This window comes from Thermothelomyces heterothallicus (assembly GCF_042370625.1).
Source record: "Thermothelomyces heterothallicus CBS 202.75 unplaced genomic scaffold P884_scaffold_8, whole genome shotgun sequence".
Taxonomy (NCBI): Eukaryota; Fungi; Ascomycota; class Sordariomycetes; order Sordariales; family Chaetomiaceae; genus Thermothelomyces; species Thermothelomyces heterothallicus.
In genome coordinates, this window is record NW_027192569.1 from 123850 (window position 1) to 257503 (window position 133654).

Genomic DNA, 133654 nt, shown 5'->3' on the forward strand with positions numbered 1-133654 from the left:
ACCTAGGGAGGCTCCTGGAATACTACCTTACGAGGAGGCTAGACCGGGAGGGAAGGCCTCTTTAGGGCTATTCTAGCTACTTCTCCTTTTCTTTATAGTGTATTAGTATTCCGGATTAGGTACTAAAGGAGGGATAGAGGTTTTTATCTGGCCTATTAGGTATAGTTTCCTTTATATATAACTAGAGAGGCTCTAGTATACTTATTAGTATAGTGGTATAGGACTAATAATAATAATAATAATAATAACTATTTACTATATATAGGTTACTTTAAACTATATATTTGGCTTAGTTAGCTATTAAATAACCTGACTATTTAGTAAATAGGGCTAAATAGCCTACCTATTTGGTATAGTAGGGCTAAACATTAATAGCTTAAGCCTTCTTTTATCCTATCTTTAAAAGCCCTACCTAAAAACTATAAAAACCCCTAGATTTCCTACTATTTTCTAGTTTTTCGAACCTCTTTAATTTTCTATAATTTCTTTAATAACTACCTTCTTTTCTAATCTTTAAACTCTTTAACGCTAGCCTTTTTTATCAACGTAACTATATAGCTATCCCTATGGCTTATATACTACCATTTCCATTAAAAGGAGGCCCTAGAGAGTATTTTCCTACTGCCTTTTACTTCTTTCTATCATATATACAAGAAAACTACCTACTTTCGCGACTTTTACTAAGTTTATCAACCTAGAATAGCTTAGTTTTATTAGTTACAATGGCCAAATCTAGAAGCAAGGCTAGAAAGAGCAACAAACAGGCTACCAAAGGCGCCTAGGGCCCTATAGCAGTAGTAGTAACCATAGTAGTAACCCTAGCTACCAGAAACGAGCCTCTAATTAGCTAGTAAGATATACCTATATTATAGTTAGCAATAGCAACCGAAGTAGCCGACACCCTAACTACTACGTTTACGCCTATTAATCGGCAGAAGAAGCAGACAGCTATAGAGGCGTCTAACCAGGCATAGGCTATATCTATACCTATACTAGGTATATACTCCGGCCCTATAAGTAAAAATAATACTCTAGTAGATAGTAATGTCTAAGATCTCCTTAAGAACCTAGATATAATACTAGAAAGCGGTATAGGCTTTACGGCTAACCTAGGTACCAAAGAGGAATTCTATAATAACCTAGCAATAGGTAGCCCGGTCCGAGTATACCGTAAAGAGGCGGCTATAGCCTTCGAGGGCGAAGATCCTAATATACTATAGTATAACCTATGGTATATACCCCCTCGAGTCGCTAATGCCCCTTATAGTGTTACCTATGACACTTTTAGCCCTTTATACCTATAGTTTCCGGAGGATGCTATAATTAAATGGTATTATAATAGTAAGATAGGCGCTATAGCCTAAGTCCCTAGAAGTGTAATCAATATAGTCTATACTAGCAAGAGCAAGTATAAGGTAGTTTACCTACTAGCTATATACTACTTCGTTAATAGCCGCTAGTTATAGGGAGAGTAAATAACTATAGCTAACTATAAGACCTTCTATAGTGTAGACAAGGATAATGCTATTAAGATTCCCTGTTTAGAGGCTAAATTTGCCTTTGTCAAGATCAAGGGCAAAATAAAGGTAATACTATTTAATGTCATTATAGGTACCTCTATTATAGTCGACCTATGTAAAGCTACTAATAGTAATAATGATTATATTATACTGGTACTGTTTTTCGCTAAGTACTACGAGACCTTAAACCTATAGGGAGGATTCTAGCCTTATACTACCAATAGCAATATAGTATACAAAATAGAGGGCACCTATATAGTTATATATACCTAATATATTAGTAAAACTAGGTAGGTCCCTGTCGATATAATCATAGTATACTAATATAAGTAACTAGCTAATGCCTCCCCTGACATTCCTATAGATAAGGATACTATACCGACTCTACTATTGTTAATTAAGGTTACTATTACCAAGGTATAGGATATAGTAAACAAGAAGAGGCCCCTAATACTACTAACTACGTACTAGGCAATTCCGACGCTCAAGCCTACTAACTTCCTATCCTATAAATCGGATATAGCTTAACTAGAGTAGGACTACCAAGAATCTAGCCCTACCAATACCACTACCTAGGATATAACTATATACCTATATATATATACTAGCTTACCTATAGCCATGCTATAGGGTACTAAGTAGTATAATAAAGAGAGTATATTAGTTATTAATAAGACTATAGCTAATACTACTACTAGCCTGACAGCCTAAGCCTTGTTATAGCTAGACTTGACACTCTAACTACCTAAGCCTATACCTTAGCCTACTATACCTATTAGACATATATAATATAGGGCACCTACTAGTAGATTTACCTATAAGACTAAGGGAGATACTAAGGACGAAGAGGAGGAGGCCAAGTCCTAGGGTAGGCTTAATAATACACGTATTACCTTCGATAGCCTTAAGGAGGCAGAAAACACCCTTATAGGCATAGAGTTCGACCCCTTTACTAGCACTAATGTCATCAAGTCTAGCCTATTATATCTATCTATAGCTATAACAATCAGACCTATCAAGGACTACCTTACCTATACCTACTAGGAATGCTATAATAATAAGGAAATACTTATCTATACCTATTACTAGATCTACCATTTCTATTAGTAGACTAAGGTAGGAACCTCTTAGTATAACCAGAGGGGCACAGGTTACAGATTCGTTTTTCCAGTTCCGAACAAGTCGTATATACACTAGACATAAATAGGGGGTACCTATTAAAAAGGTACTAGGGACAACAACAAGGAAGGACGACAGACAGTTTTACAAAATAGATCAATAGTAATAGTAACGGACTACTATTATAGTATTATTTACACGATAATAAGATTCTTCTTTCACTTATAAGTTTGGTTATCTTTTCCTACATAGGTAGGCTCTTTTATATCTACCTAGAAGGGCATCGTTATCGCTATCCCTATATCTATCGCGACCGCTGTCCAGGAGGCTAGACTTGTCTACTACATCTATAAGTACCTAGAAACACTAGACACTTTGAGCTAACACTCCTCTCTATCTAATTAGACGGAGGTTTAGTCTTAGGGGTATATAACTACTGCCAGGATAGGCTAGTACCAGTTTATATTTTTAGGGGCTTAATCGGGGAGGAGCTTAGCTCTAGGTCTAAACTAGACTACCGGACCTCGAGAACAGCAGATAGTAACGTTCGCGATAGAAGAGCGAGGATATATACGCGAAGGCGTATATAGTAAAGCTATTAGGAAGCTAAGAAGGGCAAATATAGGCGCCAAGAGATTGGTATATCTGGTGGTAGGCTAGGAGGCCACTCTTACCCTAATATAGTAATACCGCTAGCGGTAGCGGGAGAAGCGACAAAATGTTAAGACTAGGCAAGTTTACTATCTATCTAGAGAGATAGAGATTTTAGAAGACCGATCGGCATAGTCGGAGCTGCTTAGAGTTAAGAAACAGGATTCTAAAGTTATAAGGATACTAGAGGAAAGTCTAATAGCTATCCTAACCCTGGTTACCTTGGTACTAGCCCTTGCTAGTAGGACTATCTCTACCTATATATCGCTACTCTTTAGTAGGTTGGTATAGATCTATCTTATTACTTTAGGATCTCTAGCTATAGGGGCTAGGGCACTAGGGAGTGTTCCTTACCGGAAAGGTTAGGAATGGCTTTACTAGATATACTTAGAAGGGTTAAAGATGGTAGATTAATTCTAGCTTTGGTTGTAACTATAGTAAGAAGACTTAAAAGAAGGAAGGAAGACTTCTTAGATTAGCTATTTAGGGAGCGAAATCACCTTTAAGGAAGTAACCTAAATAGGAAGGTATAACTAAGGATAGTAACTACTATAACCTCTCTTCTTATTAGTTTAATAGATATCGTAACTTGAAATACCACTTCTTACACCTCTTATATCTAGATATACCAAGAACTCCTTAGGGAGAACGCTATTAGAATCGCTATAGTTAGCCGAGTTTAGAAACCTTACCTTTAATATAGAAGACTAGTATTATAGCTAAGTAGACATTATAGTAGATAGACTTACTAAAGTTATTTAGGTTATATTCCCTTTGCCTATAGATAAGGGATTACCTAGACTCTTCTCTAGTTATAATGCTACTAAGTACCTAGAGCGCTTTACAAAGATATATAAGATCTTTAGAGGAGATAATATAGATAAGATTTCCTACTTTAAGTAGTAATATATAGATAACCTTCGCGAGATTCTAGATTAGTAGCTAGAGGCAAAGAAGAAGGATTAGGCTACGTTTAAGGCTACTATCAAGGAGCATTAGAAGTAGAATGATTCCTAATAAGAGACTTTTACTTAGGAATTAGAGCGTCTTTTAGATTCCTAGTATACGGATTCGGCCAAGTCTATCTATAACTACCTAGAGTATATCAACATCTTACTTACTAGAGTGCCTAAGAAGAAGAAAGCGGTCTATTAATTATCTACGGTTTAGAAGGTATAAGACCGATTCCTACCTACTCTCTAGACTAGTCTTTAAGTCTATAAGAGAAGAGATATATAGGTTAATAATATAGAATAAGAGGAGTTCTATGACTTTATATAGGAGTGCCTATATAAGGGTATTAACGCTAGGTTAGTCTACTATAAACTAGATCCAAAGGGTAGAGAGGTAAAGCTATAGGTGAGCTTGCCTATCGAGAAGGGCTTAACTACTCCCTAGACTTAGGAAAGTTCTTCGGTAGCATCTGTCTAGAGGGATAACGTATTCGATAAGATTGTTAATAGGCTTATAAACGCGCTATATAAGCTTTAGATTAATAGAGGGAAAGTTAGCCAAAGGGGCTCTGATAGAGCTAGGCATACCTATAACCAGATAGGCGACCTAAGCGACGATAAGGTCAAGGAAATCTAGACCTTCCTATCTACTATATAAGAGTCTTAGTGAAGAAAGAAGAGTAGATATTAGCTAGGTCTAACCTCTATAAGTCCTTAAGGGTACTATTACTATAGCGACTAGATATACTTTACCTATAGCTATCCTATCCTTATAGAGGATATCTATAATAGGCTTATCTATTAGCTTGGTTTTAAATAGATATTAGGGAAGAGAGACCTAAGTCTTCCTAAGAGCTAGAAAGTTAAAATCCTTAGGGAAGATATAGCTACTACGGCTAATTAAGGAATATAGTAGTATATTATCTATACTTATATATCTCTTTAGCTAGACCTTCCTAGCTAGGAGCTATACTAGAGGTTTATAAAGGCTTACTAGAAGGAATATAGTTAGGAGTACCGTCTAGATTTAAACCTTATTATAAACGCTACCTTCCTTTAACAAGCAAAAGGCCTATAGCCACTAGAAGTGGTTAGGACGTCTCTTAACCGCCTTACTAACTCTAAACGATCCTCTTTAGAGTCTATTTATAACTATACTAAGGCTAGAGAAATCAATTTCTAGATAGACCGCAAGTAGGGAGGATAGATACTTGTCTAGTAGGTAAAGCGGACGGTATCTTAGAAGGACACCCCTAGCTTCTCTACAGACTGTAAAGAGTTATCGGCAAGTATGTCTCCTTCTAACCAGATAGCAATATAGACATTTGGTACTATTAAGTTAGAAATGGATGGTGAAGACGTGTCTAATGGTAAAGGGGAGGCTATAATAATAGTCTAAGGAGCACTACCTACGAAGTGGCTTTTCGTAGAAACAGAGGACAAACCTATATAGGATACTATCTAACCAAAGGAAGGGAGTAAGTATAAGACTATCCTAATAGTAAAGAGGAATCTAGGAGCGCTACCGTTAGAAGGGCTACTAAAGTCTAAGCCTATTAGCTAAGGGGTTATACCTACCATTAAAGGGGGAAGTTAGCCTATAAGTAAGGACGCTACCCCTCTAGTTAGATAGAAATAAGCTATCCGGTTTAAGGAGAAAGCGAAATCGAATTAGGAAAATATAGCTAATAATATAATAATACTAGTTAACAAAGCTCTATAAGCTAAGACCCTTACTATTGACAAGGTACTTAGAGTCTCTCTAGCGTTTAGAAATACCCTAATCGCTTTTTTAAAATAAGAGTATAAGAATCTATAGGAGGTTATTAAGTATAAAGGCTTGGCCGTTCCTTACCTAGATAATCTGATGGTAGTAAAGCTAGCGAGGAACGAGCGTCCTTAGGAGGTTAGGACTAATCTTAGCCGTCTAGATAGATAGAGTAACGATAAAGGGGAAGAGTCTACGATTATAGTTCTAGTATTTCTAGGGGTTACTAGTAATAGCTAGTAGGCGGTAGCTACCAATGGATTCTAGAGCGAATACCTTGCTAGACGGCGAGACTAGCTAGACTCGGAGGAGATCGAAACTAGCTTTAAGGCGCCAATTTATACGCTTTTGGCTAACCAGAAGATCTAGATAGGTATACTTATATAGATATATACCCTGCCAATACTATATTATAACTTTAAGGACCCTAGGGGTAAGAAGGTGCTTACCCTTATCGATACTAGATCCGAATATAATATAATCACCCTTAGCCTAGCCTAGAAATACCGTCTCCCTATCTAGTCGATGGTAATGATTTCGAGGGGCCTCTATGATAATAGGCCGTTTACTAAGAAAACTATCGGTATAATTATTCTAGGAGCGATCTTAATCTAGGAGTATTTCTTTATCCTAGACAGGGATACTAGTAATTATTAAATCTTACTAGATATACCATTTATCTATAATACAAGCCTAACGTTTAGCTATAATACTAGCTATCTAGTTATAGTAAATATTATCGTCGAGGATAAATTAATTAAGGCATCGGTTATCTTAGACGCTATAGCTTATATAATATTTAAAAGAAAACATTAACTCCTAAGGGAAGAGTTTTAGGGCCTAGTAATAACTATTACCACTACCCTAGCCTTTACTAATATTTAGAACAGTGAAATTCTACTTAGATTTCTTGATAATTAGGCTAGTAAAGCTATTTTTAATATAGTACTAAGGATTTCTTACTTACCTCTTATCGATACACTTACTAAAATTTTAACGTTTTATCTCGCTAGATAGGACGCCTTAATATAAGTATACCAGGAGATAGAAACAGAAATAGAAGACGCTAGCCGTCTAGACAGACAGAGAGGGCTTAGGAAACTCGTGTCAGACGTTAGGAAAGGCCTATAAGAAGTATAGACATTTACTATACGAAAATCCACGGCTAGGAAAGTTTATCCTATAGATATGGCTATTAGCGATAGCTTAGTACCTAATAGTGACCCTAATTAGAGGGAGCGATACCTAGAAGAAGCTACTAAGAAAATGAAATTCGAATCGGAGTAGGATAGCCTTATTATACTATAGTTTTCGGACCTAAAGCCTAGAACTAGGCTAATAGATAAGCGTCTTAAGAAGATTCTTATAGCTATAGATAGTTTTCTCTCTAACTAGGAGAAGAAACTCTTCGTGTATATCCTATAGAACTAGGAAGCTACTCTAGTGTGGGATTTTATTAAATATAGATAGATTTACCCTGACATTGTTCCTCCTTAGGTTATCTAGACTATTCCCTATATAGTATAGCAATTAAAGAGTATCCCTATCCTGAAGCCATTAATGCCAAAGGTTATCGAACTCCTAAAGTAGAGAATTTAGCATAGGATCATTAAGCCTAGCTATAGGAGCTACTAGAATAACTAGTTCCTAGTACTTAAGAAGGACGGTAGTCTTAGGTTAATTAATGATACCTAGAAGGCTAATGCTATAACTATATAGGACGCGTTTATACCACTAGCTATGGAGGAATTTAGTGAAGACTTTAGGGGTTATAAGATTATCTCCCTCTTAGACCTCTTCTCTAGATATAACCAAGTTAGCCTAGACGAGTAGAGTAGGGACCTTACTACCTTCTAGACGCCTATTGGCCTCTTTAGGATATATACTCTCCCTATAGGCAGAACGAACTTAATAGCCTAATTTTAAAGAGCGATAACCAGGATCTTCCAGAACCTGATTCTAGATATCTACCGCGTTTACCTTGATAATATCTATATAAAAGGCCTATAGTTAGACTATAGAGGGGAAGAAGTTACCCCTAGGTTACGGAAGTTTATAGTTAAATACCTCTAGAACGTAGATATAGTTCTCCTAAACGCTAAACTTGCCGGAGCTACTATTATAGCTAGAAAGTCCTAATGGTGCCGGTCGTAAGTAGTTTTACTTAGCTACCTCTATATACCTAAAGGGTGTCTTCCTAATGATACTAAAGTTACGAAAATCCTAGAGTAGACTTCCTATTCGGATTTAAAAGATATCTATACCTTCCTTAGGATCGTTAGCTATTACTAGATCTGGATAGAGCACTTTGCTACTATTATATAGCCCCTTTACGACCTAATAAAGAAGAATGTCTATTAGGAATAGGGGCCTACTTAATAGGAAGCTATAAGAGAACTTCAAAAGCGGATAACCACTGCCCTAGTCCTTGTACCACTTGTTTTCGATAATCCTAGATATAGTTAGATATACCTAATAACCGACGCTAGTCTATTTAGCTAGGGAGGGGTTATTAAACAAGTTAGCCCTAACAAGAAGAGGTACCTATGCCGTTTTGAAAGTAGGATTTGGTCCGAAGCTAAGAAACGGTATAATCCGACTAAACGGGAGCTTTAAGGACTACTTTTCCTATTGAAATGCTTTAGGCATTATCTCTTTAGTATTTACTTCATTATAGAAACGGATACTCTTATCCTAGTTTATTAGCTAAATGGTATAGCTAGTAATGTCCTAGGAGCCTTGATAATATAGTAGATTATATAGATTTGGCTATTTAACTTTGAGGTTAAATACATCCTAGGTTCTAAGAACGTAATAGCTAATGGCCTTTCGTAGAAGCCTCTTAATCCCTCTAACTAGAGGGAGAAAGCAAATAAGGAAGACATTAACGATTAGGTTAACGCGTAAATCTATACTAATCGTATTAATAATCCTCCCAAGCCTATAGACCCGAATCTTAAAGATAGATACTCCGACTACTCTAGAGCGATCGTACGGTACTTAGCTACTCTAGAAGAACCTATAGCTATCTAACTATACTAGTGGCAACGTTTATTTAAGAAAGAAGCGCTTAAGTATTTTATAGACAAGGGTTATCTATTCCTATAGCCTATAAACGACACCTAGAACCCTTGCTATATAGTAAATACCCTAGAAGAAAGGAGAAGAATCTTCTAATTCTACTACGATAAGATAGGCTATAAGGGCAAAGAAGTAACTTACCAAAGGGTTACTAATTACTATTACTAGAAGGGAATATACGCTAATGTGGTAGAGTAGATTTATACCTACCTAGAATGTTAGGCATAGGATGCCTAAAGATTTAAGGAGGTATATTTATATTCGTAACCTTCTCTAATTCCTTTCGTAAAATGGTACCTAGATATCTAGTTTATACCCTCTGACTAGAGGGGGAAGCCCTATTTCCTTCTCGAGGCGTGTAACGATCTTTTAGGATTTATAGAAGCAAAGATCCTACCTAACAAGTCGGCTAAAGCGGTTAAGAACTTCATTAACTAAAACATTCTCCTCTGCTAGGGACTCCTAATAGTTATAGTTATTAATAGGGGATCTAAATTTAAAGGGGAAGCAAAGGCTATTTTAGAAGAGCTAGGAGTAAAACGTATAGTCATTTCTCCCTATAATTCTAGAGCTAATGGTATTAGTAAAGCAGGGTATATACCTATTATAGCTACCCTAGTAAAGATAACTATAGGGACTAGAAAGAACTAGCGGTAGCTTCTTCCCTATATCCTATACGCTAACTAAACCACCATTCGAAATAGCTATAGCTATTTACCCTTTAACCTTATCTATAATTACAACCCTATTAGCCCGATCGAAAACGATATCCTAACCTAGTAAGTTCTTTACTAGGACTCTATAGCCGTCTGACTAGATAAGGAAGATTAATAGGAAGCCTACTTATAGCTACTAGAGCTCTATACTAAGGTACTATTAGATATAGAATTCGACCTAGAAGTTACTACTAAAAAAGTTGCTAAGGTAAGACATTAAATAGCTAAGCGCTGGAACAAAGCTTATAGTCGGAAATTTAGAGCCGAAAACGCCTAAGTTAAGGTTAAGGACCTTATCCTAATATATAATAATATCCGGCAGATTAATATAAGTTTGTTTCGAAAACTTTAGTACTAGTAGTATAGTCCTTACTACATTTAGGAGGTTAGGAGCTGAAATACCTACCTCCTAGAGACTCTTGATGGTATAACTATAGGGATACTATACGCTACGAACCATATTAAGAAGTTCTTTAAGTGGGATAGAGTTTGGCTCGAAGCCGACAGATCTAATGGTTTCCTAGCTAACTAAGGGCCTTAGACTTGTAAGACAAGATCTTTGCTACTAGAAGCACTTGAGGAAATGGTAGTAGAAGAGGAGGTACCTAGACGAGCTAGTTAACTATAGCCGACCGAACAAATTACTAGATCAAAAGCCTATAAATAGTGATAATAACAATAGGAGCTTATAATCGAACTAACTAGAGGGAGACTACCTAGATTCTAACGTTTTAATTAACAAGAAATACAAAAAACAGGCCCTTAGATTTTACTTCTAGTCACTCGTTACTACCTAAGCCCTAGAAATTCCCCCCCTATTATATAGATATCTACCACCCCTATTTTACCCCTCAAGCATCTACCTTTATCCTATATCTACCCTAATCATATATAGCTCGTTGATTCTTAATAGCCTCTTCTAAATCCGTTAAAATCTATATACCCTTCTTCTATATAGTAAGCTAAACGTTCTTCGGCTAACCGTTTAGGTTAAATCTAGCCTACCCTAGGAGCCAAGGATCAGGATCTTAGGAGCTATCATTAACCACATCTTCCTAAGAACACTTCTTATCGGTCTAGTAGCAGTTTCCGTACCGTCTGTCTAGAAGGGGACCTACGGAAACGTAGCCATAGAACGGCCATATAGCATAGATCGTCACAGGGTTCTTATTACTAAGAGGAATAACCTCGGTGGTCGACCTTTAGTATAACTACTTGTAGGCCTAGTACGGCGCCGGATTCCTATTCCCTAGTTAGCTCTTCATATAACTAGAGGGAGAGACCTATTCTTATACGTCTCTAAATACCTAAATAAACAAGCCAAGGACTCGAGCCTAGTAGGCAACTATAGTATAAATCCACCGGCCAAACGGACCACTATTATTAATTTCTATAAATACTAGGTAGATTCGCTTCGCTAGGGCTCCCTTATAATAGTAAAAGAATTCTATATAGGAAGGAGCAAGCTTTAGGATCCTAAATAGCCTCTCTAGAGTATCTAGGTTAGGGTTTAGTTCCTAACGAATATAGGGAACTAGCTATATCTTTAGGTACTTAATAGTAAAGAATCTATAATATAGGAGGAAAAGTTTATACTAGTACTATATTAAGGCTACTTCTAGACTATCTAAGGGTATAGGAAGATCTTCTAGGTAAGCCGCTCTTACTACCTATACGAATTTGGGAGGTATAAGAAAATGGTTATCCTAGGTAGTCGTCAAGTCTACTAGTTGGTTAGTTATTATAGGAAGAACTGGCTTAGTATCTTTATCGACTTCTACGTCTTCCTAGATAGAGGTTTTATATCTCTAGCGTTTAACTCTCTTGGTTGCTATAGTGTTTAAACTTACTCGTAGGAGCTTATAGTAAGTTCGAAGGGGAAGTAATATAAGAGAAGGGCACTAGCCATCTAGGTAGAGGAAGATCAACGTAGATAAGGAGTAGGTTAAAGGATTAGGGAGCTAGAAGAAGTTAGGGAGAGAAGAGGGCTACTTATCCTTTAATACCTACCTACTTTAGAGTTCTAGAGCCATAGATTCCTATACGAAGAAGGCACGCCTAGGCTAGAATAACCTACTATATAACAGGTTATACCTCTTTATTACCACCAGATAAAAAGTAATTCGGGGTTATACCCTAGAGTTATAATAAAGAATGACCTAGTTATATAAGGGCTAACTAGGTAGCCACTTTGGATAGCCCTAGAAATAGCAAAACTAGGTTAGAATAACTAGATAGGGAAGGAATTAGGGAGGGACCTAGAGGTCTACAAATACCCCTAACTTAAACCCCTCTCCCTCCTCTAACTTCTAACTAATAACTAACCACTTTACAAATCAGCCGCTTACAAAAACACTAAACAAAATATTATCTATGTCTAGTTAGAAGGCTAGAAGCCGATAGGCAAGTATCCTACCAAGTAATTCTTTTCTAAATATTAGTAATCTAGGTTTCGAGCGACTCTACGTAAGTCTTCTAACGTCAAATACCTTTAGCGACAATATTAGAGACTTGGAGTACCGAAGAAGAGAGGGATCGGTACCTCTCTATCTAACCAGAGGGCTAAACTAGCTAAATACTAGCCTGCCTTTACTACTCCTAGGGGAAGACCCTAAAATATTAAGATAGTTCCTATAGTACCTCCTTATAAGCCAGACTCTAGGACTAGAGGCCGGAAACCACCCTAGACCTAGCAATTCTGACAGGCTTTTTAAAGAGCTATATAAGGGGCCTATTCCCTACCTAAGTAGGGTATTATAATAGAGGCCTAACTAGATTATAAGCCCTAGTTTATCGGTAAACAAGCGGATTATTAGCTACCTCTTTCCTTTATATATAGGACTATATAGCTAAGGGGAGATATACTTTAATATACCCTAATATAATATTATAGTAAGCCTCTATAATATTAAAAGGCTTATATTAAAAAGGGAGTACCTAAATAGCTTTAACCTCCTAAATCTCCTCTATTATATACTAGTAGCTTATAAGCTATATATATATATCTTCCCAGACGCTATAATCGATTAGCAGCCTAAGTAGGTAGCTCTACCCCTAAGGAAGCAAAAGGAGGCTATAGGTAAATACTTTTAGGTCCTTATCTATTACCTATAAGAGTTATACTAGGTAATAGCTATATATAATTAGATAGAGTACTATATTTATTATATAGATTCGTACCTCTCTAATAAGTAGGCTTATAAAGACCTATATAAGGACTTATAAGATAAGGTTATCTGCCTAAGCTCCCTTTTCCCTCTACCTAAGGATACCCGAGTCTAGGCTATAGTATAGGTAATATCAAGATAATAGGGATAGTAGGAATATAGGATCTAGGTCACTGAATTCTATCGATTCTATTTTTAGGAGATATATTAGAAGGATAAGGCCTATCTTAAGCTCCCTTAGCAGAAGGGCTATCTATATATAGGGCTAAAGATAATAGCTACTAAGAATAAGATACTAATACTCTAGCTTAGAACGACCTAGATAGCTCTAGGCTATCGGCCTAATAATCCTTTATACGTAGAGAAGCTAAAGACCTTATAAGGTAATGTCAATCCCTACTAACTACCTAGATAGCCGACTAACGACAGATAGTAGAAGCTACCTATCTAGTAGCTATAGCTAGCCCCTAGATGTATAAAATTGGTTATCTCCGTCCGGACAGAGGAAGAAGACAATCCCCCGCCTATATAAGAGTAGCTAAAGGTTAAAAAGGATACCTAAGTTCCCTTAGACATAGCCGTCTAGCGGTTCCTTAGCAAAGCGCCTAAAGGACTTAAACTAGCCTAGCTCTTATAATAGGTACTCGAGTACCCTCGTAAGCCGAAGATAGATATCTATTAGTAAGTGGTAATATAGGTAAAGGAATAAATTATAGCTACTAATATATAAAGATAGATATAAGCCTTAGGTTCCTAGTAGTAGTAGATATAGTACTAGGCTAAATAGAAGCCTTCGATAGTATAATAGCCGTCTAGTCAGACTAAGACAAGTATATCGGCACGGGCTAGATCACCCTAGACTATTAAGAAAGGCTAGGCACGTCAGTATCACCCTAAGGATAATCCCACTAAGTAGATACAGCCCCTTCTCTTTAAACAGTCTAGACCGGAGGACCTTAAACTAGCGCCTAAATACCTGCCCTAGTTTATAGGCTAGGACGAGCTAGAGGCCGAGACTAAAGCCTGGTAGAGGCGTTAGCAGTCTAAGAAGCGACCGTCGCCCGAGGGGGATAGTAAGGCCAAGAGAGCGAGATAGCAGGAGGCTAGAAAGGAGGGCGTTTAAGTGTCGAATTCGCTAGTAGGAGCCTCGGAGCGAATTCGAAGGGGAAGTATAGACTAGGGTAGGAACCTCTCGGTATAACTAGAGGGGTATAGGTTATAGATTTGTTTTTCTGGTTCCAAACAAGTTATATATATACTAGATATAAATAGGGGGTGCCTATTAAGAAGGTACTAGGGATAATAATAAGGAAGGACAATAGATAGTTTTATAGAATAGATTAATAGTAATAGTAATAGACTGCTATTATAGTATTATTTACGTGATAATAAGATTCTTCTTTTACTTGTAAGTTTGGTTATCTTTTCCTATATAGGTAGGCTCTTTTATATCTACCTAGAGGGGCATCGTTATTGCTATCCCTATGTCTATTGTAACCGCTATCTAGGAGGCTAGACTTGTCTGCTATATCTACGAGTGCCTAGAAACACTAGACACTTTGAGCTAATACTCCTCTCTATCTGACTAGATAGAGGTTTGGTCTTAGGGGTGTATGACTGCTGCTAGGAGAGGCTAGCACTAGTTTATTAGAAGGCTAATAATAATTTATATAAGGCTAATATAGCTATATCTAACCTTAAGAAAAAGCTAAAGAATATATATAAGGCCTACTATACTACTAATATAATACCTACTAGTATATTAAAGCCTAAGGAACTACTAGTAGCCTATATCTATATATTAAAAGGAGATAGTAATACCTTAGTTAATAGCTATCTATTTAAACTTAATTACCTTTACTATAGCCTAACTAGTTACTAGGGCCTATACTTTATACCTATATATATTACTATAGCCTATAGTACTACTAAGGATAATAAGACTAATAAGAACTTCGCTAAATACTAGTACCTAGTTACTAAGGCTAACCTTCTTAATATAGGTCAGGCTATAATCTAGAGGTAGGATAAGGCCATTAATAGTATTAAAAAGGACCTTAACCAAGTTAAGGAAGAACTTAAATAACTAAAGGAGGCTTCTATAGTTATAAATAATAACTATATAGCTACCCTTAACTAGAGGAAGGGAGTAGATAAAAAGATATAATAGCTAGAAGAAATAATCATCTAGCTTACTAAGTATACTATAGTAATTATCATACTATAGAAGGCTTCTAGGAGCTAAGAGCCTATAGCTCGCCTACCTCCACTAGCTACTACTAGACATAGTGCTCCCCCAAGCTCGATTACTAGGCCGGTAGCATACCTACTGCCGCCCGTAGCCACTGGCTAGAAATGCCTACGCTTAGACATACTAGTATAGGAGAGCCCCTCGTATAAGAGGGCTACTAGTACGGTCTACGGTAATCGTACCCCGGTTAGGGACGCCTAGGCTAGGGCTAGAACACTTATACAGCCCCCTTAGGAGCGTCTATCTATAATGTTAACATTTATTATAAACTTAGGAACTACCAGGAAGAAGGACTAAGGGATAGATAGATTTAATAATAGGGAGGACAAATAGGACACTTACTAAGATTATTACTATAGATAAATAACTAATATATCTATTAAGTTATAATAGGTTATTATATTTTTCTTTTTAAACCCTAGTACCTATTATAGTATATAGCTATTAATAGGTTAGATCTGATAGACCTATTAATAGGGATAATAAGCTAGGGGTTATAGATATATATTTAGATAGTATCCCTAAGTGCCTCTAGCACTTGGAAGAATTAACGCATCTTATCACCACTTCTACAGACCGTACCAGTTGGTCTAGGAGTGCTGCCTATGGCGTAAATACCGCTATAGTGTCGTATCTTGCAGCTAGTCCGAGCTGTAGTCATTTGTAGCCATCGAGCTGTAGTAGGAAGACCTCGTCAAGGACGGTATTGATTCCTAACTGTATCATAATCGGACCGACCCCGAGTTTGTAATGCGGGGTTGAGTTTTTGTCATGGTTGCTGTGGTCATGCCTTCTCTTGTTAACTAGGACCATACAGGTTTATGTCAGGTTGCGTGTAATCATAGAATGAGAAAGCCAGGTACTATATCTATATATGTACCTAATACCTGCATACATGAGAATCTACCTTACCAAACACATCACATTTACGGTGCGACCGAGTTTGATATAGCTCGATCCCCCGGCCTTCGCAGCATAGAATCAATGAGTGAGAGCAAGCATATTATTCATTGTAAGTCAGACCCCCCATCAACAGAACAACCCATCAATAGAACACATACCACACATACACTGCTACTTTAACTTAACCACTTTAATCTACTATAACTTATCTACCTTTTTCTCAAACTAGGAGGTATATTAGAAGCGCTAAAAGTGCGAGCCATGTACTTGCCATAACGTGTAACCTGCTCTCGAATGTATTGACCATCTCGTTTATCTATAAATATCGCTCTTTTTTTCTCCTTTGTAGATAGTTTAACAAGGTACCTTTTAGATCTTCAAGCGACCTGCTGAAAAGCCCTCTCCAAAGCTTACTAGGGCTTACTACTGCGGAGAGTTCTAGGAGTGCCGCCCATAGCGCGTATACCGCTGTGGTGTCGTATATGATTGCAGCCTTAGGAGCTGTAGCACCGATCCTGAATCGTGCTTTGCCCTCGGCTGCTCAGTCCCTCGTCGACACGGCCACGTCCACTTCCTGAGCCTGCTGCTTGTCGGTCTTCTCACTGAGCTCCCTCGCGTCCTCCAATTCGGCCTCCCGGTTGCCATGCCGCCCAATCTTGTACCACGGCAACCTGAACAAGCGATCCATGCTCTCCAGGCTCCTCCCCGCCGTCTCGGGCACGGCAAAGTACACCCACAGTCCGCCAAGGACGGTCACGGCAGCAAAGAACCAGAAGGTTCCCTGGGCCGAGATGCCGCCATCGGCGACGGGTAGCAGCATGTTTGGCACCGCTCTCGAATTGCCGTACTGATTCGCAAAGTGGAACGTCATGGCCAGCGAGGTGCAAAACGCCCTGATCCGCAGCGGAAACAGCTCTGCCGTGAGGAGGTATTGCACTTTTCAAAGGCGGAAACGAAAAAAAAAAGTTAATTAGCCATTGCACGGCGAACGAAAATAAGGAGCAGATAAAAACGTACTGCTATTCCAGCCCAAAGCCCACCCAAACCCGGAAATGTAAATCATGGCCACGGCGCCCCTGGAGGCGGCCAGCTGCGACCCGGTCATGGCCGCGGCGTTCTCCTGGTGCATGCTGAGCTGCGGCATGGCCGTCAGGAAACCGGCGACGTAGACCATGGCGACGGCCTGGAAGGCGATGCCGAGGAGGAGGGAGCGCTTGCGGCCGACGACGTCGACGAGGAAGAGGGAGCAGATGACGGCGGCGACGAGCTTGACGAGGCCGAAGACGGCCGTGACGAGCAGGTTGGTGTTCTTGTCGGCGATGCCGAGCAGGTGGAACAGGTCGGGCGCGTAGAGCGTGATGGAGCCGGCGCCGGACCACTGCGACAGGATCTGCGCCCCGATGGCCAGCGAGACGCGGTACAGGTTGCCCGGGTCCAGGAAGGCCTCCTTGAGGGTCCCCAGCCAGCCCGTCTGCCTGACCGCTTCCGTCTCTTGGCGGTGGGCGTCCATGATAGCCGCGATCTCGCCGGCGACGTATTCGTGGTGCGGCGGCAGGTTGCGCAGGCGCGCCATCGTCTTGAGCGCCTGCTCATGATTGTCCTTCATAATGAGGTAGCGCGGACTCTCGGACTGAAAGAGGGTGAGGATGAGGATCAGGCCCGAGAATATGATGTGCAGGCTGGTCGGGACGAGCCAGCGGACGGCCGTGGTCTCGCCCATGTTGACCTGGCAGCCGTAGTTGGTGAAGTATGCCAGGACGATGCCGATGTAGACGAAGCCGGTGAAGAGACAGGTGCAGAGTCCGCGGATGCTGGCCGGCGTGATCTCGGCGATGTAGACGGGACCTACGACCGGCGTTTGACCAACGCCGAGGCCGGCGATGAACCTCCCAGCATAGATGGCGCCGAGGTTACCCTTGGAGCCCATGAAGATGGCGATGCCGAGGATCCAGAGGGCGCACAGCTGTCGAGTGGCCCATATTCTGCCAATCCGGTCGCAGACGAGAAAGGCGCTGTTTCCACAGGGGTCAGTTCAAACCGGTGGCGACCGACTCGGAAAACGCTTGGAAAAGGGGGGGGGGGGGGGTTCCTGAGGTGCAGTACTGACATGAGGGCGCCCCCGACGGAGCCGATCTGGACCATGGCCGAGACATTGGCCTTGATGTTTGCCTGCTCAACCTTGGAGTACGAGCTGTAGTTGATCGACCGCTGGAAGTGCTCGCTGTTGAAGGCGCCGCTGATTAGGCCCTCGTCGACGCCGCGGGCCGCACCCAGGAGAGCAAAGGAGAAGACGGAGAACCAGAGTCTCCAGTTGAAGACTTCTTTGGGCACATCCTGGTTTTTCAGCTTGAAGATGTTAACCGGTTTCTTTACCCCGCCCGCCATCGTGATTGGGCCCGGAGGGAGACGCGAGAAGCTCAAGGAGACAGACGGCCGAGAAATGCGAGTATGGAGGAGTAACAATAGGGGCTCATGAAGAGATACGAGAGAGGAAGGGGGTTATGATTTTAGATCCCCTGAAACAATGCCTGGAGATTGGTGGCAGCGAACTGTACCGATCATTCCATACCAGCTATGTACACTGCGCGAATGTCCCAGGATCGAGCGTACGGAATACCGGATGCGGAATGGGGTGCATACAGCCGCGACCTCTTGACTGAGGCTCAGGCGCGGATGGCCCCCAAATAATAAGTATACTTCCCCACGAAAAGCCGATCCCTCTTCCATTCCCGCCGGGTACTCCGCTCGACCGTCCAGCGATGGTAGTGTGTGGTGGTAGAGGAACAGACGTTTGCCCATCACCTCTGAATTGGGAAGGTGGCTCAGGATAGAGTGCTACTCCAGTGGCACTATTCGACGGCATACGTCATCTACCGGCGAACCAACATGACCATCGGCCGTTCTTCAAACCAAAGAGTGTCCGAGGACCGGGTTCGCTAAGCTCGGGTAGATACGGAAGGGGTTCTAATTTGCAAAACCAAGATGGACGGTCGAGGGAAAAGGATGGCCACGTGCGTTCCCCGGATAAATTTTCTTTCATGCGCCAAAGGGGGAGCATCAAGTTGGGAGGAGCAAACGCGGGGAACCCCGGAGTTGCACTCCACTTACGGAGCACGATCCACCAAACATGCCTCTGACAACATGAAATGGGAAAGAAAACCCGAAAAAGGCCCAATCGATCGACAGATAAAGCTCGGGCACCAAGATGAGACGTCGGGCGGGTAAGAAATCCGGCAAGGCGAAGGCTTGAATTTCAAGGGAGGACAAGAAAGAGAAGCAAAGGCCAGGGACAAGTTATTCGCACATAGAGAAGGAGCCTATGCGAAGTACTTGCACTTCCGGACAGAATCTGTTTTGTTTTTTTCGGTCAAGAGAGCGGTTGGAAGAAGCTTCCGCCAAGGCAGCGAACGAAACGCCAAGGGCAAACCAAAGTTTAAAACGGAAATTTACCCTAACCCTGCTCTGACAGGCCGGGGGTTCTCGGGGTTGATTATCCCCGAAAGGTCCGGAATACCAAGTAGAGTAGGTAGGAACTCCGTATCGCTCAGTAAGTCTCTGTAATCGGTACTTTAGTATCCGAGACTGTCAGGCCCCCAACAACCCCGCCTTCGTCCACATCGTCTGCCTCAACGTATGAATTGTACCGAAGATAGATTAATGAGAAACACTACCAAATGGCCCAGGAAGAGGGTAAGGTTATCGTGCGACACGAAGCAGCCGAAGAATTCGTTGTCGCCCTTCTCGAGGCATCGGGGGTGTCCCGGAAGAACGCCGAGATCGTCGCGCGAGGATTGGTGCAGGCCGACCTGCGCGGAGTCGAGAGCCATGGCATCAACCGCATCCCGTCTTACCTCTCTCGGATCCGCAACGGTGTGCTAGACCCTAAGGCCGAGCCTACACTTGCCCAAGTAACCCCTGTCGTTGCTCAGGTGAGTCGGACAGAAGAGCCTCCCCATAAGCACCAAGTTCTCCAGTGACTCAGCCGAGATACATATGTCTGGGGTAGGTCGACGGCCACAACGGTTTCGGCTTCCCAGCCGCCCACGTCGCCATGGACGCGGCCATATCCATGGCGCGCACCTTCGGCATCGGCATGGTGAGCGTCAAGCACAGCAACCACTTTGGCATGTCGGCCTGGATCGTCCGGCAGGCCGTCGACGCGGGCATGATGAGCCTCGTCTTTACCAACTCGTCCCCGGCCCTGCCCGTCTGGGGTGGCAAGTCGCAGCTCATGGGCGTCTCGCCAATCGCGTGCGGGGCCCCCGGCGGCCCGAACTCAGTCCCCTTCATCCTGGACATGGCCCCCTCCGTCGCCGCCCGAGGCAAGATCTACAAGGCCCTGCGGCGAGGCGAGAAGATCCCCCTGGACTGGGCGCTGGATGCGGACGGCAAGCCAACGGACGACCCCGAGAAGGCTCTGAAGGGCGTCATGTTGCCGATGGGCGGACCAAAGGGATCTGCCCTGGCCATCATGATGGACATCTTCTCCGGCGTGCTGTCTGGGTCTGCCTTTGCCGGAGGTGTTACCGGGCCGTACGACATGTCGAAGCCGGGCGACGTTGGCCACTTCATCGTCGCCATCAAGCCCGATTTGTTCATGAGCCTAGACGAGTTTAGGCAGCGGATGGATGTCCTCTACCAGCGAGTCGTGGGTTCGGACAAGATGGAAGGAGTGGACAAGATATACTTCCCGGGCGAGATTGAGCAGCTGACCGAGGCAAGAAGGCTCAGCCAAGGGATTCCCTTTGTTCAAGGCGAGATCGACGCCTTGAACGCAGAGGCGGACATGCTAGGCGTACCAAAACTCCGACCAGCAGCTGCTTAGGTATTGATCCGGGTCAAAGTGGGATGGGGCACGACCAGCCCTTCCAGGTGACCTCTTTGACCTTGTTTTTTTTCTTTCTTTTTTTTTTACGGCCGAGGTCGAAGTCGAAGTCAGTCTTGGTCATGGTCGACGTAATTGATGGTCGTGGATGCAAGCACATCCCCCTTGATTGCATCCGAATGATGGTCTTCAACAAGTTGAAGAGCACATAAGGAACGATACGACAAGCTACATGTCGCATACGGATAGACGTCTGAAATAAAGGGTGATTGGATAAATAAGCGAGTAAATAGTTGGGTTTCGAGGCTAGAGACGAGGGGAGCCGGGGGTTTGAACAGGGGGCGGAAAAGCAACAGAAAGTTTGATGTCCGGTGGGAAGTTTGTGTGGTGAGGTACGTGGTGTAAATAATTACCTAATTGCGTACCTTCCGTGCATAGTTACTCCGTACTGATACTTCTGGGAAATGGATCCACTCATCTTTCATGCCGGTCAGTGCGCTGCATCGGTGCTGCGGCCCCACCACTCAATCCAGAGAAACGCCGGTAGTCTGAAAAGTACTGTACCCCAGCCTTCGCCGTGTGAAGCCTCCATGCCATGGTAGGGAGCCGGAAATCGCGAGCCTCGGGCCCGCCACCGCCATCGGCGACCCTTGTGCTTGACAATGGAGCCGACACAATCAAGGCTGGGATCGTGTCTGGTGACAGGATTGGTTCGCCGCGGATCGTTCCCAACTGCATCGCGCGAGACCGTCACAAGAAGACCTATGTCGGATCCGAGCTGGAAAAGTGCAGAGACTTTGGCGAGATAGCATTTCGGCGCCCGGTGGAAAAGGGGTATATCGTGAGTTGGGAGGCGCAAAAGGAGATATGGGACCGCGAGTTCTTTGACGACAAGGCGCCCCAGCGTTGCGACCCTTCCGACGCCCGCTTGGTCCTCTCCGAGCAGCCGAACAGCCTTCCAGCACTCCAGACAAACTGCGACCAGATGGTATTCGAGGAGTTTGGGTTTGCTAGCTACTATCGTGGCATCGGTCCGTCCTCTTCACTGGCTTCCCTCGTACTTTGTCTCCTCATTTAGCTAACAGCGCCTCGCCGATCCCAGCCCCCGCGTTTAATGCCTACCAAGACATCCAAGCGATCTTCCACACGCCGCGGACGCCGGAAACCCCGGTGGACGTACCGGCCGAAGTCTTGCTCGTGATCGACTCCGGATATTCACACACAACTGTTACTCCCGTCCTTCAAGGGAGGCCGTTACAGCAGGCCATCCGGAGGCTGGACGTTGGTGGAAAGCTGATGACCAACTACCTCACCCGCCTGCTATCCGTCCGCCATTTTGACATGCGGAACGAGACTTACATCGTGAACGAGATGAAGGAGGCTGTATGCTACGTTTCCCTGGATTTCAAGGGCGACCTCGAGAAGACGTGGAAGGGAACGCGCGGCGAGCGGCGGGAGGACTACCTGAGCGGTGCCGGCATCGCAAAAGATTACGTCCTCCCGGATTCCCACTCCACCTTCCACGGAATCGTTAGGGATTACGAGCCGGGCGTTTCCGCCCGCGCCCGCAAGGCCGCGGTGTCAACCGAGGACGTTCTGACCTTGCGTAACGAGCGTTTTGTTGTCCCCGAGTTATTGTTCAACCCGTCCGACATTGGATTGCGGCAACCCGGGCTGGCGGATGTGGTGATGCAGTCGCTGTCAGTGCTGCCGATCGGTTTGTGGCCGGGGTTGCTCGCCAACATTGTGGTGGTTGGGGGGAACGCCAGGTTCGAGAACTTCATCCAGCGGCTGCAGATGGAACTGCTACAACGCGTCCCGGATGAGTGTGTCGTTCGAGTTGCGCGCCCAGAGGACCCTGTCGTCAGTACCTGGCTGGGAGCGGCCAACTTCGCCAAACACGAGCATGTCGAAAGGTTAGCCGTCACCAAACAGGAGTACGAGGAGCATGGGGCCGGATGGGTTGCCCGAAAGTTCGCCAGCGGTCTTGGGGTGGACACATGACGCTGCAAAGCACGAAGCCTGCTCGCAGCTCTCCCCGTTCTATGGATGCGCCCATCACTGAGAGCTCCAGGATCTGACCCTGCCAGAGAAGACTTCGCCTTGTGCTAGCTGACAGTTATTGGCCGATGACTATGGCTGCTGTCTCCTTCATGCTTCGTTCAGCAATACAATACCTCCTGGTCGATGACACGCTTGGCAGGGGCAAAAGCGTCTCTACGCCAGCGATTCCCCAGGATCTAACGCCCTGATTTGGCGATCTTTGACTTAAGTAGCCCGTTGGGCAAACCGAGTCGCGAAGTGCTGGTGGAGCTAAAGGACAACTTGACGACTACCGCCTCAGAAACAAACGAATTGCTAACACAGCCCGCTAATGTTGGACGATGCTAACCATAGCCGTTCCGCTGCGGACGACAACTACCATTAATTTTGAGATGGAGACACTGCGCATTCAAGTTTCGACAATTCAAATGGGTAGTAATGCGGATGCTGCGGGTGCATTGTCCGTTTGTATCCGGGCGGCAGCACTGTGGGCGGTCGGCACCGCTTGTGGTGTGCGGTTGCCCAGATCCTCCTGCCTTTAACCGAGCTTGAGGTATGGCGGTACTGCGTTTGCGGAGGAGCTGTGTTGTCAACTCTTGCAAACGTGCAAAGTCCAAAACGGAGTGTTGGATGCGATGCCATCCTGTTGTTGATAATCTGATAAGATACTTGACAAGGGAGAGGACCAAATGCACATCGTGAATTCCTTCTTTTACAACATCTGTCTACTTCAGCTTATCGTGCCTTCCGTTTAGGATGTCGTCTTCTTTCCTATGACGATGTAATCACGTGATCTGCCATCACCCCACCGGAGCAAGAGTAACCAGAAGATGGTGCCCAACTCGAAAGCACACTAACCAGATAGAGTATAGAAGCTGCCTATCTTGGCTTGCTTGTATTCGCCCATCCTTGCACTCTGAAGTGCGTGCACCAAATCAAGGATAAAAAAATCGCTGCGTGCACGCTTCCTCGGGAACATCGTACCCATCCAAAAGACATACCAGAATTGAGAGCGCGCCTTCTCCCGACAGAGAAGTAGAGGATGGCATACAACTCTCGGTATCCTCCACGGGGGAATAATCGCCCGCCGTCGCGCGATTATCGCAACGAGCGCGAGTCGAGACATCGAAATGGCTCGCCGCCTCGAGACTCATATCGGCCGCCTTCGTATGCGGGACGAAGCGAGCGCGAGTTCGATGCGCGGTGGCCCCGTGACGCAGGGCCACCATCGTCCGCTAATCACCGTGGTCCGTCCGGCGGGGACAGCTACCGGCTCCCACAAAGCGACTTTACCTTTCGCGTTGAGAAGCCTGCTGGGGTCCAAGACTCTGACACATATCGCCCACAGGGCGGTCGAAAGGGCCGCCATGACGGTCGTAGGCCTCAGTCACCCGGTGGTGACTCGCGCTCCGCGAAAAGACATCGCGGCCAACAGGACCGCTCCTCCAGAAGTACAAACGGCGCTCAGTCGTATAGCGACGGTCGTCATGGGCGAGGCCACGGGGGCCGGCCGTGGCGTCCATTCATCGCCGCAGAACGCGAGCTGCTGAAGACTGACCATAACTCTAGCAATGAAGTTACATTCTACAACACGTCGAACGGGGTAACTTACCGGCCCCTCGACGAGCTGTCAGATAGCGACGAGGCCGAAATGGACATCTCAGGAGATGAGGCCGAGGAGCCGTCGAGAAAGCGTGCGCGTATCACTGTCGAGCGAACGACATCGGACAACAATCCGCCAAAGTGGTCGAACCCCGACCCATACACGGCCCTTCCTCCTGAAACCGTAACGCAAGGAAAGAAGACGGACGTAGTGAAGATGATTCGCAAGTCCCGCGTTCAGGAAAGGGAAATCAGGGCTTCTCTGCCTTCCGAGTCCGCTGACTTCATCTCGTTTGACTCTGACAGCGATTCTGCCGACGACAAAGGGGGGGATCAAGTGCAGAAATCCCTTACACGGGCTGTCCCTCCCAGTGTGCCAGCAGAGTTGAATCTTGAGCTGCCTCCTAAGCCCATTGTCTCCAAATCGGGAAAGGCACTTGCTCTTTTGCCTGATCCAATATCATCCGCTCTGGGAAGCCGGAAGCGGACACATGATGACGAGATCAAGATGCCGCATACCAGGCTCAAGAAAGCCTCTAAGATGCCCGCTGGAGGCGGCATCACGAAAGAATGGCTTCCTGACCCGGAACTAGACCCAACTCCGTGGATGGAGGTAGATCACTCTCGGTCTGCCAACATGGCTGTTTGGTAAGCTCGTTCCGCGCTTTCGCTACCCTTGTAGGGGATGTTGGCTGACCGCCCTGTCATTAGGTTGCACAAGGAGGTGGTTGATTTTTATGATTACATCAAACCGCGGGATTTTGAAGAGCGCCTGCGCAATGAACTGGTCCAGGACCTAAAGCAATTCTGCCGCAGGGTGTTCAGGGATGCCGAAGTGTATCCATTTGGCTCTTTTCCCTCGGGCCTCTACCTGCCCACGGCAGATATGGACATGGTTTTCATGTCCGATGCGTACGCTAGTGGCGGCCACGCCAAGTACCACACCAAATCCTTTCTCCATCGGTTCAAGGGGCAGTTGGTGAATCACAAGGTTGCTTGGGAGAACGAGATCGAGCTCATCCTTCATGCCAAGGTGCCGCTTGTCAAGTTTATCGAGCACAAGACGGGCCTAAAAGTTGATGTCTCGTTCGAGAACAACACGGGAGTGAACGCCATCAAGACGTTCAAGGCCTGGAGGGAGCAGTACCCCGGCATGCCAGCATTGGTCACGTTGATCAAGCACTTCCTGCTCATGCGTGGCCTCAACGAACCCGTCAATGGAGGGATTGGGGGTTTCTCGGTCATCTGCCTGGTGGTGAGTATGCTGCAGATGATGCCCGAGGTTCAGAGCGGCAACCTGGATACGAGGCACCACCTCGGACAGCTTCTCCTCCACTTTTTTGACTTGTATGGCAACAAATTCAACTACCAGACGGTTGCCATCAGCCTGAATCCGCCTCGCTGGATCCCAAAGGTCAGTCTACATGCCGGCGCGCCCCTCGTCTCGGTCACTAGGTTGCATGCTGACAGGAACCGGTTGGGCACGAATAGCATCAAGTGACGGAGTTTGCGTACAAGAACCACGACCGGCTCTCGATTATCGACCCGAACAACCCAGCGAACGATATCGCTGGTGGATCCAGCAACACACAAACCATCCTGGCTCACTTCGCGCATGCCTACCAACTGCTCACCAAGCGCATGGTCCAACTGGCCCAAGACCCGAATAGGGCGGGTCAAAGTATCCTGGAGGTCATCATGGCCGGAAACTATTCCAGCTTCGAGAACCAGCGCAAGTATCTTGAGAAGTTGTCCCGGGAGGGCTACCGGCCGCCCACAGACAGCCAAGGCAACCGACAAACAGACCGTGACCGCGGCGACGGCGAGCGGGCCAAGAGGAATCAACCGGTATCTCATAGGCCTTCCCAGGGGAGGAACAGTGGATACCGAAGGAGATAAGCGACCCGATCCCTCTTGTCGCGGACCGCCAACGACAGCACTATCTTCTAATCTTATGAGCTTGACGAACGGAACACGGACCATTGGCGGCGTTATCATTTGCAAAGGTGGACTTTGAGGAATCCCGCGCGGCTCAGCGGTGATTCAACAGTGTGGTTTCTTTGGGCCGGCGACTTTGGGATCCAAGCTATGCATAGATGCATCGCGATACCCCTTCACTATTCCTGCTTTCTCCATCTTCTTGACATTTTCAACTCCCATCTTGGGCGAGGCAGCCGGGATTGTCATGGCTGCTTGCGTTTACGCCAAACGGCCACCCCCTTGTCCTTGGTCCTTTTTTGAGTTCATACTTACCTGGTCTTGTAGTATATAGAGCGACGGCGGTCAGCCCGGCGCTCTCATGTCGACGTTGCCGCCAGCCGCAAGCACAACGATGGCAAGTTTCTTTGCATATCGAAAACGGGCCTCATTTCCGTAGGCCAAGTTGGCTGTTCAATCAACCATTCTTCATTTTCCTTGTCTTGGCCAGATTGTGAACTAACGCCTGCAGGCGGACTCGTTCGCCGGCGGAAAAGGGGACATTGACCCGATGGTCATTTACTACTGACTCTGGAGCAGGTTCAGGAAGGCTCGTCTGCATGCTCACCTAAAGACAAAAGGGCACAGATCCGATACAGGGGGGTTCCTTTGCTGGCTTGGGCGTTGACGGCGATAGGGACTTCCGATGTGTCGACATCGAGCATGCGAACGAGCCTATCTTTCCCATCCTTTTCTCACTGCATGCCGGGCTACATGTTCGGCTGCGGAGAGAATTGGCTGCGGTACATTTGTGTGCTCGCCGGTCCAGAGGAAGGAAGGCCTCAGTGCTCCGACCTGGGATGAGGTCTTGTCGTGCTACCCATCAAAGAGGAATCACCCTTTCTGCCAAAGATCTTGCAATTAAGATTGGGTTAAGGTGCTAAGGTAGCGTAATCAGGGAAGACCGGCAACTGGAATCTAGACGCTCTGTACGCTTGGTACGGTGGCAAATGAAACTAAATAGAAGGAGTAGAAGAAGGATGGGAGAATGAAAAGTGGGCTGTGTGTGTATCCCCAACCTCGCCATCCTTTGCCTCTCAGACTGTCAGGCTCTCTTTCCAGATCTCCTAGATTCGGATTCCAGAAAGAGCAGCAGCATCCGAACATCAGCGGCCGGGGAAGGTGTGGGGTTGGGGGGGGTGGGGTGGGGCCGGCAGCTTGGCGGCCCATGGCGCCCCGCAGAAAGGACGAGCTTAAACGCTTAACGTACACCTCCTCCAGGATAAATAATCCTAGTGCGATACATGCCCCACTTTTCTTCACCTTTTTGCAAGCCACTTACACAATCATCACACCATGTCACTCTCCTAATAATTTTCTATACAAAGGTACTTACAGATAAAATCCCTAGGTTAGGAGCTGAGTATAGTGGCTGGCTCGAAGCGCAGTTTTGAGCCCTATTGAGAATGTATGGCACTGGATGAAGGATTGGCTTGAACATCGCTACGATACTCAATCGCTGAGCCTTACAGGGCTTCGACTGGCTGTTCTGGAGGCGTGGGAGGCAGTGCCCCCTGAGTTTCTTCAGTGCCTGGCACACTCAATGCCCCGACGGCTTGCAAAGGTAATTGAAAACCAGGGGGGCAAGACTAGGTATTGATACTTTTATATTAAAGAAATTTGTATTGGGTTGGGTGTACCTGGACTTCTTGGCCACTTTTCTGATTTGCGTTAGTTGTGGGGCGTGTATCGCACTAGGATTATTTATCCTGGAGGAGGTGTAATCTTGGCCCTGCCTTGGCTGCAGGGAAATGCGGGCAAGCAATGAGTGGCTCCTGGCGGCGCTGCTTCGGCCGCATTTTGACGGATTTGCATCAGCTGCTGCCATACCACTCCACGTCCCGAGCTTTACTTTCCCTTCAGGACGAAGAGTCGGGCATTTTCAATACGACGTTAGTTCTTGGCGCTTAAGAGTGTAACGCCGGCGGCCTTTTTTTTTCCAACCTTACGCAAAACGGTGGCAAACACAACCCTTGCAGATGCCGGGGTGAATTGACCCGAGTCTCATTCCACCCGGTGTTGGGAGCAACTCGACGGATGAGAGACATGGTTCCGTCCTGCAGTTTCCGTAAATACTTTTGCGACATACATACAGTTGTGGTACATCAGTGGTAAACTGCACGGCTTCTGAGCAGCACACGCTGGCCTCGTTGTTTTGTCTCTGCGCCCTCTCGGCTGGCGCGACCTCCTGTTGGCCCGACTTGTTTCACCACAGTGCTTTTTTCAGGGCTTCGACAGATTGGCGCGCAGCTCCCGAAGGTTGACTCGAGGGCGGTGTGGGAGTTAGTGTATTTACAACGCTACTCGACGGCCACCCGCATGTGCGCTCTCGTTCCCGGTAGAGTGTGTGAAAATACATGTGACAGGAGGAGAGTGAGAGAATGAAGGATGGGCAACCCTTGCTCCCAGGGAAGAACATCTTCCGGTACTGGATAGCTCCCCCAGATTCCTTCACCCGGCCCCGCAGCGTGCCGCTGGATCTACCGTCTCGGCGAATCCAGAGTGCCAAAAGAGAAACGCCACCCGATCATAAGCGGGCCTGCTTCCATCGGTTGGTCGACGTCGAAAACATGAGGTTGCATACGAGGAAGCAAATTGCGGGGCAAGCCAAGGCATGTCATGCCAAATCGATGCAACATTTGGGGCGTACCTGCTCAGCAGTTTGCACTGATCAACATGCAGCAGCAAAAGAAATCCGGGGCCAAGGCCGTCTGCCTGGCCTGCACGTGTCCGGTCGTCTAAGTGAACGGAATGGCTATGGAACTCACGCCACGCACTCGTATTGGAAGCACATCACAGAAGATAGCTCGGGCACTTTGTTACGCTTCAGATTTGAAACTGAACCAGTGCTTACATGTTATATGGTAGCTGTTAGACTCCTGCCGAAGGAGCCAAAGGAAGGGGGAGAGTAAAGGGCGTACCGTACCCCCGAGGAGTGTCTCGTGACACTAGGCAAGCTGTTGCTACACTCCGGCTCGTTGCTACGTTCCCTTCAGTAACAAGTCGACCGGTGGTTGGCTCGACCAGTTCTTTGGAAACACCATTAGGCTGGGTAGTGTGACTCTCGGCCGTGCAACCCCATAATTAATGCCCGCTTCCCAGGAAGGCAAGTGATGGACCTGTAGGCCCTTGTCCACCCAAGGAATCAATCCTCATATAATTAGTAGTATTAGTGATGACACGGCCCCGTCCCGGCCTTTCACCCTCTCCTTTGTTCTCTCTTTCATGTCTCGCTCCCTTGTCTGGTCAGACGGGGTTGGCAATATCATTCTAGCCTCTGACGCGCTTTCGAGATCATCCGCGCCTCACCCCGCCGGGGCATCTTTGGGTAATTGATGCCTCTGGCCTTCCTTGCTATCAATTGCACCGCGGCTTGACAAGGTGAAGGCATCCCAGAGACACACACACACACAGACACACATCAGCGGAGGAATATCGCGTCACCATGTGGCAAGCTAGCAACGTCTATGCCATCTGCGGGTTCGCCGCCATCGGTAGGTTGAAAAATTGTTTCTTGAGTAGAGAGACGATGCTAACACGAGTTGACTCCCCACAGGCGGCGGCCTCTTCGGCTTCGATATCAGCTCCATGTCGGGCGTCTTGGGCACTCAGGCGTACAAGCGCTACTTCAACAACCCGGTTTCGTACGCCCAGGGAGGCATCACGGCCGCCATGCCCGCGGGTAGTCTGGTCGGCTCGCTGGGCTCGTCCTTCATCGCCGACAAGTTCTCGCGCAAGGTGTCCCTGCAGATCTCGTGCGTCCTCTGGATCATCGGCTCCATCCTCATGGCGGCCGCCCAGAACGTCGCCATGCTCTGTGTCGGCAGAGTCATCTGCGGCCTGTGTGTCGGCATCGCCTCGTCCATCGTGCCCGTGTACCAGTCCGAGATCGCGCCCAAGGAGATCCGGGGACGGGTGGTATCCCTGCAGCAGTGGGCTATCACTTGGGGCATCTTGATGTACGTCCTATCATTATTATTTGCTCTCCATAATTATTATCCCCTCCTCGCCACCTTTTTATCCTGTTCGCTCCTGGTGTGGGCGCCGCTAATTAATAATCAACACCCCCCCTGAATAGCCAATACTTCATCCAGTTCGGCGCGGCCGAGGGCATCGGTGGCGGATCCAAGGACCCGAACCAGCCGACAGCTGCCTTCCGCGTCCCCTGGGGAGTCCAGATGGTCCCGGCCGTCGTCCTCCTGATCGGCCTCTTCTTCTGTCCCTACAGCCCGCGCTGGCTTGCCTCTAAAGACCGCTGGGACGAGGCCGTGCGAGTGCTCGCCAACCTCCACGGCAAAGGTGACGTTAACCATCCCAAGGTCCTCGCCCAGTACCAGGAAATTCAGGAAGCCCTGAGGTTGGAGAGGGAGCAGGCCGAGTCGTCCTTTGGGGCGCTCGTCCAGCCGAGGATACTCAAGCGTGTCGCTCTGGGCATGAGCATTCAGATGTGGTCCCAGCTCAGCGGAATGAACATCATGATGTACGCCCCCCCCCCCCCCCCCCCCCCCCCCAAAAAATAAAATAAAATAAAATAAAATTCCTTGGTCCCCTACGGAGGAGCCTCCCACGAGATTCTGACCGCCCTCTTCCTTTTTGTGCAGGTACTACATTGTCTACATTATGGAGGGTGCCCAGATTGCTTCTCCGCTCGCGACCGCATCAATCCAATACGTGATCAACGTCGCCCTGACGCTACCCGCTATCCTCTTCCTCGACAAATGGGGCCGCCGTCCTTCTCTGATCCTCGGCGCCTTTGGCATGATGACCTTCCTCTTCATTTCGGGTACGTTCCCTTTTTTTTTCCCAAGCCCAGTGACACGGTGTCTTTCGTTTCCTGTTTCTCTCTTCTCTCTTCTCGCCTTTTTCCTCGTCTTTCTCTTCTCTTCTGACTCTCCTCCCTCCTCTCTTTCTCTCTCTCTCTCTAGGCGCCCTCCAGCAGTACTACGGCCAGCCCAACACCGACGAGACCCGGACGCCCCAGAACAGCGACATCAGCTGGATCGTCAGAAACAACCGGCCCGTCTCCTCCGGAATCGTCGCGTGCTCCTACCTCTTCGTCGCCACCTTCGCCACGACCTGGGGTCCCGTCTCGTGGACCTACCCGGCCGAGATCTTCCCGAGCAAGGTCCGTGCCAAGGCGGTCTCGCTGTCGACGGCGGCCAACTGGTTCTGGAACATGGTACTGGCCTTCGCCGTCCCGCCTCTGCTGTGGAACATCTCGTACAAGATGTACTACATCTTTGGCGCCTTTAACGCCACCGCCTTCATCCACATGACCCTGTTGGCGCCCGAGACAAAGGGCTTCACCCTCGAGGAGATGGACGAGGTGTTTGACTCGGGCCAGCCCGCGTGGAAGAAGTACAAGAAATCGAGCAGGCTGGAGGAGCTGGCGCGCGAGATCGAGGCCGGTCACCTCAAGGTGCGTTACTCACTCTCAAAAAACAACAGGCAAAATCACAGCCTGCCTCGGTACATTGCTCGGTACCTCCTGCTAACCTCCCCATCAGGTTGCTGTTCCCATCGGTGACCAGAACAATGCTGCGGGCGAAATTGTTACATCCGAGAAGAAAACGGAACCGAAGGCAGCTCAGGTCTATGCTTGACTCTGACCTTTGTTGGTACAGTGGATTTGGTGGTAATCAGGGTAATGAGGGAGTGGGACGGGATGGCAATTATGGGAAGTGTTGCGCAGATTGATTGCTCGCGTCCTAATTAAGCGTAAATAGTCAAGGCCAGCCTAATAATATTACCTCTTAACTGGAAAGCCAAACCAAATCAAAGTAATAATATATTACATAATGCTAAGCTCGCTCGTAGTCCGCCCATATCTCCAAATGGAACGGTCCAATCGCTTGACGATCACTTGAGTTCTGTCTAGTTATCAATCTTGATGGGCCCAGCGGCAAAGAGCAATCGCAAAAAGGGACGGGGAGAACCACAGAATGATATTATCTATTTAGAAACCAAAGGCAAGTTCATGTGAAAACAGGCTATTAACGACCCGAATGTCAGAAATAGCAACGATCCATTCAGGTCAAAGAAGAAGAAGAAGAAGAAGAAGAAGAAGAAGAAGAAGAAGAAGAAGAAGAAGAAGAAGAAGAAGAAGAAGCAAAGCCGGAGCTTTAATTTAAGAAGCGTATAATTATCGAACGAGATGAAACCTTCACCCCAAAAAGCCGGGCAATCGAACCATCTTCTTCCGGCTACCCCCCTTCTCCCAGAGAAGAGAACAAAAAAAATAAAATAGAATAAAATAGACGGCAGAAATGCAAAAAGTCTCATCTTGACGATGTTCGTTGGGTTTGGGACAAAACGACAAGCTTCCCCGGTGTCTTGCCAGCTTGCTGCGCCCTCAAAGCATCTTGAACCTGGGAAATCGGGAACTTTGTGATGGGCGTTGCAGGCCTGGTCTTCTTATGCTCCAGAATTTGCGTAGTGTCAACAAGAAGACGTTTGACCAACTGCGGCCGCTCGTCAATCAACGTGGGCATGTTCAGAGACAAGAAGCTCTCCTTGCTGTCGGGTCTGTCCACTTCAATGCGTGACCTGGGACCTTCCGGATTGCCGACATCAATGAAGCGGCCGAATTTGTTCAGGCATTTCCAGGACTCACACAGTCCATCCCTAGTCAGAGAGTTGAGAACCACATCTAATGCCCCCTGACCGCGTGTAGCCCGGCGGATTCCGTCACCGAAGCAGCTGCCGCGGCTGTAAAATATTAATATGTGGTCCTCCTGCAGTCCGTACTCGTTCACGCACAACTTACAAGACGCCATCGGCCATGTCAGGAGCCTTTGCAGGGTCTCGAATTGGCCAGGCGAAAGTGTAGAGTATAATCAATGGTTGGGCTTGAAGGATTGGATCCCACTCCAGATTGTAACAGAGCTCTCTGGGGCCGTCGACATCTGCCTCAGTCCCGCTGTCAAGAATCGGAGAAATGGCGAGACCCTCGAGGGAGATGATTGTCTCAAAATCCTCCTTGCCCGCCAGCGTAGTCAAGTTGACTTTTGTCACCTGAGGAGCGCCCGAGCGCATCTCCCCTTCGCAGTCCGTGCGCAGAGCGCGGCCAGGTCCTCGGGCATAAGTATTAGTTATTATTGTTTGGCAGCGAAGGAGACTGTGGTCCGGTCCACCGAGGAGGGCAGTAGATAGTGTTGATGGCGTGCCGACCGGCGGCTCCCACAAGCAGCCAATACATCTCAATGATGGTTCCCCACCGCGCAAGTGTTAGATGCGTAGCAGCTGCTTATCCCTTGGAACAGAGGTCCGTAATATTTACGCCACACCCAGCTCGACGAGGCAGTCGTGCATGACCTGGGACCTTTTTCCGTTCTTTTACAGTGTCGATCGGTTGCATGAAGCGAGGTGTCTTATTTTTGTGGATGGCTCACACCTTGATCTCAACCATGAACATTACAAATCTATATATATATGTGGACAAGCCAAGAAGGGTGTACGTCAGTATATATTTATAATATACACCGTGGTGTTCACGTTGGGTTCCACCGGCATCCATCACGCACTATTAATCCTGCATAACGATGTAACGGAAGCACGCCTTCCGATTGCTATCGACGACGAGGGGAGCTCCACAATCAGTGCATCCAAACCCCCAATACTCAAGAGAGGAACATGTTAGCCTCCCGGAGCTGAGTTCTTAACCCCGTGCCCGACTTTCTTATTCCCGCTGTGGGGTAGTTAACGCAGTTGGGACGCTCTCAGCACGTCTTCCATGGCCCCTGAATAATTTCGAGTATATAATGGCCGTACAAACCGCTTCTCGGGCCTTGACAGAGACCTAGTTTATCACACAACACGACTTTTTTTTTGTTTTCTTCTGCTGAAGACCATTCTCTGTGGCGGGACAACGTCGGGCAGGGATCCAGCTTGAGCACCACCGGGTCACTAGAGTATATATATATATACTCGATTGCTTTATATATATTTAATTATATAAACACGCACACAAATGGCGGGAAAAATCTATCCCAAACTCAAGGAGTCCCTCGAGAACTCCAAGGTCGAGTATCGGCGGCTGGGCAACAGCGGCCTCCGCGTCTCGGTGCCCATCTTTGGCTGCATGAGCTTCGGCGACCCCAGGACTCTGGACTGGGCCATCGGCGAGGAGGAGGCCCTCCCGCTGCTCAAGGCCGCCTACGACCGCGGCCTTAACACCTGGGACACGGCCAACGTGTACTCCAACGGCGCGTCCGAGATCATCGTCGGCAAGGCGCTCAAGCGCTACAACATCCCCCGCGAGAAGGTCGTCATCATGACCAAGTGCTGCTTCGCCGTCGGCGAGGAGCCCGAGCTGCGGTCCGTCTTCGTCCAAAAGGAAGTCGCCGAGTCCAAGGACTACGTCAACCAATTTGGCCTGTCCCGCGCCGCCATCTTCAACCAGGTCGAGGCTTCGCTCAGGCGGCTCGACACGCCCTACATCGACCTGCTCCAGATCCACCGCTTCGACCCCAACACGCCCATCGAGGAGACCATGAAGGCCCTGCACGACCTCGTCCAGTCGGGCAAGGTCCGCTACATCGGCGCCAGCAGCATGTGGGCCACCCAGTTCGCCCGCATGCAGTTCTGCGCCGAGCGCAACGGCTGGACCAAGTTCGTCAGCATGCAGAACCACTACAACCTGCTCTACCGCGAGGAGGAGCGCGAGATGAACCGCTTCTGCAACGACACGGGCGTCGGCCTGATCCCCTGGGCTCCCCTCTGCAGGGGACACCTGGCCCGCCGCCCGGAGCAGTACGGCACCACCCCCCGGAGCAAGGGCGAGAAGGAGAACGTCCCCGGCGCCCACGGCACCGTCGAGCCCGACTTGACCATCATCAAGCGCGTCATCGAGGTTGCGGATAAGCACGGGTGGCCGGTAAGTATTATCTTCACTCATTTCTTCCCGGCTTTTCGCCCTCCCTCCCTCCCTCCTCCCCCCCTCCTCCCCCCAAAAAAAAACTCCTCTCCAAAAATATAAAATAATATAAAAAACGAAACAAAGAGAGAAAACCACAGCTTTGTGACTAATTAACGCTGGGTCCAGATGTCCCATGTTGCCCTGGCTTGGATCAACAAGCGCGTCACCAGCCCCATCATCGGCTTCAGCAAGCTCGAGAGGCTAGAGGAGGCCATCGCGGCGAGAGGGAAGGTACTGACGGAGGAAGAGGAGAAGTACCTCGAGGAGCTCTATCAGCCCAAGCCGATCAACGGCCATTCGTAACTTCATTCCACGCGGGGAATCGGTGGCTTTGAATCTTCTCCCTCCTTCGAGAACTTCTCGGGAAGGCGTTAAGTAGAGAGAGAGAAAGGGAGATATTAATTATACACGGGCACTTCCAAGTAAAGATGGGGGATGAAATCATAAAGCAAGTCGGGTTAGATATTAATCAATACATAGCATGAGATGCCATAAGATCAATGCCTGTTTACCTTAATTATTAATAGGTAATTGATCACCCAAACCCCCCCCCCCCCCGGCACCCCCCGTTCATTGGCCGACGAAAGTCCACGAGAGCTCATCGCCCTCACAACCGTGGACCTCTACCCTCTTGGGTTCGTCTCCGGGCACCAGATCGAAGCCGTTGTCGCTAAGCTTGACGCCGCGCTTCTCGGAGAAGACAAACCCCTTTACCGGCCGCTGGGCCGAGACCTCGACGAGGCCGGGGCCGAGGTGCCTCACCGAGACGCCCCTGTCCGGGAAGTCGAGGTACTTGATCGGATCGGGCCACGAGGTGTCGCTGCCGACCTGGACGCCATCCACCCACAGCGCCGCGTGGATGACAAAGTGCTCCGGTTCGGCCGCCGCCGCCGTGCGCCAGTCGAACTTGTAACCCACCAGCAGCTCGGTGCAGCCGTTCGGCCCTACCTGCACCTCGCGCTCGATCCGGTCCCCCACCTCGCGGCCCGACCGGACCGAGACGAAGCGCACGACCGCCCTCGCCCGCACGGCGTCCGACCTCGAGCTGGAGACCCAGACGTCGAACTCGACGTCGGTCAGCATCCCGCGCGGGTCGACGTGGCCCGTGTCCCGCCGCCAGAGCGCGTCGGCCGGCCGGGTCGTCCAGTCGTGGAACCTGCGCGCCACGCCCACGGCGAGCGGCGCCAGGGCCCGCCGGATGGCGTAGAAGGCCGGCTTCCTGACCAGGTAGTAGTCCACCACGGCCCACGAGACGGCGGGCCAGCAGTCGTTGAGCTGCCAGACCAGCACGCCTCCGCACCGCCGCTCCCCCGGCCGGCCCCAGTGCCTCCGCCAGGACCGGTACGCGGCCGCGACCGCGTCCGCCTGCACCACCTGCGTCAGGTGCGCGAACGCTCCCGCGCCCCCGGCGGCCCGGGCGACCCCCAAGTTCTCGCCCACGTACGCGAACAGCCTGCGCTCGTGCGCGACCGCCTTGGTGTGGAAGTCCATCGTCCGGCTCCCCGCGCGCCGCTCCGCCGGGTCCGAGACGAAGCGCGCGACCGTGTCGGCGTGCGGGTGGCCCAGCATGCCGAACTCGCTCACGAACCGCCCGCCCATCCGCGGAAGCAGCTGCCACGGCCGCGCCTCGCCGTTCCAGAGCTCCCACTGGTGCACGTCGCCGACCGTCGGGTCGGCCCGGAGCGTCGTGCTCCTGCCGTCGCCCCAGGGGCTGCCCGGGTGGTAAGGGGTCGCCCCGGCCCCCGCCGGGTTCTCGTCCCGCACCACGCCCGGGAGCAGGTGCTCGTAGATGTACCGCGCCGGGAAGGTCGACCGGAGCCAGGACGCCGGGTCCCTGTCCTCCTCGAAGCGGTACTCGAGCCCGTACCGCTCGACCAGCTGGTAGTCCTCGTTGTTGCCGCACCAGAGCACGACGCACGGGTGGTGCCGGAGGCGCCGGACCGTCTGCCGCGCCTCCCGGGCGACCGAGTCGAGGAAGGCCGGGTAGGTCGGGTACGACGCGCAGGCGAACATGAAGTCCTGCCAGACCATGATGCCGAGCTCGTCGCACGCCGCGTAGAAGACGTCCGGCTCGTAGACGCCCCCGCCCCAGACGCGGACCATGTTCTGGTTGCCCTCGGCGACCAGCCGGATCCAGTCCCGGTAGCGCTCCGGAGAGATCTCGGGCAGGAAGCTGTCCGCGGGGACCCAGCAAGAGCCGCCCGAGAACACGTCCACGCCGTTGACGCGGAAGTAGAAGGATTGCCCGAACCGATCCTCTTCTCGGATCAGCTCGACCTTGCGAAACCCGATCCTCCGGCGCTCCTCCGCCAAGACCGTCAACCCGTCCGCGGCCAGGCTCCGCAGCTTCAACTCGTATAGGGACTGCGGACCGTATCCTCGCGGCCACCACAGCTCCGCCCGCTCGATCCGGAGCTGGGGGGACGAGAATCGCCGCGACGACGACGACGACGACGACGACGACGACGGCGGCGGCGGCGGCGGACCACCAGCGGCGGCATCGTCGCCCATGCGGCCCCTCCAACTGGCCACTCGTTCACCGGATAGGAGCAGCTCGACCTCGAGCTCCGCCGCCGGGCCCAAGACGTGAGCGTGCACGGTCGCCTCGACGATCGGGCGCCCATCTCCCTCCGCCCGGCCCGTGCTGCGAATCTCGTAGTCTACCCTGACGTCTTCGATCCTGCTGACATATGTCTCCAGCCTCACCGGTTTCCACGGGCCACACGTCAAGAGGATGGGGCCCCAATCCCAGCCCCAGTGATATTGGGCCTTCCGGACCGGCCCCCTGCTGACCTCCGTCTGGTGAACGATGAACTCGTGCTCGGGATGGGCCCGGACGAGTTCCAGGCCCCGCCGGCCCGCAGGCTCGAACGCGATCTCCAGGGTGTTGATGCTCTCCTCCTCTTCGGCGCCGTCCGCCAGAACGTCGCCGACGTCGACTCGGTGCTCGAGGAACATATTGTCCGACCGCAGAATGACCTGGCCATTGAGCGTCACCGTCGCGAAGGTGTCGAGCCCCTCGAACACGAGATCGACCCTGACTCCCCGGGCCCGCCCGTAAAAATTCGGCGTCGCAAACGAGGTTCGATACCACCACGTCCGCTCGGCAACCCAGCGGACTTCCAGTTCGTTAGTGTCCAGGAACGGGTCGGGTATCAGACCATGCCGCATCAGATCGGTATGGACGTTGCTGGGGGACCCCGAGACCGGGAGCCATTTCTCATCCGCGTCCGACTTAAACTCCCAGCCGGACGAGAGGACACGGGCAGTGTGCTGTGTCATGCTGGGAGACTCCACTTCCTTGTCGTGTCTCTGAGACAAAGGCAAAGTTGATGATGAGAAGGAGTGAACGAAGATTAGTATAGGGGTAGCGTTGACGCTCAGAAAGTGAAAATCGAGTGTGTTTGGAGCAACTCCTCGTTCATACGGCCGTCCAGGGCCCGTATCCCGACCCTCGGGGCAACATCGTCCGAATCACCAATCAAGTACTACATGCCCATTGGTGATCCCCATACTCCACTCCTGAGCTTCATTTGGGGAATTTTAACGTAGAGGACGCATTTTTTTGATGTCAGCATGAGAATAGGCACGTGGTTTCGTAGCTACTGTGCCTTTCATCACGCATGCGGGGAGACGCGCCATCATGGCTGTCGTTCCTCGGCAATTGTCGCAGAGCTAACGCCATGCTCTCTCGGGAGCTTCTTTCCCCAAAACGCATGTTGAGCAACTGATCAAGATAGTTGCCGGCAGGGAATAATCAAAAAGGTCGATATCCCCGGCCAGAACACAATCAGAGTAAGAAATAGACAGGACCTGAAAAATAGGCACGTAATTAAACAAAGAGTCTCTTTGAGGGGGGGGAAAAAGTAATAAAGCAGGGCGGCCTCGAATGCTGGTCGGTAAGAGCTGTCCCAGGGCCAAAAGCAAAAGGAACCAGGATACTGTGCGTAGTGTTATTTATTTGCCTTGAAAAGCTAATAATAAAAGGTCAACCCTCACAAGCGTCAGATAACCGGGTGGTTAGAAAGCTGGGCAGAAGCCGTAACCGTTCCGAAGAGATTTGCGCTGTTACGTCGCGTTGGACAGCTCTGCCTTGAGGTTCGTCCGCTTAAGAAGGGAATGGGATAGTTGCTATAATGGTACATTTCTATACCAGGATAAAATGTCGCTGGACCGCTCGGTTCGTCATTTCTTAGAGGAAGTTGATACCCACACCAACCTGCAATCCTTTTCGTCCCTCCTCGCCTCTTCGCAGAACCAGAGGTAAGCTGAAGTTCAGCTCGAATCGCGCAACAGGGTGGGCATACACCAGCCCGACACCGGCGGCCAAGCTCGGGATTCCGTTGGTGAGCTTGCCGACGGCCGACTTCACTCCCTTGAAGACGGCCGCCGAGTCCATCGCCAGTCCCTCCTTCCCCTCCTTATCCGTGCCCTTGCTGTTGAGCGCTACCAAGCGCCCCGCATTCGCAAAGAGCTGCAGTCTCAGGGGCGAATCGGGTCCCGTGCGAGGCAGCGGCAGGAGCGCGTTTACGCTTCCGGCGGCAAAGACGTCTCCGCCAACCGCATCAACGCCGTCGTGCGGGCCGAGGCCGCCGATCTTAAACCCGCGAACATCATTCGGCCCCCCGAGCTGAAAGCGGTCATTGATGCGGCTCGGCTGCGCCGCGCCAGTGAGGGAGTAGCCCGATGGGAGTGGGTATAAGACGCCTAGGCGGAGACCGCCTCCGACGGAGACACCCGACTTGCCTGCCAGGCCGGGGATCGCGACGGGCAGCGCGCCCGACGCTTCCACCTCGGTCTTGGCAAAGGAAACGTCGCCGTTCAGGGGGCCCCAGCCCGCCAGCTCGGAAACGGAGCGGAAGAGATATCCGCTCTGCGGCAGCATCGGGTTGTCGCGGCGATCGCGCGTGAAGGTGTGCGTCAGCGAGCTCTTGAGGGAGTCACCTGCGTCGGCGCGAACTGTGGGCGAGGCCGTGGGTGCCAGGCCGGTGAGTTGCCTCCAAACGCTCGAGTATGCCAAGGCATGGGTGTCGCCCTTCTCCGTCAACCAGGCGAGTCGGAGGTTTGCTCCGGTCAGGTGCTCTTCGTGCGATGCCCAAGGCTTTTGCGTTGCCGAGCGCAGTGCTTCCACGGAGAGCCGAAGGTCCGGGTTGCCGTTGATGGGCGTCGAGAACGTGGCATTGTACGCGGACCGTGTCCGCGTGCCGGTGCTCGCGTTGACGGTGAGGGTCTCAGCACCCCCGAAGATATTGCGCACCACGGCGTTGGTGTAGGCCGAGCCTTCAGCGTTTCCAAAATCGGTACCTGCGCTGAACACGAGTCGTGACTTCTCCTTCACACGAATTGAGATGTCCAGATCGGTCCTGTCAGTCGGCGGGGCTGACTGGGGCACGGCGGCTTCGGACAGGAAAACGCCGAACCCTTCCTCCTTGAAGATGTCTTTTGAGAAGCTAGTATGTCAACAGCGGAGAATCATAGGATGCAATACTTTCTCGAAGGTGGAATGTGGCTTACCGAACCGAGCGAGCTTCTTGGTGGCTGCCCCAACGCGGTCGAGGACCTGGCCAAGGGTAGTCCCAGCAGCAGCAGTGTCCTCCAGCACAGGCTTGAAGATTTGATCAAGCAAGCTTCGTCTGGTATTTGTAGCGCCATGGACTTCGAGCGTGCTAATCGACGCAGGGGTCAAGACGTGCTCGTCGAGCTATTCACGGGCCTCGGGTCAGCGGCCGTAACTGCGAAGCGATGATGGACCGGTCGACCGAGCTGGAGGTATACCATCTGCGTGGGCCCCGAATTAGGGGTTGCTACCGTACCCGGAGTGGCAGTAGCATTGACCTTGTCGACGGCCTGCGAGGAAGTTAGTTGGGGTGTGCTGGAGCTGTAGCCGGAGCCGGAACTGGAGCTTGAGGCGCGTGGGTCCAGCGTTGGGATAACGTTGAAAGGAACATGGACCGCAATGGGCTCCTCGTCATTGAATGCGATGATGCTATGGCTGAGATTGGGGCTTACATTGCTGCCGCCGAAGCCTAGAGATGAGGCCATTGGTGCTTTCCTCGACGCTGACAACGGCTGTGATCGCAGGTCGGGTGTGCTTGCGACTTGCTTCCCTTCCCTGCAACAGCCGGAGCTCTCTGATGGGCCTAGGCATTTGGCAATTCCGTTGCGACCGCGCTAACTAGCGAGCAAGCGGCCCCACATTTCAGGCCAATGTGGCTGATGCGCGCGACGGCCAACAGGAGACCCCAGAAGGCCAGTCCCGGCCCGGCCTTCAGCTGACGGCACTCCAGAGCCACCAAGAACCATCAAGACCCGCCGTCGTCATCCTGCTTCTATCTACAAGTCTTCCACGTCCTCTTCTATTCCCTTTAATCCATTTAACCCGTCGCGGGTCCCTCAAATCTACGGCCACCGACACCGACAACCGCCAGCGAAATTGCTTCATTCTTTTCTTTTTCGTTTCTTTATCCTGACGGGCTGACCCTTTCCTTCATTCGTCCTCTCGTTTACCGTTTGTCAGCCGGCCGCCCTGCTCCTTGAGCCCCGGCGATATCTCAGTCATGGCCAGTCGTGCGGCACAGAAGCGCGTATGCATCCCGATAGCCTGCCTCCATATCGCACACGGTCGAACAGACAAGCTAATGCGATTTGGTTAACCACAGTTGACGCGCGAATACAAGAGCATCACCGAGAACCCACCACCATATATCACGGCGCACCCCTCCGAGTCAAACATACTGGAGTAGGGAGACCCTCGCCAGCATATCGTTTGAACCTATACTGACCTGGGCGACCTCTAGATGGCACTATATCATCACCGGGCCCGAAAACACCCCCTATCATGGGGGTCAGTACTGGGGCACGCTCATATTCCCTCCAAATTATCCGTTTGCGCCACCGGCTATTCGAATGCACACACCTTCCGGTAGATTTCAGCCGTCGAGCCGCCTATGTCTCTCCATCTCCGACTTCCACCCTCGATCGTTCAACCCAGCTTGGGAGGTTTCGACTATCCTAATCGGCCTGCTGTCTTTCATGACGTCGGAGGAGATGACGACCGGCTCGGTATCAGCCAGCGAGGCGGAGCGCAAGTATCATGCGGCTCGCTCACGATGGTGGAACTCTACGGGCGGCGGGTCGCACCTCAAGGCCGAGCACGGCGCAGGCAAAGGCAATATCAAGGCCGGAGACGGCGGCGCCAAGTTCAGGTCGGAGTGGCCCGAGCTGGACCAAGAGAACTGGAAGTGGATGCAAGAGAACAAGATCGACCCTGCGACGGGCAACAAGATTGTCGAGAACGGCGGGCCTACATGCGGTCCCCAACTTGGCATTGCTGCAAAGAGTGGGCATCAGGCCCACGCAGTGGTGGATGCCGTGATCCAGCAAAGAGATGCCGGCCAAGGCTGGCTCTTCCGCAACAAGCTGCTACTGGCTGGTGCTGTCATTTTTGTTTACGTTCTAATTGCTCGAATCCTAGGGGAGGGCGGCTTGTGAATTCCGTATTTAAGGGGTGGTTTTGTGGCTCTTGCAATCCGCGAACGACTTGTGCAACTCACGTTTCTGCCTGTGAGCGGAAAGGTATCGGATTTCGACGACACACCAAAACAGCGAAGGTGGGAAGCTGAGCGCTGGGGTTCCAGCTTCGAAGGCCTTAGTTCGCCATCGGGGACTGGTTTCTTTCGGCTTGGTGGGCATGCCGGTGATCTCGGGCGGGAAGCGCAATGGAATCGCCAGGTTAAGCGGGAATAGAATGAACCATACAGGTCGATGAAGCCACACCATCCCCGAACAGCGCTGTCTAGCCCCCAACAGACGCTTGGCGCTTGTATCCTCATCCCCTCAGCTTCGAGCGGTTGTGATGATTCATTCGTGTTTTGACGTCATTCGGTTCCAGACGAGTTTAGGGCCAAAAGGGATTAGGTAGACAGCGTGTGAACTGGATTTAAGTGAATAACACTACCTCTACTCCGTCCGTACCTATCTTGATTCATGTGGTTGGCATGGTTGCGCTGACCTGGAATACTTGTACTGTATGTACATTGCTTCAATCCCTGATCTCGCCGCTGTCCAGCACAACGGACCTTCGACCAACAACTACACCCTCTTCATTGATAAGTCGGGGGCGTATTCCAAGAACGGCGGAACAACACGGCGGAAAAAATAAAGCCGCGGATTGAATCGTACCCGGGCCACACAGGAAATTGATGTCCATGATAGAACATTATGGACCACCTTTGATATTCGTTTCCCTTTCATCCCCCTTTTGATGAGACATACGAGAAGACCAGAGCAACCTAGACTTCCTTCCCAACCCCCCGGGGGACCTTCTGCCCGTCCCTTTGATTCCCTCGTCGAAGACAGTCATTGTTCGGATCGTTCGGTTCGCGTCAATCAACGTTGATACCACCGGGTTCCTCGAGATCTCGCCGGAACTGTAAACCGTGAGGCTCTGAGCTGAATTGGATGTAATTCCCGAGCACATGCACCACTATGCATGGTCCTGTTGCAGGTCTTATTCCCTTAAGGGCAAGTATCTATTCTAAGATCTACTGAATACATGCAGACAAACACTCCACCCCCTACCATGTGATCTATTCTATTAAGTATTGACAAGGAGAAGAGAGAAGTGCGGTTCGTAGAGCACCGCGAAGGCGGGACATTGCCCAAACGTGGTAATAAAAAACTGAAAGATGGCTGTGCACGCTGAACATACGGCACAGGCGGATGCAGGTATTGTGGTCATCATGCCATGGCTGACATTCAGAGGTCAAGAAAATCGACAACTTGACCATCACACATTCCCACGGCAAGTCATGTTGACTTAGTCCTTCTTCTTCTTCCCGAGCTTCTTCTTGGGAACCCTGACAAGCCAGTAGACGGCCAAGGCGGCAAAGACATTGAAAATGATGTAGGCAAACATGATACTGCACGTCATGTTAGCATTCAGAATCCTCCAAGCGGCGGGATCGAGGCAGAAAGAGACCCAAGATTGGGAAAACACTTACCCAAAGTTGCGCCACCTGTCGCTATAGTCCGCTCTCACACCGGCCAGGTACGTGTTGGTATCTCGGATGGTGCAATAAGAGCACATCGTGGTGTTCGACTCATCCTGAAGGTAGCCACCAAACTGGCTGATCCAATCCTTCATGTACTCGCCGCACGTCATGCCGTTCAGCGGCTCAAACTTCAGGTACTCGTTGGCGGCGCAGTGGACCTCGGTGTTGGCCACAGCTGTCGACAGCATTGCGCTCACGAGGTAGCTGAAGGGGCTGACTCGGTACATGAAGATCCAGAAGCGAGGCATCGAATCGGGAGAGGCGAGAACACCGCAGAAGATCAGGCATAGCATGAAAAGGAGGTTGGCGAAGTTGCCTCCCGCTTCAGCCGTTTCGAAGCCCGCGATCATGAAGTCGGTGAACGTAGATGTGAACAGCAAGAAGGAGACGAGAAGGAGGAACATGAGTGCACCACGTTCGGTGGTCTGTCCGGCTTGCGCAGCGTTCTCCTGGAGGCCGACGGGATAGTACCAGCAGAAGTACATAAGCGCACCCATCAAGGTGTTCCACGGGAGTTCCACGATGATTTGTGACAGCATGAACACCTTCCAGCCATACACCTTGGAGGGGCGCTCGCGAACCTCGTACAGGGACCGCTGGATGACGAAATGCGGCATGGTCTGTTGAACGAGCTGACCAAAGACAGTCAGGATGTTGAAAATGGCGAACATCTCTGCAAGATTGTCAGCTGAAGGTTCTGTTCGTGATCAAGAAGAAGAAGGGGGGGGAGGGGAGGGGCATATTGGAGCGGATTCGACTCACGGTTCTGCAGGCCTTGGATCGTGTTGGGCGCCTTGAAGAAAACGAACCCGATGAAGAGCGCAACCAGAACACATAAAGAAGCCTTGGAATAGATGTAGGACGGAGTGCGCCAGTATTGCTGGAAGACACGGTGTGTGACCAGGAAGAGCTGCTGAGTAAAAGGGGCAGCAAACTCGCGGTAGCTTCCAGGGTCGTCGGTGATCGGGTTAGACTCCTTCACATCAGCCTTGAGGCGCTGTAGCTCGGCCTGGACAGCAGCATACTCGGGGCTGCTGCGCCAGGTCTGGTGCCAATCAATGCTGCTCGAACTTCCCGGGGCTGCGCCAATGACCTCAAGCATCCACTCAGCCGGGTTGGCATCTGGGGGACAAGGGAAGCCGCCATTGCGCTCGAAATAGGATATCATGGTCTTAGAGTTCTCTCCAATGTCGCCAAAGTAGACCGTTTTTCCGCCTTTGGCCAAGAACAAAAGCCGATCGAAGCGCTGGAAAAGCATAGCAGAGGGCTGGTGGATGGTGCAGAGAATGGCTTGGCCGTTCTTGGTCAATTTCTCGAGGAGGTCCAGAATAGCCCACGATGTTTGGCTGTCAAGACCAGAAGTCGGCTCGTCGACGAACAGTAGCAGGGGCGGTTTGGCAGCCAACTCGACACCAATAGTAAGACGCTTTCTCTGCTCCACGTTGAGACCTTCGCCGGGAACACCAATGACAGCATCGGCGTATTCCTCCATTTCCAAAAGCCTGATGACCTCGTCGACGTAAGCAAGCTTCTCGGCACGCGGAATGTGAGCGGGCTGGCGGAGGAGGGCGCTGAAGTTCAAAGCCTCGCGAACCGTTGTCGTCTGAAGATGTAGATCCTGTTGTTGCACATAACCGGTCTTGCGCTGAAACGAAGCGTCCCTGGGGCGGCCGTCAACAAGCATCTCGCCAGTGATGACTCCCATGGATGTTCTGTCGGCCAAGCAGTCGAGCAGGGTTGTCTTTCCGGCACCCGAGACACCCATCAAAGCGGTTAAGGTGCCCGGCTTAACCCAGCCGTCGATGTGGTCCAGGATTTGGCGCGTCTCTCCTTTAACTTTGACCTCGTAGCAGACATTGCTCCAGTGGAAGACGCTGGTTGACTTTTGGAGCGTGCCGCCCTCCTTGTCGGACGAGTGGCCATCGGAGACATTGCCGCTGACAGCCTTGCCAACAGGGCCAGCCACAGGGATGCCACCGGACTCGGCATCGCCCTTGTTCTCCTTGAACGATGCCGGCTTGTGGCCGCGGCGGAAGACCAGGACTTCGCCCTTGCTCTTCTTGGCAGCGACATTCTCGGCGGCAACCATGTAGCAAACAAGGAAACCAACCATGAAGGCGAAGATGATACCAATGTTGCGCCATTTGTGCGCATGGTAGTATCGGAACCCGGAGTTGATATAATCATCGCCGTTGACCCATGCTGAGCCAGGGACGGACCCAATCGCAGAGCAAACACGGTTCGTCGGTCCCGCGTTTTGGTATCCTGGGACCGCAGGGCTCGGGACGAACTGAGCGCAGCTGAAGTTTCGGTTATGGAACTCATTAACCATGAGCGACTCGAACGCGTATGCCAGAGGATCAATGTAGTTGATCCATCGGCACCAGCCCAACATGTAGTCGATAGGAATGACGAAGCCGGTGAAGATGACGAGCGCGAGGATGATGATAGCGGCCGGTACCATGGCCTGAGACAACGTCCTCGATGAGCTGGCAATGGTCCGGAACATCATGGACATGGTCAAGACGGTGAGGAAGGAGATGAAGAGGAAGAAGAAGAAGGCGCCCGGCTCACGACGCAGGTTGGTCATGAAATACAGAGTGATGTTGAACACGATCGTGTTCGCAACCTTGTACGGCATGTCGCAGAGCATGGAGGCGACGGCTTCGGCGGACGGGTGATACAGCGCATACCTGTCGTGTTTCTCGACGATGGGCCGCTGGGCGTACAGGGTCAGGATTTCCAGGGCGCTAGAGAAGGCGTTCATGAGGCAGGCGAAGAAGAGCAACGCGCCGCGTTGGTAGAAACTGTCAGTAGTCGGCTGCATGTTGTAGAAGACACTCGAGATAATCAGGGCCATGATGAAGTTGCCAATCAGAGCTCCGAGACTCAGGCTCGGGTCGCCGATCAGCCGCCTCCACCCGCGCCACAGGCAGAGTTGGATTTGCTGCGTGTAGGAGAGAGTGAAGGGCGATTTGGGGCGCTGGGCCTTGGCCTGCTGTGCCCTTCGGGACGCGCGGAAGGCCTCCGCGTCCGGCCCATTGATGGGATGTTGCTGCTTGTACTCCTCGATCTCGGCCTGCAGCGCCCGGTATTCGGCACTGTTCTTCCAGGCGGCGGCGAACTCGTCAGGTGTGCGCGGAGCCTTTCCTTCGAAACCGGGCCGGACGATCCGCTCTTGTGGGCTCGTCATCGACGTCAAAAAGTCAGGCGTGGTCTGGCGGGCGGGGCATTCGAAGCCCAGGTTGATGAAGTACTGCTTGGCTTCGCTAGCTTTGCCGAAGAAGATCTGGCGGCCTTCGTACAGCACTATCACCTTATCGAATAGGTCATAGGCGCTTTGTGGTGCCTGGTAGATTGAAACGCACGCCGTGCTGCGGAACAGCTCGGTTTCCAGCCTCAAGGTCTTGCAGAACTCGATAGCGTTGGCGCTGTCCAAGCCACGGGTGCTGTTGTCCCAGCACTGCAATGGCGCGTTGGACAGAGCAGCCTCCGAGATCGTGACACGCTTCCTCTCGCCACCCGAGACACCGCGAATGTACTCGTTGCCGACGCGGGTGTTGATGGTGTGGCTGATGCCAAACATGGCCATGACCACGTCTCTCAGATGGTTCGCGAACGCGGTCTTGGAAACGCCGGGAGGCAGCTGACGCGGGGCGCGGGCATGGGCGGCGAATGTCAGCGTGTCACCGACGGTCAGCTGCGGGAAGTGGGTGTCGACTTCGGCCGTGTAGATGGCCTCGCCACGGTGTCGAGTGTGCATCTCCTCGGCCGTCATGCCTGTATCGTCGTCAGCAGACTAAGCCCAGGGACGTAACCTCGGAGCGATGGAGACTTCCGACTTACCCTGATAGTTGAAATAGGAATTCTCGTCGACGTAGATGCCGTTATAGTCGCCCGCAATTGTCTTCAAAAAGGTTGTGCAACCCGAGCCCGGGGGGCCGAGAACGACCAACATCTCTCCCTGCCGAACCAGACCATCGAAGCCGCGCAGGATGTCGATCCGGCGCTTGCCGTGGCCGGTGATCCTGCGCAGTAAGCCAACCGCCTCGAGCCACACATTGACAACGTCCTTTTGGAAATCTGTTGGGGATCCGAAACCGTGGACGTTGAGGTTCTGGAAGGCAACGCCAGTCGTGCGGAACTGGTGGCCCTCGCCGGTGACCATGTCCACCACGGCCTTGGCCCAAGCGCGGGCACTGAAGTTGGGACCATTGGGATTCAATGGCGACTCCTTGTCATCGGACGCGATATGGAAAGGATTGACGCCCTTGACGTCCGCATGTGATTGGGCCGTGTACTTTCTTGCCAGAGCCTGCACGACGCTATGGCGTCGCTCCTGCTCGATGGCGTCCTCATCATCCTCGACGGCAGTGTCGGTCCCATCACCCGCTCCCCCGTCCTTTTCGGACTGTGAGGCATGCTTGTCGGCAACGGCCGTCGCCGAGTTGGCACGGGCATTTTCCTCCACTTCCTCATGGTCGCGTGTCGTCTGTCGGGCGAGCGGCGACCCGGTCGTACGGGCTGTCAAATCATAGTTCCCAAAGGAACCAGTCCCTGTCAAGGACATTTTGCGACTGCCGCGTGGTGGTGCGCCACCGCGTCGCAACGTTGAGTGTGAAACAGGGACGGACGGAAACTGCCGCTGCGGGGCCGCTGTGCGCCCGAGCCAATCTCTGGATCGCTTCTTTACGCGATTCGCGGTCCTCAAAACTCTGGAAGAACCAAGAGGTTAATTATCAGGACTTGATGAATAGATATTTTGGGTCGGGAGGGAAACGAGTGGCATGAAAGAGAATGGGAGAAGGTCGACCGTAACGAGAGAGCAGACGGCGACGAGCTAATGCCGTTTTTGGGGGTGCCGCCCTGGTTATACCAACGGAAGGCTGAACCAAACGGGCGAGACGGGGTCTTCATAGGGCCCGAGTGGAGCTGCACCCTGCTGGATCTCGCACTGCCTCGGGCATCGCAAACGATGTCGACCCGGTCCTAAAAAGTTCCCGAGCCTGGAGGTCTCTGCAGAAGTGGGTCTGCGGAACGGATTTCTCGGGGCCCCGGTGATTGGAAGTCCGATCTGGATAACATTTTGACTTCACTGGCACAAGCATTGCGCTAATCTCGCTGCGAAGTACATAGGCAGTTCAAGGTTATTTATGTTGGTGTTCTCGTATTTAGTCGATAGGTTACACGATGCTCGTCCTTCGTGCTTGACTTCTATGAGTGGCCCTTAGAATCTGAGCACAGAATCCGAGTACCAAAATAATGAATCATCGCCAATCCTTCCACGTGGTTCGAACTGCGAAGTAGTGTTCACTACTGTGTACGTCCGTACACCGAGAGAGTCGATAGGTAAAGGTAGAAGGTCATCAAAGCCTTGTGGAGAATCGAAGGCTTGGCCCAAAAACGGCACGGTTGCGAAATGAGCTATTGAGATAGGCCCACCTTCCTACATAGTAGTGTAGTTGTTGCACATGTACTGTGTAGTTTCCACTTCTTGTGGACTCCCAGTTTTGCCCCTTTTTTCCCGGGATCTAAAATGCGAAACCGAAGATAAACACCCTTACTTAAAAAGCAGTTTCCACATTCACGTATTCGTATACACCTCTACACAGTAACTTTGCTAGATAACGCCATATTAGAGTAAATTACCGAACAAAGCACGCACGTCCAGTCCTGGGCAGAGTGTAGACTTCCAGGCTTACATGCAGTTTCCAAATCCTCTAGTGTCCACTAATACCTGGCCATGATTCACTATGACGAAGTGCGACTGGACCTCAGACTCGGCGGGACCTTCGTCATCCAATAGGTGCGTCAGCGCCAAGCGGCTGAACGATCCTTGAATGTGGGCTCCGTCATGGTCGCCGCATGGGCTCTCGGGTTCTGGAAACTCTCCGACAGCCCGTGTGGTACGGATTACAAAAACCCTTCCAGAAAGTCTCCTCCGCCCCGCGCCTCCGCTGGCCCTTGGCGGTCCCCCACGTTGCCGATCCCTGTTGCCTTGATCAGATTTGCCATCCGTACAAGAGGAAGATGGCGCTGTCGATGGCTGCACACAGAACAGACCTACAGAGTACAGATTATAACAACTGTTTAGGGTTACTGGAATGTGCATAATTATATGTTACAACCTAATTTGCATAGTATATCATCAAAAGATCTAATTACCACTACACGTGTACTTTCGTTGTTAGGGCCATTGGCCTCTTTCCCCTGTTGCAGCTTGTAAGCATTTTGAGGACCGGATACGAATACGAAAGAAAAAAAGGAAAAGAGAAAAAAAGGGATAACGATTACTTGCCTCACCATGATTCACATAGTGTCAGCTTCTGTCAATCAAATTGTATCAATTCAAAGCCAAGATGTCCGAAACAAGACCAATCAAAACATTCGCCTACCAACACAAGCCAGGTGAAGCCCGAGATGCTACTCCATAGAGCCCTGGGTAACTATACCAAGAGTTTGACGCCGAAGATATGCCGTATTCAGTCAAAGGTTTCCTGTATTCTCTCTTCCTCTTCTATATGCTTCTTTCCAAGCTGCCTGGCTAATCATCCCAGGGGCAGCCACTTACTCGTGTAATTATCCGTAATTCTTTGCGACATACTCCCTATGTTCCTTCATTCCCGTCTGTGGCAATCTGCGCTGCGAGTGCTTGACGCGATACGCCGTGGCCACGGCTAACATGAAGGAAACCTCGTCTCCACGGCAGACATGAGCAATGCCGCTCTGTAATTTCAACAATACAAGGAGTAATTAAATAGAGCGTATCAGCATCCCGCATAAGACTTCAGCCAGAACTTGTCAATCTTATGACAATTTCTCACGACATGGTATATCATAAGTGACACCAATTTCGTAATATGATTGTATCATCTGCGGTACGTCAAAAGTTATAGACTACAAACGAGATAGGCTTGAAGTTCCTGCAGGGTGTTGTGTAAGTCCCCATTTCGACCCGAGAGCATCTAGAGTCCTACTATATGCTACAATTTAGTTATTCACACTTCCTTCCACGCATTCTCGAGGTCGCTGCCACTTAAGGCTTCTATTATCCCAAGCCACTGTCTGCGGCCTGAAAAGGCTTGTTGTTCGTCCGCTTGGCGCTTCAATTTAGGTAAGGTAATTAATTGCGTACTTAAGCGGGACAGGAGAAGTGTGAAGCAAAAGCGACGCCGCAATTGCCTGCCAGTAATTGCACCTTAAGTATGGCCGTAGATATTCTGACAAGAAGCCTGTCACAAAAGTATCATGGTGGCGTCTTGATGGTCCAGAGCCGACTCCGAGGCCTGATGCATTTATGTCGGATATTGTTTATCGATCTGTCTCTACGTCTACGGGGCAGCGAGCACCTTTGCCGTAGGAGGAGGTACTGCAGAACTCTCCGTCAGCCTTGTAGAGCTCCGGACCTACTTATCGCTTCGTCCCCACCGGCAAAGGTGAAGGAAGTACAAGCATATAATCTTACCATGCTTCAAGGTCAAGAATAATCACACAACTTGGTGTTTAAGAAAAAACGACAGTCACACCATAAAGGGTTATCCCATCATATCATGCACATTGACTCGACGTCTCAGTTTTGCACTTGTCAGATCGCTAGGATCCGAACGGCAAGTAGACAACGCCAGCCGCAGTACTGGTAAACATATCCTCAATGGAAGGTAATCACTAATTAGGTCCTAGATACCACTACCCAGTTTTGATTGTTGAATTATTTTCAATGACATTTCAAGGTCAAAGCTTTTAAGGCCAGGGACTACAATTTTCAGGATATATTAACATTTCGAAAAAGATAGCTAGGTTATAGCATTCTATATCTATATAACAGGGACTTCTACTTCACAGTAGTAGATGAAATCGTTGGCGTCACACTGAGGTAAGAGCATTCCTTCGAAGCTCGTAGAAGGATGCTGCGCTCCGGTTTTGTTTTGATCACGCTGGTGTGTGTTACGAGTTTCGTCCACCGCCTTTAGTGTAAACATCAAGTGAGCCAGTTTTCTTCTCGACGCAATCTGGTTTGTACCTCACTCTTGCCAAGTGGATGCAGTTATACATGCCTTAGACGGGCTGTGCTCTTGTTCTTGCGACAGTCACTTCTGAGGGTCTATAGATGTGCGCCTCTTCTTCTTCCCCCATGCTTATCCTCTTCTTCGTCATATATTTACGGTGAGGGTGGCGTCCGCAACCCTAATCCAACACGAAGTTCTGAGCCTTACGACGTCAGTAGCGAGTTTGAGCGCCTAGGCAATGATGGCATGCCTTTCCCTGCGGCCTGCCAGCCAAAATAGCCAAGAGCGGGAGGCCAGCACCTGTGGCCCACAATGGATCATAATGAGTCTCTCTGGCTTGAGACCCGGTTCGCTGAGCTTGTTATCTCCCGCCAACTAAGCTCTATCACACCGGATCAGCTCGATTGCGAAGATTAGGGTTGTAAATGACCAGCCGATGACCTTTAAAGTAGGTGATTTTGACAGTTGGCTGCTGCTACGTGGAACCGCGCCCTGGAGATTCAGTGACACTTCCATTCCCTTCGAGCGGTATTGGTGCGTTGCTCTCCAGGTACCAACAATCCTACGATTATCTGCTTCGATAGATCTTTCGGCTTGCCCTTCACTCCGGCAATCCTAGCGACTGTCTTGTCTGCCCGATGTTCAAGGCCGGGGCTACAGACGCTTCGCAATCCAGAACATTTACCGCCTCCTAGCCGGAGTGTATACAGGGTCCTAGAAAAGTCCGAGTGAATTAGCGGTAGATTCCCTTTATCAGTTGGCCCAGAAAAGGATGAGATTCATCATTGAAACGGACTCGTGTGAGCTGCGGAGGGACGCAATAATTACATTATCGCCATTTTCGGGTTGCCAAAAGGTACTACGTAAAATGAGGGAGTGATACTGAATTTAAAAAGAGACCTAACAGAGAGTTTTAGCCATAAACCTAGAAACAGGCAAGAGAGCTAAAACAGCAGCGTGAAACCGCGGAAGATCGAAAGAACAATAAGAATATCAAGAGCGCGTACGGAACTGCTTCATACTCTCTGTACCGACTCGTTTTTTCTTGGCGAAAGATCCGGCACGTGCCAGGACCCAGAAGGTGGGGTCAGCCCTCAAGCTGGCGGGCTTGAAGCGGTAAGTTACCTCAATCTGCCTGCCGTTTTCCATATTTCCGCCATTAACGTACCTAGGTACCCCAGGTGCCTTCCTTAGGTCCACACGTGCGTACTCCGTATGTGCTCTGATGAGCCAGCAATTGGGCGTATTGCGTGGCGTCCTCAAGACGGTTTCTGGCATTTTTCACGTAGTACTTGGGAGATATTCGGCTGGAAGTAAGGTTGTCATTACTTGCCCTTCCCGTTTGTTACCGCATCTTCTCCGGTCGATTCAGCTTCGGTTTTGGTACCTTATCTTTTGGGAATCTGCCGCTTACAGCAGCAAGTATAAAAGTAAGGTACTTTTCGATACAAAGCGCTTACCGGCCAATCCGTGCCCCGTAATACCTCGCTAAAGGTTAGTACAGGATCTTAGGTAAGGTACTTTAGCGTTGGGCGCCGCCATACGTGACGATGTGTCATGCCACCAACTGAGGATCGAACCCCGCTGAATTGCGCCAACTCGTCGTATCCCGGCTGCAGAACTGCACTTGCCAAGCTGCTACAACGCGCCTTCTCGACCGCCCTGGCTGAGCCCGGGACCCGTGGATACCTTGCACCGACTAACCTATCCATATACCTCTCCTACACTGCCAACAACGAAGCACTTCGGGGACCGGGACGCTCTCTTGCTCGCAGGATTTACCGGCGAAGCCGGGAACAAATGAGGAACACCCACCCTATCAACCTATCAACGATCTGTGCCCACGCTCGTTCGCCGCTCTCGCTTCATTTTGTTCTCGGAACGCAGTGCAAGCCCCCCGTTGACCCGCCCGCTCCAACCCACCTTAACTGCTAGTTTACGTCACCAAAGGCCTCTCGAGGACCAGAGCCGGTCGCTTCACCTCTTCGCGTATCAACAACTTTCGCAAACCCGCCCTCGTCGCCGGCCATTCTCTTTGAGTCGCCCTGACCGACAACAATCCCGAATGAGGTGATCAGGCGCGGGGTATCGAAACAATGGGAAATGCAAGCACGAAAGAATCACGCTCGGGGGATGGTAGCAATCGTATCCATCACCCCGGCTCCGCCGGCGCTCGCGACGCCGGGAGTGCTTCTCTTCAATCCGACAGAGCATCGAACCGCAGGAACCGGGTTAGTCGCGGGGACTTGGGAGGGCTCTTAGGACTGGCTTCGGGTGGAGGTTCAAGCTCTCAGGCGGAAGCGCCGCATGAGCGCCGCGAGACCAAGCAGGAGCGGGAAGCACGAAGGCTGGAGAGGGAGCGCATAGCGAGAATCGCCGAGAGAGAGCGAAGCATGAGAGAAGAACACGTCGATGGCGGCTACTTGGTCACTATGGGAACATACTCGAGCCCAGAGGACTTCAACAAGCAGATCGTCCGACAACTTCAGGTTAGTGGCTACCCTCATAGCATTGCATGATCCGCGCCGTACTCAGCTGTTCGCTGCAGATCGAGCGCAAACTGGCCCCCTTCTGGCGGGGGCTTAACGACTTCGATGACCATTGGACCGAGCCACAAATCATTGCTGCCGCACGAGGGCTACCGATTCCTCCCGCCGACCAAACCCCCCCTGATGACCTCATTCCGCGCCCGCTTCCAACGACTCATGCGCCCGAATCAAGTCAGAATCCGGATAACCTGACTGTACCGATCGGCGACCGCTCCCTGTCAACTGCCTCCGACCACGCCACGTCCAATCCGCCCTCTACGCTGTCATCACCTGTCTCCAGCCACGCCCCAAGGACAAGCTCCCCATTCAAGCCTCGCGGCAAAGCTATCGCCGCCGTTCTCGGTGGAGGAAACTCTCGTAACGGATCCAGTACCGATATCATGCCCCGCGAGATCAACCTCCCGCATGATCCTTTCGTCAACGGACAGCCGATCGAAGTCTTTCTATACAAGAACGCCATCGAGTGCCCCATCTGTTTCTTGGCTTACCCGCCCTATCTGAACCATACCCGCTGCTGCAACCAGCCGATATGCAGCGAATGCTTCGTTCAGATCAAGCGGCCAGACCCGCACTTCCCGGAGGGACACAACGAGAATGATCCTAACCACAACCCTGAGGAAAGTGCATGCCTCCTAGTATCCGAGCCTGCGTGCTGTCCGTACTGCACGCAACCCGACTTTGGTGTGACATACGATCCACCACCCTTCCGGCGCGGCTTGGTGTACAGCATGTCTCCGGCTGCGTTGGGAACCACGAGCGCCGCCATGTCTTCGAGCAGCTCGGTAAATTCGGCTACCCTGTCACCAGCCAGCGGATCCCCTAATAATGGGACCGGCCGCCGACGCAACCAGTCTGTGTCTGCCAACGACCCCAATGTCGTTCTAACAGATCGGATTCGGCCGGAGTGGGCATCAAAGCTGCAGGCGGCACGGGCGCATCTAGCAAGGAGGGCTGCCGCTGCAACTGCGTTGCACACGGCGGCGTTCCTTATAGGCGGCTCCGAGAACCGGGCATTCCGTAGTCGATTCAGCCGGAGGAACACGGGGGGGTCTGGGCCTGCAGGTGCGTCGCCTAGCGGCCCGAACCAGGGAGAGGGCGAGAATGGGGATAGTGGACCCGGAACTCCTTCACAGAATGGCCCTGATCAGAACCCTCGGGGATCTAGTCGTGGCTGGTCGGGCGGTGGTGCTGGCGGGAGCCGCCGCAGTCGCCTTGAAGACCTCGAGGAGATGATGCTAGCTGAGGCCGTCCGCTTGTCGCTTGCCGCCGAAGAGGAGCGCAAGCGGAAGGCAGAAAAGGAGGAGCGAAAAGAAGCGAAGAAGCGGGAAAAAGAGGAGCGCAAGGCGGCCAAGGCGGCTGCAAAGCACGCCGGACCTTATGAGGGCGCCGGCAGTGGTCAAACCTCGGCTAGTGGCAGTGCCCTCAGTCTGCCTGGCCTTGGTTTTGGAAGGAGGCGGGGCAATAGTGGTGCCAGTAATCTGCGGATTGAAGCCAGCGTTGCCAATGCGATGGTCACAGGCGAGTCTCCGGAAGCAGGCCAGAAGGATAAAGGAAAGGGCGTCGACCGCGGCGCCCCCGCGCACACCGAGAGCGCCCTTGCGTTTACTTCTGATCCAGCGGGTGCGGCTGGCACCTCAGGTCCTCCCCCAGTTCCGTCGCACCTTCGACAAATGAGCAATGCCTCCTCTGTCTCCTCATCCATACTTGACAGCCAGCCCGGCAGCTTTACCTCGCCCTCCCATCTCCAGGATCCCCGCGGCAGTGGTCTCAGTCTAGGGAGCCGGTCAGCTGCTAGCGAAGATGGTGACCAGGACCGAGATCGGGATCGTAGCGCCAGCATGGAGCCGATATTCAATTTCAGGAGCCTGGCAGAGGTGGTTGGTGTTAGTCTGGAAGGGGACAACGCCGGCAGACGTCTTCGCCTCACTGAAGCCGAGAAAAAGGCAGGGGAGTCCGGGGAGATGGGACCGCAAAAAGGTGACGGGGATGGCGATGGTGTGAACCTAACACCACCGGCTGATGTCCCGGGTAGCCGCCTGGCGCCGCCGGCAGGGGCGGCGGCGAGCAGTGCCAATAAAGATTTAGAAGAGGACATACCAGATGTCCAGAAGAACACTCCTGGAGCCCCCGACGCATTTTTTCCGCCTACGGTCACTATTACACCCGACACGCCCACTGCCGCCGGTGCCGATGAAGAGTCAAAGCAGCTTGGTTGCGAGACTACCATGGAGCATGAGCCTCGGGCGACGGCAACCCAGTAGCGGTATCGACGGTCCCTATAATGGGGATGGGGTGACGGCGTGATTCGTTCTCATTCCGACAGACCAGGGGAGAAGCCACCAGTGAGGAACGCCTGGGTGGCAAGATGTTTTTCTCTCACCTGCGTCGGTGGAAGCATCGGTGGAGTACCAGTCAATGGGTGTATGGTTCATGGTAACACGAACATCTAGCGATGAGGACACGAATGTTGTAGCCACAGTGGCTTGTTTCTAACGGACTGGGCAAGCAGCGGGATTGCATTGAGATGTTGTGGCAAGACTCAGCGGGCCTAGACTAGGCGGAGTCTCGGTTTTCTCTTTTTTGTTTTCTCAATCCAACCCCCACCCCTGTCAAAGTATCCATATCTCCATTTGTTTATCTCCTCCTCTGCGCTTCGTTTTCGAGGCTAACTCAAACCTTCCCCTTTCTACACAGTGGTGGTATCTCCAAAGGAGCAATCAGGCGAGATGACGCAAGAATGAAAGCAAAGATCGTGGTATAGCTGCCGAGGCAGGGTCTTGGGGCGCCTGGCAGCCCTGGTTCCCTGGTTTTTAGTTACACGTTGGAACGGGGCAGCATATAACTAGCTGGTATACGGTAGAAGATTAGCATGGTGTTATCCTCCTCCTCTAAGCCCGTCACCTGTGTGATTGGTACTACCTGGTCTGCGTGAGTTGGGCAATTTGCCTGCTTTGCTTCGCCTTTTCGAATGCGGCCACGACGCCGTCGTCCGGAACGACCCCACGGTCGGCTTCCGCTCTTGTGTTCACATAACCAGGCTTCGGGCTATCCCAGACATAATCCAACCACGATCTCAACTCGGGCCACAGCTCATTCCGTACCAAATTCAAGACCTTCTCCTGGCGGGCTAAGCCATACGGCTCATCGCCGCGAGAGGCTGCATGGGCGAGGCTGGAAAGGACGCCGCGCCACTCGGTCACTGTCTCTTCCAGCTCCGCGATTGTCGTCACACCGCAGACGGTCACGCCAATCCTGCGGGGACCCACGCCCGGGGTCGCGACATCGACCCCCAGGCCGGCGGTTGCCGCAACCCGCGCCCACTCGGCCATCGACCAGCGGATGGCGACGGACTCGAGGCGCTCGCCCGCCGCGGCGGAGACGTCGGCAAGCCTCTTGCACGCGGCACGCAATTCCGGCGGCGAGGGATGCCAGCGGGTCACGAGGGAGACCTTTGTGCCCGTCGCGTTATCGCCATCCTCGTCAGCCGCGGGCGGGGCCTCGGGCAGGCCGCGACTCGTCAGCAAGCCCATACCCAGTATGCTGGCATTCAAGACCACGTCGACGCCGGCCTTTTTGAACCTCGCGAGCGGCGAGGAGCCGTCCGCCCCGGCGTCCGCCCCGGCCGCCCCGTCATCCAGCCACGGCAGGCCGAGCGTGCGGTTCTGCACGGTGAAGTTTCCGTAGCTCAGCACGGCGTCCAGGGGCTCCCCGGTCTCGCGGAGGATCATCTCGGCCAGGCTGCACAGGACCGGGACGGGGAAGCCGCTGATGCCGACGTAGCGCACGACGCCCTCCTCGTCGCGCAGGCGGCGCAGCTCGCGGACGGCGGCGAGCACCTCGGGCGGGGAGACGAACTCGACGTCGTGCATGTAGACCAGGTCGAGGTACGAGGTGCGCAGGCGCTGCAGGCTGCGCAGGACCGAGTAGCGCACCCACGAGGGCGAGTAGTCGAACTCGGCGGAGGCGATGCGGCCGGCCTTGGTGACGAGGAAGAAGCTGGAGCGGGGGAGCGGAACGGCCCGGCCGGCTCGGTCGGCGCCCGAGGACGCGGAGGAGGCGGAGGCAGCCGGGGCCGGGGCCGGGGCCGGGTGCATCAGGGCATCGAGGGCATCGCCGAGAAGGATTTCGGACGGGCCGTAGTAAGGGCTGGTGTCGAAGGCGTTGACGCCGAGGGAGAGGGCGCGGGCGACAATGTCGCGGTAGGGCATGGAATGCGGGTCGGCGACATATTGGGTGTTGAAGGTCGCCGTCCCCAAGACGAGGGGTGGCAGCACCGCGTGGAGCGGCGGGCGGCGGGTCGCGTCATCGGCCATGGTGGACGGTGATGGTTTGGCGTTCGGCGCTGTCGCTGCTTTCTTTGCCTTGCAGAAGACGACTGTGGGTGAAGAGGCAGGAACCGGCTGGTGAGGGGTGTCGAATGCATCATCAGCCCTGCCGATGGCCTCTTCTCGCCCAGTGGGGTTCCGCGACCTTCGGGATGTATTTTGAAGCGGGGGCGCACGGCCGATTACTCGTAACTCCGTCACCGAGCTCGGCGCGAATTGGGGGGCATGATTGCCCCAGGGCTCGGCACAGGCCGCTGTTGTTCCTGCCCGTGGGCTTTGTCAGCGAGCGGAAGCAGGTGATGGACGATAACAAGTTGGGGGTCAGCAGGAAAGGCCCCCGTGGTTGGACTTGCGAGAGGCTAGACCCGAGATCGCCATCCCCGCGATCTGCATGCAAGTGGGCTTTTCATTTTCGAATAAGGTGGCTCCGTACTTTTTCGAGAAGCTTGAATTTGGACCGTGCTCTCGTGCCCATGCGGGTCTGTACAATAACTAAGGCGGTGCGCAAATTCGTTAAGTTGACACGGGTCGCTTGCAAGGAAGGTACGGATACCTTAGGGAGGCTGTGTGTTCACTGAGCACCAACCCACCCGACCGACTCCAAGCAACCTTTTTGCCTGCAACACATTGATCAATCAACACTCCATCCTCATTGCAAGCTCGGATAGCTCCCATTACGAGTTACGACTCTCCTTTCACACAGAGCCCCGGCTTCTGCATTCTTTACTCTTTTTCTTTTCTTTTTTGACCTTATTTCATTCGTGTCGTTAGACGCTAATGAGCTTTATCTGTCCGTTATATTTATATTTGTTCTGCCTCAAAGCAACAACCCTTGGAATGACAACTGCCAAGCACCAGGCCACCGTGCCCGCATCTTCAGCGCTCTGCTACATCCGAGAGGTCCGTGACGGCTGATATACTTCAGGGAATCGATCTTGACTGTCATTTGACATTTATTCTTCGGACCGACTCCCCTCATCTTCTTGTTACTGCTCATCACTTTCGCAGCCCAGTAGATGTCGTCTCTTGACCATTGCTCTCTCCCTCCAACACACCAAAGTATTTGCAAAAGAGGCGTCGTGCCTAACTTCCGGATGATGAAGTACTGCAAGCACGAACGTCGTGGAAGAATCGCAGATGGCAGCCCTCAAATGCCGGCGCTCGGCTGCCCCTTGCAGCTCTCCAAAGCAAAGTGGCTCAGCCAGGCCCGCGAGTCGTCAGGTTTAGGCTAAAGGAGGCACCGTCCGTCCACGCCCTGGACAAGGCCATTTCATCGAACGGCCCTCTTCCGGATCCCATTGCTGATCCCCAACCACAGCTTGAACATTTCCTTCCGTGCCGCTCCGCCTAATATATGACGGGCCCCCGCATCTATAGAGCTGCTTATCTCTTTCCCACGACGTCGGCTATATCCTTCCAATCAAGACTTCGGATCGTCGTCCGCGAGCGCCGGCAAACGAATTTCTCCAGTTACTTCCATGGCTTCTCCGCGCTTCCATCTGGAAATGATTGCTCATTCGGGACTACTAACGTGGCATCCGGCTGCCGGCTGGAGGAAGTTCTACGACAGAGGTTCAAAACGTCAACATTGGATGGGCCAACCATAGCCAGGCAAAAGCTGCTGACCGCAAGCGTTTTGCATCGCTCGGAGCGAAATCGCGTGGAGGAGCTTGGCTTTAATCTTTTGAGCTCCTGCTTCCCCGGATCCTTGCCACGATAGGAGGCTTCTTCGTCCATGACCCCGGCCGCGTTGTCGCCGTCGCGCCGTGGTACCTGCCTGACCGGCCTTCTTGGTTCGGCTTGGGTCGTTCCACAAACTTGCTCCGAATTGGTGATGTCCCTTTCCGGATTTGCGCGATCTGTGTGTGCAGGACACTACTTCGCACCATACCAGTAGCAGCCCAGGGCCCGGGTTGACAAGCCACCCCCCTCGAGGAGGGGTAGATCGATGCAGGGCCCTGGACGGGAACCTATATAATAGGCAAGCCCTCCTGGACCCGTGGCTTACCCGTAGCTCCGAGGTAGTCCGTCATAAGCGTCCCAGGGTTCGTCGCAGAGAGCAAGTCAGGTAATTTTGTTTGCTTGAGAGAAGAGGGAAAAATGCAGCTCATCCAGAGTGTTGCACGAGTGGCTGCCTTCCTGGGCCTCGGTATGAGCACCCCTTGACCCCTTTCATTGTCCCTTCTAATTATTCCGGGGGGATAATAAGAGGCGAGGTGGACTAACTCGGTGGTCTGACTTGCCAGCCCGGAGACAATTCGAGCCCGATTCATCCCCGTATGAGGACCCGGAAACCGGCCTGACGTTCGCCTCGTACACCAGCGACCGCGGTATCACGTTCCGCGTGGCCATTCCTGATCCCGTCCCTGAGGACAAGGTATTCGACACGCTCCTTCAGATTGTGGCGCCCAAGGAGCTCGGCTGGGTTGGCTGGGCCTGGGGCGGCTCCATGACGTACAACCCGCTCACTGTCGTCTGGGCGGACGGGGACAACGTCGTCCTGTCCTCACGGATTGCCTAGTACGTGTTTTTTCTCCGTTTACTCCTCCCGGGCCCCCTTCCCCGATTCCCCCGACCGGCGCCGGCGCGAGCACACAACAGAGTGACTGACCACCCCGACAGCGGCTACTTCAGCCCGCCCGAGAACCCTGACGCGCAGTACACTGTCTTGGAGACGGGAACGCACGTCAACGAGACGCACTTCCAGGTCACGGCCAAGTGCGCCGGCTGCTCGAGGTGGGGCGACGAAGACACGGGCTACACCGAGCTCGACCCGGCATATCAGACCACCTTCGCCTTTGCCTACTCGGAGACGCCTGTGGAGACCCCCAGCGACCCGGCTTCCAACTTTGGCATCCACGACAGCCTGGGACACCCGATCTACGACCTGGCTACGGCCCAGAATGCCAATTTTGACGAGGTGGTGGGAGCGCTTTAAGCACGGCTTCCTGGTCTAATTACCGACCTCGGAGGGTGCCGAGCCCTGTTTTTTCTATCGCGTGCAGAAAGATTCGGGCAGATGGGAGGTTGACATTTCAGACAAGGCAGCACTAAATATATCATGGCTTTGTGAACGTTGCATTCCTGTGTGCCGAACCTATAATTAATAGCTGTGGGCATGAGAATCGAGCCCTTACTAGCTGCTCGTTCGTGTGTGGCTTCTCCGTGGCCTAGTATAAAGGTTTGAGAAAGGTAAATCGAAGATACGAACCTAAGTACCTAGTGACGAGGAGCAAGAACGATATTTGTAAATTGCTGCCCGTATTAATTATATAATTACACAACCCCGCTACTGATCCCGTCCGCTTCTGAGCTCAGGAAATCATAGTCCAACACCAGCAAGCATGCCCTAGGTGGGGCTGAAAGGGAAAGGGAGCAGAAATCAAAAGGCTAGACAATGAGGCACTAGATTCCAGATGTTTGTGAGTCAAAAATCCGGGGACGTTGCCAAAATGGATCCTGGTAGTACGTGTGTTACAAGCAAAGGAGCCCAGTTATACACGTAAGTATTTTTCTTCGGGTTATATCGAACATGGAAGTAGACACTTCGTGCCCTGGTTCAGTCCGGGGGCCAGATTAAGTGCCCGTTACATTCTAGGGTACGTCGAGGGTGGACAAAGTGAGCGGGGGGATTGCAACGTCAACGTGCCCCAACAAGGGAGGGACATAATTACCTACCTAGGTACCTATTATCCATACCATGTCACAGTACATGCGTACATACATATTAATCACCCGGTGCTTCTGCTTGTCCGCTTCCCACCGCAACATTCCCGGATGCTCATTACACGAGGCAATCATCGCCCACTGTCTCTGCACCCCAAAGACAGTCAAGAAACCCCCTTCTAATACTCGCTCAACTTGCAGGAAGGAAGGGGCGAGATGTGGGAGATAGCAATCTCCAAGGCCGCCTGGCGCCTTCACTCCTTTTGCTTGATTTTAGCCCTGGGTTCGTTTGTTTGGGGGTAAGACTCCCTACTTCTCCGTGTGAAGGGGGGGCTGCCCTCCAAGACCGGTGCCGAAGGTGGCTCTCGGTTCACCATGTCTGTTTTCATTGATTGTTTGAATGTTTTGTTGTTGTTGTTGTTGTTGTTGTTGTTGTTTTATCCTTGTCCGAAACTAATAATAATTATTAACAACACATGGCTTTTCCCCCCCACACTTCTAGGTACAACGTCGGCGTCCTAGCCTCCGTGCTCGTCCACCCGGGCTTCGAGCATATACTGGGTGAGCCAGACGCGCCCCGGCGCGGACTGATCACGGCCGTCTACTATCTCGGCTCGTGGCTGAGCTACGTGTTGTTTGCACATCCCGCCGCCGACCGACTGGGCCGCCGCAACGCTGCTCTCGGCGGCATGTCGGTGATATGCCTCGGCCAGGGGCTTCAGACCGGCGCCGCCGGGCCGTACGCGCTCGCCATGGTCGTCGCCGGTCGCGTCATCGCCGGCATGGGGACGGCCGTCATCTCGACGAGCGTGCCGCTGTACCAGAGGTGAGAATCTCTCCCGCCGCGGGGCAGCCAAGTGCCGAATGGCATAATCAGGGGTAATTAGGTAATTAGTAGTAAGTAGGGATGCAGAACTTGTCTTCGCTAACGGTCATCACGGGGTGTCACGGGGTGTCACAGCGAGATATCACCGCCGGGGCAGCGTGGTCGATACGTCGTCATGAACCACGTCGGCTTCGTTGCCGGCCTCTCCTCAGGTTTCTGGTTCGTAACGCTGACCCCGTGCGCGGCCTTTCTGAGTAAATAATTAATTAGGGAGCTGTTCCTGACGAGACCCTAGGGTCGGATATGCCATGACGTTCTGGAACAACGACCGCGGGAGCGCGGTTGGTTGGCGGTTTTCTCTCGGGGCATCCTTTGTGCCGGCCTTGATCTTTGTCGCCGCCCTTCCGTTTATGCGCGAGTCGTAAGTCGAATTGTCTTTGATTAATTATCTCGCCCAGACCACGGAATTATATTAGAACAAGGAAAAATTCCAGAGGCACACTCGCTGACCAGGTCAACGTCTCGCCCGCTCCTTCGTCACCGGAGCAACAGGCCGCGCTGGCTGGTCGAGCACGGGAAGACCGAGGAGGCGCTCGAGACGCTGCGGTTCTACCGAGAAGGTTACTACGGCCCAGACGAGGAGGTCCGGGCGGAGCTGTCAGGCATCGAGCGCTCCGTTTCCGCGTTCCGGACCTCGGGCCTCACTTGGGTCTCGCTGTTCTCGGACGGCAGCCTCTCTGCGCGCATGTGGCGGGCGGCGCTCCTGCAGTTCCTGGCCCATCTCTGCGGCGCCACGGCCATGAAATACTACCTTCCCGCCCTGTTCCAGGCCCTGGGGTTCGGCCACCGCGTGTCCCTGCTTGCTGGCGGCATCGAGAGCACGCTCAAGACGGGATGCACCGTCGTCGACATGCTCCTCATCGACAGGGCAGGCCGTCGTCTCACTCTCATTGCCGGGGCCGGCGTCATGGCTTTTGCTTTACTGGTCGGTCTATTCTCCTTTTCTTAATTCTATCCCTATCTTTTCTTCATTCGGGGTTGAATGAATGGCTGACATGATCGGTCGCTCTCCAACTCCTAATTAACCATCCGCCCTCAACTCCAGATCAACGGCGCGCTCCCCCTGGCGTACCCCGACAACGTGAACAGAGCGGCCGACTACGTCTGTGTCGTCTTCATATTTGTCTACGCCCTAGGCTACAGCTTGGGCTTCGGCCCTGCTGCGTGGGTCTACGGCGCTGAGGTAACAAGAGCCCCCTGGAACCACGTCCACCCTCCTTTTTTTTTTTTTTTTTTGCTTTTCCGATGGGGATGCAGGGCTGCAATAATACATTTGGGTCGTCTTCTTCTCACACGAGACGTCAGGTCTTTCCTACTGCCGTCCGCGCCCGAGGGTTGAGTCTAGCCGCCTCCTGCGGCGCCTTGGCCGCCGTCATCGTTGCCCAGGTATGGCCGGTGGGCATCGCCAATCTCGGTTCCAGCATCTACTTCTTCTTCATGGCGGTCAACCTGATCAGTATACCCGTTATCTACCTGTTCTACCCGGAGACCAAAGGGCGGCCGCTGGAGGACATGGAGGAATTGTTTGGAGCCGGCTCGGGAGCCTCGTCCGACGACCTCCTCATCGGCCCAGGGGAGGACCACGCGCACCCCCGAGGGTCGCGCCCCTGACTGTCTCACAAAGTTTGTGGCCGCAGCGTTTGCCGGTAACCGGTGAAAATCCACCTTCATGCATGAACAGCGCCTTGAATAGGTACACACACTGAGAGGAGAGGTTCGCCCCGCGGTGGCGAAGTAGAAGCATTCGTCACCACCAAAGTGACAGTTAATATTTATTAGTGGACATGTACAACCCGCTTTCGGTATGGTTTTGATTGATTACTGTTACAGCATATGGCTGTCAGTGGGTCAGATCCGACTGACCCACCAACAGGGATGATGAGCCAGGGGTCATAGACATGTATTTAGACAGCATCCCCAAGTGCCTCTGGCACTTGGAAGAATCAACGCATCTTATCACCACTTCTGTAGACCGTACCAGTTGGTCCAGGAGTGCCGCCCACGGCGCGAATACCGCTGTGGTGTCGTATCTTGCAGCCAGTCCGAGCTGTAGTCATTTGCAGCCATCGAGCTGTAGCAATTACCTACTTAGCCTTTTGTGCGTTGTGCCTTCGGAACAGAGGCATGGCAATCATTTCCCGCGTGGTTCACAATGCCTCTTCAAGAATAAGGCCCGAGTGCTCCGACCTTTTCCAACGTCCCAAGGTTAAAGCGTGCTGTTACAAGATTGAGGCACTCGGAGGCCAGACTTGTCCGACCCACCACCAGGGATGACGGACCATGGTTCAACATGTACGTAGAGAGCACCCCAAAGGGGGTAGAGGCCCTAGTAATACTCACTCAGAGGTAGGAAGCCTCCACCAAGAACGCGACCGTGAACTTGGCGTGTCGGAGGACAGCGTCCCACATGATAGTCGAGTAAGCCTGTCGCCGGGGTGAGCACAGTTTTCGGAAATTGTGTATCCGATCATCGATGGGATTCTCCCGTCCCGCCACGTCGTAAAGAAGGAGGATTTATGAGAAAGGTGGGCTTACGTCGTTGGGAGTATGAATGTAGGGTGACGAGGTGTCCATCCGCTCGTCACACACATAGGCCGCCGCTGGTAATTAAGCCAAATATGTCAGCATTGCTCTCAGGGTAGCGTAGTTAATTAACTACCTGACTGTTTTTCCTTTTCTTTTTGTTGTCTCCGCTACAGGTGTGTATGTACGTACGCCTGTCTAAAGAGATGTGAAAAGTGGAAGAAAGGGGAACTTACGGAACCCGTTGGACCTCGCTGACGCATGATCCGAGCATCCGTATCCGCAGGTGTCGCTCGTAGTCGAGCCGACGTACGCGGTAGCCACGATCCGGGTATATGCGGTCAGGGCCGAGTCAACATAGTCAGTGTAGATGGACAGTTTCCCGCTGGGCGAATAGCCCGCCATGTCCTGGTTGACGACGGCGAGCACGCTCTTGCCGGCCGACTTGTAGTTGGAGAAGACGGCCTGTGAGCCGAGCAGGCCGCCTTCCTCGCCGGCGTAAAAATGGAACTCGAGAGTGTTCTTGGGCTTGAATCCGTCCTCGGCCAACACCCGAAGTGCCTCGAGGAGGACCACGACACCGGACCCGTTGTCGTCAGCGCCCGGTCCACGCGCTGTCGAGGACCCGCCGGTAGAGTCATAGTGCGCCGAGACGATGACTGCGTCGTCGGATCGCGTCAGATTCCAGTCAGCGTCGCTTTCTACTAATAGTGTTGACATGACTGTGTTTCTCTCTCTTCCTTTCTCTTCTCTTCGCTTTTATATTCCTCCCTCCCCCCCTCCCTCCCCCCTTCTTCGATGGAACATAATTATTAAATAATGGAAATGGGAGGAAGGTTGTCTTAATTAATAGTTCATACCTAGGTTTGACGTAGTGCCCGGAATTTTAGCAATGAGGGATGGCTGGTTGAAGGAGTGGGTGAACTGAGTCACGGTAATGGATGGATTGGCCGCGGCGACACTCTTGATGGTGTCGAACAGCCAGGTGCCGGCCTGGGTCCCGTACGAGCTTCTATAATAGCGGTTATAGAAGCTTGTTCATGTCGGATCGGAATCAGAATTGAGATCCCATTGTCAGCATGGCCAAAGTTCCCCCTAAATCTCTTTTTATCTTCCATTCCCCACCCCAGAGGCGTCCATCCAGATGCCTTCCCGATGGGAGAGTACCTACTCGGTCAAGGTCTTCAGCCAAGTCTTAGGATTCGTAGTCGAGACTGCTGCCACCAGTGGATTGGCCTCGGCCTGGTGGCTGACGCTGGACGGGTACGAGACAGCCAGTGCCGAGACGGTGTTGTTGCCGTTGCGGTAGTCGGGTGCTGATAGTGCGGCGAGCACTTCGGGGTCGGTGATGTCAGTTATGTCGACAAAGCCGATGCCCTTTGATTTGTAGTCTCGAATCTTCTGCTCTTCGCTTATCCACTGTCCGGCGTCTTCCGGGGATGTCTTGATGAGGCGCAACCCGGTCTTTGTTGCTCTCGACGACTCCGTGGTGGGCGCGGCGACTGCTGACCAAGCCAGGCTGGCCAGCAGGGCGAGAACAGATGGAGCAACCATGACTTCTGGCGGAACGTCGGTGTGTGTCTACGCCTAGGAAAGAAGGTAGGCAGGTAAGACGCCTTTGGCTTGTGCAGATGTCTGCTTTTCCTCACTTCACAACGAACAAGAGCAAACACACACAACTAAGGTAAATATATTAATTATTCATTATACAGCGTACGAATAATAATGCTCCTCGTCAACCTCTTAATATAAAAAATCATTACTGCACATACGTGATTACACCTCGGCCTTGGCCCGGCTACGTGGGGTCAACTCAAGGCCGAACAGCGCCCAAACCCGGCCACAGCGCACGATGCATACTCACAAGAACCTACTACCATCCTGAGGGTTTCGTACGCGCGTGATGGCCCATGTCTTACCTGTAGCATTTCGCCGGGGTCCACTTCCTGATGGAGAAGTTTGGGCGTTTGAGTGTCCCACGCACTACCTCGATCAGGCAGGTTCTAATATGCATACGCCCGTGGGTGCCGCTGCGCCTAGAGATCGACAGCTGCTAGATAACAGCCGTGGTGCTTGAAACTTGGACTTGCATCTAGTGCAACTGCCGAAAGCAGACTAGAGATGGTGACTTCTTCGATCTACCAGACGTGCGCAACCCACTAAATACTTCCTTCCTGTTTTTTTTTTCTACTATTTTTTTCTTTCCTTTCTCCTTTCTCTATTTCCTTTCTTGCTTGTCTCTTTGCTTTTTTCTTCTTTCTCCGCCCTTTTTTTTGGCCCTAGGAAATGGAGGCAGGACTGAGTTAAGCTCATGCACTCTAATTAGGTACCAACCTGTACATACAGTACACTCATCGTGAAAATGTAAAAAATGGCAGCTGGCAACGCCCTGCCCCTCTCCCACTCTCTCAGGAGAGTGTAATTCGTCGAGCACACAAAATAAAAACAACGAACCAGGAACCAGCATATTTACACACATGTTCCAGTCGTAACATAGATAGCTGATAATTAGAACAGATCACATGGATCCCGGATCTGTACCTAGGTTGTCATGAGTCACTGGCATTAATCATGGAATACGAGTCCGTCAAAGCTTCAAGCCGGCAAAGCACTGGGGAGGCAAAGCACTGGGGAGGCAAAGCACTGGGGAGGCACAGTCGAGAAGATCCAAGACCTTGGCTGTCCAAGACTGAAGTGACCATATTGGCAGTTGAGACAAGTTAAATACTACGGTACCCAGAAGGTGTGGGGTCGGGTCGTCCGCATAGGTAAGGTGATTACCGTAGTCACGCAGTTCTAATCTGGCAGGCCCCTAGTATATGAAGAGTCGCCTCGGGTGTCCGAGACCGAAGCAAATGTAAAATAATAATAATAATAATAGTAATAATTAAATTGTTCTTTAAAAAATTAAAAAAAAGCCGTAATACCACTCTGCTTTCCCACACCAGGCTTAATTGGACAAAATACCTATGCAAGCGAAGGTCAAGCAGTGTAGAGTTCAACGGCATCGAAGATCTGTAAGAGAAGAATTGCCCCGAGCGGGGGACTTGTTAGGGACTGCTCACCGGATGCCGTGTAAAAAAAAAAAAAAAAAAAAAAAAAAAAAAGGGGGGGGGGGGGGGTGGGAGGAGAAAAAGGGGCGACGACTTACAAAGTTGGGGCTCAGGAAGCCATCTCCATCGCTGCCGGAGACGGAACTGATTGTGATGGTGTTGGCGCCAGCCACGAGCGTGCCGGCGGGGATGTTGACGGTATAGATCTCGCCGTAGCCGCGGTAGGCGCCGCGCGTCACGCCGCGGCTGTCGATCTTGGTCGGGGCGGCCGGGACGGGGCCGGACCAGCCGTTGACCGTCGCCTGGGGGCGGCTCCCCGCGAAGCTGAGGGTCGTGGCGATGCGCAGGGTGGCGGCCCCCGGGGCGCTGGCCAGGTTGAACTTGATGGTCACCGGGTTGTTCACCGACTTGAAGACGGCCATGGGGAAGTCGGACAGCGTCGAGCTGCCCACCGTGTAGGTCAGGGGGCCCCAGCTGTCCATGCGGCCGTCGCTCGGGTGCATGCGGAGGAACTTGTCGGCGTTGCGGAACCCGGTCGGCTGGCCGTCGTACTCGCCGATCTGGAAGAGCGTCTTGCGGGAGGTGTTGAAGTTGCCGGCAATGTCCTGCCTGGTCGTTTGGCCCGCGGACACGGTGACGGTGGTCGTGGCGATCTTGAACTCGGTCTGGTAGAGCACCATGCTGTACGTGCCGGGCTTCATCAGCGGCGAGGTGAAGGCGCCGCCGGACGACGTCTTGGCCCAGTACTGCGCATTGCTGTTGTACCAGTGCACCACCCCCTCCATCCCGCTCTGCACGCCGCTCGCGGTCCCCTGCACGGTCCCGCGGCCGGAGGCGGGCACGTACCCGGTGACCGAGACCTCGCCGAACCACGAGACGTCCAGGTTCTTCACGCTGGGGATACCGGAGCGCGAGAACTGCATGGCGTACGGTCCGTGAAGCCCCATGCGGAACGCCTCGGTCTGCACGTGGCCGCTGTTCATGTAGTTGTACAGGTTGGTCGAATCCCCCGCGTTGTTCGAGTCGATGTCGCGGAAGAACGGGCCGCCGGAGGACGACTCCTGCTGCGGCGTCATGATGCAGACGTGGATCAGGTCGCTGCCGCCGTACACGCAGTGCGAGTCCTCGTCGATGAACCGTGTCGACGAGTAAAACTTGGACCTGGTCTGCCCGTTGACGATGAAGACGTCGGACCCCTCGACCGTCGCGCTGGCGCCGCTCGTGTTGGAGACCTCGCCGTACGGGTACTCGCTGGGCAGTATGTCGGGCAGCAGACGGGCGATGAAGCGCAGCTCGCCGACCGACGGCTCGGCGGTGATGTAGGTGGCCATGTAGATGATGCTCTCACCCTCCCGGACCACCATGTAGTGCGTCAGCGTCGACGTCACACATGTCACCTTGATGTACCGGGACGATCCGCTGATCTGGCTGACCGAGACGGTGGCCGACCCGAGCCCGGAACCGATGTGGGTTCCGGTTTTGGAGTACTGGAGCTCGGTGCCGCGATACTTGATCGAGTTGATGTCGCAGCTCGACTTGCTCACCGAGAAGACCAGCGGGTTGGCGGAGCCGGCATCGATGACATAGTTGTCGCCGGACGAGGTGTATCCGAACGCACTGAGGACCCCCGGCGCGAAGACGGAGGCCGACAGGACCAAGAGACGGACGACAGATCGGAGTTCCATATTAAGAGTCCTCAGATCAAGCCCAGATACGGAAGTATCAAAGATCAGTGATCTACACGAGACGGGCTTGGCCTGGGGGAAACGCCATCCTGACCAGAAATGCTTTGCTCGGGCATGGCGTATATTAACGTTATCCAGGCCCGCTAACTAATGAGGGGGAGGCACTGGTCGGCTGACGGAACCATCCGCCTTCTCAAACCTCGTTTACAGCTCAGGAGAGAGCACTGCCGTTCCAATAACAGCGACACTATGCGATTGGCGGAATTGGACCCGACTTCCGGGATCTCGAGTCGTGGCTCGCCGGTCGAGGTAGTATCCAGCCGAGTGCGGGCCGTCCAACGGAACCCCTAAGTTGTTTTAGGTATTGCCAAGACGGCGATTGAGGTGCCGTCCGGGTCCGTTTACGCCGAGACTCGTCAACCAGAAAGGGGCTAGGAGAAGGGTCCCAAGGTTGACGTCGCTTAGACCCTAGTTCCCGAGCTCATTGAGACGAAAGGGAAACAGGGGCAAGCGGACCGCCCCTCCCTCTATCCACTCTCGCTGGTCGATGGGTTTGTTCAAGAATACCGTTGCGGGCTTGGTGTTGAGATCCATCCAGCCTTGTAAGCTGAGCAGTACTCGATGGGCAGCTTCAAGCCAGCTTGTGTGTAGATAGATACTCAAGAGACAGCTGATGTCTTCAGCCATCAACATCTATCAAGATGAATAAGCAGCAGCTCGAGTTCGCAACGGTAAAGGCGACTCATTTGGTCAATGTTGTCATCGCCTCGAACCAGTCAATCTACCATTTCCATGTCATGGGATAACAGCCGTTGGATTCACAAGACTCGCCTGGGAAATAGCAGCGGATTTGCGGAGAGACCAGCCGTGAGCTGCACAGCCCAGGTTTGCCCGACAACCCATGAACTGCGCTCGGCCTCTTATCATCTTCGCCCCATTGCTGACGCGTCAAGTCAGGCGTTGGCGCGGGGGGCGTTCCATGCGCACTGCTGGGGGGAAGACAGGCCTCAAGAGCAGCCGGCACCAGTGTTCCATACCCCTCAAAGGAAGGCCTTAAGAAATTGCTGGATCATTTATCTTTCGATGCCCACTATCACCCAAGCCCAGCCGACGCACCGTGGTATCCGCAGGAATTGGCGCAGCCTCAGCGCCGTGTAGAATTTGTGGAGTGCAATAATCGTGACACCGTTCTACCGAACGCCCATCTTTGATATTTCCATCCTTCTTTCGCCGCGGCTTATGGCGACGGTCGGACCAAACCGGCCGACAAGGAAACTGAGAGCTTTTGCCACTTTCCCGTCTTCATCCAACCCCTGGAATCGCCCGCACATTTATCTGAGGCGGCGGGCCTCGCGCTCGGATTCGAGAAGAACCAGAATATCGTCCTCGCGAACTGGGCACACGTCCAAATTAGTCGCCATTCGGTCAGCCCCCCCAACGGGGGGGGGGGGGGGGGGGAGGAGCTCGGCGGGGCATACCGGGACCCTTCACGTTCCTAATGATGGAACGGGTGGTGTCGTCCATGAACTCAACGCGCACCTGGGTGACGCCACCACGAGAACCTATATTCAAACACACACATAATTAGCACCAGGCGCAAACTAACCAACGGCCCGTATCCTCGCGGGGTAACCCATACCGGTTCTGCCAAGGACTCGGGTGACCTTGACGAGCTTGACTGGAGCCTTCGAGGAATCCATTTTCGCGACTGATCGATTGCTCTGGCGGGTGGGAGAATCGAGATCCGAATCGTGATGCAGAGGGTTGCGGAGTTGCGAAATTTCACCCAGATACAATTGTGCGGAGCCAAAATCGCAGGGCTGCAGGAAATTTTTATTTCCGGTCCGGTCCAGACTCCATCGTCGGATGCGAGCCCAAAAATTGTGGGGTAAGACCTAACCGAAGAAACATGGTGTGGCAATGCGTGGGGCTCAAGTAATCGTACTTACTGTAATCCGTATACCAAGTTCCGTCGACAGTAACGATCAGTCGCAAACATCAGTCAGCCTTCCTGGGGATTGTAATGCATGTTGGGATTTGTAGATGGCTCTTTCACGGGGCGGCACATCCGCTGAGATATTTGTTCAACTGAGAGGATTTGGGTACAGTTCGTACTCTGGAACCTCCCGGATAATGTCTGTATGGCGAAACCCAGAATCAGGCCTTTGAGAAGATCTTGAGCCTGTCACCACTTCTGATCCTGACGTACTCGTGCGCTGGACATTGACTGCTTGACACCGATCTCGTGTCTCTTATCCAGAACGCCTATTTCGAGCCGAGATATCTGGCGCTTGACCGTACTCTGACTAACGTCGAACCGATTGTCCCACGCGTGCAAAGTCGTCCCATCGTGGAGACCAAGAGAAGGTGACGTGAAATTCCGACGATTGTTAAGACCCCCGTTCGGCAAGGCGGCAGGGAATCGCCAAGCCTAAACTTTGGCGTGCGTTGGGCTCCCGCCGCCTGGAAACAACTGTAGCCGGGGATACGGCCACCACATGAGGACATGCTTGTACATTCCTAAAGACACGCGAATCCTCTCCACCTCTCCAAATCCGCACGATGGACTTTGAACAACCGCCGCAAACCAGAGATCCACAGCGAGGGCTGGTGGCGCCCGATTCAGGACGCAAAGTGTTTGCTCACTACCTCGTGCGAGCGACCGCAGTGCCCTTCTCGATACCCACGCATGGCTGCTGATGACGCACCATAATGTCTAGGTCGGCCTTACTTGCGACCAGCCGCTGGAGCGCTGGGTTCAAGACATTGCTGCAGCTCAGCGGGCTGGTATAGATGGGTTTGCGCTCAACATCGGTCCTTCGGACCCCTGGAACTGCACGCAGCTCGACCATGCTTACAGGGCAGCCGAACGCAGCGGAGGTTTCTCTCTGTTCATTTCGTTCGAGTGAGTTCTTCTTAAGAGACGAGCGTGAGCTAGCCTCGAATCTTTCCGATATGCTTCTGACTGTCGCCGGGATAGCATGGCGGCTGGGAGCTGGTCAGTGCCTCACGTGGTTAGCCTGATCATGCGATACCGGGGATCGTCTGCGCAGATGAAGGTAGAGGGAAGACCTCTTGTGTCGACCTTCGAAGGTCCCGACTGGGCCCCCAACTGGCCGACCGTGCGTCGCGAGACGGGTGGCATATGTCTCATACCAGACTGGTCTAGTCTAGGCCCGCACGGGGTCGGCCAGCGGCTAGATCTGATCGATGGTGCCTGTGAGTCGACCGCACTGGACCACACGCGTGGCAACGATACTGAGAAATGCAAAAGTCTCCTGGGACGCCTGGCCCAAGCCGGGACAATCCAAGATGACTCTCGTCGAGGACCTTTTGTACATGAAGAGCCTCCAAGGGAAGAAGTACATGATGGGCGTTAGCCCATGGTTCTACACAGGCAAGTATTAAAGCTTGTTGTTTACCTTTTTTTTTTTTTTTTCATCAACTAATTGCACCGAGGTCTAGATCTGCCCGAGTGGAATAAGAATTGGTACTGCTCGAGCGAGTCTCTCTGGCATGATCGTTGGCAGCAGGTCCTTGATCTCATGCCTGACTTTGTCCAGATCATTACTTGTATGCAGGGCAAAGCTCTGGCCTCGCACATGCTGTTCCTTCCCGGCTCTTCGAGATACTGATGGTAAAGACATGAAGGGAACGACTTTGGCGAATCTAGTTACATCTGTGACCCTGCGCCTGCGCAAGTGGTCAAGGGAGCGGAAACGTACGTTTCTGGGCATTCCCACGCAGCTTTCAGGGCGGTTCTGCCCTATTTGATCGCTGCATACAAGTCCGGATCTACCAAGATCGATTGGCACGGACCGGAAACCGCGATCGCTTGGTACCGCACCAGTCCGGTCCAGACACACAATCACCATGGTGGGCTTCTGCGACCTTGTACATACTGAGCCTTGGCTCCTACGACACGGGAACTAAACATCATTCCCAGGAACCGTTTGGGGCCAAGGGGGGACAATTTCGGCTACACATGGCGCCAAAGACGTGGTATCGGTCATGGCGGTAACCAAGGGGTCTGCATGTATCACCGTCGCCGTCGGCGATTTGTGCAGGCTAACATTTGAGACATCGAGCCATAAACGCGTCTCATACTTTGAGCTACCATTCGACCGCCACACCACGGGCCCTGTATCGCTCGTCCTGAATGGAAGAAAAACGATAGGGCCGGAAATCCGGCGCTGGCATGGCGACGGGAAGGCGAGTTGACGATCTATATTTCGCGACATTCTTGAAGGAATGCTGACCGCCATGCTCTGTAGGCTTCGCTCAATGCTGTTGCCATCCAAGTCTGAAGCACATCTAAATTAGTAGTCACCGAAACATCGGCCGAGCAGACTCGAGGGTCTTGAGGAAGAAGAGCGTGAAAGAGGGTTGCTGACCCTCTTCGGCCCTCCTTGCCTCGTTTCCCGTAAGAACCTTACTGCTGGATGGGTGATGAGACAGAATCTTGACGGGAGAGTGCGGACTACTCCGTATCATCCGAAGTAATGACGTCGTGCCTCGTGTTATTATGGGCTTAAACCCTGTTCATCGGTCAATCTCGGCGATCCATTTCCGAGCTTTGCTACAGTCAAGTGAGCAAGGGACTAACGTTAACGTCAGTTCTTAGGTGACCTGACCAAACCCCTTGTACTTGAGCTGACCAAACCCCCTGTTAAGCGAGCTTAAGCGAGCTCGCTTAAGCTAACCTAACCAATATCCTAAAAAATAGAGAATTAATTCTAAATCAATTCTAAATTAATTTTATTATAAGTTATATAATCTTACCTAATATATAATTTACTAAGTTTTTAAAGCTTTATTTTAGAACTATAATATACTAGCCTTATAACAACTATAGATAAGCATACAATGTTTTATTTAACTACCTTAAGGGAAGAAAGAGGAAAAAGTAAGTATAGGTACCAAAAGGGGTTCCATTTCCTAATATAGGGGGTATATATATACTCCGGTTAGGGCCCGGTTAGGTGTTAGGTTAGAGCCTAACCGGGTCCTAAACGCGTGCCCTACGAACGCCTTACGAACGTATATAGGTCCGGTCCGAAACCAGGCGTAGCCCGTTATCGATTAGCCTAGGTGGAGCCTGGGCCTGTAATATACCCTCCCTCTTTTTCTAGTCGGATGCTCGGGTAGGTCTGCTTGGTATTACCGTGGTGACGGGTCCTACGTGTGCTAGTGGTCTATATATATGGTCTGGCTTTGTTTAGGTCCTATATAGGTCCTAGTCTTTGTTTTAATATTATATAGGTCCTAGCCTTTATTCGAGTCTGAAGTAGGGCCTAGTCTTTGTTCGGGTCCTATATATACTCCTCTAGCCCTACTCCCTAAACGTGTATAAATTCCTCCTCTCCCTCCCTCCGACTCCTACTTCTTCTCTTTTTATAACCTATAAATCCCTCCCTACCTATACTTAACTATATACTATCCTACTACCTATACTTATATTATACCTAATTTTTTTTTTATTTAGAATGTCTACTACTATTAGCTTACTTAGTAGTAATAGTAGTAGCTACTATCCTAGTAGTAATAAGAATAAAGATCGTAATATAAGTTTTCCCTTTTATTTTCCTAACTATAGCTACTATATATATATACTAGGTCCCTATTAACCGCCTAAATTTTAGTATAAGAACTAGAACATTTCCCTTAGTAGGTTTACTATTAAGGACGACTCCTCTAATAAGGAGTTTAAACTCCTACCTAAGAAGATATAGTATTATCTTAATTATATTTATTATATTCTAAGTAGTAATAATATTATATATATCCCTAGTTATAGTATATCCTATATAATATACTATTCTACCTATAATCCTTACGTTTAAGACCCGTAATTATAGGTAAATAATCTATATTTATATATAAATATCCATAAGATTATATACTATTATAATAAAGGTATAGCCCTAGAGACTCCCCCTTAGCTAAAGACTATAAACCATAGTATATATAAGGTAGTCCTTATACCTATATTTACTACCTTAGTATATTCCTTTATTATGATTATAGAGGCTATATAGGCTAACTATTCCCCTACCTAGCTCGCTTTCTCCCCTACCTAGGCCGCTAACTCCTATCGCTATAGTAACGACTATACTATAGTTATACTCCCCTATACCCCCTCCTACCGTAGTAATGCCCTCTCTACCGCCTCTAACCCTGCCCCTGCCTTATAAGCTACTAGGTAGCTTATATACTATGCTATAGCGTAAAATAACAATATATTACACCAGATATAGCATATAAATAAGAATATATTAACCTTAGTCAATATTAATATTACCCTTATTACCTATGTCTTAGGTATACCTTCGCCTATATCCTAGGCCTATTATACTACCACCGTATACCTTATACCTGTCCCTATTAACTTTAACCGCGCCTATGCCCGGTATCACGATGTGGCCACATAAGGCGACCCGACAAGGCACACGGAACCAATCAGGAACCACAAGACCTAAGGACCAATCAGAAAGTGATCGTAGTGATCGTACTTCGATCAAGGCAAGCACCCAAACAATGATCAAAGGATCGTAGTAGCGATCATACGATCGGAATCTAAGGGGGAACACTTAGGAATAAGGGAACCAGACAAGTATATTAGATAGCTAGTCACTCGTTCTAGTAGACTCTAGAGTTCACTAGTAATAGTAACTTCCCTATAATCACAGTACTTATACCAAGTATCGCTAACTACTATAAGAGACAACTATAGTATTATTATAAACCTTTTAGCTTTACCAAATCCCTTAGACGACCTATACGTTTGTTCCGCTTAACCTACCTTCGTCTAAACCCTTTTAAAAGAAGTCTAAGTTAGGTTCGTTATATATTACTATCACTCCCTTTGTTCTATCATGGTTTAGAACGGAGGTGACTTTGACCTTGATATTGATATAGCTACTAACGTCACGGCTAAATAACTGCTTGCCTAGCTTAGTTAGCTCTAGTAGCGAATCTAGGAGTTAGACTAGAGAGACAAGGCTACTCAAGCTTAAATCAAGGAACTCGAGAATAGTGAAAAGCACTTACAGAAATTGGTTAACGAGGCTTACGCCAAAATCAAGGCGCTTAAGACTACCAAAGCAAGCTATATTAAGATCAAACTACCTAGCAAGTATAGAGGAACTAAGGAGGACCTTGTAGAGTTTTTAACAAACCTCTAATCCTACTTCCGGCTCAATGATGACAAGTTTCCGGACGACAAAGCCAAAGTCCTCTACGTAGCTATGAGACTAGAGGGCAAGGCACTTAGATAGTTCGAACCTATATAGAATAACTATCTTACTAAGGAAGACGAGGATGACCGAGACGCCTTTATATAGGTAGTCTTTCGATCCTACGACCGTTTCGAAGAAGAGCTTCGGAAGGTCTTTAACGATAAAGACGAGAAGATTTATACCTAAGAAAGGCTTGCTAATCTCCGATAGACCAAGTTAGTAGCCTCCTATATTATATAGTTTAGATAGGATATACTCAAGTCTTAGCTTAATAATAAGGCGTTAATGTAACTATTTTATAATGGCCTAAAGGAAAAGGTCAAAGACAAGCTATATAAGTATAACCGGCCTGAAACTCTAGACAAATATATCGTATAGGCTATTAAAATCAACGATCGGCTCTATATATAGGAATAGTAGAAACAAGGTCGAATGAATAGAACCATAGTTAAGGCTAACGATAAGAAAAAGCGAGCGTATATTAGTACCTTGTATAGGACGTATCCTAGAGCTATAGATATAGATATAGTATAGAAGTAAGACAAGAAGAAGACGGCTAAAGACAAGTCTAACGCTACCTACTATAACTATAGAAAGAAAGGATACTATAAGTAGGAATGTCGAAGCCTGAAGAAAGATTGGAAACCAGTCCTAGGAAAGGAAACTACAGTTATCGACGAAACCAAGGACGTTATCGAAGTAACAGCTACGAGCTACAAAGACAGGGATAGTAACACGGACAGTCTCGAACATAATAATAACGGCAAAGACAAATAGATACCATACTCCGAACTGGTCACTATAGACCTAGAAATAGGTATTGCCGAATAGGATATAGTAGGGGAGTATACGCTACCGATTTCGATTCTCCTAGCCTTAAGGTAGTAGGGGTTTATAGTTACGTAAAGACGGGATAGATCATAGATAACCAATACCTAAGGAGTCAACTAACCTAGACCAAATATCTTATTCCTTTAAGAACGGATCAAATGGTACTATAACAAAGTTTTCCGGCTTAATACGGAGTCACGTAAACGAGATAGATGCCTGACTTGACTCGCCTAGTAGAGCGACGAGATAAGGGACGAAATAAGGGAACTCTAATATATTATAGAAACCATCAAAGGGGAATAGCCTGTGATATATAATAGACCTGACAGTTATACCAAGCACTTTGACGATTAGTAACTTAGCTATAATATATAGAACCTAGAGTACTAGTTTATATATATAAACTATAGAAAAGACAAATATACGTAGGAAAGCTACTAGAAGAAACATTCCTACCTTAGCATTAGGGCACCTATAGTCTATATATAATAGGAAGGATTCAGAAGAGAATTCTAATATCTTCTAGGTGACGCTACGCGACTATACCCTCGATATAAGGTATATATACAAGTGCCCTAGTTCTAGTGTATAGTATACAAATGCCGATACTACTTCCGCGACAAATTCGAAAACAATCACTGGCCGACCTGACAGGAAAACGGGGACGGAAGTTTACACCCTATAGAATAGGTTTACGACACGGGAAACAGAGCGGCTGAATTACTCTAGAAGATCGAAACCCAAAGTCTAGAAGGTATTATAGTAGTTCTAAGACAAGCCTAGCCTAGGTACTATAGAACAGGATAAGATATATAGGACTTATACTAGAATAACGATTGTCTCTATATTACGGAAATATACATGCAGATGCTGCCTAGGCCACTGGCACGAATAGGCTAATCAAGCCGAAAGGACGGAAGGAACTAATTATAACGAAGGAAGCACTACGAGCCCTACCGTACGATTACCAAGATCAGTATAAAGTCACTAATCGCGATAAGCGGCTCATTAGGATCACTGACTAAGGACTAATCGGGGTGATCCGGGAAGGTTATATATATATATAGATAGTTACTCGTTTCGGTAGACTCTAAGAGTTCACTAGTGATAGTAACCACCCTTATAATTATAGTACTCCTAACAGCATTACACTATTATAAGAGATAACTCTATTGTTATAAACCCTTTGGCTTCACCGAATCCCTTAGACGACCTATATACTTGCCCTACGTTACTTACCTTTATCTAAACCCTTTCAGAAGAAGTCTAAGTTAGGTTCGTTACACGTTACTATCACTCCCTTTGTTCTATTATAGTTTAGAACGGAGGTAACTTCGACCTCGATATCGACATGGCTATTAACGTTACGGCCGAACAACTGCTTGCCTAGCTTGGTTAGCTCTAGTAGCGAATCTAGGAGTTAGACCAGAGAGATAAGGCTACTTAAGCTCGAATCAAGGAACTTAAGAATAGCGAAAAGCACTTGTAGAAACTAGTTAACGAGGCCTACGCCAAAATCAAGGCGCTCGAGACTACTAAAGCAAGCCGTATCAAGATCGAACTACCTAGTAAGTACGGAGGAACCAAGGAGGATCTCGTAGGGTTTTTGACCAACCTCTGATCCTATTTCTGGCTCAATGACGATAAGTTTCCGGACGACAAAGCCAAAGTCCTCTACGCGGCTACGAGACTGGAGGGCAAGGCACTTAGATAGTTTAAACCTATATAGAATGACTACCTCACTAAGGAAGACGAGGACGACCGAGACGCGTTTACGTAGGTAGTCTTTTGATCCTACGATCATTTTGAAGAAGAGCTTTGGAAGGTTTTTGGTGACAAAGACAAGAAGATTTATATATAAGAAAGACTTGCTAATCTCCGATAGACCAAGTTAGTAGCCTCCTATACTATATAGTTTAGATAGGACATGCTTAAGTCTTAGCTTAACGACAAGGCATTAATATAACTATTCTATAATAGCTTAAAGGAAAAGGTTAAAGACGAGCTATATAAGTATGATTAGCCTAAGACTCTAGATAAATACATTATATAGGCTATTAGAATCGACGATCGGCTTTACGTACGAGAGTAGCAGAAACGAGGTCAAATGAATGGAACCATGGTTAAGGCTAACGATAAGAAAAAGCGAGCGTACGTTAGTACCTTGTATAGGACATATCCTAGAGCTATAGATATAGATATAGTATAGAAGCAGGACAAGAAGAAGACAGCTAAAGACAAGTCTAACGTTACCTACTATAACTACGGAAAGAAAGGACACTACAAGTAGGAATGTCGAAGCCCGAAGAAAGATTAGAAACTAGTCCTAGGAAAGGAAACTATAGTCATTAACGAAACCAAGGACGTCGTCGAAGTAGTAGCTATAAGCTACAAAGACAGGGATAATGATACGGACAGTCCTAAATATAATAATAATGGCGAAGACAGATAGACGCTATACTCCGAACTAGTTACTATAGACCCAGAAATAGGTATTGCCGAATGAGATATAGTAAGAGAATATATGCCACCAATTTCGATTCTCCTAGCCTTGAGGTAGTAAGGTTTTATAGTTATATAGAGACGGGATAGATCATAGACAACTAACACCTAAGGAGTCGACCGACCTAGACCGAATATCTTATTCCTTTAGGAACGGATCGAATGGTATTGTAATGAAGTTTTCTAACTTAATATAGAGTTACGCGAACGAGATAGACACCTGACTTGACTTGCCTAGTAGAGTAACGAGATAAGGGACGAAATAAGGGAACTCTAATATATTATAGAAACCATCAAAGGGGAATAGCCTGTGATATACAATAGACCCGATAGTTATACCAAGTACTTTGACGATTAGTAACTTAGCTACGATATATAGAACCCGGAGTACTAGTTTATATATACAAACCGTAGAAAAGATAAACGTACGTAGGAAAGCTACTAGAAGAAACATTCCTACCTTAGTATTAGGGTACCTACGGTCTATATATAGTAGGAAGGATTCGGAAGAGAATTCCAATATCTCCCAGATGACACTATATGATTATACCCTCGATATAAGGTATATACGTAAGTGCCCTAGTTCTAGTATATAGTATACGAATGCCGATACTACTTCCGCGACAAATTCGAAAACAATTACTAGCCGACCTAATAGGAAAACGGGGATAGAAGTTTACGCCCTATGGAATAGGTCTATAACACGGGAAATAGAGCGGCCGAACTACTCTAGAAGATCGAAACCCGGAGTCTAGAAGGCATTATGGTAGTTCCAAGACGAGCCTGGCCTAGGCACTATAGAATAGGATAAGATATATAGGACTTATGTTAGAGTAACGATTGTCTCTATCACGCGGACAAAAAGAAATCGCGAATTTGGGAGCTTCAGATAAAGCTATAGACTGTATGACGAAAAGCAGAACGGACCTAATGGTAGGAAGCTATAAGTACTTAATAGCTTATGGAAATGAGAACGATTAATGAAGCCGCTATTAGCCGAACAATCGAAGAGGTTAACACTAACCTAGGAAATGGGTCAGGGCCCTTCGAGGGGCCTAAAAACTATTAACGCCTATATAGTGGCGAGTGGTAGCGTAGTATAGGAGGAACTGGTATAAGAGACTACTATATCAAGACCTCCTGACAGAAATATAGGAAATTGCTACAATCTTTGGACGACGACGGTAAGACAAGTGACTATAGATAACGGTATAATGAAAGCAGTACGAAATGCTTGTACTAGTAGATAGTAGAGCAGAGATAAACCTGATTTCGCCGACACTTATAAATTAGCTACAGATACCCTAGAGAATAAAACGGAAATATAGCATAGTTAAAGGGCTATTCCTAATATAATAGGTATGTAGGGAGACCAAACCGATTGATATCACTATAGTAGGGAAGACTATAGCAATTATATTTAGTATTATAGACATAGGCGACGACAAAGATATAATACTAGGACTACTATAGTACAAAGACTATGACCCGGATATTAGCTAGAAGAATAGTAGCCACCTACAACCCCGAATAGAGTTATATTCGACTAGCGTGATAGGAAGCGCGCAAGGATCGCAAACGGACGATGCTTAAAGGAAGGTATATCCTACGGATCTACTATAAGAGACGGGTAGTAGCAGACAGACCACTATAGACTCTAGAAGAAGCGGTATAACGACACCGACGTTATAACAGGAGGAACGAGCTAAACCGCCGATAGCTATTCTCTCCGTTGACGAATACGGAGCACTACAATTAGAGCAGTAGGTTAAGACAGGAGAAATCGCCAGTATCGCTATAGACGGAACCAAATTCGTATACTATTAGAAAACCGAGAAACGAGACAAAACTAGGGAAGTACCAAAGGAGTACGAGGGACACCTAGCATTCGAACCGAAGCATCTAGAAGGATTACTAGAACACGGCCTATAGGATCATAAGATCGAGCTTAAGGAAGGAGTATGACTAAAGTTCTTTAAGATCTATTATATAAGCTAGACATAGAACGAAGAACTTAAGCGATATTTAGAGGAGAACCTTCGAAGAGGATATATCTACCTGTTGATATCGCTAGTAGGCTACCTAATCCTATTTATACCTAAGAAGGATAGAAAGCTATAGTTATATATTAACTATTAGCAACTTAACAAATAGACTATAAAGAATCGATACCTGTTACCGCTAATCTTATGGCTCCGAGATTAGTTAGTAGGAGCCTAATATTTTACGTATCTTGACTTGCCATTAGCCTATAACTATATATAGATTAAAGAAGGCGACAAGTAGAAAACGGCCTTTAGGATACCCTATAGCTACTATAAGTACCTTATTATGCTATTCGGACTTACAAACATGCTAGCAACGTTCTAAGCCCTGATTAATTAAGCTATCCGCCCCTTTCTCGACAAATTTACAGTATATTATCTCGATAATATACTTATCTTCTCTAAGACGATAGACGAATACCGGAAGTATATAAGAGTAGTACTAGACGTATTACACGCGTATAAGCTATTAGTTAATAAGGAAAAGAGCAAATTCCATGTTAGGAAGACGGTGTTTTTAGGATATAAGATATCCCTAGGACAAATTCGGATAGAACCCTTAAAGGTTAAAGCTATTAAGATTTGGCTACGACTGACGTTAGTTACGGAAGTACGAAGTTTTATCAGATTTATAAACTTCTACCGGATGTTTATTAGGAACTTTAGAGCAATCGTACGACCATTATACGAACTTACCAAGAAGAATGCTAAGTTCTAATAGGAAGAGTAATACAAGCAAGCATTTACATAGATTCGCGACGCCATTACCAAAGATCTAGTACTAGTATTGCCAGACCCTAAGAAGCTATTCGAGGTAGAAATAGACGCTTTAGACTACGCTATCGGAGGATAGTTAGGATAACGAGACGAATAAGGGAAGCTACATCCTGTAGCCTTCTTTTTAAAGAAGCTCGACAGACTACGTCTTAACTATCTAATCTATAACAAGGAACTACTTGCGATTGTCAAAGCTTTTAAGGAATAGTAACTATACCTTAGTGATACGATCAAACTAGTACAAGTATATATAGATTATAAGAATTTACGGTACTTTACGATAACAAAGGAGCTTAACAGATAACAAATATAGTAGGCAGAATTCCTTATAGAATTTAACTTTGAGATCTACTATAAGAAAAGTAAAGAGAACATACAAGCGGACGCCTTAAGCCGACGAACAGACTATATAGAAGGATAAACAGAAATAACGCTACCGTTCTTTAAGGAACGAAAAGACGGAATGCTATATTACGAAATATAGATACCCGTAGAAGATGATCTACTCGACTCGTTCCTAGAATGCTATATAATCTTTCGAGAAGAAAGGATCGACGAGGTATAGTATCAAATAGCACCCAGACTAGTGGTACCTGACAGAGTAGAAGAAAAAGATAGGAAACTTTGGTACCAAGGCAAAGCGTATATCTATAATAAAGACCAATAACTGCGAATGATTTGAGAACTCTACGAGTCGAAGCTCAGAGGATATAAAGGAGTTACAAAGACTGTTATACAAGTCAAGAAACACTATAACTTTCCATAATTAGCCGTATAAGTTAAGGAAGTCGTATAGAGCTATGACATCTATAATCGAAGCAAGATAGTACGATATAAGCTATATAGGCTACTTTAGCTACTACTAATAGCTGACAAACTATAGAGTTTAGTTACGATAGACTTTATTACGAAACTACTAGAATCTAAGGACATGGCTATAGGAGTAATCTACGATAGTATTCTTACTATAGTAGATCGCTTGACTAAATAGGTATACTTCTTTCCCTACAAGGAGTCTTGGACAGCTAAACAACTGGCAGACGTGATCTATCGGCAAGTTACATTAGTATACGCTTGGCTATAAGAATGGATTACCAACAGAGACACCAAGTTTATATCGAAGTTCTGGCAAGCGTTAATATAACGATTAGGAGTTAATAGTAAACTATTAATGGTATATTACCTATAGACTGATAGACAAATAGAGCGACTAAACCAAGTTGTTAAGTAGTACCTCCGTTCTTATATCAACTACTAGCAAGACAATTAGGTTATACTATTGCTAATAGTATAACTTGCCTATAACATGACGCTAATAGAAACGACCAAAGTTATACCGTTCTTTGCGAACTATAGATATAAAGCAGACCTTAGGCAAGGACTAGAGGTCATAGTACCAAGAGCAGTAGTCAAAGTAAAATAGATATACGTACTATATAAGAAGCTTAAAAAGGAACTCGAGTTTGTTAGAACTAGAATAAAGAACTACTACGACAAATATAGGCTCGAGGGACCTTGCCTAGAGAGGGGAGACAAAGTCTACCTAATCGTACGAAACCTGCGAACCAAACGACTAAGCACGAAGCTAGACTTTAAGAAGGTCGGACCCTTCGTTATTAAAGAACGAGTTTTGACATCTAACTATCGACTATCGTTACTATCATCTATATGACTATAGACGGACGTTTTTTATATTTCACTTCTCGAACTAGTACCGAAAAACGCCAAGATCGCTATAAACACCAAAGCAGAGGACAAAGAGGAAGAATAGGACGTCAAAGAAATCCTAGATTTACGTATCATTAATAGGGAACTATAGTATCTAGTTAAATAGCTTGATTTTAGACTAGAAGACAACTTATAAGAACTAGTTAAGAACCTAAACTGCCCTAAGAAATTGGAATAGTTCTACCAGAGGAACCCTAACCGACTATAGGGGCTAACTTAGGAACCTAACCGGCGTCTAAGAAGGAAGAAATACCGGTAGGAGCCGACCCTAGGGATAAGCTAACTACTTCCTAGTTAATTACGCCAAAGGTACCTGATACCTATGCCTAACCTATCAAACCCTATTCTTCTAACATCAGGGCTACTACCCTGTCCTCCTTATCTAAACCCTATATACCTTGACGAACGAACTTATCACTCTGGTCACGTAATATTTGTTTTTGATAATATAAACGCGTAAGGCGGCTTAAAGTTTATTAAAGCAGATCCTCTACCACCAAAATTTCCTCCTCTAGCCTATTTTATTTACACTAGTTATATAATATTATAACAAGTTAGAATAGAAACAAGAAGATAAATAGGAGCCACTTATAGGAATCCGCCACGTTCGGCCTATCATAAGACTTTCCCTTATACACACAATTCAAACACCTCTTAGAGTTTCCCGATATAATATAACGCTTCTTAGGCGTTATACGCTAACAATTAGAATATAGCATGGTTTCGGAACCGTCTCGCTCAATCGTAGCGACTAAGATACGACGTTTACGCGTTGTATCACGACAACGTTTCTTTACACGGTTAGCTATAGTAAACGGCGGAAGGGAGCAAAGGAGAGAACTCACAGGAGCAAGTTATAAGAGGATGTTAGCGCTATTTGAAACGGCCTAAGAGGGCTTTCGGGTCGAAAGCCTCGGAGGGAGGGCATCGTATTATAGAAATATACATACAGATGCCGCCTAGGCTACTAGTATAAATAGGCCAATCAAGCCGAAAGGACGGAAGGAACTAATTATAACGAAGGAAGTACTGTAAGCCCTACTATACGATCACCAAGATCAGTATAAAGTTACTAATTACGATGAGCAGCTCATTAGGATCACTAACCAAGGACTAATCGGGGTGATCCGGGAAGGTTATATATATATATAGATAGTCACTCGTTTCGGTAGACTCTAAGAGTTTACTAGTAATAGCAACCGCCCTTATAATTACAGTACTCCTAATAGCATCGCACTATTATAAGAGACAACTCTGTTGTTATAAACCCTTTGGCTTTACCGAATCCTTCAGACGACCTGTACACTTGCCCCGCGTCACTTACCTTTGTCTGAACCCTTTTAGAAGAAGTCTGAGTTAGGTTCGTCACACTCTATCACGCGGACGAAAAGAAATCGCGAATTTGGGAGCTTTAGATAAAGCTATAGACTACACGACGAAAAGCAGAATAGACCTAATGGTAGGAAGCTATAAGCACTCAATGGCTTATGGAAATAAGAATGATCGACAAAGCCGCTATCAGCCGAACAATTGAAGAGGTTAATACTAACCTAGGAAACGGGTCAGGGCCCTTTAAGGGGCCCGAAAACTATTAACGCCTATATAATAGCAAGTGGTAGCGTAGTATAGGAGGAACTAGTATAAGAAACCACTATATCAAGACCTCCCGGCAGAGATATAGGAAATCGCTATAATCTTTAGACGATAACGGCAAGACAAGCAACTATAGATAACGGCGTAATGGAAGCAACACGAAATGCTCGTACTAGTAGACAGTAGAGCAGAGATAAACCTAATTTCGCTAACACTTGTAAATTAGCTATAGATACCCTAGAGAATAAAACAGAAGCATAGTATAGTCAAAGGGCCATTCCTAATATAATAGGTATATAGGAAGACCGAACTAATCGACATTATTATAATAGGGAAAACTATAGTAGTCGTATTTAGCATTATAGATATAAGCGACGATAAAGATATAATACTAGGAGTACTATAATATAAAGACTATAACCCGGACATTAGCTAGAAGAATAATAGCCACCTATAACCCTAAATAGAGTTATATTTGACTAGTATAATAGGAAGCACGTAAAGATCGCAAGCAGACAATACTCAAGGGAAGGTATATCCTATAGATCTACTACAAGAGACAGGCAGTAGTAGACAGACCACTACAGACTCTAGAAGAAGCAGTATAATGACACCAACGTTACGACAGGAGGAACGAGCTAAACCGCTAATAGCTGTTCTCTCTATTGACAAATGCAGAGTATTACAATTAGAGTAATAGGTTAAAACAGGAGAAATCGCTAGCATCGCTATAGACGGAACCAAGTTTATATACTATCAGAAAACCGAGAAACGAGATAAGACTAGGGAAGTACCGAAGGAGTACAAGGGACACCTAGCATTCGAACCGAAGCATCTAGAAGGATTACCAGAACACGGCCTATAGGACTATAAGATCAAGCTTAAGGAAGGAGCATGACTAAAGTTCTTTAAGATCCACTATACAAGCTAGATATAGAACAAAGAACTCTAGCGATATTTAGAGGAGAACCTTTGGAGAGGATATATCCGCCCGTTAATATCGCTAGTAGGCTACCTAATCCTGTTTATACCAAAAAAAGACGGAAAGCTATGGTTATACGTTAACTATTGGTAACTTAATAAACAGACCGTGAAGAATCGATACCTATTACTGCTAATCTCACGGCTCCAAGATCAGTTAGCAGGAGCCTAATATTTTACGTATCTTAACTTGCTATCGGCCTATAACTATATATAGATCAAAGAAGGCAACGAGTAGAAAACAGCCTTTAGGACACCCTATAGCCATTATAAGTACCTTGTCATGCCATTTAGACTTATAAACACACTAGTAACGTTCTAAACCCTGATTGATCAAGCTATCCGACCCTTTCTTAACAAATTTATAGTATGTTATCTCGACGATATACTTATCTTCTCTAAGACGATAGACAAACACCAGAAGTATATAAGAGTAGTACTAGATATATTACATATATACAAGCTATTAATTAACAAGGAAAAGAGCGAATTCTATATTAGGAAGATAGTGTTTTTAGGATACGAGATATCCCTAGGACAAATTCGGATAGAACCCTTAAAGGTTAAAGCCATCAAGAATTAGCTATAACTAACGTCAGTTATAGAAGTACGAAGTTTTATCGGATTTACAAACTTCTACTAGATGTTTATTAGGAACTTTAGAGCGATCGTATAACCATTATATAAGCTTACTAAGAAGAACGCTAAGTTCCAATAGGAAGAGTAATACGAGTAAGCATTTACGTAGATTCGCGACGCTATTACTAAGGATCTAGTACTAGTATTACCAGATCCTAAGAAGCCATTTGAGGTAGAAATGGACGCTTTAGACCACGCTATCGGAGGATAGTTAGGATAACGAGACGAACAAGGGAAGCTATATCCTATAGCCTTCTTTTTAAAGAAGCTTGATGGACTACGTCTTAATTATCTAATCTATAACAAAGAACTACTTACGATTATTAAAGCTTTTAAGGAATGGCAACTATACCTTAGCGGTACGATCAAACTAGTACAAGTATATATAGATTATAAGAATTTATAGTACTTTATAACGATAAAGGAGCTTAATAGATGACAAATATAGTAGGTAGAATTCCTTACGGAATTTAACTTTGAGATCTACTATAAGAAAGGCAAAGAGAACGTACAAGCAGACGCCTTAAGCTGACAAACAGACTATATAGAAGGACGAACGGAAATAACGCCACCGTTGTTCAAGGAACGAAAAGACGGAACGCTACATCACGAAACGTAGACACCCGTAGAAGATAATCTACCTGACTCGTTCCTAGAATGCTACGCAATCTTTTGAGAAGAAAGGATCGACAAGGTATAGTATCAAGTAGCACCTAGACTAGTGGTACCTAACGAAGTAGAAGAAAAAGATGGGAAACTCTGGTACCGAGGCAAAGCATATATCTATAATGAGGATTAGTAGCTATGAATGATTCGAGAGCTTTACGAGTCGAAACTCGGGGGATATAAAGGGGTTACAAAGACTATCGTATAAGTTAAGAAATACTATGACTTTCTATAGTTAACGATATAAGTCAAGGAAGTTGTACGGAGCTGTGACATCTATAATCAAAGCAAGATAGTATGATATAAGCCGTACAGGCTACTTTAGCCACTGCTAATAGCTAATAAACTATAGAGTTTAGTTATAATAGACTTTATTACGAAACTACTAGAATCTAAGGACATAGCCATAGGAGTAATCTACAATAGTATTCTTACTATAGTAGATTGCCTAACTAAATAGGTATACTTCTTTCCTTATAAGGAGTCCTAGATAGCTAAATAGCTAGCAGATGTAATCTATCGGCAAGTTATATTAGTATACGCTTGGCTATAAGAATAGATCACCGATAGAGATACCAAGTTTATATCGAAGTTCTAGCAAGCATTAATGTAACGATTAGGCGTTAATAGCAAGCTATTAACGGCATATTACCTATAGACTAACAGACAAACGGAGCAACTAAACCAAGTTATTAAGTAGTACCTCCATTCTTATGTTAACTATTAACAAGACGACTAGGTCATATTATTACTAATAGTATAACTCGCTTATAATATAACACCGATAGAAACGACCAAAGTTATACTATTCTTTACAAACTATAGATATAAAGTAGACCTTAGGCAAGGACTAGAGGTTATAGTACTAAGAGTAGTAGTCAAAGCAGAACAGATATACGTACTATACGAAAAACTTAAGAAGGAACTCGAGTTTATCAGAACTAGAATAAAGAACCACTATAATAAATATAGGCTCGAGGGACCTTACCTAGAAAGGGGAGACAAAGTCTATCTAATTATACGAAATCTACGAACTAAGCGACCAAGCACAAAGCTAGACTTTAAGAAGGTTAGACCCTTTATTATCAAAGAACGAATTTCGACATCTAACTACTAACTATCGTTACTATTATCTATATAACTATAGACAGACGTTTTTCATATTTTACTTCTCGAACCAGCACCAAAGAACGCTAAAATCGCTATAAACATCGAAGTAGAAGATAAAGAGGAAGAATAGGACGTCGAAGAAATTCTAGATTTATATATTATTAACAGGGAACTATAGTATCTAGTTAAATAGCTTGATTTTAGACTAGAAGACAACTTATAGGAACTAGTTAAGAACCTAAATTACCCCGAGAAACTTTAGCAGTTCTACTAAAGGAACCCTAACTAACTAAAAGCGACAGACCCGAAACCAACCTAAAATCGGCTAGCAAGGACAGATCTAAAGGAACTTTAGGATATACGGAATCCTAAAGCTATCCGAAATCGGTAGACAAGCAAGATAGGGTCAAAGAAGATATAGTAACCCCAAAAGCCTCTACTGCCGCCGCCGTTTCAGCCTCCTTATGTTCTACTCGCTCCAACTCCTCTATACTATCGATACCCCGAGCAATAGCCCTTATTATCTTCTTAAACCACATTTATTTCTATTTCCAAAGACGAAGGACCCGCTCCTTAGCAGCTATAAGCTTATCTTTAAGTTTTTAATGTTAAGCCGTAATAGACCAAAGCTAAGCAGGAGAAACGCTAAGAACGTCGTAATTCGAACGCTTGTTATAAACGTACTCTATATATTAAGAAGAATCGCTTTTCGAAACCTCGTACAAACTAAGGCCTTTAGACTTATACGGCATATAAGGACATATTATCAAAAGATTATCTAAGGAAAGAATCACAGATAGGAGATAGTTAGCACGAAGAGTCGATATAATAGGCTTAGACTTCGACTTCTTTCTTATACGATCAGCTATCTTGACAATATCACAAAAGAAGAGAAGAGGAAGGACTAAGGAATACGACTATATATAAGCAAGGGGGGGGGTGTTGACGCTATTTAAAATGGACCTAAGTCTTTCGAGGACGAAAGACCTAGGGGAGGGGCATCGTGTCACGATATAGCCGTATAAGGCGACCCGACAAGGCATACAGAACTAATTAGGAACCACAAGACCTAAGGACCAATCAGAAAGTGATTACAGTGATCGCACTTTGATCAAGGCGAGCACCCGAACAATGATCAAAGGATCGTAGTAGCGATTACACGATCGGAATCTAAGGGGGAACACTTAGGAATAAGGGAACTAGACAAGTATATTAGATAGCTAGTCACTCGTTCTAGTGGACTCTGGAGTTCACCAGTGATAGCAACTTCCCTATAATCATAGTACTTATACCAAGTATCGCTGACTACTGTGAGAGATAACTATAGTGTTGTTGTAAACCTTTTGGCTTTACCGAATCCCTTAGACGACCTACGCGTTTGTTCCGCTTAACCTACCTTCGTCTGAACCCTTTTAGAAGAAGTCTGAGTTGGGTTCGTTATACCCGGCGTTCTAGCTCTCTAACCAAGCGCGCACCGCGCCTGGTCTGTGACTATAAGGAGCCTACCCTTATGGCTCCTAAAGATATAGTAGAGGAGGAGGAGGAGGTTAAGTATTCGGGGGAGGATAAGGAGTAAGTATATAGCGAGTTATTATTATACATATTTGTTTTATAGTTAGCTTGGTCGGTGTATCTATAACGTAGCTACCGCCTGTCCGCCCCGGGTTCGCCTATATATATAGAAATTTTAGATTGTTCGCTTATATATTTCTCTACGTTTTCTCTTTATAACTAGCCTATCATTTAGATATATGTCCCCCTATTCCTATTTAAAAGCGTTAAGTACTTTGGTATTCTCTAAGTTTTCTAGTAGTTCCTAAGTTAGGGTATTATATCCCTTCTACTTTACTAATATATTATAGTAGTTTCCCCTCCCCTTTATATTCCTAGCTATAAGAATTGCTTCTACTTTATATTCCTCTTATAGTAATCTATCTTACGAAAGTTCTAATACTAGGCTAGGGTAAGTATCTAATACATATTATAAGGGGAGTAGGTTAGATATAGTACGCTTAACTAGATTAATATAGAAGGTAGGGTATAGGCCCTAGGGGATATCTAAAGTAATAGTTAATAATATTAGTACTACTATTACTTTATATTTAATATTAACCTAATCGAGTTTCTAACTTAGGTAGTTAGTTTTAATATTATATAGGGATAACTATACTTTATCCCTTACCTTAAACCTTTTAGCTAGATATTAAGATCGATTAACGTTTTCTTACTAGCGTTACTATACGTATATAATAGTAGCTTAGGTCTACTCTATACCCTCTTTTAGGTGGTGTAAGAAGTTAATAGCTTTCCCCTATAGGGTTAAAGTAGGAGTATCTAGGAGATTAGCAAACTAGATAAGACTTATATCGTAGTTATAGAAGAGGTAACTTATACTCGTTCTAGTTACTAATAAGTTGCGGTTATTAATTATAAGCTAGTATACTAAAAGATATTTAGGCTAGTTATATTAGGCAAAGGAAATAATAGTCTATAGGATAGTCTATACCTCCTAGTTTATACGTTCTATACCTCTGTCTATCTAGGGGTAATATATTATTAATAGTAACTATTCGATCCTAATAATCTTATAGAGAGAAGTCTAGAACTAGCTAAGCTAGTCTGAGCTATAATTAGTAATAATCTATATTAGAAACCTATAAAACCGCTACTATATATCCTAGAACTAGAGGGCATATACCTCGGCCCCTATTAAAGATATAGCCTTAAGCTAGATGTATTTCGATAGTCGATCGGTAATCATTATAAGGTAATAGGGTAAGTTCTTATCTCGCGCTAAGAGGTTGACTATAAAGTTAATAGAAATCTATTTCTAGAAGTGGTTAGTAATAGGTAGGGGTTAGAGGAGTCCTTATTATAGTTATTATAATACCTTAGCCCTTCGGTATATATAATAGTTCCTTGTAAACCGCTTTGTATTAGAGGATATAAGATCCTAATAATAGTCCTATTAGAGTATCTTAAATAACCTATTCCTCCCTAGGTAACCTGATATAGGAGAGTTATAAACTCGCTAGAGGATAATAGTAGTAAGTAGTTCTTATATAGGGAGCTAGAGTCTCCCCTGAAATTAAAGAGTACCTTATACGCTTAAGGAGTAGTCTATAATCTAGGTTTATACTATATTTACCTCTTTAGGGAACTTCTAGGCCCTATCTCGGATAGCCTAGAGTCGGTATATATAATGTTTATCCTTAAGAACCCCCTTGTCTTAGAGGGATATAAGTGAACTATCTATAAAAATGCTACTCCCCTTAGGTAGGTTAGACGCTTTTAATAACTCTAAGGTAGTAGAGGTATCTAGTTAGATGGTAGGAAGGAGTTATATAGTATATTATATATCTTTAGGGAAATCTTACTTATAATAGGAGAAGGTATCTAGATAGGATGCCTATAATCTAGGGTAATAATAGAGCTCGAAGTTAAAGTAAGAGAGTATCTTAGCCTATTAGGCTTATTGTTTACTAATCGGGTAAGGCTAGGTAAAGTACTTAAGATTCTTATAGTTAATTAGGATTTAGAAAGGGGTCGAAACACTATAAAGTTCTACTAACTAGGCCTTTAAATAGGAGATAATTATAAGTAATTCCTTATTATAGATCATATAATTCTTTTTAGCTAGGGTTAATTTTATAGAATAATAGGCTATAAGATATAGAACCCTATCTTCTCCTTATTAGGAGAGGTATCTACTAAGGGCCGTTCTAGAATAGTCTACCTCGAGAACTATCTCCTACTCAGGGTCCTATTATACTAGGATAGGTTCCGAGATAAAGGCTACCTTAAGGGTATCAAAGGCCTCCTACTCCTCCCTTCCCTACCGAAACGGGGTATTCTTACAAGTTAACCGTATTAAGGGTATAGTTATCTCAGAGAAGTTAGGGATAAAGTTACAGTAGAAGTTAGCGAACCCTAAGAAACTCTATACCCCTCGAACTTTCTATAGCACCTCCTAATCGCGAATAGTAGTAAGCTTCTCGGGGTTAGGACGAACTTAGGTACCAGCCTTAATAATATAGCTAAGGTATTTGACTTCTTTTATACCAAATGTATACTTCTTAAGGTTAAGAGCTAACCTTACCGCCTATAGCCTCTAGAGAACTTCCCTAACTCGTTTTATATAGTCCTTTCTACTACCTACTATATATACTAAGATATTATTAAGGTATACCATTATAAAGTCTCTGAGTATCGGGTTAAGAGCATTATTAATATATTACTAGAAAGTTATAGGTATACCTACTAATTTAAAGGGGTAGACTAACTACTCGAAGAGTCTAAACTAGGTTTAAAATACTATCAAATACTCGTCTCCCTTTACAATCTAGATATAGTAGAAGGCTACCCTAATATCTAGCTTTATAAACTACCAAGCCTTAGCTAAGGAGCGGAGAGTCTCTTTAATTAATAGAAGTAGGTATTAATCCTACTTTATAATCTTATTTAGGGCTCGGTAGTCTATATAGAATCTCTATCCCCTATCTACCTTCTTTATTAAGAGGATAAAAGTAGTAGCTAAAGAGGAACTCGCTCAAATCTATCCCTTATCTAGCAGATTAACGACCTATTTTCGGACCTCTAATAGATAATCTCATAGTATATTATAAAGGGGTCCCTAGGGGAGTTTAGGAATCTTCCTATTAGGACCCTCTTTTAACTTGATATAGTAGTTAGTAGTGCTATAATATAGGGGTAATCCGCTAGCCTTCTCCTTATTAAAGAGGTTAGCAAAGTTATAAAGCTCCTCTAGTAGGGTTATCTCTAGTTCTAAGCAATTATTCCCTTTTTCTATTATACCCCTATCGAGTTTATACCTCGATTCTAAGATAATTATCATTTCCTAGATACTTATAACTAGGAAGGTATCGGAGGTCTTCCTTTTCTATACTCTCTAGACTAAGCCTATAAAAACTATACCTATAATTTAGGAGATTCCTATCTTTCTAGTCTATAAAGAGACTTCCTAGATAAATAGTCCTAGTTATACCCTAATCTCTAGGATACTAGTACTTATATCTAGTTTAACCTCCTAATATTATATCTATAGAAGACCTAATATAATGTCCTATATTAGTCTAGGGACTATATAGAATATAGCCTAACTCTCCTATCTATCGATATCTATTATAATATAGACTATTTAAGTGATCTTCTAGTTAGGATATACCCCTATTATAGTACTAAGGGTATAGGGGGTTAGTAGATTAATTTACTCGAGTCTAAGCTTCTAATATACCCTTTTACTAATAACGCTATAGCTAGAATATCTACTATCTACCTAAGCATTTATAAAGTTAGTAGAGTTAAGGAAGACTAGGATAAGAAAAGGGGGTCTATCTATTCTCTTACTAATCTTTATAAACTCGCTTTTACGGTAGTTATAGTCTTCTAGCCCCCTCGCGAGACTTTGCTTAGGGGCTATTCTTTTCCCTACTCTCTATCTTCCTTATCAAATAGGTCATTATCCTCTCTTTCTTCCTTAGCCTCTAGGGAATAAATGTTAGCCCTTAGCTAGTCCTACTATATTAGTCTTCTAGTAGGGGCGTATTTATACTTGGTAATAAAGTAGCCCCTCTATCTGTACTAAATATATACTCTAGCTACCTATCGTACTATATATACCTCCTAGCTAACCTATTTCGCCTATAGGACGTCTCCTCTCTATCCTCTTAGTTAGTCCTTATTAGGACCCTTCTTCTATAGGTTAGTTCGTACTAAGTTAATACCTATTATTAGTATATCCCTATTAATATCCTTCTCTCTCTATAGCTTAGAGGTTACCTATCATCTTTATATCTACTAGTATCTATTACCTAGGTAAAGAGCCTTAAGGTCTATCGCGATTTTATAGTATCTCTCTATTACTACTATATAGGTATCTTAGGGAATTCCTTATTTAATAGCTATATACTTAAATCTTAGAGAGAGACATTACTATAATTTAATTAGATATATCTTATTATTCTAAAGGAGACTACCTACCTTTAAGAGTTTCGCCTTAAACTAAATAATAAAGGTAGAGAATAGCTTATTATCTCTCTATTATAGGAACTTAAGCTCCGATAGGGCGACTATCTTCTTATAGGGGTTAGAAAAGACGCTTTCAAGGTATTAGAGGAACTAGGCTAGGTCGTATCTAGTCTTTAGGCTAATAGATTTATAATATACTATAACCTAAGTCTAGACCTATTATATCAAGTTTCCCTAGATAAAAACCTACTAGTCGTGGTTAGAACCAATAAAGTCTCTATCTACTATAAGGATATATTTTATTATACTCTTCTAGGCTATAAAAAGTTCCTTCTTACTATCGAAAGGTTCTCCGGTTAGGAGGTACTTCCTTTAAGGCCACTATCTCTCTAGGGACATTCTAACCGAGTTAGGGGTTAGTATAGGTTAAGTCTAAGACGCCTAGAGGGAGTCGATTACGGCGTTCTACTATACTACTACTACTTAGAGGGAGCAGACGAGTTCCTATAACTTTACTAAGCTCGAAGGTATATATACTCTAGATTCCGCTATAACTAAATCGTCGGTCATTTGCTTAAGAGGGTTACTATTAACTAAAGGTAGTTAAAATGTAATATACTAGCCTTATAGTAACTATAGATAAGCGTATAATATTTTATTTAACTACCTTAAGGGAAGAAAGAGGAGAAAGTAAGTATAGGTGCCGAAAGGGGTTCCATTTCCTAATATAGGGGGTACGTATATACTCTAGTTAGGGCCTGGTTAGGTGTTAGGTTAGAGCCTAACCGGGTCCTAAGCGCGTGCCCTACGAACGCCCTACGAACGTATATAGGTCTGGTCTAAAACCAGGTATAGCCTGTTATCGATTAGCCTAGGTGGAGCCTGGGCCTGTAATAAGAACTAATTTTAAATACTTTCTAAATTAAATTTAATTTAGTTCTAAAGTAATTCTAAATCGATTCTAAACTAGTTTTAAACTAGTTTTAAAAGGCTCTTTAAATATATTAATTTTAAAAGTAATAAAATCTAATAATTAATCTTTATAATTTTATTAAATCGATTTAGAATTCATTATAAAGTGTTTAATTATATTCTTTTAGAATTATAGGGAGGGATAAAGTTGACCTGACCAGTCTAAAAAATTTGAAGTTTTGGTCTGGTCAGGTCAGCTTAAGCGAGCTCGCTTAATAGAGGGTTTGGTCAGCTCAAGTACAAGGGGTTTAGTCAGGTCACCTATATACACCGTTAACGTTACTAGTGCGGGCAAGTTTGTGGGAACTGAGATACTAGTCTTGTAACTATTCCGTATGTACTGTACCTGGGTGTTGTACATAAGGTACCTAGGTACCTTACCTAATACTTGTGCACAGTACAGATTACGTACGGAGTAAGATACCTGCCTATCGCGCCTCGAAAAGCTTAGGTAGGTATCTTACCATGCTCAATACGTTCGGGTGTATGTATGGTACAGATACTCTGTACAGTACGTCCGTACATACAGAGTACTTCGTAGGTCAGGTACATAAAGTCTGCACTTTGTGTAATTTACCCGGTTGTGACCCACTTCTTTTGGTCGTCCGACCATTCGACGACGTCACAAGTGTTCCTGACGGACAAACCGCTGCTACCATTTCGAGAATACGCCCAAGCAACGCTCGACATAAACATGTCGCGCGCAGCTTATCCGAGACAAAAAAGGTCATTTTGGCGCCGGACGATGAGAATGCCTTCACAAGACAAGGAAACACTACAACTCTAAGCCCCCTCCGCCAGCCGAGACGCCATGAGGCTAGGTTTTGCCCTGGGCCGGCTCTTCCCCCGCCCACGAGTGTTGTTCTGCCCTAGCCCAATTCTCGGGGTTACCAGAAAACCTTCCCGCTCTGTCTTCCGCAGCATCCGCACATCATTCATTCATACGAGCTCGCGAACCCGGCCGCCACCATGGAGAGCCAATCGCGCCAGGCCGCGTATTCTGATGGCTTCCGCCGGCGCTGGCCTGGCCGCTTCCGCCTTTCTTGAGCTTTCCAAACAAGGTGGCGCTAGCCCGGAGGACACCGGCGAGCATAGGATGCTCAAGGCTTCGCGCGCCGAGATTCGAAAGAGTGCCGGCGAGGACGACGGGACCTTGGGCTGGCTGCGACGTCGGCTCGTCTTGTTCCTGGACCTCTACATCTGGGAACCCATATGTACTAGCTTCCGCTTTTTGCAGCTAGTCGTCATCTTTGTTCCAGTTATCCTGACGGTTCCGGCAATATGGATTGGAGGCCGCGTACCGGAGCGTGATAATGAACGAACTGGGACTCTGTGGTGGTATGGTTTTTTGGTCCAGGCCATGGAATGGGCAGGTCCAGCCTTCATCAAGGTAAAATGCAGCCCCAGCTTCGCGGCCACGCTCCGGTTACTAACACTTTACTAAACCCTAACAGCTCGGCCAATGGGCGGCTTCAAGGTCCGACATCTTTCCCAATGAGCTATGTGACATCATGTCAAAACTCCACGCCAATGCTCCCGCCCACTCCTTCCACGCGACAAAGCGAATAGTTGAGGATGCTTTTGGCGGCCGTCAATTTGACGACATATTTGACGAGTTTGAAAGGACACCAATCGGCGTTGGAGCAATCGCACAGGTCTACAAGGCCAAGCTCAAACCCGATCTCGCCGTTCCCGGTGATGTCGACGTCCCCAAAGACCCCGATGATCTCCGCCACAGCGTCCGCAGGAACGTAGAGACCGTCCTCAAAAGCAAGCCGAAGCGAGTCCCCTCGTCGTATGTCGCTGTAAAGGTCCAGCACCCGCGTGTCGAGCGGACCGTACGGCGCGACCTCCGGATCATGCGCTTCTTCGCCTCTGTGCTCAACGCAATACCCACGATGGAGTGGCTTTCGCTGCCTGACGAGGTGGACCAGTTTGGAGAGATGATGAAGCTCCAGCTGGATATGCGCATCGAGGCGGCGAACCTGTCGAGGTTCCGGAAGAATTTCAAGGACAGAACTACCGCCTGGTTTCCGTTCCCCTATACCGAGTTCTGCACCCGAGATGTACTGATCGAGGAATTCGCGTACGGCATTCCCCTCGCCGACTTCATGGCGAACGGGGGAGGGGTGTTCCAGCGAGATATCGCCTCTGAGGGCCTCGATGCCTTTCTGCGCATGCTCCTTCTGGACAACTTTGTCCATGCTGATCTCCACCCCGGAAATATCATGGTGCGATTCTACGAAGCGGAGCAACCTAGCCTGCGGCTGCGCCGCCCGCCCGAGCAGAATCCGGACATGGACGAGCAGGCCGAAGTCACCGAGCAAGTTCTATCACGACTTCGCCCGTACCGTCACAACAAAGATTTGTGGGACGCCGAGCTGGCAAACATTGAGCGCGAAGGCTTCCGGCCCCAACTCATCTTCATCGACACGGGCCTCGTGACGGAGTTGAATAGCGCGAATCGGCGAAACTTCCTGGACCTATTCCGCGCTGTCGCCGAGTTTGATGGATACAAGGCCGGCCACCTGATGTGCGAGCGGTGTCGGCAACCTGATGCCGTGCTCGACAAAGAGGTGTTTGCATTGAAGATGCAACACCTAGTACTGGGGGTGAAGAGCCGGACGCTCGCCCTCGGAAACGTCAAAATTGGCGATATTCTGCAGCAAGTCCTCGGTATGGTGAGGCAGCACCATGTCCGCCTCGAAGGTGATTTTGTCAATGTAGTCATCAGTATGTTGTTGCTCGAGGGCATTGGGCGCACCTTGAACCCGGATTTGGACCTCCTCAGCAGCTCTCTCCCGATCTTGAGGCAACTCGGCACTCAGAGCGGCAAGGACATGGTCAAGGAGCGCGATTTCCACATGTTGAAAGTCTGGGTTGGCTTGGAAACGAGGAGGTTCATGCAGGCCAGCGCCGATGACGTAAGTCTAGGTCTCCCACCGCGTTCTTGAAGCATATTTCTAACTCCTGAGAAACAGGTCGAGAGATGCGTTCGGTATGATCTCCTTTCCCCGAACGTCTAGTCCGACGTTCAGCACTCTTGTACTCTTACGATTTCGATACGACACGATCCTACGTGGGCGGGAATGTATACGGATGGCATTGGCCCCCCTTCTCTCTCTCCACAACCTCGGACAAATGATACCCCCGCGACGATACTCGCTTTAAGTCAAAAGTAGTTGACACAAAGAGGCGAATGTGTTGGAGGAGTGCGAGATCGCTGTCTAGTGGACTCTCAGTGTTCCGTACATAGCTATCTAGGGAGTGCCAGTAGGCCGTGGGCAAACTCGCCCGTGTGACCTGCGATTTACAAAAGGGCGCTCCAGTATCCGTACCGTATCTGTGGGGCGGCCATCTGCAGTGGCTTGGCGCGCTGCGCAGCGGGAACCAACAGGGACTTGGTCCTGCAGATGCGCGTCATCCTTGCCGAGTTCCCTAATGCCAATCTTTTGACTTTTTTTTGGTTATCGCATCGCCGCAAGACTCTATTTTGTTCCGTCCATACCCCCCAAAATCGCGTCAACATCACCACCTCAACTCTTCAAAGCCATCCGCCTTTAGTCATTGGCATATCAATCTATCTCTTCGCTTACAATTACAAATACGGGCAGTCTTCACTATGGGCTGGTTCTGGGCCGACGCCCCTGCCCCCGCGCCGGCTGTACCTCCGGCGGACCCGAAGCACAAGAACCTCGCCAGCGCCGGCACGCCTCCCGTAAGTTAATGGCTGATCTGTGCATGCTAGATATCTTCTGCCTTGCGTCTAACCTTTGTTTTAGGCCGGATGCCCCATGCACAAAGCCGCAGCCGATGCCCTCGCTCCTTCTGCGCCGGCCTCCTGTCCTGTTCCTCATGGCAACCCCGCTGCCAACGCGGCTCTCTCTTCCTGCCCCGTCCCCCACAGCAGCCAGGGATCATCACAAGAACAGCGACAGGAGGCGTCGATGCTCTCAAAGCTCAATCCTCTCAACTACATGTTCCAGTCGATCTCACAAGAACGCGCTCCCAACCAGACTCACGTGCTGCCGACAGAGCGAGATGAGTCGTCCATTCCAAGAGGCACCGGCGAAGGAAACTGGGAGTATCCGTCACCCCAACAAATGTACAACGCACTGCTGCGGAAGGGGTACACCGACACGGACATTACGGCTGTCGAGAGCATGGTCGCGGTTCACAACTTCCTGAACGAGGGCGCTTGGAGCGAGGTCGTCGAATGGGAGCGCAGGTTTGGCAGAGGCTTGTTCCGCGGCTGGGAGATCAGCAAGCGTGGAGAGGAGAATGCACCGCTGGAGCTGAGACGCCTTGAGGCGCAGGAGGGCGGGCGGGTGCAGCCGACCCTAATCCGATTCCAGGGGAGACCTAAGGACATGACGCCCAAAGCGGCGATGCTGCAATTACTGGGTCGGCTATATCCGTCCAAGTTCGGGTAGGTCTAGCAAGCCCTGATAGCTTGGACCTTGTGAGCCGATGGTTGACGTTCATGGTTTTCTAGCACGGACCCGCCTTTTGACCGCCACGATTGGTTCGTCTCGCGCAACGTCGATGGCCAGAAGAAGGAGATCCGATATGTGATCGACTTTTACTCTGCACCCCCCGAGCCAACTGGCGAACCTGTCTTCTATCTCGATGTTCGGCCGGCCTTGACGCCGACGGGAGCTGTGGAGCGCTTGATGCGGTGGGGCGGAGATGTATGGTGGAGGGCATCGGGTGGTCAAGTTCGCGAATCCAACAGCAGGAACCAGCAGAACTGATCAACCCGACTCGAAAACATCTATACACGACGAAACGCAGGCATCAGATTCGGCATTCATAAAGGCGTCAGGGGATTTGGGTACATCAGGGTCTGGCTCTCCTTGTATATTCGTCTTATACTCTCTCCTCATATTATCATTTCAAAGCAGGCGGCTCTTTTTTGTGCAAGACACGCGCATGATCATCCGATGCGTTTATTGGTCATTTTACTTGATCAGCCGTGGCTGGATGTCGTATCTGGCGCGCATTGGATTTGGCCTTGGCGCGGTTCGGCACCACTCAAATAGGTAATAAGCCAATGCATGCACTCCTCCTCAACCGACCTTACGACTCTGTACAAACCTCTGCCTACCTCCCCCTTCCAAGCATTATTCCTCGTCTTAACCATGACGGCTCCAGGGGACACAGCGACGGTGGGCCGGCCGGGCGAGCGCGACACCCAACCGTTGCCGGCGGAAACACGATCCACGGGGACCGGCAATGCGGGCTTGAGGACAGCCATCCCCAGCTCTCCGAATAGCCAGCGCAGAGGTGTCGGAAGTGCGCCCGAGGCACAGGAGCACGACGACAGAGCAATATCCGTGACAGGACTGAGTAACTACTCGGTTGACCTGAGCGTGCGTCTGGTCAATGGGCCTGTTCTCAGCCGCTGTGAGGCTGACGGCTGCTAGGTCGACCACGATGACGATGGTGAAGACGCCTTTGCCTCAGGCTCAATCACAGAATCGTCAGTCAATGCATACATTCCAGCGCCGCACGGCCTAGTAGACTAAGATGGACGGGTATCAGGTCAACATCGAGCGCCTCCGTGAGCTCCAGCGTATACGAGTTCGTTGAGGAGAACGGCCGGACATATCATAAGTACAAGGAAGGGAGTAAGCATATCCGGAGCGAGTATCGACTCGATACAATCCTTGGATGCGTGATTGGTTAACTGACCGACTCATGACAGAGTACTTCCTCCCTAACGACGAGGTAGGGAACATGTTGGATGGCAGTGACTTCGACAATTCAACTGAGCTGTCTCGCCGCAGAGGGAGCAAAACCGTCTAGGTAATCCTCATCTTCCATCTCTCCCGCGACTCGGTTTGCATCTGACCGCTATCAGATCTTCAGCACATGATATCAAAGTTCTTGCTGAAGGGAAAGCTGGGGCTGGCTCCTGTCGAGAGCCCCCGGCGCGTGCTGGACCTGGGAACTGGCACGGGCATCTGGGCAATTGAGTTTGGTAGGTCCAGGGATCCTTCGAAGAGATTCTGCTTCTCATGACCCCTATCATGCCTTCGCAGAGGCTTTCTGACAGTAGGTCCACAAGCCGAGGAAAACCCCGACTCGGAGGTGCTAGGCACCGACCTCAGTCCCATTCAACCAGACTATCTGCCACCCAACTGCCGGTTCGAGATCGACGACGTTGACGACGACTGGGTTTACAGCCACAAGTTCGACTACATCCATGGCCGCTATCTGCTTCCCTTCATCAAGAGAAACTGGAGTTCGTTCTTCAAAACCGTATACGACAACTTAAACCCTGGTGGCTGGATTGAATCGCAGGAGACCATCATCTACTTCCAGTCCGTCGACGGATCCATCGACGGCACGGCCTTGCAACGATGGAACGCGCTTTTGCTGCAGGGGATCCGAAAGATGGGCCGCAGTGCCACCGAGGCGTTGCGGTGCAAGGACTACTTGGCCGAAGCCGGGTTTGTCAACCTGGGCGAGAAGAAGTTCGCCGTTCCCATGAACACCTGGGCCAAGGGGAAGGATGAAAAGGCAATTGGGGCTATGCAAATGGTGAACAACCTCGAGGGGATTGATGGGCTCACCATGACTGTCTTCACTCGGGCACTCGGCTGGACTCCGGCGGACGTGGAGAAGCTCCTCGTCGACGTGAAGAGAGACATGAAGGACAGGAGCATACACGCCTACATCACAATGTAAGAACTTTTGGGGAGGGCGTGCAGTACCTAGCCTGTCGAATCTGCTAACCGACCAACTACCGCAGAATTGTCGCCTGGGGCCAAAAGCCGTCCTAAGGGAAAGAGGCGGTTCTCTTGCGGCCGGCAGCGGTAATGCAGACCTTCCACGGCAACGTTCGCCGATGCTCATTAGGCGCATGTGGACCTCTCGTTGCAATCCCAGGGCGAGCATGAGATCCCACAGTTCTCGTCACTGTCTCCCTAAGCTTCTCTGAACTTCTTGTCTCTGAGGATACCATTCGTTTGGAATGAATATAGTGACGTTGTACTACTCTGCTCTACATATCACACCTCCCCTGCGGTGGAAGAACGTGCCATTGGAACAAATATACTGCACTCCCAAGTTCTGATAACATGGATGCTAAGATCGCTGCGTTCCCCTGTCGTCCTCTCAAAAAGCTCGGGCAAAGTTCGGGCCATTCAACCTTCAGTTGTGCCTGCGTTTGTCTCTGGGTAGCGCTAAGATCGAGAAACAGACTAGCACCCTTTAGTGGTAATGTTCAGAGCATGAAATGTAACGGCCGAACAACGGGGGAAGAATAAAAGAAGAAACGGGACAAACTGAACTAGGAGAATGTGAAGAATCCGTAAAGTAGAGAGGGGTGTTGATGGTACTCCGTAAGCTTATGCTTGTTCCAAAAGTGGTCTTCGTCTGCGGCTGATGGCCAAAGCAGCTGCTGTGGTGGGTCTGCTGTGGCCTGCCACTGCTGCAGTGCATCCGCCAAACTCCACGAGGTGTCGACTTTTCTCATCCTTGAACGCCAACCTCAGGTATGAGTTTCGCTGTCGGATACCACCAATTGAATGGCCTGCAGCCATGACAGACGGCAAAGGACTCGAAGGATCGTTCACTGCACCTCCGCTGGCTCCCGATGAGTTTCCGTATGTTCGCCTACATGTCACGCCGCTAGACCCCGAGTTGCTCAAAGTTGTCCTGCCATCCGCCCTCCTCCCAAAGGCGCGCAATCTGTCCTACCACACGCTCGAGACCTTCCCGGAAAAGCGGTACGGATATCTGGAACTGCCCAGCGAGGAGGCGCAAAAGTTGAGGAGGAAATTGAACGGATCGGTGCTCAAAGGTGTCAAGTTCCGCATCGAGCCCGCGCGGCCATCTCGCATTCCATCTCCGCTTGGTCAAGCAGCAATGGCCGAGGAAAGCCCCCAAAATGGTACCACAGACGACAAACTGCGGTTAAGTGACAAGGAAAGAAAAAGAAGGCATGATGCTGTGGAACTTCGCGGCATTACTCTAGAAAACGGGCGGAAAGTCAAGCGTGGGTGGACCAGCATCGATGAGCCAAAGGAAAAGAAGTCCAAGAAGGACAAGGAGAAGGTGGCGAAGGAGAAGAGGAAAAGGGGCACAAAATCCAAGTACACCGATCATCCCGAGTGTCTAGTCAAGACAATCTTGCCCGCAAACGCTGCCCCATTAGCCGATGCAGACCACTCCACGCCAACAAAGAAGAAAAAGAAGATCAAGTCGCGGGAGGTGATCATACACGAGTTTGAAAAGACCACCAAATTCCCGACCTTCCTCAAGGCGGCGGCGTCTACCGGTCAGCCAGCCGCGCCGCTGGAATTCGTTGACGACAAGGGTTGGGTGAACCAGAATGGCGATGTGGTCGAAGCGGTAAAGACCAGGCCCCCCCCAAGTGCCAAGGTCTTGCTTGCGAGTAGGCCCAATGGTCATTCCCAGAATGCCGTTCCGGGTGAAGAGAGCCCGGCAAGTCTCAGCGACGGGCAAACCGATGGGAGCAGCGAGCCGGAAAGCGCTAGTTCTGCTGGAAACAGTGAAACAGCTCCCGAGCCCTCAAAGGCAGATGCCACTCCTCCCACGTCGCCGGTCAAACCCAACCTCCCACGGCCCAGGTCATCCGGTTCGGCAAGGAGTTTGTCGATCAAGATTCCGCCGGAAACGCCGGACGAACCCAAGGTGCATCCTCTGGAAGCCTTGTACAAACGGCCAAAGCAATGCAATGGTGAAGCTCCTGCCGAAGCCTCTGACGGAAAACTTTTCAGCTTCTTCGCTGATGTAGGCGATGAAGACGCCGAAGAGGAGGCCGATGTGGATAACCGCGAACAATCCGATCTTCAAGTGCCATTAACCCCTTTTACTCGACGCGATCTCGAGATGCGTGGCATCAGGAGTGCCGCGCCTACGCCAGACACAGCGCATCCTAACAGAAAGTTTACACCGTGGGAAGGCGACATCGATGATGCGTCGGGAGACGATAAGGAACCCATCACGTACGAGGACGGAGAGGAGTCGGAAGTTGATGACGGCCAACCTGCGTTAGAAAGCGCAAGGGGTTTGGAGAAGCAGGATGATGAGAAGCCGACGAGTGATTTTCAGAAATGGTTCTGGGAACATCGTGGAGATTTGAACAGGTCATGGAAGAGAAGGAGAAAGCTTGCGGGCAAGGAGAAACGGTACAGAGAGAACAAGGCTCGCATGGCCCGAGCAATCTAGCCCATGTTCACCCGCCGATACCCGCTTCTGGAAGTCGACGCTCGACAGAAGATGTTCAGCTGTTACGCCTGAAAGGGCGTTTTCTGAGAAGAAGAGCTGCTTAGTGTCTGGCATCACATTTAAAAGATACTGGAAGGTTCTACATTTCCATATGCCTTTCTCACTCTCCACTGTCAATCCAGTCTTGTCACCCCCTTGGCGATGAGATTGCTGTGAATGATACTTATCTCGGGCACACGTATCAACACTCCCGTTCTTTATAACGGGAAGCTGAGCAAGAGTTCTCATACTACGTACAAAGTGGCATATCAGAACAATTTCGAAACAAGAAACCCATATCCTCAGCCCAACTGGCCCACCAATCACACAGCTCATTGTTATGACCATCTCGGGAAAGCGATGGCGCTTGTAGCTCGGTTCTCTTCAAATATCCCTCTTACTGCTCCCGGAATCGTCAACCAAATGTTCAAGGCGTCGCGGGGTGGTTGCCCTGCCAGGCAACGCGAGATGGTAGAAGGCGTTGCCCCGCGGTCGAGCAGAGGATGTGCATTTGTCGGGGGTCTGAGGGAGCTGAGGTGAGCCCGCAGGCATTTGCTCGGACAGGGGGCTGTATCCCTCAGTCACGGCCTCGCACAGCTCGGTGATGATACTAGCTTTGGTATCCGACTTGGAAATGGTGGCTTCGCTGTTGCCACCTTGCCAGGACTCATGCTCGGCGACGGAGTCGTCTGGCTGGAGCAACTGGCGACGAGACAACGAATCGCCAACTTTGGACCTCGACGTCTTTGGGGTGCCGTCGCCAGTACGACTACCACTGTCAGCCGTGTTCCTTGGCGCGTTGAGAGCTCTCTCCATCTTTCCGGAAGGGGCATCGCTCTCGCCTCCATTGGCATCGGTTTCAGGTTCCTTGCGTCCCTGTCCCATATTCGGCTGGCCTTCCTCGAGCGCACCAATCCGGCTCTCTAGAAGTTCAACATAGCGCCGAAGCTGCTCGTGGTCCTGGACAAACCTGTTCCAGGCCTCTGTGGCACCATTGTCTTGCCTGCGTTCCTCGCTCTGTGGCCGAGGTGGAAGTGGTCTAGACCGAAGATGCATCTCAATCCAGCTCTCTCCCGAAACGAGCTCCTTGTTCATCTTGCGGTATCGCAGGAAGGCCAGGCCAAGCATTGCGCCAGAAGTCAGGGTGAACACGCCGCTCACTGCAGCCCACGCTGCAAGTCCTGTAGCAACATGCCCGTGCTCAATATAGCTGGTAGTGACGGCTGTGACACCGGCAACGAGGTTGAGAATGGAAAGCTCCAAGAGAACAGCCGATGCGAGCATGATTTTGCGCGACCGGCCAACCGCAGTCCACAGCTTCTTTGTGCTTTCCGGGACACTCCTTACTCCATTTACGGCCACGCTGGGGCTCAACGGAAGACGGCTGTGGCGAATCCTCGGACCAAGGCGGAGAGATTCCAGGTCGGGAATCTCGCTCTGGAGCGTCATTGGCCTCCTCGAGTAGGTGCTCCCGCTTCTTGATGGGGGCCTGGCGGTGGGTGCATATTTTGCCGTTCCGAGCGACTTGAGGCCGGGAACGGTGGTTGCCCCGGGCTTGTTGGTGATAGCATCATCATCAGAACTCCCGCGCTCCGCTCGTGTGCTGCTGGTAGGTGCTGTGAACATTCGGGCGCGCTGGGGATCGTTCCTCGGGTTACCTGTCTTGGGGGCCCGATGGAGCAAAGATATCACCCTGCCTTGCTCATCGCGTGGAACGGGTATGCAAGCAGCGTCACCAATGACGCCCTGGGGCTTCAGACATATAGCATTGACTGGACCCTGCGTGGTTATAGTTGCCGATTGACGATGCGTGGCTTTGCAGTGTTGCGTCACGAGAGCCGGCGACTCCTAGTCTGCCCGGCTGGTCCCGTCCCCGTCCCCAGCATTCCCGGGCTCGGAGACCTCGGATACCTTGCGCAGGACCGAATATGGGGTCGGAGTCATGGGTCGCTCCGGAAGATCTGCCATCGGTTGGAGGCCATGAGCTCCGGCGCTTGTCAATCCTGGTTGTTGGGCTGCAAGAATGGTTAATGGCACTCTTCATTTACATCCAGAGTTTGAAGGGAAACTTCACCTGTGTCGATACTGCCTCCATTCCTGGGTTCACATATCTGGGTTTCAACGGAGTCGAGGGAAGGACTGGTGCGACGATTGGTTCTCGAAAGACCATATTTGACCGTGTGAAGTGTTTCGACGGTTGTCGCTCTACTCGAGACTGACGCTGCGGCTTGGGCTTGGGGCTGCAATGTTGTGCTTCCATTACGGCACATGGTTCTCAGGTCAGTGTCTTTCCCATTGTCAGGCTGCTTGGCTGTGGCTGAATGGTCCCTGGATTGCAACTTAGTAAAGGAAGTTTAACCGGCATTGCCGGGACAGTTGACTCGTTCATACGGTGATGAGCAGTCGGCCGTTCTTGGGAAAGGCCAACTTAAGGGCGAGTAACTCCCTTCCATCATCGATGCAGTTCTAACGCGGGTTATGGCGCTGTAGGGAACTGCGCGGATGGAAGGCGTTCGCGGTGAAGCGGCTGGGGAAGTTGGTCGAGGTATGCGAGTCGGCGTCTTCGCGACTCGGTCGAGAGGCTCCATTCCAAAGTCACTTTCCTCAAATTGAAAGAGAGAAAAAAAAAAAAAGGCGGCAAAAGGAATTTTATGTGCGTCGGAGGTTCACATAGAATCAGCACAAAAGACGGCCACTTCACCAAAGGCCACGGAAGAAGGCAGATTATTGAATCAAGAGAAAGATGTGACGGAGGCAGTGTTATTTTATTCTGCGGCTCTTCACCGGGTCAAGACCCGCGCGTGCTATGTCTTTTGTCGCCCCGGAAGCTTGGGTAAACAAACGACAGCCATGCCCGGTCTGCATAGCGATAACTATACACTGTGCGTCTTGCCACGATGCACGCTGCCAATAGGGGTGATCATCTCCGTTAGTAGGGAATGAAGCAGGAGACGAATGCGAGATTCTGCCGACGATCGCATGGAAAACGTTACTACTGTGATCAAGCAGCGTCCTTAACGATCGTCAAACTATTCCCGCCTTCTCGAGAATACCCTGGAGAGCAGGAGGCCGCTGCAGCGCTACCTCTAGAAGGCATTCCAGGCCGACGACTCTGGTTGCGGAGAAGAACAGCCCACGCAAAAGGCATGCAGCCCTCCTGGACCAAGCCCTTAACAGCCGGTGTCTGTGTGATCATCGCCGGGGTTTTGTATAGCGCCTCTCCGCGGAATGCTCTTGCTGATCAAATCGGCTCGGATTCGGCGATGACGCCGACGAAGACGAACTCTGCTCCCCTATACGTGCCAAAGTCGGTGCCGAAGGAAAGATGATAATTGGAGAGCCGCGTATTCCACGGAATTCTTCAACTGGGATGGATAGCACTGGACGAGAATCATGGCTTACGGATTCCCAGAGAGAATAGGTGTTGCTCAGGTTGGGGAGAATAGTCAGAAGGTAAGGACGGTTCAAGCGGCCAGCAAATGCTTACTTTTAACCTTTCTTTATCTCTACCTGAAATCGCAATGCCCAGTCAGTGAACTCGTCTTTCTGGCCATCCCAAGGCTTGGCTAGCAGCTCGGAGGCAGCAAACGCGTCGAAGAAACACTCGTCCATTAGGCGATCAATCTCGACGCGATCCAATTCGTAGAACGCCATTGCCAGGCTGCCGAATCTTTCGGGCACCCGTTTGAGCACAGCAATGACCTCGTCCAACCGGGCAGGGACATCAGAGTGTGAAGCTGGAGGTACGTATGGCAAAGGCTTGAGTCTGCGCTTCACCGCTGCCTGGTAAAGCAGGGTGGTCAGGCGCAGTCTTCTGAGACACGAATCCAGGCGCTCCCGTATCTTGTCCGGATCGTCTCGGGGGATGTGCCTCTGGGAGTTCATCAAGTCGTCCAAAATGTCCTGGGCATCTCGCGTCTCGGACAGCGAGCTGGACTCGAGTTGCGAGGTCACCTGAGAGATGCCGTCATTGACTTCCGCCTCTTGGCCATCGTCGCTCTCGTCGTCGTCTTCGGTTTCCTCCCCCCAGTCTCTCAACTCCTCCATCACATCCTTCAGAGTGTCGTTGAGCTGCTCGACCTTGTGTGTCAGGGCGCCGGCGAACCCGCGCTTCGCGAATGACATCACGTCGTCACAAGCAGACCACAGCACGCCAGTTGTGGCAATGCTGCCCCTACCCTCTGGCGCTCCGGCCGGAGCGTTCTTCTTTGCCGCCGGAAGGACCTTTCCATCCTGCGGGACTCGCGACAAGAGTTCTTTGAGCTCCCTGAGTACCCGGCCGGCTCGCCAAGCCAGGTCCTGCTGGATGGTATACGTATACCTAGCCGGCGTACACACTTCGACAGCTGCGGCAAGGCTAGGTACAGGTCCAGCAACAAGCTCTCGAACGACCTTCGTGATGGCCGTTGGGGTAAAAGGCTCGTTGATGATCAGGAGAGAGATCTTGGTGGCATGCGCCTTGATCAAAGCGGCAGAATCGTGTGCCAGAGAAAGTCCGTCAAGGGGGTTTCCTCCAGCAGCGGGTTGCTCAACCAGCCGCTGAATCTCGCTGGTGGTGTTGGCTTGCTTTTGCGTGGCAATCTTCGTAACCACGGCGTCGAGTTGGCCGACGAGAGTCAGCGCACTGCCGAGTACGGTCTTGAGCACATCGATGGAATCGCCTGAGGTCGACATTTTATGGCTATTGTGTAAAATTTATTGCACAAATCTCGGACCTCAGGGACGCGGTCTGTTTGGAGCGGAAAAACGGCGCGATCTGTAGCTGCAGTGCCCTAAACAATACAATGGCGGGGCGTTCAGTTTCTGTGTGTTGAGTCTTTACGCAGGTAGTGTAGTGGGGTTTGTACAGAGGTGGGGCCGGATTAGCCCCATCTCGGCCCTGCACCCCGGCTCACTCCCGTCTTGGCCAGACTTATCCGGTCAGCCAATACCAAGGACCAATGTCACGGAAAAGGTTCTACGGAGGTAGTTACTTGTAAGAGCTGTTGCGCAATACTGGAGGCCGGGTATCTTACATGGTATCACTCCACGTGACCAGCGCAACCCCCGGCCTCGCAGCTGCCGAAACCGTGTCGAGTTGGCAAGCTGTCCTGTGTAATCCGTAATCCGTACTCCGTACCCAAGAGCTCAATCGATGCCGCATCAACCTCTCGAACAGGCGCACATACCTTCCATGTTCGTTTTCATTTGACGCAGGAGGGCGCGTCAGCCGGAACAATCATGCGAAGGACAGGCGCTTTGGCGCTTTTGAGCGCTCTCGCTCACGGCAGTCTTGCGGCAGCGAATAGCTTACCCCGGGGCGTTGGACCTGAGTGTGCGTAGCTGTTCCTCCCCAAGCCACCCGACTACGGAGTACTCCCATATCCCAGAAGTACACAACCAGCTGCAAATCCGCACGCGAACCCGAGAGAATTGATTGAGGGAGCAACTTGCCTGAGGCTAATTGAGCTAACCTCTCTGAACAGTCGCCAGGTTTTATACGAACAAGTCTGCCTTCACGTGCATTAGCAACCCCTCCATCATACTCGAGCCGTCTCAGATCAATGACAACTCATGCGATTGCCCCGACGGCTCTGATGAGCCAGGAACTGCTGCTTGTTCCCACATTGACTCCCTGTCTCCCGAGCAACCCCTCCCGGGGTCGATAACAGGCACCACCAACACTACGAATGCCCTGCCCGGCTTCTGGTGCGCCAATGCAGGCCATATCGGTAACTACGTGCCTTTCATGTACGTTAATGACGGCGTGTGTGACTACGAGCTGTGCTGCGACGGCAGCGACGAGTTTGCACATGTTGGCGGGATCCAGTGCGAGAACCGCTGCGACGCCATCGGCAAGGAACACCGTCGCCTGGAGGAGGAACGCAGGCAGAGCAAGGAGAGGTCGGCAAAACAGAAACGGACCATGGCGAAAAAAGCCCGCGAACTGCGCCGCAGGGTGGAGGCCAGGGTTTCGACCCTGAAAGCGGAACTAGAGGGGCTTGAGATCAAGAAGGAGGAGCTACAGAAGAAGTACGAGGAAGTTGAACGCTCTGAGCGGAACAAAGTAGTTAAAGCTGGCGGCCAAGGCGGAAAACTCGGCGTCCTTGTCGGCCTCGCGAAGGCCCGTGTAGCCGAGCTCCGCGACGCGCTGGACAAGCTGCTAGACCAGCGTGATGACCTACAGGATAGGGTGGAACAACTCGAAGATATCCTCACCAAGCTCAAGGAGGAATATAACCCTAATTTCAACGATGAGGGCGTTAAGGCCGCCGTCAAGGCCTGGGAGGACTACGCAGCTGGTCAGGCCGGCGAGAAGCCAAGCGAGATCTCGGATACGGAAATCACGGAGTTGCTGAAGGAAGACGGCGAAACATCTGGCATCAACTGGGCCGAGTTCGAAAACTCCGAGGAAAGTGACGCGGATATTAGTATGTTATACTCTTCGAATCGCCCTGATCCCATCAGCTGCGATGGCTCGGCTAACAGGGTGCAGTCTACAACTGGGAAGCTTACCTCCCAGGGCCCGTTAACGATTTCGTCCGTCACAAGATCGAGTTATTGCGAGTTTGGGCCATTGAGAAGGGTATTCTGGCCGACAATCGCAGCGGCGCCAAAGAATCTCGTTTGATCACAGCTGCCAGGGAGGCGCTAAATGCCGTCAAGAACGACATCTCGTCTAAAAAGGCCAGCCTAGAAGAGCAGCAGCGTGACTTAGAGAAGGATTACGGCGTGGACGACATCTTCCGAGCTCTCAAGGGGAAGTGCGTCGATAGCGACGTCGGCGAGTACAACTATGAGCTTTGCTGGATGGAGCGTGCGACGCAGAAGAGCAAGAAGGGACATGGCAACACTAATATGGGCAACTTCGTGCGCATTGACAAAGAAATCGCAGATGAGGAGGAACGGCCCGATGGGAAGAGCCTGGGCAGGGGCGAGAGAATGGTGCTACGGTATGAGAACGGTCAGGGCTGCTGGAACGGCCCGCAGAGGAGAACCGACGTGTGGCTTGCATGTGCCGAGGTGGACGAGCTTTGGCGCGTTACAGAGTCGGAAAAATGCGTGTACAAGATGGAGGTGGGCACCCCCGCCGCTTGCGAAGATGTGCAAGAGCCGAGGGTGAGGACCAAGGATGAGCTTTAGTACATACATGAAAAGTACATTGTGCCGCGTTACAGCTGGCGTGGGCTCATTAAATAGCGCTTCATTAATTACTAGAGGCAGTTTTGGAAGAAACCTGACTTTCAAGCGAGACGCTATCCCCCACTTTGGCCATGGAGAGCGAAATAGAAGAAAAGAAAAAGAAGAACGGACAAGACCGCGTGGATGAACCAGGAAAGGCGCACTCAAAAGGAGCAGGCTGCCAGAGAAGGCCAATCCTCGACACTCATTTCATCTCCGCAGCCAGTTTACGTCGTTTGTTTCGCTCCTCCTGCTCTGCCAAAACCTTCGCGGTGAGCGACGCTGTCATCGCATTGTTGATGCCACTCACTCGGCTGCTAGTGCCAAGTTTCGAGGCTGACGCGGCCGTCGACCCGTTTTCTTGAGACTCTTTCCGCCTTTCTGTCTCGTTCTCTGGACCCCCGTTTAGGCCTTCTGCCTTGCGCTTCTTCTTCCCATTGCTCTTATCCTTCTTCAAGCTGTGTGTGAGCCCTGCGGCTTTGAGATTGCTTATCCGACTCGCGAGGAACTCAAGATCCGCCTTCTCAGTCGGTAATATCGGGATGATGTCTCCAGCCTGGAACTTCTCGCTACATTCCGGGCAGAGGTCTTCTTGGATTTGCTTGATGGCCACCTCAGCGAATACATGTCCGCACGGGACCAGGTACACAGCCCTTGTCGAAGGCCCCAGTTCTTTGAGCGATACTGGACAAGCCCAAACCTCTCGATCTTTTGCTCCAGGCGACGCATATCGCTTGAACTTGAGCTTGACCACGTCACGCAGTGATTTGATGCCCGTCGACGCAAACGTCACTTCCGACGACTCACCATCCACGCGCGTTGGTGTGTTGTTGTCTTCGCCGCTTGGCATCAGTCCCTTGAGGATCGACTCGTAATTGTAGAGGCGCCCGCGCCAATCAGACACCACATTTTCCATATCGAGGGGCTCCGATGTCAGAGGGTCGTGCGCCCAGGCATGACTGAGATTTTCAAGGGCAGTCGCCTTGAGTTCGCTTACTGTTGGTGTCCGAGCTGCTGATTTAACAAGTTCGCGGCGTGTCGGAATGGAACCACCGTCGTTGCCCATGGTGGCGAGTAAGGTGCTGACGAGTCTTTCTGAGATCAAGGCTTGTCCCACAGTAGCTTCTGAACACGAACTCTGGGGTCGGTGAAGAGTGATCCAGCTTAATGCCCAGTGTTGGAGGTGCGAGCCTCAGCGATGATAGAGGATTGAAAGCAGTGGTATGCCGTGGAGGAGATGGCGACGCTCCAGGGTGCTTTCGCTCTCAAGAAGCCTTGCTGCAGGGAATCAGAATCGCACTGTGGACGCGATAACTATGCTTGGTTGAGGTCCTCGAATGGAAGGCACCTAACCCTTGCCTGGATTGGACGGCCTGAGTGAGGCACGTGCATGCCCCACGTCGGTGCACGAATCCCCTTGGGTAACAGACCTCCAGCAAGCTCAACACGCCGCAACCCGATGTACTAGGTAGGCAGGCTCGGTGTCTTTTGCAGGTACCTGTTGGTGCTCCAACTCGCACCGCAACCTTCCTCCCACCAGCCGAACAAGCCCGGCGACACGACTGGCGGTTACCTGCATCGCCGTCCACTTCCCCTAACGATTTTCGCGGGCGCTCTGCTTCTTCCACGCCCTTCTGCGCTCCGGCTTGCTGCGTCCGTCGACAACTACATGCGAGGGCGAACAGCCGCAACTACGCAGCTATTAACGTTTAATCGAGAACAAGGCAATAAGCCTCGACGAGGCCGAGTTCCGCAATTCATTTGAACCTGTGGTTGTTCGCCTTGAGCATTCCAGCTTCACCCTAGCCCAGCTCGTGGCACGGAATACAGAAGCCGACTATGGGTCAGCGACAACCGGCATAGCGCTTCAACGCTTGCATGCTTGACAAAACCACCAGGGGCTTCGAAGGGATCGAAAGAGACACCGGGATTTGATAAGATGTCGATCATCAAAGATCAAGCGGCCACTGCGCTGGACCAATACATCAAAGAAGTCAGGAATCGGTGTGTTGCCCTGCTCCCGCCAACGCTCTCGCTGAAGAAACCCAATCTCGAACATTGCTTGCTAACGCGTGCCGTATGTGATAGGAACCATGCGGAGGATCAGCGCAAGCGCGCCGCGCGCCAGGTGCGGGACCTGGTCAACATCGCCAAACAAGGTGAGCGGCGGATACCCTGATTTCCGGTGACTTGTGCCCCGTTTTCTAACCCGTGGCAGAGATGGGAACCGAACAGTTCCAGCGGTTCTTTGACACCGTCAACCAGAGGACCATGGCGCTGATCCAAAGCACCGACACGTACGACAAGATGGGCGGAGTCTACATCCTGGATGCCTTGGTAGACTTCGAGGGCATAGAGCCCGCGCTGAAATACAGCCGCTTCCAGCAGTACATCGGAACAATCTTGCGCGGGAAGGATCTCAACCCTATGCAGCCTGCCGCCGTGGTTCTTGGCAAAATGTGCAAGCCAGGCGGCTCTCTGATCTCCGAGCTTGTTGACGCGGAGATGCACACTGCGCTCGAGTGGCTGCAGTCGGACCGCGTGGAGGAGAGACGATACAGCGCAGTCCTCGTCCTCCGCGAGCTGGCGAGGAACGCGCCCACATTGATGTATCCCTACGTCGGTTTCGTTTTCGATCAAATCTGGATCGGCCTACGAGATCCTCGCCATCTGATCCGGGCCACTTCGAGCGAAACCGTCAGTGCCTGCTTCAAAATCATCCGGGAGCGTGACCAGGAGATGAAGCAAGAATGGATGGACAAGATGTTCAACGAAGCGGTCAAGGGCCTCAAAGTGAACACGGTTGAATACATCCACGCCTCACTCCTTGTTCTCAAGGAGCTTCTCGAACAGGGCGGCATGTACATGCAGAGCCACTATCAAGAAGCCTGCGAGATCGTCTTCCGTCACAAAGACGCGCGCGACCCGGCCATCCGCAAAACAATCGTCTTCCTCATTCCCGATTTAGCCAACTATGCTCCAACCGAGTTTGGAGCCACTTACCTGCACAAGTTCATGGTCTACCTATCGGGTATGCTCAAAAAGGAGAAGGAACGGAACGATGCGTTTCTCGCCATTGGGAACATTGCAAACTCCGTCAAGAGCGCCATCGCGCCGTACCTAGACGGTGTCCTCATTTATGTCCGCGAAGGCCTCAGTGTGCAGTCCCGCAAGCGAGGTTCTGTCGATCCAGTCTTTGACTGCATCAGCCGGCTCGCGGTGGCGGTGGGCCAAACGCTGAGCAAATACATGGAGGCGCTGCTGGATCCCATCTTCGCCTGCGAGCTGACGCCGAAGCTGACCCAGGCCTTGGTTGACATGGCTTTCTACATCCCGCCTGTCAAGGGCACCATACAAGAGCGTCTGCTCAACATGCTGAGCAAAGTTCTGTGCGGCGAGCCGTTCCGGCCACTTGGAGCACCTCATCTGAACCCGCCCTCTTCCATTCCACCCATACCTAAAGATCCTAAAGATCCATCTGTGCATGAGCGCGGCAAAGCCGAGGTGAAGCTTGCCTTGAACACGCTCGGCAGTTTTGACTTTTCAGGTGAGTAGTTCGCGAAACCAACACCATTTTTGCCCCCCTCGATGGCGCCTAGCGCCTACTTGCGGAATCCTCATGTCTGCGAGAGAACCGTCTCTTCAATGTCGCCGGCTGGTCTCTATAGATGCACGAATGACTCACTCCAAGGAACCCGTACTAACATCGCGTGAAGGCCACGTCCTGAACGAGTTCGTCCGCGATGTTGCCATCAAATACGTGGAGGATGACGACCCCGAAATCCGCGAGGCTGCTGCCCTCACTTGCTGTCAGCTCTATGTCCGCGACCCAATCGTCAATCAAACAAGCTATCACGCTCTGCAAGTCGTCGCCGATGTCGTTGAGAAACTGTTGACCGTGGGTGTCTCGGACCCTGAACCCAAGATTCGCCGAACCGTGCTCGCCGCCCTCGATGAGCGATTTGACCAGCACCTCGCCAAGGCCGAGAATATTCGAACGCTGTTCTTCGCCCTGCACGATGAACAGTTTGCGGTGAGGGAAGTCGCCGTGTCAATCATTGGTCGACTAGCTCGTCATAATCCCGCATACGTCATCCCCCAGTTGCGGAAGACCATCATCCAGATGTTGACAGAGCTCGAATACACGGACGTGGCGAGGAGTAAGGAGGAGAGCTCAAAGCTGCTAAGCCTCCTGACTCAGCATGCCCAAGACCTGGTCAAGCCATACGTCAGCTCCATCACTGAAGTCCTCTTGCCGAAGGCCTCTGACCCCACGCCGTCTGTCGCGGCAACCGTCCTGCAGGCCATTGGCGAACTTTGCACGGTTGGCGGTGCTGAGATGCTTGCTAAGAAGGATACGCTCATGCCGATTATCATTGACGCATTGCAGGATCAGAGCGCACCCATCAAACGAGAAGCAGCCCTCCATACCCTCGGTCAGTTGGCTAGCAATGCTGGCTATGTTATCAAGCCTTACCTCGAATACCCACAGTTGCTCGAGATTTTGCAATCAATCATTCGAGGCGAACCTCAGCATGGTCCCCTGCGACAGGAGACGATCAAGCTCATGGGTATCCTTGGCGCGCTGGATCCTTACAAACACCAGGTATGTCTCATTAGTCCTTCATTAGCCCACCATCACACCCATATCTCTGTTGTCGTGTGCCAGTCCCAGCCAAGCAGATTCGGACGACGAGGATGACGAGACTGGGCACGGCAGCTTCTTGCCCCTTTCTTCCCTGAAGTCTCAAGGACGCAAATATGCATTCATGGGCAGAGCTAAAACCAGAAAACAGCAGGTTGAAGAGCGAACACCGCAAACCCAACATCGCCCCGAGGCTACCCAATTAACCGATGTCTCTCTCATGATGAGCGGACTTACTCCGTCCCAAGAGGACTACTACCCCACGGTCGTCATCAATGCCCTGCTTCAAGTCCTGAAGGACCAATCCTTGGTGCAATGGCATGGAAATGTGGTGGATGCAATCATGAGCATCTTTATCACGCTCGGACTCAAATGTGTTCAGTTTCTCGACCGGGTAGTTCCCGCTTTCATCGCTGTCATCAGGGCCTCGAGCCCAGCGAGACTCGACTACTACTTCAACCATCTGAGCAGACTCGTTGGTATTGTGCGTCAACATATCCGCGTCTACCTCCCGGACATCATTGAGGTGCTGCAGGAGTTTTGGAACACAACGTCCTCACTGCAGACCACCATCATCTCACTGATTGAGTCGATCGCCCGTTCCTTGGAGGGCGAGTTCAAAATCTATCTGGCGAGTCTGCTTCCGTTGATGCTCGGGGTTTTAGAGAGGGACACGAGCACCAAACGCCAGCCAACCGAGAAAATATTCCATGCATTTCTGGTGTTTGGGTCTAGCGCGGAGGAATACATGCATCTCATCATTCCCATTCTTGTGCGCCTATTCGACAATCCAGCGCAGCCCATGTTCCTGCGAAAATCGTCGATCGAGACGATCGGAAAGCTTTCGAGCATGGTCAACCTCAATGACTATGCATCCAAGATTATCCACCCCTTGACCAGGGTTCTAGCCAGCCAAGAACCTAGCCTTCGCGTCGCTGCACTAGACACGCTCTGTGCTCTCATGTTACAGTTGGGTCGCGACTACCTTCATTTTGAGCACACGGTTGAAAAGACCATCACCATGTACGGCATACAACACTCCAACTACGACAAGGCCGTGGAAAAGCTCAAGAAGGGCGAGGCTCTCCCTCAAAACCTAGCTCCCCGGTTTGAGGACACATCTCTGGAACAGTTCACGTCCGAAAACAACCCGCCAAAAAAGCTCGACTTGAATCCAGTTCACCTGAAGCAGGCATGGGAGACAAAAGGAAAGGCTACCAAGGACGACTGGCACGAGTGGTTCCGCAAGTTTAGTACGACCTTACTTTCAGAGTCGCCGAACCACTCGCTCCGAGCCTGCGCCAGCCTGGCAAGCAACTACCAGCCTCTTGCTAGGGAGCTCTTCAATTCTGCCTTCGTCTCCTGCTGGAGTGAGCTCTACGATTCGTATCAGGTATGATGAGTTTTGATGCAGTGGGATGGATGGTTAAACGCCGTTTAGCTAATTGTGCATAGGAGGAGCTCATTACCAACATCGAAAACACGATCAAATCCGAAAACGTGCCGCCCGATCTCCTAGGCCAGCTTCTCAATCTCGCAGAGTTCATGGAGCATGACGATAAGGCACTACCAATCGATATCCGTATCTTGGGACGCGAAGCGGCTAGGTGTCACGCTTACGCCAAGGCACTCCACTATAAGGAGCTCGAGTTCCTGCAGGACCATAACAGTCACGCGGTCGAGGCGCTCATCGTTATCAACAACCAACTGCAGCAGTCTGACGCCGCCATCGGTATCCTGCGCAAAGTCAAGGCGTACAAGGACGGTATCCAGCTGCGAGAGAGTTGGTTCGAGAAGCTAGAGCGGTGGGATGAGGCGCTCAATTTCTACTGTCAGAGGGAGCGGGAACTCCCTGAAGACCAGCCAACACCCGTCGATATCGTCATGGGCAAGATGCGCTGCTATCACGCGTTGGGAGAGTGGGACTCGCTCGCCTCCTTGGCTGGCAAGACTTGGGCGAACTCTGGCCCGGAGATTCAGCGAAGGATTGCGCCCTTGGCAACTACGGCTGCATGGGGTCTTGGGAAGTGGGATTCCATGGACACCTACCTGCAGTCGATGAAACGTTACTCGCCCGATCGCGCATTCTTCGGGGCTATTCTTGCCCTGCACCGGAACCAATTCCGGGAGGCGCTAGCCTGCATCGAGCAGGCTCGTGAGGGCTTGGATACGGAGCTTAGCGCTCTTGTAAGTGAGTCTTACAACCGCGCTTACCAGGTCGTCGTGAGAGTCCAGATGCTTGCCGAGTTGGAGGAGCTTATAGTCTACAAACAATGTGGCCCTGAGAAGCGTGCCACATTGCGAGCCACTTGGGAGACTCGGCTCAGGGGCTGTCAGCGCAACGTCGAGGTCTGGCAGCGAACGCTCCGGCTGCGCTCTCTGGTGCTCACGCCGCAGGAGAACATGCACATGTGGACCAAGTTTGCCAACTTGTGCCGCAAGTCCGGGCGTATGGGCCTAGCCGAGAAGTCCCTGAAGCAGCTCATTGACACTGATGCTCCGCTGGAATCGGTCATCCCTTACTGGGCTGACCAGTCACCCAACCCAGGTGTTGAGCGCATCGCACCCCCAATTGTGTACGCAGTGCTCAAGTATCAGTGGGAGGTTGGCCAGCAGCCAGGTGTTCGAAATACGGACCGCAGCATCGCGGAACGTACCCTCTACTGCCTTCACAGGTTCACCGAGGATATGGCCCGCCGAGTGGAGAGCGCAAGACTGCAGTTGAATGCCTCTACGCAAGCTGTCAACGGCATGGGCGACGGCCTGAACCACGCCAGATACACCGACTATGACGAGGCAGGGGTCCTTGGCCCGGATGCACAACACCAATTGCTTGAACAGACGGTGCTGCTCGCAAAATGCTACCTCCGACAGGGTGATTGGATGATCACGCTGAACAAGAACGACTGGCAACACACACGGCGCCAAGACGTCCTCGACTGTTATTCCAAGGCAACGCACTATCATCCCCGGTGGTACAAGGCCTGGCATGCTTGGGCTCTGGCCAACTTCGAGGTTGTCCAAGCTCTGACCTCCAAAAAGGAGTTGGAAGGAAGGTCCGAACATAGCATCATTGTTCACCATGTGGTGCCAGCTGTGCATGGCTTCTTCGAATCCATCGCACTCTCCTCCGGAAGCTCCTTGCAAGACACCCTCCGCCTGCTAACTCTCTGGCTCACCTATGGTGGCTACCAAGAAGTCATCACCGCCGTCACCGACGGGTTCGCGCACGTCAGCATCGACACCTGGCTTGAGGTTATACCACAACTCATTGCCCGCATTAACCAACCAAACAGACGGGTCCAGGCGTCTATCCACGCTCTCCTGTCCGACGTTGGACGCGCGCACCCTCAGGCGCTGGTCTACCCACTTACTGTTGCGATGAAGTCGCGGCAGAGTACGCGGAGGTCTAAGACGGCCAGCGCGATCATGGAGAGCATGCGTCAGCATAGTTCCAAGCTTGTGGAACAGGCCGATCTTGTGAGCCGCGAGCTTATCAGGGTCGCGGTTTTGTGGCACGAGCTCTGGCACGAGGGGCTTGAGGAGGCCTCCCGGCTGTACTTTGGCGACCACAATATCCAGGGCATGTTCGACGTACTTGAGCCACTCCACGACCTGCTCGAGAAAGGACCGGTGACGCTGCGGGAAATCTCATTCACCCAGACATTTGGTCGCGACCTAAGCGAGGCACGTGAATGGTGCCGTCAGTATCGCCATTCCCAAGACGTGAATGACATCAGTCAAGCGTGGGATCTCTACTATCAAGTCTTCCGGCGTATTAGCCGGCAGCTACCCCAGATGACAAGCCTTGAACTAACATACTGTTCCCCTGACCTGCTTCAGGCTCGTGACCTCGAGCTTGCAGTACCTGGAACATACCGTAGCGGACAAGAGATTGTGCGGATCAAGGCCTTTGATGGAACCCTCAGCGTCATCAGCTCAAAACAGCGTCCGCGGAAAGTCGTCATTCTCGGGAGCGACGGCAAAACATACACATTCCTGCTCAAGGGACACGAAGACAGCCGGCAGGATGAGCGTGTCATGCAGCTCTTCGGCCTGTGCAACACTCTCTTGGCCAACGATTCAGAGTGCTACAAGCGGCACCTCAGTATTCAGCGCTACCCAGCGATTCCTTTGTCGCAAAACTCGGGCCTCTTTGGCTGGGTTCCCAACAGTGACACCGTTCACCAACTCATCCGGGAGTACCGTGAATCGAGAAAGATCCTCCTCAACATTGAGCACCGAATCATGCTTCAGATGGCACCAGACTACGATAACCTGACGCTGATGCAGAAGGTCGAGGTGTTTGGATATGCGCTGGACAACACGACGGGTCAAGACCTATACCGGGTTCTCTGGCTTAAAAGCAAGAGCTCCGAGGCCTGGCTGGACCGGAGAACAAACTATACACGCTCCTTGGGCGTCATGTCCATGGTTGGGTATATTCTGGGTCTGGGAGACAGGCACCCTAGTAATCTGATGCTGGACCGGATCACAGGCAAGATCATCCACATCGACTTTGGCGATTGCTTCGAAGTGGCCATGAAGCGGGAGAAGTACCCGGAGAGGGTGCCCTTCAGACTCACTCGCATGCTTACCTATGCCATGGAGGTTAGCAACATCGAGGGCAGTTTCCGCATTACATGCGAGCATGTGATGAGAGTCCTGCGGGATAACAAGGAGAGTGTCATGGCCGTCCTGGAAGCTGTAAGTGCCACTTAGTCTCCCAACTATAATGTTGCGGGTAAAAGCAACAGTGGCTAATTGTGTGTCTTCTCATCTAGTTCATCCATGATCCACTCCTCACATGGCGCCTTACGAATCCTGCCAGTCCGGCTGGACCTCACTTCAACTCAGAACGAGAACAAGCGATTGCTGGTCCACAGGCAGGGCGCGCGCGTCGGCCGTCGATTCTCGACGGTCCCGTGGCTCCTACAGAGTTCCTTGCTGCCCAGGGCGCCGCGGCGGATGGCATGATGGCCCCACCACCAGGGGCCCGGGGCAGAGCAAGGACTAACTCCTCTGCTGTGGCACCGGGCAGTCTGGCAAATGGCAATGGGGCCAACGACATGGCTGAAGTGCAGAATGCACGAGCAGTTGAGGTGCTCGACAGAGTCACCCAGAAGCTCACCGGCCGTGACTTCAAACCACATGAGGAGCTCACCGTCAATGAGCAGGTCAACAAGCTTATCATTGAGGCCACCAAGCTGGAGAACCTCTGCCAACATTACATTGGATGGTGTAGTTTCTGGTGAGGCTGGCAACTTGTGGCTTCGGATTTCCCTATTGTAGTATAATGTTGCTCTTAGCACGCAGTGCTACGGTTTTTATGGGTTTATTTGCTTTGCAGGTTGGTCGGCAATTCTCGTTGCTTTGCCCTTGGTATTGCTTGGTGAAGGTGGATGAAGGCAATGGAGTTGGCATGCGTGTCAGTGTTATAGTCGGTTTTTAAATTATATTTTCCTTTCGATTTAGATAGAGGGTATCCCGATTCATGTGTGTTCCCGGTAGACACAGGAGTTGAACTGCCGGCAAGATTACGTACGGCAACATATTATTTATTTATCTCTTGTTTCCCCGCCCGTGGTGTACACTGCTGTCATACATCCGTCGTGCTTTGTGGTGATGCCGTGTTACACATTATACCTTGGTCAGATGCCTAGCGTAACGGTTCAAGGTCGTATCGGTGATACGTCGAGACAAGATGCTTTGAACCCTAGATTTTGCCAGATTCCGGCCTCTCCGGATATTATTTCCCCGCTGGCCATGCTCCGGCACTTGTTGACAACATGTTTAGCAGGGAATAAGCCTAGTTTTAAAAATGTAGGCACGCACCTTAGACATGTCTAGCGAACACATCTCCTGTTCTCAACAGGCACTCTCGTTGAAGCGCTACGGCGTCACTGTTCTGAAGTGTACCTGACTGCTGACCAGCCGGAACGTATAAGGATGATACTCTTTACCGCTACTACACTGGCTTCCATTGTGCCTAGACTGGTGCAAGTTGCCATCGGACACCCCCTGGATCCTCGAGCTCCTGGATGCGACCGCTCAGTACTGGCTGAGGCGGCTAACGCCTATATAGCCACCCAGACGGCAGGCAACATTAGTTTGCTCCAGGGGGTTGTTGCTGATGGCTGGGAATACGTAGAAAACAACAAGAGAAGGAACGCATCGGAGGGTGTGCTAGAGAAGGCGCTTACAATCAACCACCGCCGTACCAACTTCGACCTGGTTGCATGCGCAACTTATACCGAAGTCATTGTCACTGACCCGGCCAACCCCTATGTCATCGGGACCCAGATTCACCACGACGCCGATGGCCACGTTAAACTGATCGACACCATCGCCTCGACGAACAACTCGTGGCTGTTTGACGCCAAAAACACCCTGGAATACGTCCTGCAGGACAACTGGGACCCGATCCCGGAGGACAAGCGCGACAGCCGCGAGTTCATCAAGGCTGCTGGGGATGCATACCTCGACATGTGGAGCAACGAGACGGCTGATGACGCTGTTCCCTGGGGAACGCCTTGCAACCGCTTGGAAGGTCCCGTGTACACGGGCAGGGGGAGGCCTGACGACTCTTGCACGACAGGCATTCCGTCGAATCACAGCCAAGCCCCAAATACACACCGCCGCTATGTCATTGACGAGGCCATGGGTTCAGTTAGCATCTTTTGTCTCTGGGAACACATGATGACGGCCGCTGACAGCCACGAATTCCGCCTAGAGGGTGGTAAACTGCGATATGTACATACAATGACGGAATGTGGAGGGCAGCGATGTACCCTGTAGTTAAAAGGCGCTCACATTAAAAGGGCAAGTGGGAATAATGAACACCCAAAGCCATTTCCAGGAGGACTCCGAGGTTGCCGAGAGGATGTCACTAAAGAGCAAATGCTAGGGCTAAATAACCTAGGCTAGATATCTATTATAATAATTCACAAGCTAAGGCTTTATAATAATATAGAAAATAGTTAGTCTTTAAACTATTCTATTAATTAAGTTTAGAGTTATATAGCGCTTTATCCCTCCTAAACTATGTCTTTAATGTCTCCTCTAAGAACAAGTCAATAGTTATTAGCTTAGCTTTGCTTGGCATGAACTGCCTATGACAAGTTCGGTAGGTTCGCCCCAGCTCGTCCTGCTCCCACGGATATCGATCACGGGACTGGCATGAGCTTAAAGCTTGCTCTGCCGGTCTGAAACCAGGATTCGTTCAAGACCTTGTCTCATCTTAGGGTCCATGCCCTTGGGGTTAGGCCTCGCGGTGTCACGATCAACAAACACCTGTACAAACTCCCCAACTGACTTGACAGCTTCTTTACCATGCTCGAATAGGGCGATCTCGTAAGTGACGCTCGAGTTTCCGATTCGGTTGACGCGCAACGCAAGCTCTGCACGTGCGGGGAAGGAGATGGATGAGAAGTAGTCGTTATGGGAGTGGACAACCACGGCATATTGCGGAGAAGACTGCGGATCGAGCCCGCAGTGTTCTACGAGATAGGTGTTGATGACCGAGTCGTACAGGACGTTATAGATGGAATTATTCATGTGGTGGTACATGTCATTGTCGGTCCTGGTCTGATGATCAGCTTTGGAAAAAGTTGGGTGGTTGTGGGCACGGGAAGGCGAAATACCATCGCGTCCGGTACTCGAGAATGTAGGGGTAATCGGCCCTGGTCCGCCGCTTGAGCTGGCTGAGGTTTGCCATGGCTGGTATCGATCAGGGGTGCTCGGGAAATAGTTAAGATGTCGTGGCTCCTCAGAGGGGGAAATGGGACGGTACACTGGTCTCTAGTAGGCAAGGGTGGCGAGCACTTGACGAACTGTCCCTTGGCACTGAAATATCCGAATGCACCGAGTAGTTATACAAGTTAGCGAACACTTCTTGGTCGGCAAACCGAGGCCCGGCTTGCATCGGTCGGGTGCCGAGCAACCGGAGCCGAAGGCGGGGTACATTGCTACTTTGAGATACTGCCTTCTTTGACCGCCCTTTTTTTCCCATCCCAACCACAACAGCACCGGAGCGCCTATTTGTCAACGTCGAATCTCTCGGGCGAGTACGTCAGCAAGGACGCGAACCAACATCGAAACGTCTTACGACACTGGCTGCACCCAGGCCACTATTGGCTCTTGCGGCGACTTGCCGGGAGATGGCGATCTCCGTAAGCCGCGTTGCCGCCTCGGGCGCGTCGCAAGGGCAACAACAACGCGAAGGCTCCGCCCAGCCCGACTCTACCCCTGAGCCCGTTATGCATCTCCCTGCGCCTTCCGTACTTTGGCCGCGGCCTTATTATTTCAAAGACGGGCTGCGCCGCGTCTCCCCTTACTTCTACACATACAACACATGGTGCAAAGAGCGATGGCGGGGCCGGGAGCTGGTTGAAGTGTTCCAGAGCGAGTTCCGTGATCGGCCTATCGAGTACTACCGCGCAGCCATGGAGTCCGGACAAGTTGCTGTCAATGGCAAAACCGTGGGCCCTCATCACATTTTGAAAAACGGCGATCTCATTTCACACACCACGCACCGCCATGAGCCACCAGTCACGGCCGATCCGATCGGTATCATTCACGAGGACGATGACATGGTTGTGATAAACAAGCCCTCCGGCGTGCCTGTTCACCCGGCCGGACGCTACAACTACAACTCAGTCGTTGAGATTATGAAGGCGGAAAGAGGCCCCGGCTTCGAACCACGGCCTTGCAACAGACTCGACAGGCTCACGAGCGGCATCATGTTTATCGCAAAACACGCCAAGGCCGCCGAAAAACTGGGCGCTCAGATATTCAAACGGAGCGTTCGCAAAGAATACGTTGCTCGCGTCATCGGCAAGTTTCCTGACGGAGAAGTCGTGTGCGACCAACCCATCCTTCAGATCTCGCCCAAGCTCGGGCTGAACAGGGTTCGAGCCAATGGAAAGGCGGCCCGGACCGTCTTCAAGCGGCTAGCCTATTATCCTCCATGCTCGGCGAACAATGGGTCTCGGCAGCGCAATGATGCGACGGAGAACCAGGCAGCTGGGGTTTCTCAGTCGACCACTCAACCAGCCGGGGGCCGCAAAATAGACGAGGGATATTCGATTGTACGCTGCTTGCCTGTGACAGGAAGAACTCATCAAATTCGAGTGCACCTGCAGTTTTTGGGGCACCCGATTCAAAACGACCCCATATATGCCAACCAGAAGGTCTGGGGTTTCGATCTGGGTTATAATGATGCCGAAGGAACGCTTAACAGTGACGAAGACATTATCAGTCGCCTCTCCCGCATGGGCAAGGATCAGGTGGCGGATGCGGTCGCTTATTACGACGAGATGGTGGACGATTACTACAGAAAGAAGGCCGAGAAGATGTCGGGCGAGGTTTGTGAAGTGTGTAGCACCCCGCTTTATACCGACCCAGGAGATCAAGAGTTATCCCTATGGCTTCACAGCCTCCGGTACGAGGATGCCGAGGGAGCTTGGAGCTACGTTAGCCCCCTGCCCGCTTGGGCCCTACCGCCAGAAGGCGTCAGCGGGCCAACGCAAGTCGGTGGCATTGAGGACCTGGTGGGCGCAGCCGGTCCCGATATTGACGAGTAAAATCGGCGCCTTGTCTACAGTGGAAACAGGCGTCTCGTTGCCGACGATGCTACTTACGACTACCCCCCTTTCGGCATGGCCAGGGCGATAGACGGAGCTGATAACTGTCACCGTCATGGCATAGCAAGATATACTTTAGCCCAATACCTCATGGCGCTCAACCGGTCATATCGTCGGATCACGATATACGGTATGTCCCTCTCTGCGCTGCTTTACGACTGGGTGAGAGTGCTCCTGAATGCTGAACCATCTCTTCAGGACAACCACTCGAGTTCATCCTTCACTGAGATCGTTAATTTTCGTCTTGGTGCTCGAGCAGCGGCGCAGCCACAGCAATCACTGCTCTCCTCCGACAAACCCGACTGGTCTTGCCGGAGCTACCAAGTTCTGCTTGCTGTCTGCCGAAGATCAGGCTCTCAGTTGTGAACTCAACACTCCGTCGAGCGACAAGCCCTCGGAGTGTATGGCTTGTTCTCGTACGTCTCGCTCCAGCGCGGTGAGTCCTATCCCGCGGAACGAGGCAACGAGTCTTGTGGGGCACAAGCGCCTCCCTTTAGAATACAAGTTTTCCCGCAATCTCGCTCCCGTTGCTGCTGTGTTGCTACCAGGGAACCACCACTGAGGGTGCGATCATTCGGCAATCTGAGGGACCAGGAAGAGTGTTAAGCCGAGTTTGGCAGATATTGTTGCAAAGCGGCGCCACTAACATGACATTCCTTGGTGAGCTCAATGGCTTCAATTCGGGGCCCGGTCAAGGGATTTCCATCTTTTGTCGCTGGAGACTTGTTTGGACATCCATATCAGGTCAAGGAGAGGCACGACAACATCTCACCGCACTACAGGGGCATCAGCCGACCATTCCGGGAGTACCCAGGTGATTGACAACTTTGTCCTCTGTTCTGCCTGGTTATCACCCAGCAATCGTTGTTTCTCCCTGGCGGCTCACTCTGCAACGTTGGGAGCGCCAAGAACTGGGCGGACATAGCTTCGCCTGCCAGCGTTGCCCTCTGTGGGCCAGTCCCAGCATGCTCTACACGATCTCCGCCAATCGTCGGTGTCGTCATTAAGCATGGCAGCAGGACAACATGTCGTCAGCTCCCTCTCTGATAACCAAAGCAAACAACTCGACCAGAGCTTTTTTTCCGGCGAGCCTGTCCCTCCCTCTTGACAAATTTGTGCAGTCAATGCTCAACAGCCCCAGACGACGGATCGGGGATGTTTCATCTTGCCATTGTTACCCGCTGAAGGCAAACCCTCGGTGTGAAGTAGCAACGCATAACCCTAGCAAACCCCGAAAATCTAGAATTCGGCCTCCCCTGTTGCAGTGTGGCCGGGAAGTAATCGAAGCGATGGATTTTGGCATAGCGCAACTTTCACAGTAGGCGAGACCACTTCCTGATCGAGATACGCGAATTCTTCTTTCCCGATGAACGGCGCTCAAGGGAGATTGTACAGTACGTACACACATGCTCGGCGGGGTATGGCTCTGGAAACCCTCCAGGTGCTGCTGCTGCAGTGGTCGGCGATATGGGATCTACGGCCAGGATTGCGGTTCTTCAGTGGAGAAGGGTGCCACACAGTGCCTGCGCCGACGAAGGATGTCGTCACCAGCCTACTTATACCCACCGCCAGACTTTACTTTACGGTTGGAGGCGGTGATCGGACCCGGGTGAGACGAAACGGGGACAGAGGGTAGCGTTGGTGTGGTAAGTAGAAGCACAGGGGCCAGGCTGCTAAGCTTCGGTGCATCGGGCAAAAAGACCGTAGCGCCTCACTCGCGCCATGCATGAAGAGGGTAGCCAAGGACGATCTCCGCCTGCTCCCTCTGCGCGATCCGCTCCGGCTGGCAAGGATAAACCTTGAGCGTTGTGCCCACAGTCCTGCTTCCCAAGATTCCGCCAGCTCCACCTGCGAGGCCAATCCTTACCCTACACACCCCGGTACGATCAGAGGGTGAGGGTTTATTAGGCGGTTTAAAGGGAAGCGTCGCGCCGGACCTCCCTGGGGCTCACTATTCCGAGGCGCGACTCGAAGCCTCCTCAGATTCTACTTTCGCGATATCCCGTAAAGTCAGCGCTGCCGCCCCTGTCACGTCCGGTGATTCTGCGTACGCGATACAGGCTCCAATATACGTGCTGCGGTCAGCCCCGGCGCCCTGACCCCAACCGTTCGCTCAACTGGCCCGCTCTGCGATAAGTCGGGGCCTGGATCACGAGAACACCAGGAAGAAGGGAACATGTCCCCGCACCCGGCTCAGAAAGAGCCACCCAAGCTGCCCAAGGGAAAAGGGAAAGGTGAGTTGGGCAGTATCTCGACTGCCACCTCGTCATTCCCGGGGGCTCTGCTGTTGCTGACCATGTATGTGGTTGGGTATCGAGCAGGCGCCAGGCGTGTGAGTAATTTGTCAGAAGAACAGCGGAACAAGAAACGGGAGAACGACCGGATAGCACAGCAAAATATTCGCCGCCGCAACAAAGAGCTGATCGAGAAGCTCCAACAAGAGGTGGAGGATCTCAGAAAGCGGGATAGAGTGGACATGGTAAGCCGGTTGATCAGGCGGAACAGGGAGCTGGAGGACGAGGTACACGCGCTCAGAAAAACCCTTTTCTTGCATACTGGCCGGCCGTATCCCACACCTGGTATGTACCATGGTAGTCTCACTGGTCACAACGTTCTTAGCACGGGCGTCCAACTAAATGTTGAATCAATCGCAGGATTTGAAGTGGAAGGAGTGCCCCCAGGCGGGCATTCGGGCGATTACGGCGTGCCGCATTCCTTCGGATCGCCGTACCTCACCACCGCGAACCCTTACGACCAGTGGCCGAGCGGCGTGGTGCCTGTCCCGTCCACGGTCACGGTCAACTCGGTCGAGTCAAGTCCAGGGGCGTCCGGGCACGGGGACGATTTTCCGCCGGCGTACGTGCACTCGGGTGTGCCGGCGATCGACGGGACCGTGATCGCGGGCAATACGTCGGCGCCCAGCCTCGATCCTGCCAAGGCGGAGTACCAAGAAGTTGACACCGGTATGGCCATCGCGGGTCACAAGGGCTTGTCTCTGTTCCGAGGCTTGACTTCCGCTGACGGGAGGCGATCCCCAGCAGGAGCGTCGAGCAACGCCTATCCCGGCCACAACGCGCAACACCCTTCGGCGTACTTGCACGAGCCTCCCTGGGTGTATCCCGCCGGTACTTACTACACCACACATTGAATGTGTACAAAGCGGGACGGGGACTTGCCAGGGAGCCAGCCACAGTATGTTGCAGGCGGCAAATCAAAATATCAGTTACCGAGGAAGAGGGTGACGAACCCCTTGTACAGTCAGGGGTGCTCGGATTCCGGATCTGCTCGGGCTTGATCTCCGCTTGGCGAACCGATCCGGTTTAGTCGCGTAAACGTCCAGAGTCGATGTGCACAGCGGGCGTGGAGTTGGTTGTAGACTCATTGATTTTTTTTTTTTTTTTTTTTTCCCCTTCATCCCTCCTCGGATGGCGTTGGGAGGCCTTTTGGAACATGTGGCGGTGGCAGAGCTGGGTCACGGCGTTTTGGGCTGGTTTCGCGGGGAAAACATGGTACCGGTGTTCTGCATCAGTGGTTCTTAGGACGTGACATTTGGGGCTATCAACGGGCGCGATGCTCGGGCACACATGGGAGGCGGATTTGTGGTTCATGCTGGTACATGAATTGGGGAGTGAAGAGCACGACGCGTCTTCACTGCCCCGCGCTCGGCCACACGGCGTCGACATACATAGATTGAATCTTGTACAGTACATACAAAACATAACGCCGTTGGTCTCAGCAGCAAAGCATCATTACGTGTATGTTTGTACATACATACATACATCGTAAACAGTCGGACGGCGGACACCTCTTCCCTCCCCGGCGTGGGCAACCCGCGCCACCCCCCCCCCCCCCAAAAAAAAAAAAAAAAAAAAAAAAAAAAAAAAAAAAGAACCAATCCGTCCCTCTCTTCCCCTTCGTCTGCCTTTCTCGATCAGCCCGCAGGTGCGCATTGGGCGCCTCGAAGCGCCAAATGTGCGTCAAGCGAAGTGGAGGGTTTCGGGGTTTAACCATCCAGCCAAAGTGGTTGATTGCGGGGCTTGGATTCCTTCCTGAGGCCCGGCAGTGACGTTTAGTCGCGTGCAATTCGCTCAGTGTGGGGTACATGCAACAATCGCCAGGCCAGGCCCATATGGTAGTGAAACACAGACCCGATGAGCCGGGTCGAGGCCCGTCCCACATCAAACGTTGGCCAAGGAGCTTGTCGGCATCCCAAGCGTTTTGCGGCAACGGACAAAACCCGTTAACTTATCCCGACACAAGAAGCGGTCCTGTTACGAGTTGTCCTCGGCACGGACGGGGATGTATAAGGACTTGGTGCATCTAAAGAGGATCACTCCGGGAGGCTTCCGTTGCCATGAGGGCTGTGTTGACGCCGTCACGCCCCCCTATGTATGCAGACCCAGCCATAGGTATCAGTCCACGGAACCGGCAGTTAACTACTGGCAGCAACGCAGCACGCAAGTAGCCTAATGGGCAACGAGAGCCAGGAACCGAAGAAAGACGTGTGGCGCACAAGGTATCCGCCGCCACGGTGCCCAATGCACGGTATACGTCTCGCACCGTACATGTACGGCGCACTTGCGCCATTCAACGGATTACGCAAAAAACGGAGATCTCCGAACGTCCTTGGCCGAGCCGGGGGCTGGATGGAGGGG

General features: G+C 50.3%; 36 protein-coding genes across 36 annotated transcripts in view; 21 read left to right on the forward strand and 15 right to left on the reverse strand.

Moving 5' to 3' along the window:
* Positions 1 to 16670: 16670 nt before the first annotated feature.
* Positions 16671 to 18514, reverse strand: P884DRAFT_268886 (general substrate transporter; the record flags this gene model as incomplete). Its single annotated transcript, XM_069442234.1, has 3 exons — positions 16671 to 17065; positions 17147 to 18141; positions 18237 to 18514. The coding sequence occupies 3 exons, from the start codon at positions 18512 to 18514 to the stop codon at positions 16671 to 16673; spliced, it is 1668 nt and encodes a 555-aa protein (XP_069298378.1).
* A 1289-nt stretch (positions 18515 to 19803) lies between these two features.
* P884DRAFT_276766 (Malate/L-lactate dehydrogenase) lies at positions 19804 to 20954 on the forward strand (the record flags this gene model as incomplete). The annotated part of the gene is made up of 2 exons (XM_069442998.1): positions 19804 to 20058; positions 20136 to 20954. 2 exons carry the CDS (start codon positions 19804 to 19806, stop codon positions 20952 to 20954), a joined length of 1074 nt encoding a protein of 357 aa, XP_069298379.1.
* Positions 20955 to 21549: 595 nt separating this feature from the next.
* P884DRAFT_197939 (actin family) lies at positions 21550 to 22958 on the forward strand (the record flags this gene model as incomplete). Its single annotated transcript, XM_069438103.1, has 2 exons — positions 21550 to 21985; positions 22057 to 22958. The coding sequence occupies 2 exons, from the start codon at positions 21550 to 21552 to the stop codon at positions 22956 to 22958; spliced, it is 1338 nt and encodes a 445-aa protein (XP_069298380.1).
* Positions 22959 to 24039: 1081 nt separating this feature from the next.
* P884DRAFT_198310 (uncharacterized protein) lies at positions 24040 to 26498 on the forward strand (the record flags this gene model as incomplete). The annotated part of the gene is made up of 3 exons (XM_069438136.1): positions 24040 to 25247; positions 25311 to 26013; positions 26091 to 26498. 3 exons carry the CDS (start codon positions 24040 to 24042, stop codon positions 26496 to 26498), a joined length of 2319 nt encoding a protein of 772 aa, XP_069298381.1.
* Positions 26499 to 29568: 3070 nt separating this feature from the next.
* P884DRAFT_284253 (MFS sugar transporter-like protein) lies at positions 29569 to 32580 on the forward strand. The gene is made up of 8 exons (XM_069443707.1): positions 29569 to 29682; positions 29744 to 29904; positions 29964 to 30070; positions 30133 to 30535; positions 30655 to 31056; positions 31178 to 31359; positions 31502 to 31995; positions 32084 to 32580. The coding sequence occupies exons 3-8, from the start codon at positions 30022 to 30024 to the stop codon at positions 32177 to 32179; spliced, it is 1626 nt and encodes a 541-aa protein (XP_069298382.1). The 5' UTR covers positions 29569 to 29682; positions 29744 to 29904; positions 29964 to 30021; the 3' UTR covers positions 32180 to 32580.
* Positions 32317 to 32964, reverse strand: P884DRAFT_123874 (uncharacterized protein). The gene has a single exon (XM_069437167.1). The coding sequence runs from the start codon at positions 32856 to 32858 to the stop codon at positions 32529 to 32531; it is 330 nt and encodes a 109-aa protein (XP_069298383.1). The 5' UTR covers positions 32859 to 32964; the 3' UTR covers positions 32317 to 32528.
* Positions 32965 to 33294: 330 nt separating this feature from the next.
* Positions 33295 to 33774, reverse strand: P884DRAFT_268891 (uncharacterized protein; the record flags this gene model as incomplete). Its single annotated transcript, XM_069442235.1, has 3 exons — positions 33295 to 33310; positions 33343 to 33649; positions 33747 to 33774. 3 exons carry the CDS (start codon positions 33772 to 33774, stop codon positions 33295 to 33297), a joined length of 351 nt encoding a protein of 116 aa, XP_069298384.1.
* A 771-nt stretch (positions 33775 to 34545) lies between these two features.
* On the forward strand, positions 34546 to 35796 carry P884DRAFT_198079 (Aldo/keto reductase-like protein; the record flags this gene model as incomplete). The annotated part of the gene is made up of 2 exons (XM_069438120.1): positions 34546 to 35451; positions 35620 to 35796. 2 exons carry the CDS (start codon positions 34546 to 34548, stop codon positions 35794 to 35796), a joined length of 1083 nt encoding a protein of 360 aa, XP_069298385.1.
* A 260-nt stretch (positions 35797 to 36056) lies between these two features.
* P884DRAFT_284255 (glycoside hydrolase family 2 protein) lies at positions 36057 to 38856 on the reverse strand. The gene has a single exon (XM_069443708.1). It carries the CDS (start codon positions 38773 to 38775, stop codon positions 36064 to 36066), a length of 2712 nt encoding a protein of 903 aa, XP_069298386.1. The 5' UTR covers positions 38776 to 38856; the 3' UTR covers positions 36057 to 36063.
* An 829-nt stretch (positions 38857 to 39685) lies between these two features.
* On the reverse strand, positions 39686 to 41535 carry P884DRAFT_197558 (surface antigen-domain-containing protein; the record flags this gene model as incomplete). Its single annotated transcript, XM_069438070.1, has 4 exons — positions 39686 to 40932; positions 41008 to 41194; positions 41269 to 41340; positions 41503 to 41535. 4 exons carry the CDS (start codon positions 41533 to 41535, stop codon positions 39686 to 39688), a joined length of 1539 nt encoding a protein of 512 aa, XP_069298387.1.
* A 515-nt stretch (positions 41536 to 42050) lies between these two features.
* P884DRAFT_298865 (ubiquitin-conjugating enzyme/RWD-like protein) lies at positions 42051 to 42984 on the forward strand (the record flags this gene model as incomplete). Its single annotated transcript, XM_069444649.1, has 3 exons — positions 42051 to 42077; positions 42153 to 42232; positions 42291 to 42984. The coding sequence occupies 3 exons, from the start codon at positions 42051 to 42053 to the stop codon at positions 42982 to 42984; spliced, it is 801 nt and encodes a 266-aa protein (XP_069298388.1).
* A 1327-nt stretch (positions 42985 to 44311) lies between these two features.
* On the reverse strand, positions 44312 to 49116 carry P884DRAFT_198309 (ABC-2 type transporter-domain-containing protein; the record flags this gene model as incomplete). The annotated part of the gene is made up of 4 exons (XM_069438135.1): positions 44312 to 44414; positions 44496 to 45219; positions 45309 to 48326; positions 48393 to 49116. 4 exons carry the CDS (start codon positions 49114 to 49116, stop codon positions 44312 to 44314), a joined length of 4569 nt encoding a protein of 1522 aa, XP_069298389.1.
* Positions 49117 to 54152: 5036 nt separating this feature from the next.
* Positions 54153 to 57712, forward strand: P884DRAFT_328931 (uncharacterized protein). The gene is made up of 2 exons (XM_069445615.1): positions 54153 to 55041; positions 55101 to 57712. Exons 1-2 carry the CDS (start codon positions 54649 to 54651, stop codon positions 57360 to 57362), a joined length of 2655 nt encoding a protein of 884 aa, XP_069298390.1. The 5' UTR covers positions 54153 to 54648; the 3' UTR covers positions 57363 to 57712.
* A 157-nt stretch (positions 57713 to 57869) lies between these two features.
* On the reverse strand, positions 57870 to 59414 carry P884DRAFT_241250 (Aldo/keto reductase family-domain-containing protein; the record flags this gene model as incomplete). Its single annotated transcript, XM_069440209.1, has 1 exon — positions 57870 to 59414. The coding sequence occupies one exon, from the start codon at positions 59412 to 59414 to the stop codon at positions 58017 to 58019; it is 1398 nt and encodes a 465-aa protein (XP_069298391.1). The 3' UTR covers positions 57870 to 58016.
* A 2112-nt stretch (positions 59415 to 61526) lies between these two features.
* On the forward strand, positions 61527 to 62364 carry P884DRAFT_298869 (uncharacterized protein; the record flags this gene model as incomplete). Its single annotated transcript, XM_069444650.1, has 3 exons — positions 61527 to 61575; positions 61673 to 61946; positions 62049 to 62364. 3 exons carry the CDS (start codon positions 61527 to 61529, stop codon positions 62362 to 62364), a joined length of 639 nt encoding a protein of 212 aa, XP_069298392.1.
* Positions 62365 to 63308: 944 nt separating this feature from the next.
* P884DRAFT_323189 (general substrate transporter) lies at positions 63309 to 65991 on the forward strand (the record flags this gene model as incomplete). The annotated part of the gene is made up of 7 exons (XM_069445438.1): positions 63309 to 63391; positions 63595 to 63918; positions 64054 to 64137; positions 64214 to 64339; positions 64471 to 64903; positions 65024 to 65161; positions 65284 to 65991. 7 exons carry the CDS (start codon positions 63309 to 63311, stop codon positions 65587 to 65589), a joined length of 1494 nt encoding a protein of 497 aa, XP_069298393.1. The 3' UTR covers positions 65590 to 65991.
* On the reverse strand, positions 65936 to 68055 carry P884DRAFT_241256 (uncharacterized protein; the record flags this gene model as incomplete). The annotated part of the gene is made up of 5 exons (XM_069440210.1): positions 65936 to 66402; positions 66514 to 66578; positions 66738 to 67160; positions 67362 to 67534; positions 67673 to 68055. The coding sequence occupies 5 exons, from the start codon at positions 68053 to 68055 to the stop codon at positions 66319 to 66321; spliced, it is 1128 nt and encodes a 375-aa protein (XP_069298394.1). The 3' UTR covers positions 65936 to 66318.
* Positions 68056 to 69483: 1428 nt separating this feature from the next.
* On the reverse strand, positions 69484 to 71239 carry P884DRAFT_197722 (polysaccharide lyase family 4 protein; the record flags this gene model as incomplete). The annotated part of the gene is made up of 2 exons (XM_069438087.1): positions 69484 to 69516; positions 69653 to 71239. The coding sequence occupies 2 exons, from the start codon at positions 71237 to 71239 to the stop codon at positions 69484 to 69486; spliced, it is 1620 nt and encodes a 539-aa protein (XP_069298395.1).
* Positions 71240 to 72582: 1343 nt separating this feature from the next.
* P884DRAFT_166409 (40S ribosomal protein eS28) lies at positions 72583 to 72939 on the reverse strand (the record flags this gene model as incomplete). The annotated part of the gene is made up of 3 exons (XM_069437281.1): positions 72583 to 72632; positions 72718 to 72801; positions 72879 to 72939. Coding segments are annotated over 3 exons (195 nt in total), but the record flags the coding sequence as incomplete, so codon positions are not given.
* A 654-nt stretch (positions 72940 to 73593) lies between these two features.
* On the forward strand, positions 73594 to 75917 carry P884DRAFT_258280 (glycoside hydrolase family 71 protein). The gene is made up of 8 exons (XM_069441217.1): positions 73594 to 73891; positions 73960 to 74144; positions 74220 to 74458; positions 74514 to 74636; positions 74705 to 74812; positions 74891 to 75115; positions 75186 to 75451; positions 75514 to 75917. Exons 1-8 carry the CDS (start codon positions 73802 to 73804, stop codon positions 75544 to 75546), a joined length of 1269 nt encoding a protein of 422 aa, XP_069298397.1. The 5' UTR covers positions 73594 to 73801; the 3' UTR covers positions 75547 to 75917.
* A 23395-nt stretch (positions 75918 to 99312) lies between these two features.
* Positions 99313 to 101335, forward strand: P884DRAFT_276784 (ABC1 family-domain-containing protein; the record flags this gene model as incomplete). Its single annotated transcript, XM_069442999.1, has 3 exons — positions 99313 to 99699; positions 99764 to 101233; positions 101291 to 101335. The coding sequence occupies 3 exons, from the start codon at positions 99313 to 99315 to the stop codon at positions 101333 to 101335; spliced, it is 1902 nt and encodes a 633-aa protein (XP_069298398.1).
* Positions 101336 to 101775: 440 nt separating this feature from the next.
* P884DRAFT_241269 (cytochrome c/c1 heme-lyase) lies at positions 101776 to 103370 on the forward strand. The gene is made up of 3 exons (XM_069440211.1): positions 101776 to 102027; positions 102092 to 102738; positions 102805 to 103370. The coding sequence occupies exons 1-3, from the start codon at positions 101932 to 101934 to the stop codon at positions 103061 to 103063; spliced, it is 1002 nt and encodes a 333-aa protein (XP_069298399.1). The 5' UTR covers positions 101776 to 101931; the 3' UTR covers positions 103064 to 103370.
* Positions 103371 to 103450: 80 nt separating this feature from the next.
* On the forward strand, positions 103451 to 103998 carry P884DRAFT_198139 (uncharacterized protein; the record flags this gene model as incomplete). The annotated part of the gene is made up of 3 exons (XM_069438127.1): positions 103451 to 103681; positions 103736 to 103791; positions 103854 to 103998. 3 exons carry the CDS (start codon positions 103451 to 103453, stop codon positions 103996 to 103998), a joined length of 432 nt encoding a protein of 143 aa, XP_069298400.1.
* Positions 103999 to 104183: 185 nt separating this feature from the next.
* On the forward strand, positions 104184 to 105097 carry P884DRAFT_198128 (S-adenosyl-L-methionine-dependent methyltransferase; the record flags this gene model as incomplete). The annotated part of the gene is made up of 3 exons (XM_069438125.1): positions 104184 to 104292; positions 104380 to 104998; positions 105067 to 105097. 3 exons carry the CDS (start codon positions 104184 to 104186, stop codon positions 105095 to 105097), a joined length of 759 nt encoding a protein of 252 aa, XP_069298401.1.
* A 713-nt stretch (positions 105098 to 105810) lies between these two features.
* Positions 105811 to 107525, forward strand: P884DRAFT_258284 (uncharacterized protein). Its single transcript, XM_069441218.1, has one exon. It carries the CDS (start codon positions 105858 to 105860, stop codon positions 107508 to 107510), a length of 1653 nt encoding a protein of 550 aa, XP_069298402.1. The 5' UTR covers positions 105811 to 105857; the 3' UTR covers positions 107511 to 107525.
* Positions 107526 to 107933: 408 nt separating this feature from the next.
* On the reverse strand, positions 107934 to 110137 carry P884DRAFT_276789 (uncharacterized protein; the record flags this gene model as incomplete). The annotated part of the gene is made up of 5 exons (XM_069443000.1): positions 107934 to 109328; positions 109452 to 109552; positions 109624 to 109782; positions 109813 to 109888; positions 109931 to 110137. 5 exons carry the CDS (start codon positions 110135 to 110137, stop codon positions 107934 to 107936), a joined length of 1938 nt encoding a protein of 645 aa, XP_069298403.1.
* A 206-nt stretch (positions 110138 to 110343) lies between these two features.
* On the forward strand, positions 110344 to 110958 carry P884DRAFT_124206 (uncharacterized protein). Its single transcript, XM_069437168.1, has one exon. The coding sequence runs from the start codon at positions 110489 to 110491 to the stop codon at positions 110876 to 110878; it is 390 nt and encodes a 129-aa protein (XP_069298404.1). The 5' UTR covers positions 110344 to 110488; the 3' UTR covers positions 110879 to 110958.
* An 80-nt stretch (positions 110959 to 111038) lies between these two features.
* P884DRAFT_197953 (uncharacterized protein) lies at positions 111039 to 112223 on the reverse strand (the record flags this gene model as incomplete). Its single annotated transcript, XM_069438104.1, has 1 exon — positions 111039 to 112223. The coding sequence occupies one exon, from the start codon at positions 112221 to 112223 to the stop codon at positions 111039 to 111041; it is 1185 nt and encodes a 394-aa protein (XP_069298405.1).
* Positions 112224 to 112669: 446 nt separating this feature from the next.
* Positions 112670 to 114731, forward strand: P884DRAFT_328942 (glucosidase II beta subunit-like protein-domain-containing protein). The gene is made up of 3 exons (XM_069445616.1): positions 112670 to 112863; positions 113015 to 113959; positions 114025 to 114731. Exons 1-3 carry the CDS (start codon positions 112770 to 112772, stop codon positions 114669 to 114671), a joined length of 1686 nt encoding a protein of 561 aa, XP_069298406.1. The 5' UTR covers positions 112670 to 112769; the 3' UTR covers positions 114672 to 114731.
* A 2-nt stretch (positions 114732 to 114733) lies between these two features.
* P884DRAFT_221710 (Rtf2 RING-finger-domain-containing protein) lies at positions 114734 to 115940 on the reverse strand. The gene has a single exon (XM_069439497.1). It carries the CDS (start codon positions 115774 to 115776, stop codon positions 114916 to 114918), a length of 861 nt encoding a protein of 286 aa, XP_069298407.1. The 5' UTR covers positions 115777 to 115940; the 3' UTR covers positions 114734 to 114915.
* Positions 115941 to 116173: 233 nt separating this feature from the next.
* Positions 116174 to 124906, forward strand: P884DRAFT_221714 (armadillo-type protein). The gene is made up of 7 exons (XM_069439498.1): positions 116174 to 116714; positions 116799 to 116869; positions 116929 to 118257; positions 118427 to 119316; positions 119507 to 120748; positions 120811 to 124062; positions 124140 to 124906. The coding sequence occupies exons 1-7, from the start codon at positions 116650 to 116652 to the stop codon at positions 124608 to 124610; spliced, it is 7320 nt and encodes a 2439-aa protein (XP_069298408.1). The 5' UTR covers positions 116174 to 116649; the 3' UTR covers positions 124611 to 124906.
* A 398-nt stretch (positions 124907 to 125304) lies between these two features.
* Positions 125305 to 126153, forward strand: P884DRAFT_197729 (uncharacterized protein; the record flags this gene model as incomplete). The annotated part of the gene is made up of 1 exon (XM_069438088.1): positions 125305 to 126153. One exon carries the CDS (start codon positions 125305 to 125307, stop codon positions 126151 to 126153), a length of 849 nt encoding a protein of 282 aa, XP_069298409.1.
* Positions 126154 to 126540: 387 nt separating this feature from the next.
* P884DRAFT_298883 (HotDog domain-containing protein) lies at positions 126541 to 127072 on the reverse strand (the record flags this gene model as incomplete). The annotated part of the gene is made up of 2 exons (XM_069444651.1): positions 126541 to 126937; positions 126999 to 127072. The coding sequence occupies 2 exons, from the start codon at positions 127070 to 127072 to the stop codon at positions 126541 to 126543; spliced, it is 471 nt and encodes a 156-aa protein (XP_069298410.1).
* Positions 127073 to 127377: 305 nt separating this feature from the next.
* On the forward strand, positions 127378 to 129327 carry P884DRAFT_124265 (pseudouridine synthase). Its single transcript, XM_069437169.1, has 2 exons — positions 127378 to 129129; positions 129198 to 129327. Exon 1 carries the CDS (start codon positions 127515 to 127517, stop codon positions 128937 to 128939), a length of 1425 nt encoding a protein of 474 aa, XP_069298411.1. The 5' UTR covers positions 127378 to 127514; the 3' UTR covers positions 128940 to 129129; positions 129198 to 129327.
* A 1521-nt stretch (positions 129328 to 130848) lies between these two features.
* Positions 130849 to 132147, forward strand: P884DRAFT_284278 (uncharacterized protein; the record flags this gene model as incomplete). Its single annotated transcript, XM_069443709.1, has 4 exons — positions 130849 to 131233; positions 131321 to 131578; positions 131654 to 131962; positions 132041 to 132147. Exons 1-4 carry the CDS (start codon positions 131176 to 131178, stop codon positions 132145 to 132147), a joined length of 732 nt encoding a protein of 243 aa, XP_069298412.1. The 5' UTR covers positions 130849 to 131175.
* A 1041-nt stretch (positions 132148 to 133188) lies between these two features.
* Positions 133189 to 133654, reverse strand: part of P884DRAFT_258295 (uncharacterized protein) — a 653-nt gene continuing 187 nt past the window's right edge. Inside the window, exons 1-2 of the mRNA XM_069441219.1 lie at positions 133446 to 133654; positions 133189 to 133388 (exon numbers count right to left, since the gene is read on the reverse strand). The exon at positions 133446 to 133654 is cut by the window's right edge and continues 187 nt beyond it. Of these exons, the coding sequence (XP_069298413.1) occupies positions 133320 to 133388; positions 133446 to 133586 (210 nt within the window). The 5' untranslated portion in view covers positions 133587 to 133654 and the 3' untranslated portion in view covers positions 133189 to 133319. The remainder of the gene's footprint in view (positions 133389 to 133445) is intronic.

Coding starts and splice junctions, on each gene's coding strand:
- P884DRAFT_284255 (XM_069443708.1), bottom strand. CDS start 38,775: ATGACACAGCACACTGCCCGTGTCCTCTCGTCCGGCTGGGAGTTTAAG.
- P884DRAFT_221714 (XM_069439498.1), top strand. CDS start 116,650: ATGTCGATCATCAAAGATCAAGCGGCCACTGCGCTGGACCAATACATC. Junction 116,715..116,798: donor ATCAAAGAAGTCAGGAATCG/GTGTGTTGCCCT, acceptor CGTATGTGATAG/GAACCATGCGGAGGATCAGC. Junction 116,870..116,928: donor GGTCAACATCGCCAAACAAG/GTGAGCGGCGGA, acceptor AACCCGTGGCAG/AGATGGGAACCGAACAGTTC.
- P884DRAFT_328942 (XM_069445616.1), top strand. CDS start 112,770: ATGCGAAGGACAGGCGCTTTGGCGCTTTTGAGCGCTCTCGCTCACGGC. Junction 112,864..113,014: donor CCGGGGCGTTGGACCTGAGT/GTGCGTAGCTGT, acceptor CTCTCTGAACAG/TCGCCAGGTTTTATACGAAC. Junction 113,960..114,024: donor GGAAAGTGACGCGGATATTA/GTATGTTATACT, acceptor AACAGGGTGCAG/TCTACAACTGGGAAGCTTAC.
- P884DRAFT_258284 (XM_069441218.1), top strand. CDS start 105,858: ATGACAGACGGCAAAGGACTCGAAGGATCGTTCACTGCACCTCCGCTG.
- P884DRAFT_124206 (XM_069437168.1), top strand. CDS start 110,489: ATGAAGCAGGAGACGAATGCGAGATTCTGCCGACGATCGCATGGAAAA.
- P884DRAFT_123874 (XM_069437167.1), bottom strand. CDS start 32,858: ATGAGACTTTTTGCATTTCTGCCGTCTATTTTATTCTATTTTATTTTT.
- P884DRAFT_124265 (XM_069437169.1), top strand. CDS start 127,515: ATGGCGATCTCCGTAAGCCGCGTTGCCGCCTCGGGCGCGTCGCAAGGG.
- P884DRAFT_241269 (XM_069440211.1), top strand. CDS start 101,932: ATGGGCTGGTTCTGGGCCGACGCCCCTGCCCCCGCGCCGGCTGTACCT. Junction 102,028..102,091: donor CCAGCGCCGGCACGCCTCCC/GTAAGTTAATGG, acceptor CCTTTGTTTTAG/GCCGGATGCCCCATGCACAA. Junction 102,739..102,804: donor CTATATCCGTCCAAGTTCGG/GTAGGTCTAGCA, acceptor ATGGTTTTCTAG/CACGGACCCGCCTTTTGACC.
- P884DRAFT_328931 (XM_069445615.1), top strand. CDS start 54,649: ATGGGAAATGCAAGCACGAAAGAATCACGCTCGGGGGATGGTAGCAAT. Junction 55,042..55,100: donor AGATCGTCCGACAACTTCAG/GTTAGTGGCTAC, acceptor TGTTCGCTGCAG/ATCGAGCGCAAACTGGCCCC.
- P884DRAFT_221710 (XM_069439497.1), bottom strand. CDS start 115,776: ATGGGCAACGACGGTGGTTCCATTCCGACACGCCGCGAACTTGTTAAA.
- P884DRAFT_258280 (XM_069441217.1), top strand. CDS start 73,802: ATGGACTTTGAACAACCGCCGCAAACCAGAGATCCACAGCGAGGGCTG. Junction 74,637..74,704: donor TAGCCCATGGTTCTACACAG/GCAAGTATTAAA, acceptor ACCGAGGTCTAG/ATCTGCCCGAGTGGAATAAG. Junction 75,452..75,513: donor GCTGGCATGGCGACGGGAAG/GCGAGTTGACGA, acceptor CATGCTCTGTAG/GCTTCGCTCAATGCTGTTGC.
- P884DRAFT_284253 (XM_069443707.1), top strand. CDS start 30,022: ATGTGGCAAGCTAGCAACGTCTATGCCATCTGCGGGTTCGCCGCCATC. Junction 30,536..30,654: donor ATCACTTGGGGCATCTTGAT/GTACGTCCTATC, acceptor CCCCCTGAATAG/CCAATACTTCATCCAGTTCG. Junction 31,057..31,177: donor AGCGGAATGAACATCATGAT/GTACGCCCCCCC, acceptor CTTTTTGTGCAG/GTACTACATTGTCTACATTA.